At 43.4% G+C, this 144,179-nt stretch overlaps 1 protein-coding gene across 2 annotated transcripts; it reads right to left on the reverse strand.

Annotated features, from left to right (window-relative positions):
- Window positions 1-6,332: 6,332 nt before the first annotated feature.
- LOC107191122 (nuclear hormone receptor E75) lies at window positions 6,333-112,462 on the reverse strand. 2 transcript variants are annotated; one of them, XM_015580077.1, is made up of 5 exons: window positions 111,983-112,462; window positions 23,597-23,685; window positions 13,612-13,756; window positions 9,475-9,716; window positions 6,333-8,736 (listed from the first exon to the last, which is right to left on the reverse strand). In XM_015580077.1, exons 1-5 carry the CDS (start codon window positions 112,155-112,157, stop codon window positions 6,733-6,735), a joined length of 2,655 nt encoding a protein of 884 aa, XP_015435563.1. In that variant the 5' UTR covers window positions 112,158-112,462; the 3' UTR covers window positions 6,333-6,732. The 2 variants fall into 2 exon arrangements, with proteins under 2 accessions (XP_015435563.1, XP_015435564.1); XM_015580078.1 differs by lacking the exons at window positions 13,612-13,756; window positions 23,597-23,685; window positions 111,983-112,462 and adding an exon at window positions 10,392-10,470.
- Between the last annotated feature and the right edge of the window lie 31,717 nt (window positions 112,463-144,179).

Genomic DNA, 144,179 nt, shown 5'->3' on the forward strand with positions numbered 1-144,179 from the left:
ATGTAGTGCGTTCGCCCAGGGACACACAGAGCAGCGCGGCTCGGTGAGTGCCAGTCAAGGGTGGCCTCGAGAGCCGGGCGCGTCCGCTGGAACGATTCCTTTGAGAAGACAATGGCCGGCATCGGGCCGGCCGATAATTGAATTCCGAGTATGAACGAGCTTCGCGTGTCGTTTCATGCCCGTCCGCGATCCACGATCGTCTCACTCCCCACCATACATCCCTCCAGAACAGCCACGGATCGTCTCGGACCGTCCAAACCAGTGATGGGCAATCGTGCCCGCACGGGCAAGTGGCGGGCAGCCGCGGGCTCCTGTGAAGGCGACGCGAGACAGGAAACGTAACGACATATTTGCGTATTGGGATTCCTTAACCCTTCTCTCACATTTTAATCTAAACTAGCTTATCACTCTCGTATAGATTAATAATCATTTATGTTTCTTTTTATGTGTCGGCCACACGAAAATGGTGCCTGTATATTAAGTAGTATTATGTATAAGTATTATTTAAAGCAATTGCTATTAAATTTATACAAATACCATTGTAAATTGTATATTTTCTTACGATTTTTCAATGAAAAATTGAAATAATTCCAGAACTTCTTCGATAGTTCGCAAAGACGCCACCAGATGGCGCGGTTTAAAAAGTTTTAGAATTAGTTCCAATTTCCGCCACCAACTGGTAGGGGCGCTACAAATGTGCAGGGTTTTCCGCCATCTTGGATTTTTTCCAAAATAAGTACAATATATTTGTAATAATATGTGCATAAATTCAGTAAAACATGGCTTAAATATTATTCAGATTTATAACAATAAAACTAATTCCCTCTTCTGTAACTTGTAAATCTTCCGTACGATGTTCAAAACTTCATATGGAATAGTTTCATACACTTGTCGTCGAAATTTTCATTCTTGGGGATATACGATAGATGTCGGACTCCTGTGGAGGGGTTGCGAAGCAGGACACAGTGTGTGAAGAAAATGATAGATACGTGCTCTCATTCACACAGTTCACCCATCACTGCCATATGCCCGCATGTTGCCCGCTAGTGAGTTTGACGGGCGCTGAGTTGCCCATCACTGGTCCAAACCGATACGTCTGGGGCCCCAGCGTGGATGACAAATGCGAGACGAGAGCGTCGTGGTCGTTTCGGTTCGTTAGGGCGCGATCCCGACAGGCGTGACCGCGCCACCGCTAATAAAATGTCAACGGAACCCCCCTCCACACGATGCTAATTGGGACATTTGACTCGGGCACGTCCCCGTTGGACCTTTCCCTTGGGAGGATGTCGGCCCTGACATTGAATCTGTTGGTAAATTGAATTTTCGTCGCGGATTGGATCGTGTACTCTGGTGTTTCGGAGACTTTGCCGAGGCTTTTTGGTCGAACCTCGGGTTTTTTTTATCGTTGGATGGACATTGGATGATTAATTGGTTCTTTTAGTGGCATTTCGACCGACTTCGATTAGGTTTAATCAACGATTAATTCAGTTAGTAATGTAGTAATAAAACATTTAACTATGTTGTTCTTACCATAATCTCTTCGAAGTGTGATATATACTCTGAAGAGATTAGAGTAAGAACAACATAGTTAAATATTTTATTTTTGCATAACTGATTGAGTTACTCGTTGATTAAAGTTAATCGAAGTTGGTCGAAATGGCACTAACCGAACCAATAATCATCCAATGTCCATCCAACGATAAAAAAATCGAGGTTCGAAGTGTGATATATACTCTGTACTGTAATATCAAGTGATACATTAAAATATCGAAAATATACTTTCAACGTGAATGAAGTCATTAATTTTGTATTATTCGATGAATACGATAATAACGATAACAATAAAAGATAGGTTAAGAATGATCGACAAAAGTTTTATTGTCAGCTACGGTGCTGATTGAGCTTAACGTTGGCTAAAGTTACTCGAAGTTGGTCCAAGTGGCCCTTAGTCTGTGCAGATGATACTTCGTTAACGCGTTGACTGCCACAGTGAAAACTGCCGTACGTACTCAGACACACGCTTTAGTTAGTTTCTTCTAAAGTCATAAATCGTCGGAAATAGATGCTTGATAGTTAATAGAGGCTTTTAGTCTTCTTTTAGACTACACTTGTTTTTAAAATTTTAAGTAACAATATTTAAGTAATCCAGCCCTCTTCGCAGTGTACGTATCATCCATACTTGGGTGACGTTATAAATATATAAATTAGAATATTCTCAAAAGTTTGTCACGTCCATCAATCCCCTAAAATAAAATATACGTTTATCGTCGATAATTCTAGGGTAAATAATCCAAGTTTCCCACATACAAACCATCGTCTCCAACAAAATAAAATACACCAATTGTTTCATCAATCTAGAATGATTATCGTGAATAATTCTAGTGTTAATAACACAAGTTTCCCACATACAAACTGAAATAATCCTTACCAATCGTATCGATAAAAACCACATTTCCATATAAAACGTTCTCCTTGCTGCCCTCCCCCCTAAAAACATCCCCCTCTGATTGCAGGTTATTTCCCACGCTCAGAAACTCCATTCAAACCGTCATCAGAGATTGCAAAAGTTGACAAAAAAAATAAATAAAAATAAAATACTAGAAATAAGCTGGAATAAGGAAGCGGGGGAAGCCGACGCCTTAACAACCTGATACACCTGAATAATTCTGTCGTTCCGTCAGGATCATTCTGACGTCCGTGCCCGCCCACGCTAGAATCCACCCACAAAGGGAGGTGCGCGTGGCGGCTTAACACCGGGATGCATCGTATAATGTGCAACGCGTGTATGGGGGCGGACGATCGTTGTATGGGGAGGGGAGTGTTCTCACCGATGGTGTCTATGCAGGAACCGACGCCCACGAGATGCCACGCGCCGCGATTCCGCTCCGGGATTTCGGTGCCGGCCGGTTCGATTTCTCGCACGCGAAGAAAACCTACCACTCGTCACCACCCACCCCCTCCTCCCTAACCCCCTTCTCCTTCTTCCGGGGCCAATTATGCAACCGTGTCGCACTGGTGCATACGGTGAACCGAATAATTTTTTTTGTTCTTGTTTGGACCACAAATTGGTTTTTAGTATATTACGAGAGCTTGAACCGTTATTTTATCGGTTGGTGAATATTTATGACGGTTATCGGGGTTTTTTGTCGGTGGTTGGAGAGTATTCTCGTGCATTACCGTTCGTGAGTATTAGGACTTTTGGTAGTTGGCATCACTAGTTATGTTGTTGCCATCACTAGTTATCACTAATTTCTACTTTGTTATAACTAGTCATCACTAGTTATCACTACTCTCAATTTGTTATCACTAGTTCGTGGTTACTGGTGGTTAGTGGGAGTTGGTGGTCGTGTCACAAACGTGAGACGACCTGATGAGACCAGGCCTCGATGTAAAGCTCACCGTGTATGGCCTGCTAAATAGGATAAAAATCTAAGGAATCGGTATAAAGGGAGTCGGAAAAAAAAGCGATATATATATTTTTCTGTATAATTCACCAGACAATGTTTATTCAGACGACCTCACAACTCCCAAGCGTACAAAATGACGTGCTCACTGGGCAATATGCGGGGCTGCTTGTGTTTTTTTTGTATTCTTGCAATGTAATTGTAGAGTACACTTTCGGTATTTTTGTTTTCGCATTCACGTGGTATTATTTTACGGTTTTCATCTCTCATGCCATATGTTTCAATAAACGCTCGTCGCTCCGTCAGAGAAGCAACAGCTTTGCTTGTTTAATATCCTCCTTTCTTAATGGATAGAGAAATATATCATACTTTATGTATCGTTTACTATAATAATCATTATGTGTAGTTTATGCATAACAAGTATTACGAATATCAACGCTAGTTCGCTTGCGGGGTTTCGGATTCAGAGGACAGTAAAAGGGGAGGTGGTGGAGAACCGGAGGATCGGGTGTGTGAAACACCATTTTCCTCTCTGCTTTCCAAAGAGGGAGATCAAAACGCAACACAGGGAGGAGAAACTGGGATATCTCTCGAATTCAAATACGGACTTGGGCTGGCGAACAGGAGACACACGCGATTTCTGGAGTGTTTCATCGGTTAATCAGATGGAATATTTCAAGTGGATTTTCACAGGGGTGGTTGTGTTCTAGCGAGGGCTGCTAATGGCGAAGGAACACCAGAGGGAGGATCGACTCGAAGGAGAGAGGAATAATTGTTCAGACAGCAAGGATTGCTACACGCGAATTATTATTATTTTTTTTTTTTTTTTTTTTTTTTTTTTACGACGATCAAACGAGTCGTTGGATAGGAGAAAACGGTGATGATACACAGACCATAAAGGGAATGACATTTTCATTTTCTTTCATTTCTCTCCTCGAGTACAATAAATACACAGAGTGTTCCACTACGCGACAAGCTTCTTCGGGTTTTTATGTGTACGTGTGTATGTGTGTGTTCGATCGGGGGATGTGTGGATGATCTGACAGAGCTGCGCTCAAAAATAGTATCGAGACAAACGGGGTACTCCGCGTGCCCATCGAGCAAAAAAAATTCGGTATTTCCTTTCTCTCACATTGATTCGCCCTACAAAATTCGGTTTCGTATGCGCCATCCAAACGGACAATATTCGCCTGTGGTCTCACGATTCGCTTTCTACGTGCGCGCGCATGTATATGTATGTGTCTTTCCTTCCTCTTCCTCTCATTTTCTTCTCCGTTTTTTTTCTTCTGTTTCTACGGATGTGTACATGTATATGCGTGTGTTTCCTTGAAATTTCTTTTTCTTCGTAAACCTGCGTGTACATACGTGTTATTTTCTGTTTCTCCGCTGTACTACCCGGGGGGTGGGGGGAAAGGGGATCTTTTGGGGGAGCAAAAAGGGGGATGTTCGGGGGCGGGCGTTTCAACAGTCATCACGTCGACGGCGGCCCGCCGCGCAGTATCTGATACGGATTTCATTCCTCGTCGTCTATCACCTCTCTCTTCTGTCGAAACCAGAGGCGCGATTCTTTCACGAAAGCAAACAATATAAACTCGTCCACTCGCGGCGGCTCCCTACGACTTAGCCTTACGAAAATTTTTATCTATTTACACTTGTTGCGCCACGTATGCCGATCTCTAACCGAACTTGCACGCGACTTCTCTGCCTTTGTTCTCTCTCTTTCTCTCTATATATACGTATGTATATATATATATATATATATATATATATATATGCACGAATAGTGCCGCATTTCGCAGCCATCGTAGCAACCTTCACCCTTTGCTGCCGGTTCGCGAAACGTTTGCGCGCGAGCCAGCCGTATTTGCATAAGGAGTTGCATGAACCGATTCTCGTCACTCGTGTGCCTTCGTATTTCTGGTTATTCTTTTTTACGTTATACATGCACCGCGTTTATATGTCTCATTTTGCACTCAGAGACATCCAGAAGACACGCGAGAAACTGTTCTTGTTCGTTCTATAGACGATTTCTTATTCGTACTAGACAAAGACGAGAGTCAGACGACACGTGGTGGTTGCTCACCTGAGCGCCAGATGATTCTTGCCGCGACGACCGTTAGCAGACGTGTATAAGCGGCAAGAATCATTTGGGCCGAAGAGGGCGGTTCCACGTGTCGAAAAAGGGTACGGTATTTTTGACTTCTGCAAAACTCTTGGAGGGGCCGCGGCGGGCCGGTTCAGTCTCATGTGAATGAAAAGGAAAAAAAAAAAACATCTTTAAAACGTTTCTTTTTAAATTCGCGGGTCGCTTGCCTTCCTGGACACACACGTTTCTCGTCGAAAAGGAAAACAAAAAGAAAAATGACAGTTTCGTGGATCATCATTCTCTCTCAATCGCAAAAGCTTTGGGTATTTTTATTTCCGTTATTTGTTTTGCAATTTTGCCCCGACTCACTTGCGCACAATCACGCTCACGTGTTTTTCCCATTCGTTCTTGTTCCTGGTCGATTTTCCACGCACGCACACTCTCTTTCTCTCTCTCCCATGCACACATGCACAGAAACACTCGGTGGTCTCTTCTTTCCTCTACGCGCCACATACACAAGATGATAACTTTTACGATTATTATACCTTACACATGTTACAATAATATTAATTACTTTTATAATATTCAATAATTATAGTAGAGTAAGATGATCGATGAATGAGGTGGAGACTGTACAGGATGCGCGATTTCCATGATTATCACATGTAGATAGATTATTAATTTCCGTTTAACATTCAATCTTTCCACGTCTTATTCTTTTTTCCGATTCCCACGGGGGACAAGGGTGGGAGAGGGGGGGGGGAGCTGTGGCCGTTTCCCGATAGCACAGTTCCTCTAGACCAGTCCCGTAGCAGGATAAATTCTGCAGCCATAGATATACTCCATTTCTCGTTTCACCGCACTCGGTTTTATTTGGAAAACAGAGGAACCCTCTTCTATCCGAGGCTCAGACTCCCGAAGGAGTGCCAGTGAATGCTGAGGGGCTGGACACACGACTACCGCGCGCGGCCACCTGTCCCCCCCCCCCCTCAACCATTCGTGTGTCGTGTCGCGCAGTTTATCGGTTAATAGTTTAAATTAATAAATTATTTGGTTTATCACGCGCTCAGAGCGTCCTGGCACTTTCATATACTCGTTTACGTTCTTCATTCCCGCGACAGTGTGCGCGCCTGGGCTGCAACTTCTATACCCAAAAATCCCCATCATCGAGGGACCGATGGAACTGCACACACGTTACGAACGATCATCGCGTAGACGACTGTTACATACCGCGGGTGACCACTACGCCTCGAGGGACAGAGCCTTGCAGGGGCCGACCAGAGGTCTCGGCGACGGGGACGGTGATTTCTTCGACAGGTTCAACGGTTGCTGGCTGTCCGCGATGTCCACCTGAAGCTCCATCATGTTGCTCGGGCAACCGGACAGCATCAACGTCGCCGCGGTGCTGGAGGTGGGCCTTGGACTCGTGCTCGTACTACTCGAGGCAGCCGCGGACAGGTACCTTGGCGACGAAGCTGGCGAGTTCCCAACCATGAGGTAGTCCGAGGAAGACTGCTGCTGTTGTTGCTGCTGATGTCTGGCGCCAGTTGTCGTCGTGATCACCGACGTGGCCGGCCATCTGGTCGTCGAGTAGTTGCTGGTGGCGCATTGCAAGAGCCCTTGAGATCCTTGAAGTGAACGAGCAGTGATTGTGGTCGTGGAGGCGCACTGTTCGGCTGGGGATGGCGACACAGCTGGCGACCTGGGACTGGTCTCGCCGCGCATTATATAGTTATGAATGATATCCGTGCGTTTCAGTTGTTCTGCGGTCATTCTTGGGCCCTCCATTAGGCTTCTGGCCAACGTGGAGTGCGTACTGCTGAGCAAGCTAGCGGTCTGCGGGCACTGGGGTTGCGCTTGATTCGAGGGACTTCGCGCTGGAGGGGAGGTCAGGTGAAGATGTAACTGGGATTGCGTGTGCTGTACAATCACCGCTGGTTCGGCCTCCGCGCTGTCCTTCTGGCGTAGAGCACGGAATTTTTTGTGAGGCTTGTACGCCTCGTCCATCAGAGAATTGGTGTCGTAGAGAGGAGGCGCTTGTAGGACACGTTTCAACACTGGCATATCTTCTACTTCTTTATCTTCTGATCGTGGACTGGAGCAGACGGATGTTGGTGCACTGCTGGCGCTGCTGCTCGCTGGCTTGTCCGGTTTCTCGGTGCCCGACTCGATACCGCTGTCGCTGGGCGAATCCAGTTTACGGAATCGCGGGCACTGGGGCGGTTGCGGTGTTTTTGATAAGGAGGCTCGATGGAGTTCATCGTCGCCGGAACTGGTGCTGCCAGAGTTCGCCCGTCGACGATGGGGGCAGAGACCTCCGGCCAGAGTGGCGGCAAGAAGCGGTGCACTGGAGGCGTGGTGACCACTGGGTGGAGCTACGTGATGGTACTCTGTCAGTGAGGCGACCTCGCCGCTGCAGGTGCTTTCGGTGCTCGAGACACTGCCCAGGGGACTCTTCACGGCCTCGTCCAATGTGACGTCGGAGGCGGAGCCCCAGGACGCTGGTGGTTCCTCCTCCATTGGCCAATGTTGTTGCTGCTGCTGCGGTTGTTGAGCACTGATCACATGTTGCGTTTGCTGTTGTTGCTGTTGTTGTTGTTGTTGTTGTTGTTGTTGTTGTTGCTGGTGCTGTTGTTGTGCCAGCATCTGTTGCTGTTGCTCGGTCGTCTTAAAGGCGAGCAGCTTCTCCGAATGGAGGGTGTTCAATGTTCTCAGATCCGGGATCTTCTTTAATAGCTCTCTCAGGATATCCGGATGCTGGGGATGGTTCTGAGCTAGTATGGTTTGCAGAGCGTTTCGCAATTTATTGTGCATACGTTCGACCAGCTCGGTGTTACGGAGTCCAGGCCTGTCCGCGGCGATCACCACCACCGAACAGAACAGACTAAGTTCAGCGTCGGACAATCGCAGAGAGTTGACTCTCTCGGCGAAATCGAACATCGAATCCATCAGGAATCTCGCGTTACTACTATTGTGGATGGACTCTCGTTTTAGCACCTGCCCGTTCAGGCAGATCATGCTGTTCGTTTGAGCGTCGAACATACAGGCGAGTCGGACCAGCAACACCTCGAACACGCCGGCCTTGAGCAGCGTGACCTGGTCGTCCTGTGTAAGCAGGTTGAATCCAGGAATGCGTTTCGCGAACTCCACAACGTCCCGTATCGCCGGCGAGAACCTCTCCGAGAAGTCCTCGAGCAATTCCTCCTGGCCAGTCAACGGCTGGGGGTTAGGGTTCAATGGGCATGCCTGCAACAACCGAGGAAAAAAAGAACACCGAGGTTAGACACGGAGAATTAACTCGTCGAAGGTCGTCGACGTCCACCTCGGGAGGAGACGTCCGTTCGTGCTTTCGGCCGCGAGAGGAATGCTTCCTTGTTCTCGCGCGCGCAAGTCGAGGACGACTGGTTCGATTTCCGCGTGAAACGGACGACCGTCTTCCAAGGCTCGGTTGACGTAAGCGTAAAAATGAACTTTGAAGAATCTCAGTCCCCCCCCCCCACCGTTTGTACGATGATTGTTTAATGCGATTCGACGAGAAAAAGAATAGAAAATAGCAACGAAGAGGGGGAACCAGACGAGAAAAAAAAATGTCAAAGTCTTATGACTAGATTTCGGATTTCATGCATTTATAGCCTATATGGCTCTGTGAAATACAATAAAAGACAAACTTTCATTCGATCCAACGAGTTTTCTATTTTATTTAGGGGGGGAACCAGACGAGAAAAAAAAATGTCAAAGTCTTATGACTAGACTTCGGATTTCATGCATTTATAGCCTATGTGGCTCTGTGAAATACAATAAAAGACAAACTTTCATTCGATCCAACGAGTTTTCTATTTTATTTTGAACCCAATAAGACACTTAAAAGAAAAACTAAATTCTTACATTGGCCCCTGTCTTTATAAATTATTTAAGAAAATGTTATTTTGCATAAAAATCCGCAGTCCACTTATGACCATACGTGTGTATATTGCGAATACTCACCACAGTTGGTGGACACGCGGTGTAGTTCGGTGTTTCCCGGGCCCGTACGAGAATCGGCGCGACTTTGTCCCTGGTGAAGTCGCATGTGTCGAGATGGGCCTGGACAACGGTAGCCAGTAGCCGTTGCTCGTCCTCCAGCTCAGCGGCGACCGCCTTCTCTTGCGAACGGCTGTGGGAACTTTGCTGCATCGCGGCCAGAATCCTGGCCTTCTCGCGCTTGGGCACACGGCCGAATCGCACCGCTATAATCAGAAGAAAACAAAACGGATGTCGAACGGTTAGACGACAGACAGACAGACAGACGGACAAAGAGATAGGTGTACGCGCAAGTTCAGGTCGTTCGGGCGATGGATAAGCAGAAAGAACGAACGAAGGACACGTCGATGAATAGTTAATGCGATCAATGGATGAATCATGCAACGCGGCGGACACACACGGCCGGCGCGTATCGCTTCGGGAAGCGACCTTCGGGTCGCATCGGTACTCTGTACTCGCGGTGAGTCGGTTCGATCCCATGTGTAACACGGAAAAATAGTACGTATCCCCTACGAGGCTGATGAGACGGCATCCACCATGATCACCTCCTTTTTCATAAAACTTATCACCGCACCAGATACGGGGCCTGGGCTAGCTGGGTGTTCGGGGGCCCAGGAAAAAAAAAATCGAGAGGGGAAAGCGCACGACTTTCTCGAGCGCGCGAGAAATGAAAGTGCGACGGCGGCGGCTCAGACTGTGTTGGCCTGGGCCCTCGTGCTACGAATCTCCTCCGATAGAAAGTCACCGTGTGCACACACGTACAAGCTACGACACGAGCCGGGGTGAAAAGGGAACGCGGTCTCACAATGGGACATTAAAAAAAAAAATAAATAAATAAATAGAGTCTTGAGAATGCCATATCCGTGGCAAAGGACACCTACGTGCATTATGGTAGTTGACAACTCCGTTCAGGATTCCCTTCAGTATGGGCAACTCGTCACCCATGACGATCGTGAAAGACCCGCGTATTTTCAACTGTTTTTCTCTCCACTTCGAACTGAATTGCAACGCGCACCGACAAAAAAAAAAAAACAAACTATTCTCCCATCAGGCACAATCACTACCGGGTTCCTCGTCCGTCGAACTCGTATGGTCCACCATACGCGAAACTGATAATTGCGTATGTTATCCCACACACCCGGTCTGTTTGCAGCACACACACGCGATGTGTGTGTCTCGATTTCCAAAGAGGGTAACAGAGACTTCGGCTACGCTTTTCCTCTCGGCTGACTCGTCTGTCCCGGCAAGTCACTCCCAGGATCCGTATGTGCGGCGTCGTCTATTACTATCGGTACGACACAACGTCGTCCCGCACCGTCAGCGAGGACACACGCAACGCTGCGCTTCGTAAGGTTTTCAAGAAAGGAGCGCGACAGTACGACGCGTGCAGACGCGAGACAGCATCACCGCCGACTGAGTGATGTTCCGCGGGTTGCGTTCAACAGCCCCTCCACTTATTCAGCCATCAACGACTCCCACCACCCGGCCACACGATTGTGGCCTTTGCTGAGCCTTTGGCCTTGAACTTGGTTTCAGCGACAGCCGCACGAGGCGTACCGCCGACCTATATATACTATATGTATAGCGAGCGAATGTACGCGCTGAGCGTCGAGAGAGACAGACAGAGAGAGAGAGAGAGAGAGAGAGAGAGAGAGAGAAATAAAGGGAGAGAAAGAGAGGTAGATAGAGAGAGAGAGAGATAGATCAGCCGCACGGAAGGAGAGGGTGGTGCGTACCTGTATGAAACTCTGTGTGTCTCTCTCTCTCTCTCACTCTTCAGGTATGTATATGTGCTCCTGGCCTCTTTGTGTGTGTGTGTGTATTTGTATGGTGTGTTCGTGGGCTCGAATACGAGAGAGAAGAGAAACGGAGGAAGATTAAAGCGAGAAACAGGTCTCCCCGTTGCCAGAGGTGACTCTCTCTCTCTCTCTCTCTTCTGTGTGCGCAGATGCGAACTTCCTATGCCGGGGGGTAAGTTACCCTCGACGACCTTGGGCAACCCCTCGGCTCTCTGGCTATTTGCCCTGTCACCAGCTGCCGTCGTACGACTTATCTGTTCACGGACGATCGATCTCTCTCCCGCTGTCGTTGGATATCATCGTATCTCCTCTTTCCCGATAGGATTAACCTCTTCCCCCGCGCGTCATCGATTCCGTTTTAACATTCGACTCTTTCTCTCTCTCTCTCTCTCTCTCGTTCCGTTTATCGGGCCACTTCTGACCCGACACGTACGACGAGCACACGCGCATACACTCGTTCAACGGGGGTGGATCATCCACAGGATCTGGATCCTGGCCAGAGGTGGCCACCGTACGAGGTCATCGACTATGATGATCACGGAGTCGTGAACGTTTTGGTTCCGAGTCACGTACGAATGTTGCCGCTAGATAGGGGACATACACCTTCTAGCAATAGGAGCTGCATATAACATCGATGATCGAACGATTTGATATATTCTCAAAGAATCTGTATCACCCGTGGACTGTTCATTCGTCATTTACAACGTTCTCTAGACCGAGTAAATTTATAATCGTGGACTCTCCATTCGTCATTTAGAACGTTTCCAAACCGAGTAAATTTATAATAGCGTCGACACACGACTTCCGTAAGATCGAGAGTCGAAGAGGAACATGACGGAGTACGGAGGAGCAGCAGGTTCCTCGCGGGAGTCCGGTCGCGAATTGCGTGCTGTCGGGCAAGTCAGGCGCATCGGTTTGGCGGGACGGCTGGAGAGGAGCATGCGCCCCGAGAAGCGCCAGGTGGCTCGTCGCGGGCTAAAGAGGAGTGGAGGGGAGATCACGGACGGAGGGGAAGCTCAGCCGTGGGACACGGAGTGGGGGGAGTGAACGCGACCGCGAAGGGGACGAAGTTCGCGAGGTCTCCGCACGGAGCGTAGCGCCACGCGACGGCGCGTTGTCACTTCGCCTGGGGTCTCGTGGTAGGGGAAGCTTCGAGAAGGAGATTGAACGGACAGCGGAGTGGGGGAAGATGATCGGGCGACAGTGTACGGCGGTCTAGGAGAATCGGAGGGGAAACGGAGCGTTGGAAGGAGGTGGAAGGGTCACCGGGTACGTAGCGGCGAGTAGCGGTACTCTTTCTACGGACGTGGAGCCGCATGCAAGCCGAGCAATGCCCGACTATTGACCCCACGGCGGAGTCCACGTTGCTGATATCGGTGTGGGACTTGCTTCTCGAAACTTCGGACTATCTTTGACGGAACAAAGCGTCGTACTATTATCCAACTGGAACGTGGTGGTTATCTTTGAAAGAATCCTTGTCTCTTATAAACAAACGGTCGAACACTACGGGGCTAATGTCCCTTTCGAGATTGTTCGAGCGATCACTGTCTGCTGTGTGTACATTTATGGATAGATATAAGGTCTCACGAGTGGACAGAGACGTTTATAGATCAGACCCAGCGCGCGAAGAAGGCAAGTCGTCGCATCCCAGCGGCGGATATCGATGGCGACCCGCCGTGTGTCGTTGACCCCCCGGGGCCGGGTAGGTTCGCGGCGCGTCGGTCGAATCTACTTGCTCCGCGCGGACGGTTCGCGTTGAAAGAGGGTCAGAGCGGGGGAGGGATGTATCGGGCCCATGTTTCGAAAAGAAAGCAAGCTCATCCGCGTCGTAGCACGGATCGGGGGATATATACAATCGTGGGCTGCTTTCTCAAACGACGAACTGGCCACTTTCGCCCATTGCGACATACGCACGCTCCTTGCTGTGTCGCGGGGAGCAGAGCGTTACGCAAACGGTCAATGACCCGCGCGCCACTCTAGATTTTAGAAATCAACACTTTCGGCGAAATCTGTTACACACGACAATATCCCGGTAAAGGGAATGGCGCTGTGGGTTCTGCTGGTGCGGTGATACGTTTTTTTCTTTTTGCGATGATCTTTACTACCGTGCTTTTACGATCCGTTCGAACTAGCGGCAAGAACGACACGCCAGAAGTCTACTTTGCGACGATGCCCGTTGTCTCTACTGTCTTTTTTTTTTTGGTATTTCAGTCGAAACGAACCGGGGTATACGCGAATGTAGAGATGGAGATGAAATATAGAGGGAGGAATGTTTATAAATTGTAACCGAAAAAAGACTCACCATCGCGACTCATGCCGACAGCGATGCACTTCTTGAGACGGCAATACTGGCAGCGGTTCCTGTTGATACGCAGGATGCTACACTGCTGGTTCTTCGTGCAGGGCCGATACTGGATCTTCTGTTGGATGCTCCGCCGGAAGAATCCCTGCGAATCACCAACGAAACCCTCGTCAGTCTGACCGTCACTGTCCGATGAGGACCCCGACGAGCAATTGGTCCCCGTACGCGGGGCGGCCAGGTCACATTCGCACAAGCACCCCATTAATTCACCTTTGGCCCAAGTTGTGTGCCGCAGGAGGGAAAACGGTTTTAGTGTTTGTATGTTTTTTTATTTTTGTCACACGGAAGTTATCGGAGATTAAGGATCGCGCGTGCCGTTCGCACGCGGCACTTAAATCTTTTCTCTCGATTCTCTCTTTCTCTCTCTCTCTCTTTCGCTCTCTCTTTCTCTCTCTCTCTCTCTCTCGCTCTCTCTGGATGGGCACTTCGATCAAACTGATCGTCGTGTAATCATACGACGATAACGAACTCGCGAGGGGGTGTCGATCGCGGTTGGAAAACCCTCTCGTGTCACCACACACACACACGCACACACACACACACAGTAGTAGTTTTTCGTGTGTACAATTATAATTCCACTGATACGAACGCACGCCCGCGCCGAGCCACTGAACTCACCAACGAACGAACCGTAACTGTACGGGCGGTGTTACTGATCATGCGAGTCGAAACCAGCGCGAGTTTCGTAGGGGGGGAAAAAAGAAGCGACCGTTTGTATCGGAGCTTGGCTGTGGACTGGCTCTTTCTAGCACAGAGAGCATAGAGCCTCGGCACATTGCCTCTGGCTCGTCGAGGTGGGGGACTCTCTGACCCAATTCCCGGACGTTCACCCGCAGTTCACCGCGTGAAAGTGAGAGTCCCCCTTGCGCGCACTGGCGCTCCTCGTCTCTCTCTCTCACACACTTACTCGCTCCCTCTCACTCACTCGCTCTATCACTCTATCTCCGTACCCTGTTCAACCGACTGTACCGTTCGCGCGCGCCTGGCAAACCCTCTCCTTGGGGCTCATGGCGATCCTCGTCGGGTAAACGGACCACCGCCGCGACCATAGAGGCTACGCGCGCGCTTCGAGCGCTCTACTAACGGGTTTCTTCCCGCCTCTCCCTGCCGCATTCTGCAAGGAACCACCCACCCCGTGGTCTATGTCCCGCCCAACCCTCCCCGATTATTCCCAATATCCACGACTCTGTCCCCGAGGTACACCGAATATAAACGCGGGAATCGAATAAATATCCCCTTTTGGTACATCTGAAACCTCCTAGAACCTACACAGCTTCTTCTTTTGGAGCTATTCGGATGTGACGGTGGATAAGATTGCAAATTGACCGTTCCATAGGGATTAATCATGCTGTTGGGCATCTTTTGGACTCGAAACCCAATTAGATCTTCCTGTATTCCTAACAGATAATCCCAATAGAATATGGACTCTTGGGCATTTCTTGGACTCGAAAAACAGTTGGATATTTCTGTATTCCTAACAGATGATCTCACTAGGGACAATGACTCTTGCGCATCTTTTGGACTCGAAATACAATTGGATATGTTTGTATTTCTAACAGATAATCCGAACAAGAATGATGAGAAACGACCAAAAGATGTGGAACAATCGATCGAGGGGAATTCAAAGGGGACTTGTTTCGATAGTTTTTCCACGCAGCTAATTGAGAATAGGAGAAGAGGTAGGTCAGGGCGGAGGAACTTCCCGGCCGCGTATCGGTCAACGACCTCGGCGCGCGGCTCGGTTACGTAACGAACGACGCGTGGAACGTCGTCGTTCCTACCCGTTCGTCGTCGTCGTCGTGGTTGTCGTCGCCTATCTTCTGCACGATGCCCAGGGCGAGGGGAGGGGGACGCGCAGGCGCTCGTGTATGCACGTATGGGCGCGTACGGAATTGGCGACACACACCGTTGTCAAGTGACTCTCTCGTGACGTCAGGATACGCGACCTCGCCTACCTCAACTTCGTGCGCACAGAGGCCCAGCCGCGCGAGAGAGAGATAGAGGGAGAGAGGGAAAGACCGCGCCGGGCCTGTCAATCGGTGCACGCGTTCGATGCAAGTCAATGAACTGTCAGCGTTGCCAATGTTAAGCTCTTTCTAGCGCCCGTTGCTCGGTTGCTCTACGAACATCATTTCCATTGAAAAGATTTCGTTTCGACTTCTGGACTAGAATCGAACTAGACAAGAGATTTTTGACGTTTCTTTTAACATTCCAGGCGATACTAAATCCCGACGACCAAGGAGGCATTGTATGATTAGAATTTCGAAGAAGATTTGTGTACAGTAAATCATCGATGAGTGTTCTAAAAAACCTCGGCACTGACAAGGAGAGATCCCCAGGTGTAACTCTGACTTTGAAATGAGGTTTAGCACAGTGACAGAGCTTGGAATTCTAAAGCCAATGATACGAAATATTTATTATTCAGTGCCGAGGAGCCTTCGAACACTCATCGATCATTTACTGTACTCTTCGGTCATAGCGAGAATTCTATGGACCACTTGTATATTCATCGTCCGTACCGAAAATGTTGAAAGATTTTGAGCCTTCCACAGGATCCACCATCTATGCAAACGGCTCTGATCGAGAATTTTACATCGCCGATGAATCGAATAGAAGGCTCCATTTCCGCCAGGGTCTTTTTCCTCTTCTTCGCCTGTTATTACCAACCGAATTGGGTAAATCTCGGGGAACTGGAACGTGTTATGGGTCGCGAGCTGGGTGTCCCGGACGAGGCCAGCAACCCCTGTTGAACCCCTTCGGTTGGCGGGAATCCGGCGGAGGTGGAACCGGCCGAGGGTAGGTGAGTGGGTGGGATTGTGGGAGAATGCGGTGCATCGATCTCTCAAACCCGTGCATTCTCCCACTTCCCCCCGGACGGGTCAGGGGGCGACCACCTTCGCGTGCCACCAGCGGGACTTACGTTTGCCGGCGCACGCGCTTCTATTGTGTCATTTCCACGGAAAGTGCAAACAGATTGCTATCGGGAGCCCGCGATCCTTGGGAACATCCTGTGCTCGACGAAAAATAGCGAGAGGGTAAAGGAAGGGGGGGGGGGCGAGAAGATTGGATGATCCGCGTTGGAAACTTCATTCCGTTGACCTAAATTCACAGCGATAGTACCTACTCCCCAAAGGAGGCTAGCTGAGTAAAATTTTCATCCTGACACTATGGACCAAAAGAAATATCCTGTACCTCCATTTTCCGTTCTATAGACTACATTTCCCAGCTGTATACCACCGTGGACCACTGAACGAGACCTGCTTCCCCGTTCCAACCACGGTAACTTTCTCTCAATTAAACAAATCCGAACACGGTCCCTCGAATCAGATCACCTAAGATCTCGAGGTATCAGCCCGTCATCCCCAGTTCTCGACGCGAATTCCACGGGTCCAACAACCCCGGGGTCGCGCGCGCTAGTTGTACGGCCGCGCCAGCCGCGAGTCACGTTCACCGGTTCGCTTTTATTTTCCGCGAAAGGAGCGAGTCCGGAGCGGTCTCTCGCTCACTTGCTCGGTTATGTATGTGTGTGTGTGTGCGTGTGTTGATGCATCTCTTTTACACACATGAGGGGATGGCGTTCACGTATGTACACAGATGTAGGTAAAGAGAGTGTGGGATATACACACGACGTGGTCGCGAGGCCAACGACCGGAGCGCGCGCGATTGCATCGGCGGAGGGGAGTGGGGGGAGTTCGAGCGGCACTATGAGAGGGGGCGGTAGGGGAAGGTGAGCGTATCTGCTCCCACGGGCGTAGGGTAAGGAGTGGGGGAGGGGAGGGGGACGAACAGACGTGGAACCAGCGAGGGAGAAGGAGCGTGGAGAAACAAAGAAGGACCAAAAGATAAAGGAAAAGAGAGACAGACCTAGTGAGAGATATACCCAGGGTACTACTCTGGAAGGGGAGGGGGGGGGCGAGAGGAGAAGGACAGGACACGAAACGGAGTAACGGTGACGTACATAATGCGCGCGCCCGTACGGGCGCATGCGCCTACAAAGAGACTCGAAACGCGACGGCAATATACTACTACTCTCCGCTTCGCTCGGGGGCATTAACCGCTCGCGCGTACTCGCTCGCTCGCTCCGACGCGCACCTACGACCCCAAGAATTCGCCGCTCGCTCTTGGTTCCCCTCCACCTTCCCCTACGGACGACGACGATGTATCGGCCAAGTCGATCGCCGAGGTCAGAGATGCTGATCGCGTAATCCGCGCTCACCATGGGAAATCGCGCGGAAAATTTCTCTCTTGCCCACCCCTTCGGTCGGATCGAAGGTTGTGGACCGTTTCTGGGGTCGAGTGGCTTCGGGGATTTTTTTGGGCACGCGTTTTTATTGGGGGCGATACGAATCTGGACTATTTTTATGAAGGCAGAAACTGGCAGGACTGCTTTATTTTTCGTTTATGGATTTAATGGTGCCATAAATTGGAGTAACTTTGGAGTTAAAAGTTGTCCCACAGGTAGAACGTGAAAATTTTCGAATTTGCAGGTATTTTTACGCGAAGTACCTTTACACATGAAATTTATAGAACTTGTTTTTTATGGGTGGTTTTAATGCTGCCCTTCTTTATGAAAGGATCCTCTACTAACAATTTTGCGGGTTTCGTGATTTCTGAAGCACCCTGTAGATCGGGGATGGAAAAAGGTTCTTACGATTTCATCTCAACGCATCGTATGATTACGAGCTTTGTCGAGAACATTATCGAGGAAAAGTAGTATCGAACATCGAAGAACATTCGAAAACGCCGTCGAGAACGATCGGGTAAATCAGGGTAAACTCGGGCGGAAAAGAAACGGTGCCGTTGACCGAGGCAGCTTTAATACTCTCGTTTGACCTCGAACAGTTCGCTGCTCTATTCCCCGGGCATCGATACCGGGGAAGTCGACCGCCGAGGTCATCACTCGAACTATTTTCTGTTTCCGCGATACTCGGAATTGTCACGCGGATTTCGAGCTAGAAAAGTTCTTTTTCCAATCAAACAAAGCTAATCGAAACCTCTGGTGCTATTTCCATTATTCAAAGTCCCCCGAAATAAAATCCCAACGAGCCGAGTCTGGACAAATTGCTCTTAACATACAATAGAAAGTATGTTAACCCTCATTTGCTACAATTACGATTTCTGAAAAAATGAGTTTGAATGTTTCGTTCGATATAATTTTGTACGTATTAAAATGACTGTCCTGACGTAGAAGCTCACTTACAGGATTCAACCGATAAAAAGACCAGAAAACAACCCTTTTTTCTATATTAATCACTCAAAAAGTGTAAATTTCAGTTATATCATTGTCTACAGCAAATGATCGATAAATCACTTGAATATACGAAGAAAACTACTTGAACCATTATCAGATTAATCCAAAACAGCCGTCTATGGTTCCCCCACTTACATTTTTCAAAAACCAAAATCGCTCAAATACCCTCCTCCATTCACAGAAAAATCGCCATCCATCGTCCTTCAAAATTCCAAACCTATCCCAATAATAACTATATCCAAAAACTGCACCGCAAGTACGGGTGCTAGGCATCCTCTCGTAGAGGCACAAGAGTGTCGTGTTTCACGGGGTGGCTTTATCGGGGGCGGAATGGAAGCGTGACGTTCGATTCCTCGCGGCGGGGGCAGGCAGGCAGGCAAGCAAGCGTTATCTTGAACCGTCCTCTCTCTCTCTCTCTCTTTCTCCCCCCTCTCTTTCTGGGCTCTGACCGGCCGGAGATACCGCGTCGAGCGAACACCTACCACGATAATAAGCGGCTGACCCGATTCTAAAGTAGATGCACCGGGGTCAGTAACCCCAACCGAGAGCACCGAAATACTCCGCGCAATCAAATGAAAATGAGATCACGACTCGTTACGACATCAAAAATGACGGTTACCCGAGCGGGAGGGCGGATGAGGAGAGGTTCTTAGCGGATGGGAAGGGGTGGGAGGAGGGCAGGGAAGCAAGGGAGGAGAAGGAGGTGGTGGAGGAAGGAGCTAGAAGGGAGAGAGGGCAAACCGAAGGGGGGGGGGTAGGGAGAGGGAGCTCGCTGGCTGGGAAGGGGGGCCAGGGGAGGAGAAGAAGGAGGGAAGAGCCGTGTGACGTAACTGGCTCGGGGGTCGACGACCGGAGGGTTAATGCACCGGTCGCCTGGTTTTCAACCCTCCGGAAAAAGAGTCAGGCCGCGCGCACCTCCACCGCTGATTGTCCCGCCAGGGAGATTTACAGAGCCACGGAAAAAGAAGAAAAAAAAAAACCACATTTTTGTTTTTTCCCATTTAGTAGAATTCTTCTCTCCACGGGCTTCTATACCTTCCACGTCACCGAATGTGTTTCCGAAGGGAAGTACCAGGGATGAACGTTACAGGCGTTAATCCGTAACGTAACAAAGATCGTAAGAAATTGAAACGATTCTACCGCGAAATAATGGAAGTTTGTAGACGGTATTCAATAAGAACGGTTACACACTGTGAAATATACGGACCCCTAAAAGCAGATTAGCGAAAGATGCACTACGTATGCATAAGTCAAATGGGGCCATTAGCATTCGGGTGGCGGTGAGTGGGTTTCGTGAATCGAGCCGGTTATTTCCGAACCCCCGGTGTCGTCGGGATGCCGTGTCTTTTATCGCCGCGCGTTTATCGCGGCCACGTGATTACGGCAACGAGAATCTCTCGTGCGCCGTTAAAACCTGAGCCCAGGTCAGTGACGCGGTGGTGTTGCACGAAAAGTGTCATGGAGGGCAACGTCCCGACCGACGAAATCTGGGCCACCAGCCGAGTTCGCGAGCTGCCACGGAATTTTCCCGTCGCTCCCTCTGGCGGTGAAAAAAAAGAAACGTTCACGGGAAATACGGTTTTTTTAAGGGTGGAATTACTTATAGAGCTAACGACGACTGAAAAGGGAATAAGGAGACATTTGAGTACCCTGGACGATTTATCAGAAGGTTCATAGTATTCTGTATTTATCAGCGAATTTAGGATATTCTTGTAGATTTATCAGAGGATTTTATATTTTTTATTTCTAGCTAGATGATCAGAAAAGGCTAACCCGTGACTCCTTGATCCTTTGTCAATAAATTTCGGGTATTTTCTATTTCAAACCAGATGACCGGTTACAGCCTACGCCATGACTCCTTGAACCTGCGCATGGAGGAAGGTGGGGGTGGAACGAATCGCGTTGGAGTCGAAGAAAAGTAGCTTCGCGGTGGCCTAGCAGCGCGAGCAGTCGCTATGGCGAAATGGTGCAACGGCAGTGCGCGACCGAGCGACCCAGTCTTAAAGATATCCAACACTCTTCCGCGTTCTCTTCCCTTTCCACGGGTACCCTCGGTTCCAGTACCATAAGACAGTCTCTACCGCTAGCGGCTAGGTCACTCGACGACGACGACTGGTTCGGCATACCGGCTGACTAGCTGCACCGCCGCCATAAGTTACTGACTCAGTCAACCAGCCCCGAGAGACCCTACTCCTCTACGTCGCTCTATCGTGGATCATCCAGTGGGGAGTAGAGACGGAAAAAAAAATTTTTGTGGGACGGATATTATCCGAATAGGAACGTCGCTCGATCTCCAGTTTTCGGTGATGACAATTGAAAGGACACCAGCCACCACGGGGGTCAAATGGCGACACCGGAAGGGACAAATTCTCCTTCCCCGTGGTTAGGCAACGATCATCTCTTTAGGCTTTGGGTACCATTCTGTCCCTCTCTCTTTCTAGTCCCGACCTCTCAGAAACTAGCTAACTGGGTGTGGGCTTTTGGAAACCACGGGTGCCCCGACACAATTGATCGTTCCGGGAAAGTGGGTCCAGTAAGTGGGAAAAGTGAAATTCCGAAAGAAAGCTGAATATTGTCCAATTCTCTGGAGATGATTTCACGGTATTGGGTTTCTTCTTTGGAGTAGCAAGATTTTGGGAGAAATGGAGTTTACTGTCTCAACTGTAGAGTTTGATGGGGTAGATGGAAGAGAGAAGTCATCGTTGGATAAGTGTGATGGTAAGAAGCAAGTTGGTTGAAGTTGCCGGGTCGACGGACGGCGAAGATCTGCGAGCGCAGAGTCACCGATTCGCACACCTGGCTGAACGAGTCCCACCACCAGGCCGCCCCGGACACCGGTGGAGGTGGTAAAGGAACGGCGGTGGTGGCAGTGTTCTACCACTTCCTAAAACGTATTCGCGGCCTGTGTTCCCCCTCCACTCTACCAGCCGCCTCCTTGAAGTCGCACAATGACGATCACGAGGACGTTGGCCTTCGCGGGACGTAATTATCAGTCTCGAGGAAAACGATTTACATCCGATTTGAGGTATCGCCGAGGCGAGATATCATCTTCTCGACGCTCGAGAATTATTGATCGACGAGAATACCGACACCAAATCATTTTTACCGTCTCTACCTAATTTGAACGAATTATTCAATCGAGTATATTTGAATAACCATCGAAGAATATTGCGTTCAGATGGATTATCGAAGAATTATTACTCCCAGAGGGAAGATCAAAGGTTTTCCTGGAAAATTAGAGGAGATACCTGAGAGAACGAACACGAAAATAAAGGAGGCTGGACAGGAAGTCGTCCAGACGGATGTGCATTCTCTGTTACACCATGTATATATACCTGGCCCAACCGATTTCCACCCCCCCTTCTTTCGCCCTGAAACCCAGTCACACGAAAAACCACCGACACACAAAAGCAGGGCGCCCCAGCGAGAGATCCGAGGAATCTACCTGTCCCACCGGGTCCCTTCTCACGAGTTTTTCCCAAAATGCTCGTCGAAGGTTATATCGGTTCGTCAAAGAATTTCGCCACATTTCACGCTCCCTTTTGCGTAACCGTCCGCGACGACTACCATTGTCCCCGGCAGCAGCAGGCTCTCGACCTTTCCGCCACCCCATTTTCCACGAAAAATCGTCGGGTGACCGCGTATCCTGTTGCATCAGACGTTTTCTCATAGACACTATTCGAACCTTTAAATAATCCAGCAGTTCCTTGTCAAACAATCTTTTTCCTAAATTTCTGTATATCAATAAAGAATTTTTAATTTGACTGGAATGGAAATTATTTAACATGGGTTTCTAACGGTTGTGACAGGTTTAAGATTCTATATATATTTTTCTGGTAACCCTGACAAAGTTCAAGTCAGCCAGAGAAGGAGGACCTTGCCAAGATTTTTCGTTCGCCTATCTCCGGGTCTCGAGGAGGGCAACCATCAAGGATCACGTTGGATACGTCGTCTCGCGATTTCCGCGTGCACAAGGTCGAGCAACCGTGCCCGGTCGATAGCTTCTTCCGTAGCCTTGGGTCGCATCATACATTCACATTCGAGCTCCGTTCACTTCCTGGCCACCGTATCGCGTATCGTCGCATTGACATTTTCGATAATTCCCGTCGATTCGCACACTACGCCTATTCCACACATGTTCGCGAAACGTCTGTACGACGATGAGAACGATTACGAGGCAAAACTATCGAAAATGTCACGGCTGAACACGAACACGCGATTCACGATCTACAATATTTCTCGAATTCACCACAAACCGTTTCTAGACAGCAACGAAAAACAAAAAAATACGTATCGTATATCGAGAACAGAAGCCGCGGATCGAGAAACTGCTGATCAGTGTAATCGCATATTGTAGCTGTATATGAATCGCTAACTGTGGAAAGAGGACACGTCAACAATTTATAATTTTCAGCAGAAAAACATTTTTTGGGAACTGAAATTTCCTGAACATGTTCGATTTCTGTAGTAAACAGGAATTATTTACATCAACGTTTATTTAAATAACTACAACTAACAGGTCACTGGATATAGATGGCAAAACGATGTATTCAGTCCACAAAAGTGATACACGATCAAAAAGCGAATTTCTTGGTCGGAACGGAGATTCTGCACTGAAAACTTTCCGCAGTCAGCGACTCATATCGAGTTTCTATCGAAGAATTTCGGACTCACCTTGCATCCCTCGCAGGAGTGTACCCCATAGTGAAAACCGGACGCCTTGTCCCCGCATACGCGGCACAATACCGTGGTCCCGTCGAATTCTGCAATAGAAGAGAGAAAAAAAAACACCTGTCAATTACACTCGAGTTTTAGTTCACAGTGACGTGTGTGTACACACGATAAACGCGACGTGTGCACCCGGTTGTCCACGTGGCGTGGAGAACGCAACTTTCTGCTTTCACTCGACTGTCACGGCGGCGCGCGATCGTTTTTCCGTTCCCCTCCCCAGTTACGAATGGATTCTAGATCGTTCAACCGTGATCTGATTTTCTCTTTTATTATCATTATTCTTTTTCTTTTTGCAATTAAAGATCACATCCAAAGAGATCTGAGTTAATAAATTGTATTTTGAAGAGGCACCACCGGATCGTACCTATGTTCAATTCAGGCTCAGGTTTCGCCGATGAAACGGTCGAATCCATGGTCGGCATGTTCGGGCTGATATGATGGGGCAGTTGGGCCACGTGATAAGCCGGCGACATGCTGTGCGAGACGCATGACATACGCGATGAGACGCCGGACGGTCTCGATCCATGGGACGTCGTGATGCTCGAGATCGGTGATTCTGGGGCGGTCGGCGAGGTAGCGACCTGTGCGCTGCTATCCGGCGTCAGGATCATGTTTAATCGATGTATATAATACGACGATCGAGGGAAAAATCCAGGATATATACTTTTTTTAAAATCTTCGATCTACCATCCACTTGGCACGGCACTGCACTGAGCTGAGGACCGACATTAGTCCACAGTGTTCCCCCAGATCACTGACTTACATAAAATACACTATATATCTCACTTGGTAGTCACCACAATCCGTCTCTTTCTCCAAGTCTGTGTCGATCAACTCTCGAAACGTTGAACCACCACGCGAAAGGATCGATCACGCGATAAGAAAGGAATCCTCGAAGGATGTCACACTGAAACCAGGAGGTCCTACCATAGGCAGGGGCAGGTGCGTTCTGTGCCAGCCGATCGACACCACCTCCGTGTTATACCGACGAAGACGACGACCACAGCACAGTACTACCGCCCGGGTGTATATACCCGTGTGTGTGTGTGTGTGTGTGTGTGTGTCAGCACGCGACGAGAGTGTATATACTGTAGAAAACGCGAACGCCACGAGAACCGTATACACGAAAGGATAGCCCCGCGGATGGACGAGGCAGAAGAAGAGAGTGAAAGTAAGTGTTCGCTCGAGGGAGGTTCGCGTTGGTCTGACTGGAGTTCGGCGCTGCCGAGTGTTGGTTACCTGGGGGCCGTGCAGCCCTTACTCGGAGCCGGTGAGGCCGACGGTGGAGGGGAGGGATTGATGTGGCTTGCCTGCCTGCCTGCTACGCCAGGCCGCCTCGAGAGACCATCTACAATGTCTACGCCCTGGCTACCTAGTATGTAGTAGAGGACACACAGCGCAACGCAGCACCGGTGCGCTCTCTTACCAAGAGAGAGGAGAGCCCCCCCGAGAGAGTTCATCGTATTTTCAATGCTGGAGGTCACTGACAACCGGCTGCGGGCCCGGGCACCGGCGTCACGGGCACAGGAGCCAATCGGAGCTCGGCTCGTTGGGCCGCGTGCCGCGACGATTGGCCGGAGCGTTACCCCCACCATTCGATGGACGGGGACGGGACCTCTACCGGCCGGGGCTCTCCTTCCTCCCGTCGGGAGGAAGTTCATCGGCCGAAACCTTGACTGAATTACCCCGCAGCAGCGGCCAAGGCCATGCGCCCTCTCGCTCGAGCCAACCACATACACACGTATAGTATACACATATATCGCGAGAGGCACCGTAGCAGCAGCTCTCGTCGGCCGTTTCGCCTTCTGCCTTTTCCTCGTCTCCCTCTAACCTTGCCGGCTTCCTCTCGGCCTCTCTTCTGCCGTCGCTTCCCTCTGTCTTTGTCCTGGGCTTGGATACTCTCCTCTCTCCGAGTACAGTCTAACTCTGTCTCGTCCCGCTGGATTCCCCTTGATTATTTCTTTCTTCTTTTTTCTTTCCTTAATTGACGTCTGATTTCAGAAGCTTTCTGGGCACTCGACGAGTTCAGCTGCATTTTTCTGGGTATAGATTCCCCGAGTGCTGCTCTCGCGCTTTGTCGGTGCGTCGACGTTTTCTGGCGCAGGAATTATGTGTTTCGAGGATATAAATGTTCGCGGATGACGATGCTTGTCGGGCGAATATGTGTTTCGGTCGCGTACTACTTAACGCGCGGAGGTGTACAGGCGGAGTTCATTGTCATTTTGAAATTTATGCGGATCGAGTCGATTTTATGTGCCAGACGGAGACCCCAGACTGATTTCATTATACGAGAAATGTAGGGTATTCGGTGTTTTGTAGCCGCTGCGACACAGTTTCCATCGAGGACTCTGTCAGTGGCACACAAATTTCGAGAATATTCTGGTTAAATTTCTGTAGATTTCTGTAATTTAGTAAAAAATTAAATAAATGTTCCACTGGACGGATCGGCCTAAGCAGATCACAATCCTTTTGTCAGTCCCGACGTGACTGAATGTGACTTATATACAATAAGAAAATCGTTTTATAATAGAGTCTCCCGTATCCGAACACTTATTATATGAATACCCTAATATTTGAACGTTCTTTTATCCAACCACGGTGTCTCTCAGCAACAAATACATTCTCCTGTTGCAAGCATGTGCTGCTTACATAGACTACCGTTCATAAGTATTAAGATACCTGGTTTATATAAAGAAAATATGATGATTCATAAAAATGATATACTTCAGGCCACGTTTATTATTTCATAGTAGCATAAGCATTATCCATCGAGCTACAATATCTCCTAAGCAATATTCATTCTGGACTTCCAAGAATTTCATAATGCCTTGTAACGTAACACTTACTGCATATTCGATAAGTGTCCCAATACCTACGACCGTGAATATACAGCGTACACTTTCTCCACTTCGATTCAATTCAACGGAGTTACTTATGCTCTAAAAATGTCTGTAATTCACAAACAAATAAATAAAAGTCTAATTCGTTAAATAAACATTTAACCTAAGTTTTTAATATCAGCCAACTGATCGTTTCTATTATCCCAAACTTCCATTATCCGAACACCCGTGTTTCCCTGTTAGTTCGGATACAGGAGGCTCCGCTTTACCACGCATCGAACGTTCAAGAACTAAATCGAGTATGTTCCAACGAATAATAAAAATACTCCTGTAATCAAACGAACGAAATCGGGATCTCAGTTCCCGTGCAAGATGAATTTCGTTTCTGCGCGATATTACCCAGAATCCGGCGGGCATAAATCAATTCGTGGCGCGTTCACCTTTCATTTCCCTTTCGCGGACGGTCTGTACGGTGCGGTAATACGAAATTGGAGGGTACAACCGAAACCGCACCGGGGGCAAACGATTCGAAGGACGATACGGCACGTGCGCGCTCGCGGGCAAAAAACGTGATGGCGGTTCGATGAACTTGCCCCGTTCCGGAGCGCGGGCGCGGAGGGGAGGGGAGGGCGGGGGGCTGGTTTTCGTACCGCGAAACTATATCTTTCTCGGCGATGCGTTCGATCGTGTTCGGGGCCATTTCCTTTGCCAGACCTCGTGACTAGGCCACCGACTGGCGTGGAATTTCACGGCTGCATCGGGGGATCGGTTTACCGCTGACCGAGTATGACTTCGTGGGGACCACGATCCTTCCCCACGGATCCACTTCTGTTCATAATCGCGATTAAAAAGAAAAAAGAAACAAAAATTCGGCTGATTATCTTGTTAGTACCCCCTTCGATTGAACTCTTGGGATCGATAACGTTGCGATTACTTGCACCATATGTTGTATAGCTCGAAGATTTATAGCGTCTAGAAGCGTACGTATTGTCTGCCTTAGGGGAACCCCATTGTCGCGCCTCCCACGCGAGAGAACTGGTAGTATCGTTGCCACCTGTCCAGATGACGACCACCCACGTCTTTTATGACACACTCGAGCAGAACTTTCCTCTACGGTGTGTCAACGAGGACGCTCGTAACTGCGAGGGACGCGTTAACCCTCTCGCGGATTAGGCTGGAATCGAGCTAGGTGAAACTTTAGTTTGCATTATGGAGTCACGTGAATTGACTCCAGATTGCGGGAATGTTTTACGTTCAATGACGATTTATTAGGTTTGGGTTGCAAGTAACTAGAACAATTGCTAATAAGAATTAATCAGTTCGCTACCAGCACATTACTTCGAAAATGTTCGTCGCAGACTATGCTAGATTTTCAGTATTCTATTCGATGGGATATCCTTAACTTTTTGATCGGAAATTAAAACTACACAGAACAGAAACACTGACCCGAAATATAGGTGAATATTTCAAAATCTATTCCTTTTTTTGAAACGTCCCGTAAACCTAGTATTAAAGAAACGTATGTTTCCACAACATAAACATATAATACTTCAACTCAGGTTCAACCTGTGTTCCGTGGGTATAATACTTGTTGAATATAAGATCGAGTCATAAGTAGATCGCGACGTAGAACAATACTAAACCATTCCACCTATCTCTATATTATTTCATTTTCCACAAGAAAGGATAACAAATCGTTCATGATTCGAATCTCAGCGCCTCGATGATCGTTCGTACCCTAAGAGAAAAGAGTAGGGGGATCTCATCCGGAGGAAACCGGAAGTGTCTCCCCATTGTCGGTTCGTAATGCCCCCGGCCAGTGGGAAGACAGAGAGTACGGAAACTCGATATTTTCCTGAAATCCCTCTGTCTTCTCGCAGCGACAGGGACGAGGAGGGGCAACGAAAGGGTCGGCCACAATAAACTGGAAACCCAAACACGAGGCCCCCGTTCAACCCTTGCCCGGTCGCAACCCTTTGGTCCGGGGGCGAGACGGCCACTCTCCTCAGCTAGGTCTCGTAAACGTCTTTCTATCTTTCTCTTTCTATCCATGATTTTTTCCCTTCTGCCTGGGCCCCTGTCATCGTCGTTTATTGCTGCTTCATAAACGCATAAACGTGAACTTTCTCCGGTGTGTATGTTCGTTTACGCGCGCGCGCGTTGCAAGGCTCGAGCCAGGGGCTTAACGGTCGGTACGCGACGAGGTGTCACGAGACCAGCCTACGAAGTTAACGTGCCCGCCATCATCTACGCGATAATTTATTTTCATGATTTTATGGCGGCACTATTACGAGCAGCCCCGACGACCCTGTGTCCCTCGACTTCGGCGTGCCCGACCTTCTTCCGCACGCCATAGGCCCGATTGCTTTTTTTCACCATTCTGTCCTCGCTGGTTCGTTCCTTTGTGTCCTCGTTCTCTGTCTCTCTCTCTCTCTCTCTCTCTCTCTCTCTCTCTCTCTCTTTCGTTCTCTATCTACGCGGCAGACAATTTTCAATTAGAATACACCAGCGGCCGAGGTGGGCTTCACTGGCTTCTTGCCGATCAACGATTCCTCGTCGTGGAATTTCACTCGTGATACAGGTTGTGGAAGAGGATCTTTGGTCGTTCCGAGAAAATGTTTTTTGGGGGAGATTCTTGGGTGTTTCTTGAAAGAAGACATTTTTATAGGAAGGAAAGAAATTGTACCTGTTTTTGGCTACTTCTTTTTGGAAGAAATTTCGATAGAAATGAAAGATATTAATGGTTTTTACCTGCTTTATTTTTTTATTATTAGGGTTCAAAGGAAATAAAAATTTTTCAAAATTTATTAAACTCTAGAGTATAGTGAATCTTAGAGAACCCTGCGTGCTACGAATGCATAAAATCCGCAGTCTAGTTATAACATTACATTTTCCCAGATCTTCTGCAACTTCTATTACGACACGAAAGTGACGAAATTAATCAATTTGTAAATTTTCAGATATTGACTAGTACTATTGACTAGATACGCGATTATCAACTGTAGTTCTAGTGTTAATTAGAATTTTTTCAATTTTCTATTTCACGTTTACATGTTCTCGCAGTTTAACCGGAAACACCATTTATTTCAAAATGTATCAAAAATGTTGATTATAAGGCCCTAAAATGTTTTCAATTTTCCATTTTGTGACGAATAGATGGTTCCCTGATTAAATCTCGAGAAAGGGTCGTTGATTCCAAGGTATTCAGGATTTCACGGGCGACATTCTGTTACATCAAATTCCGAAGGCACGGCGGGAACTGGAAATCGGCGGGAATCCGCGAGAGCAGTTTGCCCCGCAGAGTTGGACAGACCTCGAACATAATGGCCGGCGACGACGGAGGTCAGACGGAGCGGTTTCCTTGAAATCGGCTAGCGACCTGCACCGATACGCATTTATATGCAACGAATACACCGTGGCCCTCGCGCGGCATCTATTTTTAATCGAGTAGTGTAAAGCGATCGCACGTGTCGGCATTATTGGACTCCCGGTGACGAGTAATCGGAGGAAACGTGACACGATGGCGATTAAAAGAATCCTCGGTGTTGAATCAATGGCAAATTAAACCAATCAGGAACAAGAAGAATTTGTAACAATTCGCAAAAACAAGAAGATAATCAAATCATACATTAAATATTTTTACAGTGTCTCGAAAAGAATTTATTTTAAATCTGTCGGAAACCAAAAGAATTTGTAACAATTCGCAAAAACAAGAAGATAATCAAATCACACAATAAATATTTTTACAGTGTCTCGGAAAGAATTTATTTTAAACCTGTCGGGAACCCAGAAGAATTTGTAACAAATCACGATAACCAGAAGATAATACAATTATTATTGGGTGTACAAATTAAGTCTTCAAAATATTCACGTCACTATCTTGATTTTCTAGACATTTACGTCATTATTGGGGCAGGTGGCGAATCCCCTCTCGAAAAAATGATGATGGTTTTGAGTCAATAATTAATTGTGGGGGCCACGAATTACTTTGTACACCCAATATATTAAATTACAGTACAGTATCCTGAAAAGAATTTATTTCTCGACATCAAGCTTGGTGTAAGATCATTCTATTGGTAATGTTTCAAGAAACTTTTGGATACAATAAGGAAACCTGGTAATAGTATGAAAAATATATTATTGAATGGGGGAGCTAAGAAAAGAGAAATGTGTAGGTCAGGGGACTGGCCTGAATTCGACAGGTACGGCCGAACCAGGTAAATTAACCTTCCAATTCAATCTGGCGTGTTCGGTCGCAGAACATTTTTCTTTATTAAAAATGCACTTATCTAAGTCGAACACGCCCCACAGAACTAATATTAAATCACGATTATAATATTAAATCAAGATTTAATATTAGAACAACAGAAGGAGATAATCTTAAATCTAACATAATAAGACAAGAGTGATACTAATGTAGGAAAAATCGGAACTGGGCTGAACGGGACTCGAACCAGCGTTCTTCGGATTCTCAGCTGGTCAGCCAGTGCCTTAACCAACTGAGCCACGTGACCCACCCACAACCTTTCTTTAATTCCCTATATCTCACCTTCACTGCTATATAAATGGCTGGAAGTAAACCACCAAACGAAATCCCCAGAAATAAACATTAAAGCGATAGATACTTATAATTACTAAATACAGAGATGAATTATATCAAATTTTCCATATCACGCATATTCTATAAACGAGTATAAAAAAACAATTTCTACGCGAGAATCTTCTCAACTCATCGCCCTATTCGTTTCCTCCGATTCCAAGAAGACTCCTCCTCCTTCGGTTCAGAATCCCGGGGCTAATTATCTGTGCTAATTATAAAATGTATCTTTCGCGATTGCTCGCGCGAAGTAACGCAACTAATTACGGGAACGAGCGCGTTAATTACAGTCTTCGCGTCGTGTATTTCCGCGTGGTGTTCGATGACGACATCTGGATCGATTGAATCACACACAGGTCGGTTCGAGGAATTCCCCGATTAACAGGGTTCAAGAATAAGGGGTATTGCATCGGTGGAATTGATCAATCGATTCCACGGATTGATGAGAAATTTATACGGAATACAACCAGCAGTCGTACGAACGGTCGACGACCCCTAGACGAAAGAAATATTATTTAATTCTTTAGGGTTAGGTGGGTTAAAAACTGTCCCACCTTTTGCTTAGCTTTTTATGCATGGTGGGATATATTTTAACCCACCTTGAAATGTTGAAGTTACTCATAGTCATACAGTTTAATATTTTATTTTTATATAATTTTTTTTTATATTACAAAAAAATTCTGTGCAACTAGGGTTTTTATTTTCTTTAAAATCGTGTGCCTCAAAGAGTTAAACAGTTGAATTCATCATCGGACTTCGAGTGCTTCCGTTCTTCCGTGAATTTCGAGTTCCGTCGCGTCAGATTTTCCACTATGAATCGCTGGTTTATGGTTATCCAGTGGCGGCCTATCGTAAAACGATACGTAACAGCCGCCTGTTGCGCCGACGTATTTATAACGGGTAACCGATTTCGTGGAAGACCACGGTTTTTAATTGCGGTCTCTCTATGTGTGCCGCGAGAAACGTATGTCAGCGGTGATATATTCAATTTGACGCCGAGGTATTTTGATTTTTGCACGGTTTTTAGAGTATTAATATTCCGAGACGGAAACAGCGAAGGATATTGTAAAAACGATGGCGGTTAGTTCTTCGGGAGGTGAATCAATCATTCGGCGATACTTTTGAACGGTCGAAAATATTCATGTATAAGCGATAAAAAATCAATTAAAAAATGTACAGTTCCTTCATGAGGCGGAAATTGAAAGAAAAAAAATGATTAGTTTATTATTAACGATCGTGTATGATAGTGATCGTGATTTCATAGACGAGAATCGGCCAGGTAATCGAATCACCATTTTTCTGTCGCTATATTAAGAAAGATATATTATATTCATCTTATGGAAATTTTCAATAATCGATTTATAATTGTCTAATGTACGGTTTAATTAAAAATTTGTCAATCTATCTGTGTAATAGTGTTTTGATTTTCTCTTGATTTACCAGCGATCGACTTATAATTGTCTGATGTACGATTTAATTAGAAATTTGTCAATCTACCTGTACCAGTGCTTTAATTCAGTTTTGATTTACATTTATCTAATATATACGGTTTAGTTACAAATTTATCAATTTACCTGTACTAATGTTTTGATTTAGTCCCAACTGTAATTATTATCATATTATTTACTGATCGATTTATAATTATCTAATGCACAATGTAATAAAAAATTTGTCAATCTACCTAAGCACTAGTGTTTTAACTTAATTTTGATTTATAATTATCTGATGTACGGTTTAATTAAACATTCATCAATACCTCCCACTACTAGTATTAAACGAGCCGTTCACAGGCCAAAGTGACTAATTATAATACATTTTTAACTTTCCTTCTATATCCAAAATAAATTTTAAATATCACTTTTGTGGAATTAATCACACTAGCAAATGAACAGCTTAAATATACCAGAGAATGATGTAATGGGAAATGTTGTGGAAGAAGGAATCGACAGGTAGACAGGTGAATCGTCGAGAAACCCAGAGGAGCAATTACACGGATTTTATTTTTTCTTTTCCTTCCATCCGTCTAGCATCGCGATACCGCCGCGGCCAGCGACGCGTGCACGTACAAGGCAGAAGATAAAAATGTAACGAGGTGGAGGCATAATTAGAAGCTATTTTCACGCGGCAATGGAGGCTTCATTGTCTACCTTGCCGTGTCCTTGGCACTGAACGTCCGGTCGCCGACCGCGCGGGGCGTTTCGCCTTCGTCGACGAAGCTTCCTAGATCGTCGAACGACATGGTAACACCAGAATGTCCGTGGGTCTCCTGGTCGTACCGTTGTGACCTCGTCAACAATTTATCGGGCCCTCTTTTCGTCAAGGGGACATGTCCACTACCATGGACACCCTCGTTTTCCCACGAACACAAACACGATGTTTCTTCGTGTCGGTTCTTAGACCTCGGTGATCGTTGACCTAGAGAATTATTGACGGTTCGTGAATTCATTAGCGATTCGCGAATAGTTAAAGATCCGACATTAATTTTTTCATGCAAATCATACCACGCTGACACCTACGTAGAAGTGGACATTGAAATCTGACCCACATTGTCTTTTTTTTTTTGCATGCACTGACATTCAGAACACTCTGAAACGTTGGATATTCTGGCGATGATGGGCTTCGTGGACTTTGTTCAGACATCGTGATTGTTTAGCGGGGTAAAATTTTCGCAATCGTCGACAGTTTTATACTGGATATCAGTAGTCGATGATAGAATAAAAATTTTAACATGGAATAATGAAGTTTTTGTTTTGTGGTTAATGTATTTATTACAGGTATTTGAGAGTTATTGCTTGACCCAGTTCTCGTTTCTCTTTTAACCCCTTGCCTTACGATATCGAGTCAGACACGTGATAACGAATTCCAACTAAATTTAATTAACACCTATTTCGGTGTAGTAAGATAATTTTACCTGGACTTCGATATTTTACAAGTTCGTCAACGCAATCGAGAAACTTTAGGTTTCTTAACCCACCTACTGCATCGTTTTGGTACCATAAAGTAATGTTAGATCGATCATATCCTGTACAAAATTTTTGTTTCATAAAACCTCGAACCAATAATTATTTTAAGACGATTTAATACATTTTGAAATTTTTCTGTAAATAACTGCATTAGGAGTCATAGTAGCACTGTTTTTCTAATATTTGGATGTCATTTAAAGAAGCTTGGTACTGTCAATCGCCAAGAAATCTTACAAATAATGTCACTAAGCTGCTAAACTAAGGATCCACTGTATTGGACAAATTCAGTTAACGGGTTAAATCAATTTCCCCAAGATCGAACAAAGCACAGATAGCTCCAGTAGCTCCGATTGAACGATCGATCTGTTAATTCGACGTTATCGTGCCTCTGGAAGGTAATTACAAGGTGGGGTGGGTGGTGGACCGAGGGAGTGGAGGAGGGGTTTCTTCTTCGGGTCCTCTAGCGGGTCTCCATTGTCCCGGGGCCCGTTCTTTCGTGAGAAAAGAACGAAGAAAGATTGCATATTGCGATAATTATCCAACAGGCAATCCTCGGGAAGGTGCACCAGGCGTACAGAAAAGAGAACGGTGGCCCCGCTTGCGCGATATTCTTGCGGTCTGCACGAGCACAGCCCGCTTGCGCGTCGCTGCTACCACCGCGACGTAGGCTGTTGCTGACGCCACCGCTGCTGGTGCTGTAGCTGGTGCAGGTTCAGTGACATCAACGCACGCATGTGCGTGACGCGACGTGCGCACCGTTATGCCCATAGCCTGCCCTATAGCGCCCACTGCGGAAGTATAACCATATAACTTGCACCGGCGAACCGTGCGCTTGCAGCGACCATCGAATACCCCGATTTACCGTCACGATTAATCCGTTGGACGCGACACGCGTCGTTTTAGGATCGACGACAAGGTGATCGCGATCTGGGGGCATGGAGAACGTGGAGATTTTTGGGGAGGTTCGGAAGAACTTTGAGTTAGTCTGAAGGTTCACGTGGGTTTGAGTCATCTTGAAGGTTCAAATTAACTTTAATTAAGACGAAGGTTCAAGTGAGTTTGAGTTACGTTGAAGGTTCAAATGAGCTTAAGTTAATATGACGGTTCATATGCAGTTGAGTTTGGAGGTATAAAGGAACTGAAGTTAATATAAAGGTTCACGTGAGTTTGAGTTACTTTGTAGGTTTTAATTAACTTTAATTAAGACGAAGGTTCACGTGAGTTTGAGTTACGTTGAAGGTTCAAATGAGCTTAAGTTAATATGACGGTTCATATGCAGTTGAGTTTGGAGGTTCAAAAGAACTGAAGTTAATATGAAGGTTCACGTGAGTTGAGTTACTTTGAAGGTTCATATAAACTTTAATTAAGGCGAAGGTTCAAGTGAGTTTGAGTTCTGTCGAAGGTTTAAATGAGTTTAAGTTATTGTGACGGTTCATATGCAGTTGAGTTTGGAGGTTCAAAGGAACTGGAGTTAATATGAAGGTTCACGTGAGTTGGAGTTACTTTGAAGGTTCAGATGAACTTTAATTAAGGCGAAGGTTCAAGTGAGTTTGAGTTACGTTGAAGGTTCAAATGAGCTTAAGTTAATATGACGGTTCACATGCAGTTGAGTTTGGAGGTTCAAAGGAACTGAAGTTAATATGAAGGTTCACGTGAGTTTTAGTTACTTTGAAGGTTCAAATTAACTTTAATTAAGACGAAGGTTCAAATGAGCTTAAGTTAATATGACGGTTCATATGCAGTTGAGTTTGGAGGTTCAAAGGAACTGAAGTTAATATGAAGGTTCACGTGAGTTGAGTTACTTTGAAGGTTCAAATTAACTTTAATTAAGACGAAGGTTCAAGTGAGTTTGAGTTACGTTGAAGGTTCAAATGAGGTTAAGTTAATGTGACGGTTCGTATGCAGTTGAGTTTGGAGGTTCAAAGGAACTGAAGTTAATATGAAGGTTCACGTAACGTTTCTGTTACTGTGAAGATTGAGACGAATCTTGAAAATTAATACGAAGGTTCACATGAGTTTGAGTTACTGTGAATTTGTATATTTCCGTCTATCCCCCGTTCCCATAAATTACAGCTTAACGGACACCATTCAACCGCAAATATTGGTCCCATTCGACGATTGCATCCAATCACTCAACCTTCTATTCACAATTCACGAATACACCACATAGACCCGCGTGGTCTTCCTTCATTTCCTGGTTTCGTGTCATCGGAATCGGACCGTATGACCGAACCACTCGTACAGGAACCTTGCGGTCTCCGTGGCCAGGACCTTTCATTAACCGTGTGGGGGAGTCAGTTGTCCGTCTGGACGCGGAAGCAACGAAAAAAAAAACAAAGAAAAAACATCGAGTGGAGAGGTGAAGAAGAGAAAAATGAAAAAAAAAAAAAAAAGGAATGCTGCGGCTGAAGACAGGCGACCGGAGGGTTCTTTGGTGGGCGTGTAGGAGCAACAGCAGCTGCGTTGCAACGTGCCTTAAGAGCCCGCTGCACGGGCATTAGGATGCACGATGCACACCGTTGCCAACGTAATTCTTTTCATGCGACGCGTGTCCCCGATCATATCACGCCCGGAGAACCACACACTGGGCCCCGGGATCTGTGTCAACGGCACCGAACGGGTTCGGCGTGCTCTCGGTCCGCGGAATTAAATCATCAGGGAGGGAGGGATCCGAAATCGAGAGCTCTCCCCCTCATTATCGAGCCATCCGCGGGGACGTTGATTGCTTTCCGTTTAAACTGACGAGGAACTGTGAACCTAAAGGAAAATTTTCACTTTGGATATGTGGATGATTCATCCAGATTGAAAGGTGTGAAGATTGTTTCCGTATGCATATCATGTTCAAAATGAAGAACAAAAGTAGAGATTGTTTCTACTTTTGATGAATTGATTGGACTGCGGATGAATTATCCTTGATGAACGTTCGAAGTGTAAATTCGCCTTAAGGTGGTTTACGACAGAATGATATATTTTATCGTTGGTCGATTCCCTTTTTGTTTACCATTTATATTTCACACTGGCATTATTTTCATGTGTACACGTGATTCTGTGATGACGAACAAGAAGATTCTGTAATATATTGCATTCTTCGTGAAGTGTTCTATTCTATTGTAGACAATTACAATCGGATCTGTCAGTTTCTGTTACATCGTGTGAAAGTGTTCGAAGTTGCTGCATAACAAAATAATCACTTTTTTGCAAAAATTTCAGTCACCTTGAGAGTCGTGAACACTTTGGAATCCTTCGATCGGATCGTTCGGGGGAAGAAGCGGATCGCTGAAAATCGCTGGAGCGATACTCGGGCCGGGACGAAAGAAAAATGGAAAAAGTAATTTCTCCAGTGACGCCCCGTATGTCTGCGTGTGTGTCTGTGTTGCAGGTCGAGACGGTGTACGACTTGCGCCGCGACCTGCAAACCGAGGCAACGAGGCCGTTCGATCACCTTGTTGCACGCGTTCCACCACGCATCTATCCCCCCGACTAGTTTTCTCCATTACGGTTTCGTTTGATAATACATAGTCATGCGAGCGCATCCGCGCCGTGAAACCGAAACGCAACTGAAATGGAACGGCCACGGTCGCCGCTCCAAATCTCGCGGAACCAGACGAACTTTCCGTAACGATTATTTCCGCGTCTAGTAAAACCAATTTCTTGCAATTATGAAACTATCGTGTTCTAGACTGTATATTTTATGCATTTATAGAGCTCTGTAACACAATAAAATTTTCATCGGATCCAATGATTTTTCTATTTTATGAGAAATACATTTTTACATTTGCTCCTTTCTTTATAAATTATGTTAGGAAATGTTATTTTGCATAAATATCTGCAGGGTACTTATAATAATTTAGAGTCAATACATGTGTTTATGATTGGTGATAATGACTATGGAGATTTGGGAAATGGAGGTCTTGTGTCGATCGATTAAAGAAATATGAAAAGTTTGGAGGAGAGAGTACTCGGAATCTCTTTAACGACTTCTCTAATTACAATTTGGTAAAGGTAGAGTAATATTTTATAAAGTGATTCTTAAATAGACTGTGGACATTTGCGCAAATATAGATTTCACTGGATAAATCTACAAAAACTAGAATAGAATAGAAATTTCGTTGCTCTATTAAGGATTCTTTTAGGTTCGAACTAAAATAAAAATCTCGACTTTCGTTAAACTTTTCACTATACCAAATTGTAGATACCCGAGTATGCCATTGGTGCATAAATTCCTCAGTCTACTCACAAAAACAAGGAGCAAAATTAAGAGTTTCTTCCTCTGAGTGTCTTATAGTGTGAAGAATACATTAGTGACATCGTTGCATCCGATGAAAGTACCATATTTGACAGAGTCCTAGATCCCCTAGAAAGAAAATTACAATCTCCAGAAATGAAATCTTCAACGTCGAAACGATTCGACAAGCAGAATAAAAAGTGTCTTAATCGGTGTCGTTCATTAAAAATATAACAAACTCTGTACATTTTATTGACAGGGAAGCCAGAGGTTGCCAGCAAAACTTTCGATCGGGGGATCGAAGTGCACAGGATCCCACGTGGCCTCCGCGAAGAACAAACGCGTTTGATTCCCTCAGGCGAAGCTTTTCCCGAGCGTCCACGAACGAAAGCGTCATTGTCGGAATACCATCGAGGTGCACACGCCAGCAAAAAGAGATTAGAGCTGGATGCTCGGCCAGCGGAAAAGGGGACCACGCGAACAACGAAGAAGAAGAAGAAGAAGAAGAAGAAGAAGAAAGAGGTGGTGGTGTAGGAGGTGGAACGTGTGCCACTATCCGCGGCCCCAAAGTGGCCTGCTCCGCATCGCCAGCTTCGAGCCGATTACAGGCAATGTGTACGCTTCCCTCCACCTCGCCCCTCTTCACCGTCCTCGGTGAACCGCTTTTTCCTCCGTCGATTAATCGCGAAAAACGACGAGAAACGAGAAGGAGACTACCCTGACCAGGCCGCCGCCACTTGTTGAATCATCGGAGAGGAAGACCCCGAAGATCTGGTTTTTGGCCCAGCGGTGGATCTCCTTTTCACGAATTCCACTTGGAAACGAGACTGTGGAAAGTGAAAATTCCGAACGTGATTTTCTTACCCACCCTTTATATCGATCTGAATGAATTTAATATTTTGATATTCTATGTTTGGGAATTTTGTTCATTGGCCTTGGTTAGTATGCCCACTACTGTTTATGTGTGTTAGGACACCTGGTATGTATGATGAAAATGTGGTGGGTCGTAAAATTATATACCTTGGGTCATTTTTATTATGCCATACATGTTCATCGAGCTTTAGTATCCTCTAAACAATATTTTTTGAGAGTTTCACAAATTTTTGAATGTGTTGTAACATGAATATTAGATAAGATAGTCTCTTAGTACTATTAATATTAGTTCTAATTAGACTGAGGATTTTATGCATTTATTTATTACTGCATACTATTTTATTCTGAACCCAATAAGATACTTAAGAGCGAAAATAAATTCCTATGATTGTCCCTGTCTTTATAAAATACTATACAAACTTTTATTTTGCATAAAAATCCGCGGTCTAGTCCAAATAAATAGTTGTCCAGAAAAATTAGTTGTTTCGTGTATCTATAAGTGATCGAGTTTTCGAGGAACTACTAGATTATTAATGTTGAACAGTATCGAGTCACTGGAATCCAATTTAATTCCCAAGTTACGTGATTATTTTGGCGTGCATAATCGGCCATCGCGGCCAGCTATTAAAAATTGAACAAAAAAAAGCTCTGGGACTTTTTGAAAAGTAAGGTCTATACAAACCGTCCTGAGACAATTCAAAGACTCAAAGAAGAAATTGAACGCCAAATTCGTAAAATCCACCGACCCTTACTCCAAAACGTACTGCGAAATTTAACCGCCATTTTATTTCATGTTTAATGTCATTAGTAACTCTGAAGATATCAAAAATAAAATATAAAGAAACAATTAAATTAATGTGTTTCTTAATTTATTTAAAATTCAAGTTCTTACCGAGACACCCTATTTTATATGTGTATTATCGAACAACTTGTCCACTGTGTATATCAAAAGTACGAAAGGTACATTTATCGAAAGTAAAGATGGCCATTCTAATTAACAATCTATCAGACTGTATTCCATAACGCCCAAATCCATTCACAGTTCGCAACCCACTACCCCGAGGCTCCGATGATATACAGTCGATCGTATATCAGCCTTAATCCCTACGTGGTTTCCCATTCGATTTCCACGGTGTACTCGCCCGAGTGGATCGATCGTTTAACGGTTTATCGCGAGACGTGCTCGTTCGTGAGCCCCGCGCGCGTCCACTCACGAAAATCTTCACCGTTCATTGTTCGTATTGGAGACACCGCGCGTGGGTCAATCGGGGTGTCCCCTGGGGTGCTGCAGGTACCCTACCTGGGCAGCCACACAGTAAGATCGTGGTAATGCGATTATAAGACGTTGTTTGTAACCGGGCAGCGTGATTAGCCTTCGTCTGTTTGCCTTCGACAGGAAGGATTATCCAAAACAAACGTTTCAACGGAGACAGGGAAGGTGTGGAGCTGAGAAATTTCATGGGTTCGATCGAAATCGGTACGATGACCCCTGGGAGGCTTTCGAAGGTGTGTATTGTCCTAGAAGACCTGGTCGTGGCCTACGGAGATTTCAACGTAATTGGGAGACAATGCCTGGCTCGTTACGTTGCGGGAATTCTCGTGGGCGTGGCTCCGTCGTCGAGGAAAGGGTTAAGAAGTCAATCGGTCACGGAAGACACGCTCGTAAATCTGCTTCTTGGTCGAGAACTGCCGCGACAACTTCCACGCTAGTTCAGACTCTGGCTACGACCGAGGACCCAGGATCCTTCTCGAAACTCGTAGAAAGGTTCCGAAAATTTCTAGGCTGGTTATGAATTATTTAGCGTGGATAATTGTGGGACCCTGACATGGGGCTCTATGCTACTGTTTTTATTATTGATTCTGTCGACGGGAGAGATGCTATTGTACTAATACCTGCGGTATACGACTGTGAGGCATTCAACAGTTTGATGAATCTATTTGGTGTATTTAAGAGAGCATTCTTTGAACGGTGTATGTGGCCGGGGACCCGTTACACGCTCGATCGTTCTGCAGTGTCGACGCTAATCCTTTTGCGGTCTGTGTTCCCTTGTGTAGGTGTGAATCGACCGTTTATGGGGATAAGAGTGATTGCTACTGTAGTATGAATTTTATTGGAGAGTGTTAACACTAGAACTACCAAACCGATCGACATGGATTTCTTGGACATTATTACAACGACGATTTAAATGTTTCATATTTACTCAGAAGTTTTGTATACTTCAATTGTTGGTTCGGTTGATTCATAATCTTGATTATATGTATTTATAAAATATCTGAACGTCTGAAATTTAGTGCAGTAACAAGTTTCAGAATGTTCACTCAGGTTTTTTTTTTCATTCCGAACCTGATAGAATTCCTAAGAGGGTGAATAATATTTTCTCTACGACCAGTTTCGAGAAATTAATCCACAAAATTTTATATTTGCATACACATCCACAGTCTAGTCATGATTATCGATCCAACAGACGTAGAAATACACAGGGTTCCTTGTCGGTAGTTCTAATGCTAACAATTAATTTTCAAGTTTAATGAACATCTGAAGCATTTCGAGAATAGATCACAACTATTATATGATTTAGAGATGATTGTTTATATAACAAGCAGTGGCAGTTAAATTTCTACTTACAGATTATCAATTTTCCTGTTTCAGTTGAAATATAGTTTTTCGAAATACTTCCTATGTATATTTTTCAAAGTATTGTCATCTATTAAAAATTACATTTGGCAAGGATATTATTTATCGATAGGTTAACGTTACTTTAAACTAATGCTAGATTACTGGATCGATAATATTTTGCGTTCCAGACCATTTTCGTTATTTTTAAAAGTATTTGTATCATGACTCTCGGCGATGACTCAATACGTGCGTTACATAAGCGACTAATTCGAAGGATCCCAGAACGAGGAACTCGTGAAATCGAGCGTAGCACCGAACGATCCATCACGTACGGCTAGACGGCCTTAGGGACGGTCGTTGCCGAAACACAAGGTTGCTCCGCGCGCGATTTCCGCGTGTGATCCGTCGTCCCTCGGTTCGATTGCCCAACGAACTCAAGACCACACCGAAAGATTAATGGCCGAACGCGGATCTGAATCCTACGCCTGCTTCATTAGAATTTTCTATTAATACCGAGTTAATCATTCTAAATTGTTTTTTAAATATCAAGGAAAACCAGTCTCTGTCCGCTAAACACGTTGCTATTAGCCACCAACTTTCAATCTTACGCGTTAAATCATTTCGATAATTCCCCCGATTGAAATTTATCGAACTCGTAGGAAAGTGAACGTTGCGTAATCCTTTAATCCTCGAATTTTATAAGTTAGGATAGTCCTCTGGTTGAGTGAGCAAAAGATGATTTCTTACGCAGACATTTGTGTCACTGACGATCCTTGTTACAGAAATTAAATTTAATTCTCTTAACGGTAATTATTCCTAAAAAAAACACGGGACGTAAATAATAATGTGTTTAAATATATGTAATGAAAATGGGAAAAATAGTAATGGGAATTCTTATTGATTTTGTTCGCGTCGAAAGTGCAAAGAAAACCTTCCCTGAACTTCGTTGAAGAGTAGCATTATGACTGTTTCTTTATACAGTCCTAGTGCACCGTTATGCATATTTTTCCCTATGTACAGTTTTGCAATATCAAACAGTATACCTATAGGAATATATTGTACTAACATCGCAAGAGTATAAACTATATAATAAGTATATACTACCCACCGAAAGTATACGACCAGGTCGGATAATTAAAGAAAGAGAAAAACATTATTGAACAAAGACTTGATAAAAGTAATGTCCTAAGACTGAATAGTACTGATTCCGTGACTTTTATTATATCGTAACAGAAGACTAAGATACTGTTCCATCAATCACAATCATAGTATACTATGACCAGACTGCGGATTTTTATGCAAAATGACATTTTATAAAGAAATTTACAAAGACAGGAACATAAGTGGAAATTAATTTTTTCCTTTAAGTATCTTCTTAGGTCAAGAACAAAATAAAAAACTCGTCATATCTGATGAAACTTTTGTCTGTTATTGTATTTCAGAGAGCCCTATAAACTATAAATGCATAAAATCCGCAGTCTAACAATGACGTACACTACCTTCCATAAAACCCTTAACATCTCACAACCCTCTTCTCGTGTCAGATCTCCCTCTTACACTGGGCCCCTCAATTCGCCAAAAAAATACAAATTCGATCACCCTTTCACCTCTCGAACAGCCTCGTTCCCTACATCATACGTTTTTAAACTGTGGTCCGCGTAGCCATTACCGGGGGTCCGCGAAATGATAAAAAAATAGTTGCAAACAGTTCAAGAAGACGATGAAAAGTCAAGAAACGCGGAGCAATAAAAAGTATATTCTTAAAGTAATAAATCAAACATGAACCTATTATTATTACGTCCTATAATTTTTACATAATTTTTGTGATTTTTATGTATTTTCTTTTATTTCAAAAAAAAATATTGTTCAAGAGAGGGTGCTCGGACTACATAAGTTTAAGAACCCCTGCCCTAGATCGTTTAACTCAACAAACCTAACGAGCACAGCACAGCCAATGATTTCCATTTCGAATACAATTTCAATTTCTCCGGTATTCTTACCACACGTGTGTCAAACCAACTGCCAGCATACATCTTCTACGTTACCATAAAAATGCCTAATTGTAGACAGAGTTTAAAGAACACCGCCGATTTCCGCGTCGCTTCGATCCGATCGCCTGGTAGCTGTGGCCGGGCTTCCGTGGCCGATGGGACGTAAGGGAACGGCAGGCGCGAAAGGGGAAGGAAGCAAGAGAGGAAGAAGAAGAAGAAGAGGAGAGTCGGCGATCTCCTCTGACGGTCATCGATCCCAGAACCGCGAGAAACCCTGAACGAGGCGGCGTTCCTCGGTCCTTGAGCCGAAGCCGGAGACAATGAACGCCGAGCGGAGTCGCTGTCCTCGGAGCGTTGACCCAGAGAACGAATCCGCGGGCGATTAACGAACGCCTTTTGCATAACCGGCCCAACGTCGATCGATCTTCGATCCCGGGAATCGTCATTCTAGCTGCAAATTTGGACGAGTATTCACGAGCCCTCGTCACGTGTCCGACGTTCTCGTTTCGGGATTAACCGACGAATGATGACTCGACGATGTATCCTTCTGTTCGTTTCGGACTTTGATTTTACCGTAAGACTTCTGTTTTGATATTGGAATCGAGGTTTTAGTAGAGCAACAAGGGAAAAGAAATGGTTTTGGAAAATTGTTTCTGTATGATATATACTCGAATCACTAATAATTTCCGTTGTGGACCTAGAAGATTTATTAGATTATAATTAGATGAGTTTATTTGCCGAAGTGATGGACTTTGTAATATTTATGTTCAAAATTTATTTTGAATTTAGAAAGTTGTGCACCAAACAAGCGCTTTTGGCACTAACATTTGAAAAGTTTTGAAGAATGGAGTTAGTCACTTTGGTCTGTAAATGACTCAAGTATTGATGATAGGTAAGAAAAATTAAATAGAATTAGATTCATCCAGTTTAATAATAGTTGAAATAAATGTTTGAAAATTTTACTTTTAGTAGGTATAGAAGATTCCTGATAAAATAAGTGGCTGTGTAATTATAGAAAATGTACTTGTTATAGAGTGCATATTTCGAGAAATTTGTATGATTTTTATGAGAAATAAAGAAATAGTTATTTTGAGGTGTTAACGAAATTGATTCTCGAAACAGAATGTTGCAGAAAGTGAATGGATCCATGTAAAAATCAACGTTATTAGATTTGGATTCCTTCAATAGAAGTTTCTCGAAGATGCACAGCTACTCAGAACACAAACTAACAATTCTAATACTTTGCACATTCAATCGAAACTGTATCCACAGAAATTTTTACTGCCCCTCAACTATAATAGTATAATAACAGTCTCATAAAAGTCAGAAATTAAACCTGTTCCAAGACTTCTTCGCTTTATCCTTCTTCAACCGAGTGTGTAGAGCTGTGGTATTTACATTAAAAACCATAAATACACATTCTTCAGAAACCGAATAAATAAACTTCACACGATATGCACCGGTCGTCAGCACGTTCCCAGTTCCCCCCTGCCTCTTAGGCCCTCTCCCGAAACCATTCTCCGTAACAAAAGCCCGAAAACCCGTACATCGAAACTGCATCTCACGCATGCACGGAGCTGCATATTCTCCCTCGGTGCAGCCCCTCGTACCTCGAGAACCGAATTCAAGCTGACTGCACGAATCCTTGTCCCCCTCTTTCGTCAAAAAATTGAAGGTCTGCAAGACGCCTTTTTGGAAAAAAGTGGTACCACCTAGGTACCCCCCGAACGAAGGGTCCGTCAACCGTCCGAGATCAACTTGGGGTGGTTGACGAGGAGGAATTAAGAAGAGGTCGCCTGGAGGTGTTTGACCGCCAGTCGAACTATATTCCCCGGTCGAAATTCACACGTGTGCTTTTCTATAAAAATCTATTTAACTAGCAGAAAAATATGTTTCTGTCAGATAATAAACTACTACGTTCGAGCCACTTCCGAGTGAGCCTTTTCACGCCAGGTGGTCCGACGCAGGAAAATTACACAATACGATACTTCGCAAGAGAGGAAATTACTATTTTCTGAATAATTAGAAACGATATCACAGTGTATGGTAATTTATAGTGAAATCTAAAATGGTACATTAAACCTTTCAAACCTGAATTTTCTTTAAAGAGTAAAAAGAATGTTCAGGAATTTAAAAAAGCCTCGAACGAAGAAGATGGTATACAGGGTGTCCCAAAGTAGCTTCGACTCCTGTAAAAGAGGGGTTCCAGAGATGATTTGAAATAACTTTTCCCATACCAAAAATATTATCCGGGGTTTTGTCAACGAGATGCGATTGGTAGCCAACGCTACCACGGGAACTCAGCCGACAGACTCGCGTTCTGATTGGTCGGGGTTTTTCGTGACTATCTCGTTAACAAATCCTCGAACAATATTTTTCCCACGGAAAAAATTCTTCCAAATCATCCCATTAACCCCTCATTTCCGGGAGTCGAAGCTATTTCCGAACACCCTTTATATCTGACGGTGATTCCAGCAACCACACAGGGTAAGGTCGGTCACGGGTGCCATCCGCGAGTTGCCAAGTCGAAATCGGTCCATGCAGAAATCCCGGCTTTATGCCCGCGAAACCCAGGGAACGAATAGAACCTTTCGAGTGTTATACTACGTGGCTTGTGGAGGGGTGAGAAATAAAGCAAGAAAGAGAAAGAATAAGAGAGAGAAAGAGGGGAGAGACGGCTTCCGCGAATGTTACGGGACTGCATAGCGACGTGGGAGTGTAGCGACTGCACCGGCGCGCGTCTTGCACCGACATACACGCACGTGCACACGCGCCGATCTTGGGAGTGCGCCGACCCCTACCAGCATGGAAAACGGTCACTGACCTCCCCAAAAAATCGCGATTCCACTGGCTAACGAGCAGACAAGAATTGTTTCAACCCGCGACGATTCGATTGTTAGGGGGAGGAGGGACGTTAATGTCTAAAGTGGTTGATACGACAGGGGTTGGTGGGTTAAAAACTGTCCCACCATTTACTTAGCTTTTTATGCATGGTGGGATATATTTTAATCCACCTCGAAAAGTTGAAGTTACTCAGGCATACAGTTTAATATTTTATTTTTATATCATTTTTTTTATATTAAACACATTCTGTGCAACTAGGGTTTTTTTTTCTTTGAAATGGGGTGTCTCGAAGAGTTAATGCGAACGATTGGGGTGGTTTGATCAGGGAAATTTTTAGGGCCCTCGAGGGTTTGTGACAAGGATCGTGGAGTTGGGATACGGGATTATTTTGATGGGTGGTGGATTGAATACTGGAATTGTGTTACAGGTTTTGCGGATCTGATGAATTTATTTTAGATTCTTACGTAATTATTCTTCTATCGATAGTATTTACCAGTGGTGGTGATGGAATTATTAGAGCCGCTTGCATAAATTGACGATTTCACGATTTTCACTGTGCATTTTTTGTTATTAAGTTAAGTTGCTGACCGTATTGTCATACTCGTATATCAGTAAAGATAGCAGAATTCAATTAACACTAGAACTACCAAGCCAGTCAAAATGACTGGTCAATACATTCTTACAACGACGATTAAAATGTTATAACAATACATTTTCTCAGATCTTTTGTAACTTACATTACGACATAACATTAAAGAAATTAGTTAATTTATAACTTAGTAAATTTTCAAAAGTTTGCTATATTTATCGTTCGATCGAAAAGAGATGCGTTTATCGTTGATAGTTCTAGTGTTAAATATTCCCTGAATGCCCTGAAAACTCTAAAGATATCTTGTTTTGTAACTGTCATTACTTTTCCTAGGTTCCTCAATAAACCATCCACTATTCCCTTAACGAAGTACCAATTCTTCCCACTTTTGTTACAATCAAAAATATTATTAAATATCCCATTTCTGCTTTTCTAAAATAAAATATAATCGTGCACCTAGCAACACCTTATTAAAAGTAAATAAATATTAAGTAATTCCTTACATCGGGAAACCTTGCCACGGACGTTTCTACGGTGAAATAAATAAACATTTCTGGGTAAATCCGATGCTTCCACTTCATCGAAAACTATCAATAGGAAGTCATGACGCACGAGCACGCGTCATGGTACGCGTGAAACCGTCATTTCTATGCGCGCGATTTATCTACGTTTTCCCTGGGTTCGCGAGTCGATTCACCGTCGAGCCACGATAAAATATATCGGGGTTGTCGAAGGAGTCTACGAAGTCGTCGCTCGCCTCGAAAAAACGCGAATGGACACACATACACGCGCCTTTAAAACCGATCGAAACGTTCACTGTCTGTCGAATAAACGCGTGAGACACGTCCCCTACTAATTTGTTGTCGGAGCAACCGTGGGTACATACGTGTCCGGCAGCAGAGCCGCCATTTTTCTGGTTCAAGGTACTCGACTATTGCGGGAACTATCTCGTATACTAGTTTCCCGCCGACGTTCGAGCGCAAGGTCTATATATATATATAATACGTTTCGGAGCTGATTCCGCGAGATGCACGCCACTGATGGATCTAGGTATCAAGAGTGCTGGACTGGGTCTCGTTGCAATCGATGAAAGTGAAAAATTTCGTACGAATTTTGGAGGACTTTGCGCAGAATTGTTCTGTACACCTGGGACGAACTGTACCTTGAAAATAACTGGAGGTGGACGAAATTTCTTGGGGGAAAATTATACCCTTTTTCTTAATAGTAACATACGGTAAGATAGGTACCTAATTTTTGAAAAGGGTCGATTGAGATTGAAGAAAAATGGTCCTGGTGCTACTAGGCTTCCTCGGTGGATTGTTAGGGTAAAGAAAAATTACCGATTACTTCCTCCGTAATTTTATAATACCCTGTACCATTCGTCGGTCTAACTCCACACACTAATATCCAGACTGAACAAGGACTCCAAAGACAAGTACCTATTTCCTAGAAGATTCAAAGACTCAAAAGATACCTATAAATAGATACCTAATATTTCAACCAAGGACTGAAAAGATAAGTACCTATGTCCAAAAAGATTCAAAAACTCCAAAAACAAACATACCTATATCCAAGAAATCCATTTTCCACTGATCTACCCGAGGAGGCCATTGGTCGCAGATTCTAAGACCAATCGCAATCTCAATGCCACGAGTCACAGAAGCAAGGAAGACGAAGAAAAAGACGAAGATACCCACCCAACCCTTCCCCCGCCAGAAAGGGAGCCGAGGGCTCGTTAGGTGGACGCAGAATTCGCTTCCCGGTGCAATAGGAACGTTCGCGAGGTGCACCACGGTGGGATCGAACAACAAGAGGAAGCCGAATGGAGGAGTAGTAGGAGGAGGTGTGTAACAACGATGGACAGACGTCGGTTGGATACACGGTGGAAGACCCCCGAACAGAGAAGAACGAGAAAGAAAACAACAAAAAGAACCACCGGAGAAGAAGAAGGCGGCGAGAGAAAGAGGAATGAAAAAGGCGAGTAAGAAGAAGACGACGACGACGACGACGACGACGATGAAGGCGACGACGACGACGAAGAAGAAGAAGAAGTAGAAGAGGGGAACGCATCCTCGGGGCCGTCCTAACGGTAGGGCGGGTCACTGCACGCGGCTACGCGAATGCAACAACTCTTTGCAGTTGCACCGCGAGGAGCGTCGGCCAAAGACTTCGGTGTGCACCGGTGCAATGCCCTACCTAGGTGTAACGCTCTCGGCTACCCTTGCACATTCTCGCGTCCTGCCTCGTCTGGCTTCTTCCTCGGGGCCTCCTCTTCCTCCGCTTCTTGTCTCCCCTCCCCTTTCCTTCCCTTCCCCTCCCTCCACCGCCACCCCTGGGGCCCGGCTCGCTCTGTAACCGAGTCCTTGAACTCGCCACGCCAGGGAGGGTGACGTCTGAGAGGAGGAAGAGACCTCTTCTTCCTTCGGGGTTACTCTTTTGCACCTGGTTTGTCGCGACGCGGAGAGAATCCTTCGGCCAGCAGCCTTTCAACTCTCTGCCTTTCTAACAACCCTCCTACTTATGTTCTTTTCATTTTTTTTTTAGTGACGCCGCGACGACTCTGATTCTCTGAGTTCTGGGAGGTTCTCGGCTGAGTTCGAGAAGGTTCCCGTCGTTGCGTGGCTGAATATTTGGGAGATCGTCTAAGGAGGATGGCTATTCTTGCGATTGGTATAGGATAGTTGTATTGGGTTTGTCGTTAGGGTAACGATGGTAGTAATTGACGTAGAATTTTGCTGGGTATAAGCCACTGGACAGGGGAAAATTATTTTTCTAGGCTTCATTAACACTTTGCCTTATAACATCGAGGCAGACTCGTGGTGACGATATCAACAGAAATATTATTCGTTTTCTTTCGGTCAAAGTGAAATACTAGTTCGCTGATATTAATATTTAACTTATAGAGTAAATGTACAATCGCGATAAGTACAAGAATTCCTTTTGTTTCTGAGGAACTATTGACGATTAAGTGATTCTGGTTCTGGCAAGGGGTTAAATCCCTATAATGTATCCTGTTTGTCTTCCGTCAACTTTCTGATCTGGTCTCGCATAGTATTCGATGAATAATAGTTCCTCGACCTTCTAAAGACTCCCAGACGAGAATAAGTTTCTCAGCCCGTCGAATTACCGAGCAAAACGCAGTACACCATATACCCTGGAATTAATTCTCCGTTCTCAAGGAGTATACTCGATCGACGATAATTCTTCGCCGAAAATTTCCTCGCACCTGGACTAAACTCTAAACTCCCAGTTACGAGAGTTGAGAGCTCGGAGTATAAGGAAATACACGTTCGTCCAACTATAATTCTCGAAACTTCCGAAGTTTCTCGATCCCCCCAGCGATAATATTCGGTTCTAATTGTGTGTGACCGCGAGTTCTGGAAATTAATCGCGGTAATCCGACTGAATAACGCTCGATATCACGTGGGAACACCTTGTACACCTGCAAGTGTTCGATTTCGATAAAAAAAAAAATCGCTGGACGGATCGATCAACGATCGTTCGACCTACAATCCCCCTCTTGAAGCAGCTACGAAATTTGTCGTATTCTGCGGACGGTGCACGGGTGCGTAACAGTACTCCTACACGTCTCCTGCGCATAGAACGCATGCACACGTTCACACGGTTGCGTAGCGCGAGAGGTTACGTGCGTGCGTAAGAGCATGAATGACATAACGATCGTAGAGCCCGCGTCGGGCGTCGACCCTGGGCCAGTGCACTACCAGTACACGCCGTTCCCGCCGAGCGTTTCTTACCAAACGGACGATAACACCATCGCTTCCTACTTCTAGCTCATCGTTCCGTTAAAAATATGGCTGTGCTTCTTTCGCCGTGAATGCACTGGCTTTCGTTCCTTGAAACCCTTTCGGTGTACACTACCGATCGAAAGTCCCGAATTACCTCGCGATTTTTTTACGAAAATCATAATATTTAACTGAATTTTAGTTATTTTTTTTAGAGATCCGATGGGGGTGTAATTAATTACTTACTTGGTGCGATATTTTGAGTTGTCTGATAGAACAAGATGATAACGAAAGAAATGTCTCACCCCCTGGGGAAGTCTTATTCTTCCAGTTAACAGAGGGACCATTACCTGACCACTTTCCGAACTTAATCTCTCCCTCAGTGGTGAAAAATTAATATAACGAAGAGATAAATAGTTAAATTTGCAATTTCTCCAAAATAAAGTCACCGAGTTTCAGCTAAATTTACCTGCACATTACAGAATGACATAATTTCTTAAGGGAAATATGTGTCAAATTGATACAAGGGATGAATAAAAAAACTGCACTCTATTGGTAGCAAAAGTCGATTATCGTGGGTCACTCTCTTATTAAATCCTGACAGTGAACCTGCATAACAGTACTCTCTCGCGTCGTCTCTACGCTTACGCACGCTTGCGTAAGAGGTATATGAATGACAAAGTCGTCGACCCGGGGGCCACCGCGTCATCGGACACGTTGTCTTCTGACAAGAAAAAAAACTGCTCATTTGCAATCTCGGTTGTTTTGACTCGGCCTATTCCGTATCGTGCCACTCGAATGATCACGATTCTTAGAACGTTCTAGCTAACACCTGAAATTCCTAAGGGGCAGTCATCACTTAATATTGAAGGGTTGGTTTGACTTGGATCATTTTGAGTCTTCGCATCGATCATCGGCAGTTGTCATTAGACTGCGGATTTTATGCAATTACAGCCTACAGGGCTCTCCAAAATACGCTAAAAAAAACAAAATTTTCAACAGATCAACAAGTCATCTATTTTATCCCGAATTCAATGAGACACTTAAAGGAGGAAAGAAAGTCCTACCCTTGTCCTGGTGTTGGATTCCAGGTGACGGAATATTAACAACACTTTCTTTAAATTTAACAAGAGATTTTGTTTCGAACGGTTGTGTCCAAGTGACTGAATATAATGTATGTATGGCTAATGCCTCCGGAATACTCTTTGAGATCTTATATACACATTTTTTTATTAGGGAAGGGATGAACGTGGCCTCGATTACAGGGTGGACTAAAACAATTTTTGTCTTTTTGGACTTTGCGATGACTAAGTATGATGCAACTGGGTTACTTTATCTATGAATGAGTAAGAAGGTTCGTCATCCAACGCTAGTTTTTATGAATTAATTTATCAAATGTTATTTTCCATAAAAATCCGCAGTCTAGTTATCACCTAACATAGGGGATGGTTCGACTTAAATCACCTCGAATCAAAGTCTTTGTATAGATCGATTTAGTTTCGTTAATTCCTACCCAATTTCAATACTTTTCAGGTTATATGAATTGGACTCTGGCAATTGCTCGCCAGGGTTTTGCTGACTACGTGCATCAGGCCCGATTAATTAATAACGCTTGAATACGCGCTCGAGAAGCTCGTCGGCCGGTTTACGTAGGTCCGGCGAGCGGCGACGCAATTTGTTTTTCTGACCCACATCGCGCCGAAAGTTCGTTGGCCAAACTTCTCTACCTACCTCTTTCGGCTCAGAGCTGCGCAGTTTCGCTAGGTGAACGATCCGAGGCGTCATTGACCATGTATCCCCGGCGCGTGATGTAATCCTCTTCTCGTCGGACTCGCCGATGACACGTGTACGATAAGGAACCTCATTTGCGGAAATAATTTGAATCTGCTTCGTCGGGGTCAACGGAACCGACTGGCTTAATTAAATTTCGCGAGCGGACGTTTGAACCAGGAAAAATTTCGGTATTCGCATAATCAACTGAATTCGATTATACTCGAGACTGTACTAGCTTAAGGTTATCGATACTGTAGTACAGTAATTTTTCGATGAGCGTTAGAAGGCTCCTCGGCATTGACAAAGAAGGTCCCTAGGTGTAACGCTGATTTTTTAATGAGGCTCAGCACATTGATAGAGTTTGGAATTCTAAAGCCCTCTTTGTTTCAGACGCATATGGTTGTTAGTAGACTGCGGATTTTATGCATTTATAGCGAATATGATTATTTAAATTTTAGTACACAAAAATATTTAATGAACTTTGATGAGGTATTTGTTTTAATTGGAACCTAATAGTATCCTTGATAAGGTAAAGGAATTTGTTTGATACCAGTTTTTTGTAAAATAGACAATAAAAATCTATATTTGCATAAAGACTCGCAGTCTAGTTATTGGTTTATGAAATCTTTAATGTTCAGTGCCGAGGAGCCTTCGAGCACTCATCGAGGATTGATACTGTAGATCACTCTGGAATTCAGTATATCGAGAAGTTCAATGAACTTTAGTGTAGTTTTCAATTTATGTGAAACCTGGTAGAGGCTTCGATGCATGAAAGAAAATTCTTATGTGCGTTCTGGTTTCCGTGAATGAATCTTTAAGGATTGATGCTTGCACCACGATCCAAAGTCTAGTTGTAAATTATTTCTATCTGGATTATTTTTGATTTTCTGGCCATGCAGAGACTTCGAGTACATAGATGAAGTAGAAATTACAATGATGTGATAAAACTTGATAGTATTATTCTTTTAGCATTTTTTCTATTAACAATGAATACGAAATCGATTGGTAGAAACAAAACCGATTGGCAGAAACTGTCGTCAAGGCGGATCTCTATCGGTTGAACAGGTTACTGAACCGCCGGTCCCAGGAATCCACTTGTTTTCTACCCGATAAATCTGACGTGGAGGCTCACACCTACTCGGGCACGCACGCACGTGCGTCCTGAAATCGCAGTGCGCGCGAACGAGCAGGCTAGCGCGTACCAACCCGTCGTCCCCTGTGCGTCACTCGGCCAATCGGACGAGTAAGATTAGTCGGCCGCTCGTTAACCAGAAGGCATCTGAATCATCGGCCATTTTTGCAAGGGAACGTTTCGCCGTGAGGACAATTCGCGAGCGTTGTTTTCGACGAATCTCACCGACAACTTCTGGTCATCGACCTCTTCCGAACAAGGCAACATGCAAATAACTTTGGATCCGTGTACGAGGAATAGATTGAGCCCATCTATGGGGTATAGAAACATTCCAGAAAGACTATGAGTACTGGATATGGGAGAATTGAACTGGATTCGTGATATGGTTTAATAGATGTCAGAAGAATCATCGGTGAAAATACACCATTGTTATTGTACATGTAGGATTTAACACGATTTGGAGAACTGTGATAGAGAAAGACCTCGATTATGGTAGGTTCTGATTGGGTTATAAAAGGACACTGGTAGGGCTACTAGTAAAAATGTACCTGTACACGGTATTTAAGTTCATGTTGGATCTACTGTTAAATAGACAGATCATTCTCTCAGAGGATCCTCATTTGATCGTAGGTAAGAGACCTCTGATGAATCATCAAGTGTCTTCTTTAGGTAACCAACAAACAAACAGATTTATTAAATCCAAGTGATATTATAAAACTATCAACGACATCTACGAACAATGAATTCTCCTAACAAGCCCCCTACTAACCACCAAAAGAAGGATCCAAGAGTTCTCTCTCCCTACTAACCACCAAGATTCCCATCCACTAAAAGAAGGATCCAAGAGTTCTTCCTTCCTACTAACCACCAAAAGAAGGATCCAAGAGTTCTTCCTCCCTACTAACCACCACGATTCCCATCCACCAAAAGGAGGATCCAAGAGTTCTCTCTCCCTACTAACCACCAAGATTCCTATCCACCAAAAGGAGGATCCAAGAGTTCTTCCTACCTACTAACCACCGAGATTCCCATCCACCAAAAGGAGGATCCAAGAGTTCTTCCTCCCTACTAACCACCAAAAGAAAGATCCAAGAGTTCTCTCTCCCTACTAACCACCAAGATTCCCATCCACCAAAAGGAGGATCCAAGAGTTCTCTCTCCCTACTAACCACCAAGATTCTTATCCACCAAAAGGAGGATCCAAGAGTTCTTCCTACCTACTAACCACCAAGATTCCCATCCATTAAAAGAAGGATCCAAGAGTTCTTCCTCCCTACTAACCACCAAAAGAAAGATCCAAGAGTTCACTCTCCCCACTAACCACCAAGATTCCCACCCACAAAAAGGAGGATAGTAAAGCCCCCCTAAAAAACACATCAGCCTAGATGTCCACAGCCAACACCCCGAGGGTAGCCAATTAGGGATTATAGCTATCAGGGTCCCATGGCGCGAGATCATGTCTCGTCTCCCTCGAACGAAGGCCCGTCGTCGACACCAGGGAAAACAAGACCAGTAGCGATTCCCTGTTCCCATGCTCATTAATCTATTAATAAACGTGTCCTTAACTGTTTCACCGGGTGCGCGCCTGGCTTGAAAACGGCGGTACCCGCGAGAGGAGAGTCACGAAGGGAATTTCTCATTAAAAACGAGCAAAACGACCAAGCAGGAAGAAGCGTGGCGGCGATGCCAGAGTGGTGGCGATGGAGAACGGTAGGGGAAGAAGAGGAAAAGGTGGGGAGAGAGCAGGCGTTCTCCGTTCGTCGCGAGATTAGCCAACCTGGAAGAGGGCCGATGCCAGTGAACTCGGTTGGCCGGTCACTAACCAGGTAACCCACACTAGCAACAACGTCAACGTGCTATGCAACGCCGGCAGCCACCATCGGCACTACCACCACCGCGACCGGGCTACGGTTACGCTACAGGCCTTTTTCAAACGTTCCCGCGATGCTACTCGGCGTATACACCGTGGCGAGCTAGATGTTGTACCCGCGGGTAATTGCCAGCGCAAGAGAGATTCCTGGTGATCGGAGCCACCTCCGTTTGCTCCTGCCGCCTTTGGCCAACGCGTCGCCCTTTTCTTCCGGGAAAGATAGCCGCAACCTATCGCCTCCGAACCCGAGCATGGGACCCTGGGATGGCTCTGACAGGGTTTGTCGAACGAATCTTCAGCCTTGGATGTATGATGCGATCGAGGATAGATTGGTCGTACCATGGTTTTTGATCTGGGCAGCTGATCATTCGGTTTGGGGCATTATTGGTGATGCAGCTTATGTGGTCAGTTCAGGTGTCAATGGTGGGAAGATAGGTGGTTGATTGATGTATAGTCTTTTGGATTGGTAGAATTTATGATTGCTGTGAGTTAGGGTATCTTGGTGGAAGACTGGGCATTTATGCAAGATCTATGCACATTTCTTGATATAGTTTTGTGTGTATTTTATCGGAAGGTAATCTTATTAAGCTGTCTCAGTTAAAGACTTCGTGTATGACAATGTTGTGGAACTTGAAGAAAGGTATTACGTGCGCGGATCGTTCGACGTTTACGAAACGTTCCTCTCTACGTGTTCTCAGCGTGCCTCTTACTTTTCGTGGCTTCTTACCGTGGGGCAAATACTTCAATATTCCACTTCAACCTCATTACGTTACATAATTTGCACTTAAATTGCAGTGTCTAATCGCCACATAGAAAAAAGCCAATGCAATCTATATCATCGTCCAAGTAAAATTAAAATATGAGATATTCCTCGATGTTAATTTCCTTTAGAACAAGTAGACCCAGAATCTCTATGGGCCAAAAAGCCCACTGCACTTCCCTCCAATCATTCATCATTACAGTCCCCTTCAGTCTTCCTTTCAATTTTCAGTATCCAGAGTAGCAACTATTGCATCTTCCTAGGTACACGATTATTACTAGAAACCCATGAGGAATCGATCAACATAAAACTCCACAATCCACCTAAAGGAAACAACGCTCAAAGAAAACGATTAACTACCCAACGAATCAAAGTAAACCAATAAAATCTACAGAATAACACAAAAATCAATACCAGATGAGTATGAAATTATCTAGTCGCAAAACGAAAACTATCATCACGGGTACTCTTAACCCTGTTTCCCCCCGCGCATACGCGGGATTCTAGCTCACGGCGTGGAACGTACCATTAACAGCCCGTTGGGATATGCTGATAACGGTAGCCAGAAGAAACAAGACGAAGTGGATCTCTTCGTCCAGCAGCGATTATCCGGAACTTTCGATCGTGATCCCCCCGGCCCCGTTGAGGCCACCAGGCGGTTTCCGCGGCCCATTTCCACGGCGGATCCACCGTGTCCCCTTCCGCCATCGTGCTGGCGAACGTAACCTCGTCGTGACGACGAGGAAGCTTCGAGACGTCGTTACAGAACGACGCAAGAGGAACCGCTATTCCGTGTACGGGCGTTCACGTACGATCCAACGCGTGACGAGGATGGCTTGCGGTGGCTAAGCGAGAGAGACAGAGGAAGGGAACAAGGGAGGGCAATGCTCCTCCAGCGAGAAGTCACGTTTCGTCACCGAATTACCTAATGCCGCTGCCCGAACCGTGTCGTTAGGTCACCGATGTCGAACTCTGGTGTACCTGGAACGGGGCACGAATGATGCTAGATTGGTCTTCTTAGACATTTTTCAAGGGGAATCCTCTGTATGCTTAGCAGTGAACTGAAGAGTTCAGAGTATGTTTTCTGGGACGAATGTACGCTGAGTGGATGCACTCGAAAGTAAACTCGGTGGAAGGGGTTGATCTGGATGGGATAGGAAAGTAGGAATATATCGGATTCCGTGGCTGTGTTTGGGCTGATAATAGTGGTTGGTAGACATCGAGGACCTCTGTGAAGACGCTAGCTAGAATTTGTTGGCCTGCTGGAGTAATCTTGTAATTCTTACAGTGGGGTATTTACAAAGTGTTTGCAGACTTCTGTATTGAATATATTCGATAGGATGAAAAGTATACAACGAGGAAAACTGTATTACTTGACAGCCTGTTACCAATGAGATAGAGTGAGAATGGGACAGAAAAACGTTTGTAGTGAGTACTACATTGTATTTCTCTGATTTCCTATCATCCAACCATGTGTGAATGAAATGGCCATTCCATTGTCCAATCCCGAATTCACATTTCTGACGTTGAAGATTACCAGGATCGCTACCAAGGTAGCTACGATCCACATAGATGGTCAATTTCGCCTATTCTACTTATCAGCATAAATCACTGTACTCGAATGTTCCGCAAAAATAACAAACGACTGGTATCGGTGGCAGGCAATGGTACCCACATAATCCCCCACCAATTTTCCCTCCAGTTATCGGTACTTCGAGGTGGGGAGGACGTGTCCCGAAGTTCACGGTCACCTTGAAACCCATCAGGACTGCGTGTAACAAAAACGGTGGCGTAGCCCAGGCGTCTGTATCTGCACGGAGGACCTTCTCCTCCACCACGGGAGAGGGAGAAAGAACGGACGTGATAAAACGACTTGAGAGGGAACGGGACAAAGAAGACGTGGCAGGAAGGTCTGGTGGGGAGGCTCTGCAGTTTGTTGCCCGGTGACCGAGTTCATCGCCTCCTTCGTCGCCGATGCCCCGAAATCGAGAATCTTCGAGAAGAAGAGCGGAGCCCCGCGGAGCCGCTCGACGAGACTCGCTTTTTCATCGAAAGCTGCCCCGGCGAAGGAAATCGAGAGAAGAGAAGAAAAAAAAAAAAACGAAATGAGGAATCGCCGCGACGCCACCCAGATCCCCAGAAACTGAACGAGCATCTGGTAGCTATCCTTTAACGGTATACAACTGTTGCACGTTTGTTGGCTTTTACGAACTGGTATATGTATACCCTAGACACCTGGAATATTCGAGTATTTCTTGGTCCCGTTTGTGGACACGTTCGAACGGGGTTTTTCTGCGGGAGAGGGATTTTGTGTGTCGAGGAAAGAGCCTGGAATAGATGTGGGTAACCGTATTTGTGGTATAAATTGAATATTGAAAAATACCTGTGAGAAATACAAACTTTGTGAAATAGTGCAAGGTAAATAATTGTTAAGTCCAAAGTGAATCTGACGTACGTTTTTTTCATGAAGAAATCAGAATGGTACCTTTTGCAATTGAACTATGATGACAAGAACACTCAGAATATATGGAAGTTCTGCAGAAATATTAATATTCTGAGCTGATGAATCGTTTTCAAAAATTGAGACACTTATAGTACCAGTGATTCACCAATGACGTAAGTACTAACCGTGACTCAAGCCCTTGACTAAGTTCATGGAACTGAAGTTGGCAGAAGGTTGAATTCCAATTGTTCCAAAATTGTTTTAAATAAATGTAACTCCAATTGTTTTTGAATAATAAAACTGTTGTTGTTTTAAAGAAACATTAACCATAGTAAATTATTTCTTTTTTCTTACAATAATCCATGAAACAAATGAATTTTGTATAAAAATCTGTATTGCCTATGGATTAGTAAATAAATTAGTGCAATATTCCCTGGACAAGAATTTGTGACCCATTCAGTTATACTTCATTAAAAAGGATCTATCAATAAAAATTCCGAATTTCTTGCTAAAATTCGACTTTTTTCCATTTCACGAAAACATATAACGTCGAGTGTCACGATCGAAATCGAGTACGTAACGCTCGGTTTAATGATACGTCCGCCAATCGCCTGACTCGATGGGAATTAGACGATCGACCTGGAACGACGACGACCGTGAACCTTCTTTTTACGTGTGGCCTTTAGGATTTTTGCCTATCGGTCCTTGGACACGTCTGTCTCGTTAGTCGACGATCGCCTAAGCGGAAGCTGACCTCGTCCACGGAATAGGAGAAAGAATGACGAGACCGAACTGACAGCGACTGTCTTATTCCACTGTGATCCATCACTATCCATCTATCATACTACTGTGTTGTTAGTGAATATAAAATAATATGTTAACAGTAAAGAATTGATAGCTGTATCTTGTAATATATTTATTAGTTTATAAGTCAGATGGTTATTTAAAAGTTTGGTCTCGCTTCTTTCAGTGTATTAAAAACTCATAAATATTACGTGAACATTCTATATAATTTATATTCTGTAAATGATAAACTTCACCCCGTGGATCGTCCAGTTTGTGCTTATTTGTTAACAGGATCAAATAGTACACACTGTTATCCTATATACTCTTGACAAATTTTATTACCAAAGCTTCAATACGAACAACAGGGTTTGAGCTAACCACCGATGTTGTCCGCATCGTCGCTCAGCGATTTAATTTAATATTCGCACACACTGCTGCCTGGATAAATCGATTATTCGGCCAGCATGTGATCACAGAAATTGTGTATTAGTAATAGTATATTTAATTGTAAATCGGGAATCGTGTCTATTATCGGGATTACAGCATCGGGCCGATTAAACGTTTATTAATTACCGGTTGATATTAATGCAATATCGTAATAAATTTCCCGTGTCGTCCGGCTGAATTGGAGAGTTACGGTTACAGAAGATTCTCAAAAACGGAGTGGCATGAAAAACGAACAATTTTCTAAATTACAATAATATGAAAAATTGCATATCTTCGTATATTGATTTTTAAACTAATCAAACCGACTAATATTAATAAACAGACCGTATAAAAATAATTGAAGCTACTACAAAAATTACTTTTTAACACGTAACATCATTCGATAAATTTTTTGTAATTCAGATTATATACATAAAAAAAAAGAAAAAGAAATAGTACCATTGAGGAATTTAGTCGAAAAGATTGTTCGGACTGAATTTCGATGGACTGGATTGTTTCAAGCAACGTGTACAATGACGTTTTTATTTTGACTCTGCCTGTCGAAGGTGCCAGAATAGATAGTGTCGAGGTGTCAGTGTCCCCGATGCCGAGAGTAGGTGGTGAACTTCGTGTCCTACCTTACGATGCACGTACGCAAGGAACACGTCATCCGTTTCGCGAGTTGCGTGTCGTGCAGTGACTCTCGTTGCACTTTTTTCATTCGCAACGGGCAATATTGATTCACAGTTTAACAGTACCCCTCGATAACAATGTTGTTTCCGTTTGGATCATCCAACTGCATAATTGACGATAAGTCACGCTGAAAATCGATTTGTAAAAGTGAACCGTAAAATTGCCGGAATAATTATTTCAAAGCTGTTGTATGAATTGAAATTCTGTTTTTGTTGTATTGTGACTTTTATGATTATATATCATAGCCTCCATGTGATATAACATCGACTGTTCATTTAGATATATACTTCCGGTTCGGCTCGTTAAGGAAACGGTAGTTACGATACCATCAAGGTGTAACTGAGTGCAATTCCGCTAATTTAACCACTCTTGATCTGCTCTAATGGTCCCAATTACGATGCTTGATTACAAAAGAAGTGTGTAATGAACACAGAGAAAAATTACGTATAAACATCTCGACAGCCAAAGTGACCAATTTAATTTGCATGCATACTTATGTGTCGTTAATGATTATCTACGCTGTCAAATAAATTTAAGAAAGAAAAAAACATAATATATGATCGAACAATAGATTTGTTACGTTCTATATATAATCTTCTCTACTATAGATTATCTATTGACAAATTTGACTTCTCAGCGATCCCTATAAAATGAGCTTGTCCCAGATAATATTACACAGTCCCAGTCACAATTTTCCATTTCATATTTTTACTGTAAATCTTCTATTCTTTTTTTTTAAGGAACAAAATTGCTTACAGACCAATGGAAAGTCTTATGTAGTTCACGATAACGTACAATGTCGAGGAATAAAATTACGCATTATTCCATTTGGAACAAAATGAAAATTTTGCATCTGTATCAATATAATGAAAAACAGTGAACAATTCTCGAATCGACGAGGCAACGATCCCGAGGCAACGGCCGCAGAAAACACCAGGAAAACACGGCTCCTCGATCTTTCGTAATCGAGATCCCCGCTAGTTTCACGGGTTCACTGCACCCCGCGCAATGGGCGAGATAACTGAATCTGCATCCCACTTTTCAACCGGGTGCCTCCCCCCGCGCCACGGGTAGGTACACCGAGTAACCGCGTTTGGACGGGTACGCGCACATCCCAGGAAAGTTTCAGTGATACTATTTTACTGACCGACCAGTCTTACCGGTCACCGAGAAATATGAACTGTATCGCTGTAGTTCAGTGAACCGCGTCCGGGCATTAAGCCGCGCGCGCGCGGGCGCTATTGCTCGGCGTGTAAATCGCGATCCCACGGTAACGTTTCTTCTGATTTGAATGTAATAATGAACTGAATGTAATAATTGAATAAATTAATGGTTGCTCGCATCGTTAACACCCTTGACTCGACAAAATGAGATCGATCACCGTTGCTTTGCTTTTGAAAATATTTCGACGCGGAAATAGAGAGACAAAAGTGTCGTGGGTCTTTCTATTCTTATGGTGATACTTCTTGTCATTAATATTTAAGATTTTTATTCTGTATGGGACCTAAACCTTCGAAAACCGTATTTAGAATGGTCTATAAATGTGAACACATTCGCATCAGCTCGTCTCGACATCAAACAGTAATGTCCAATATTAATATAAAAATATTATATTATAATAATTTCGATTACAAAAATATTTTGATTAATGCTTTATCGACAATTAACGTGCATTACTATCAAGTAACAGGTAAACATATTTCCTCGATTCAATTTAACTTAACCCTCTATGGTCTTACATCGAGGCATACCCAAGATTGGCTTATGTCGCAACTGCAACACGCACCAGTAATCAATATTCTACCACCAAATACGATCATAAAGCCTCTAAAATATAGCAAATATCTCATTCAATTGAAATATTAAAATACAGTTAATCAGCACGATATGTCTGCGAGTACCAAAGCAATGTACCAAGACCACTTTAGCCAGCGAAGCGTCAAGAGGTAGCAAAACAATGTGCTCCCTGACCATCGTGCGCGGAACATTAACGCGATGACCAGGTGTGACACACACCAGTTGCGAATCGAGCGATCCGTATGACCGGTGAACTCGTACCGCCCGGTTAACAACCTAATACACCGCGATTCCTATCGTCCGTGGTGGCTCGCGTACCTACGGAGGCGTCGTCGGTTCGGTATCGCAGGCCGCCTGGCCGAGGACAATGCACGGGTTGAGCCGGCGCAGCGTCGGTCAGTGGCCGTGTGCCTTGGACGGTTACGTATCACGTATTCACAACGCGAACTTCTCTTTGATCGGTCATCGGCACGACCCTCGGCCACCGGCCCGCACACGCCCGTCCCCGTCCGTCTACGTGCACGCTGCGCGCACACCAGCAGCGAGAGCATGATAGTTAGAGGGAGCCTTGGGGAAGGGGAACACGCCACAGCCACACGTTCAGCGATGCCACCGTGCCGCCTCCTTCTTCTGCATTAGACGGGGGCTCATTGTGCCAAGGAACCCAGGCAGGATCGTTGTCCTGCGAACGGCTGGTCAGAGATATACCCAATCAATCCTAGTAAAAGGGTTCTGGGAACGTAGATAAAACGACTATAGGGATTTGTATCCTCTGGCGGAGATTGATTTTAGGAATAGAGGATGTTTCTAGTTAAGTAGAGGCTGGGTAGCTTCTGGGGAACTGATTTGGGGCTGATGAGCTAGAGGATTTAGCCCTTGCTGTGGCTGGTCAGAGATGTATACAATCAATCCTAGTAGAAGGGTTCTGGGAACGTAGATAAAACGACTATAGGAATCTGTATCCTCTGGCGGGGATTGATTTTAGGAATAGAGGATGTTTCTAGTTAAGTAGAGGCTGGGTAGCTTCTGGGGAACTGATTTGGGGCTGATGAGCTAGAGGATTTAGCCCTTGCTGAGGCTGGTCAGAGATGTACCCAATCAATCCTAGTAGAAGGGTTCTGGGAACGCAAATGGAATGACTATGGGGATCTGTATCCTGTGGCGGGGATTGATTTTAGGAATAGAGGATGTTTCTAGTTAAGTAGAGGCTGGGCGAAGGTAGCTTCTGGGGAACTGATTCTGGGCTGGTGAGTTAGAGGTGTTGGATCCTACTGAAGCCCTCAAGTATATAGTTACCACACTATAGAAAACTAGGAAACGTATATATTCGAAAGAAGATAACTCTCAACAAAATGGGAGCATGAAGTGGCTCGAAAGAGATCCTAAGCTCATAATAGTCCAAGAATTTCAGAGTTCCCTTCGACGGAGCACTGTGATCCTCGAATATAGAATTCGGGGCACAATTCTCGAGGTCTCAGTTCCTCGAGGAAGAAATACCACCGCGTCGAATCGGAGGCAACGTCGGTCAGCATCGTGGGGCGGACGTGAATAATGGAGCCGTGTCCTCCGGTGAATGGACACCACCGAAAGTAAATTTCGGCCGAGTAAAAGTGAAGCGATAAAACTGCGCTTTCATGTGGCCTCCAGATCGACGTCGGTGTCCTACGCGGACAGACAGCAGAACGGAAACAGTGAACGGCTCCTCCATTGGAATTCTTCCGCGAGCCGTAATTGTTCGTCCCATTACGTTCAACTGTGAAACGCTAGACCCCAATTGGGCCAATCGTACGGGCCATCGAACACAAAGAACAACGGATACTACCCCGGGGTCCCGATAAGATCGAACGAGGCGCCGCTCCTCATCCCGCAGCATGGATCCTTCCTATCGCGGCTCGAAAGTGGTTATACCGGGGACTACTTTCGTTCTTAGGAAAACAGACGACGGTGAATTTTGTCGGGATCGAATCCTAGCATCGAGGCCTGACCTCGTCGGTCTTTCTCCGGTCGATTTTCTATGCAGTTTTAATTCTTTAACCGGGGTATTGATGGTAGATATTAGAATAAGGGTGAGATTTTCGAACATCATCATCGCTCCAATTCAAAGGAGGATAATATATTTATGTCTGCATACTGGATGGAGTAATGAATAATCCATCATTTCCGCTAGGATCAGCAGCAAACGTTCTTTTAATGTTAACTGTCCTTTTGATAATTCGTTTCAGACAGATGATATGAAACATTAAGAAGCAATGCTAAGTATGTTTAGGGTATCAAACGGAAGACAAGATGGATTTCCCATCGGTACATCTAACGATTAATTTTCCCAAACTGTTATCCACATGAATTCAACTTCAAAAGGCAATATTTATCCAACGATCCATCTCACGAGCAACGAAGAGGAACGACGCGTACGCGCGAGTCGGCAACAAAGTCGGCGAGTAGCCTGGGTGAATCGCGGGCGCAGCGAACCGCGGCCGCTCCAGATTCGTCGTTCTAAATTCATAAGCACCGGCCACACGGCAGTGTGCGATCGAGTCCAATCCGCGGATCGAGTGTGGCCCGGTGGACTCGCTAGCTAGCCAGCTAGCTCGCGTGCCTGGAGGTTCTGCCAACGAGCGTGAAAGGGGAAGAAGGCGCCCGTCGAGGTGGTTCCCGTCGACCAGTGGAACAGGGACAGAAGAAGAGCGGACTCGACCGAGGGGAATACACAGGCGGAGGAGGGGAAGTGGGAGGGAGGGACTGTGCGAGATACCCCGGCAATGGATGGAGAGGGAGGTTAGTGAACGCAACTGGACGCCGGTCACTCACCTCCAACCATATTGCTCCACATCCACGGAAGATAAAGCGCGCGGGGTTCTTGCCCAGGGCACGGGGAGGAGGCACGGGAGTTATGCATCGACTACGAGGTGACCCGAGTTATGTAATTGCACGAAATTTCACTCGTACCCTACCACCGCGTCTACCTTTGCAATTAAATGCCTGAGCACCTGGAAGTTAATTGATCACCTGCGACAGGGATCGAGGGGTCAGGATGATCATCCTTGCGATGAAGACTGGGTCACTCGAGACCATGAGATTTAGAATTTCATTGGAGGTGAAATTATTAACTTGTTTTTTTGTAATTTAGGATGAATGTTTTATGGTTGGGATTTGGACTTCGGAATTGGGACTGAGGTACGCTAATAATTTAGTGCGCATCGAGCAATCGTTGAAATCAGTAGTCTTGCTGGGTGTCTTTTGGGGATTGATTTGATAATTCCTAGAGATGGATTTTTTAATATTTTAATGATTCAGATTTTTTGTATAAACTTGTGAAGATTTATTGGGACGCGATCAATCTGAATAATTGTATTAAGGAACTATGCAAGGCAATTATTTACTTGTTGATCGAAAAATCTCCAAAAGTAATTCACTCCAGAATGAAGCACACAATCTATGATAGCTACAACTTTACTTGTATATAAAGATACTATTCCACAGTGAAATTACGTTAATGCAAATTGCATTTTGCATCCAATGAAAAAAAATCGTAATTACTGATTTGAGTTCTGCAGTCCATCAACAAACCATGACGCTGGAGCTCAGATTCGCCACGTTTCTATAAGCCACAAGTGGATCTAGGTCGGAAACAGTTCCCGTCGAAATTTCGTCAAATGATCGAGTTTCCATCAGGCAGTTTACACGGTTTTATTGTTGCATACCTCGGGACTAACTGCGATGTGACTGGTGAGAGTGTCGCGATACAATACACAATGCCCCGGACGGAGAAAGTATCCGCGGAACGTGTGTATCTGGAAAACTGGGCGGTTTCATGACGGATGAACCTGTCTGGGAGTACGCGACCACTTTTCACTAGCTAGCGAATGACGAAACTTTCGAATGAGTACTTTGTTCTTGAAGATTGCTTGCTGGCTAGTAATTATAACTATACAAACTAGTACGTAAACGTTGTCAGAAAATGTACAGATTTTTTTAGATTTGAAAGAAGAAAATTCCAGTAAAAAGACTTATTCCAAAAGTATTATTTATCCTGCAGGTATCCCTAACTTCTAATTTAGATATCTAATTTATCCCTTAAATCCTGAGATTCTTAAATTGTCAACACAGTTTTATAATATTTTAATATTTCATTAAATAAACCTCCGTATTTTCATGTAACGTTAATGAATCATTCTTACATTTATCATAATATTTTACCGTAACAATGTTTCCAAATATTTTTCCATAAAGTGAACAATATCTATTGATTCTTGGCAATCGATTTTATTCGAGCGTAAAGAGTAAATTTCATTTTCCACATCGATCGACGGAACTTTCTTTGTGCCACTTCTCGATCCGAAATTCGCAACAGGATTTCGTAACCGGCGAGACAGAAGTTTGCGAATTTCTTTCACAACGCATCTAGGAGTAGAACCCCCCCTCCCCACAAGAGAATAATGGCGCGCGCGGGGTCCGTTCGAAGTGGGTCCCTCCGTCCCCCACCCCCCTGGCACGGAGTCGAATGAAACCGCTGTTTCGTTACATAACGACGAAAGTAGGCGAGAGAGCACAAATTTGGTTATTCGGTCAGCGGCGCGCGCCCGCGAGGAACCAATCGGACGCCTCGGGCGACGACGACGCGCTCAACCGATGGATCAAAAAAGTCGTAAAAGTGGAGTGAATACCGGTTTAGAATTGTTTTTTCCCTCCCTCTAACGGGAGATCATTGAGGGAAACAACCAACTTTCGATAGATCATAATATTAAATATTAATTTGAAATTTTTTTTATACTTTAGTAGAATATTTCTATAGTGGAGATTGAAGTTATTAAACAAAAATTGTTAGCTAGTTAACAAGATAGAGTGAGCTAGAGCAATAGGTAGCTAAAGGGTCAATGACAAAGTCAGAAAGTCCACTAAAACCTCTAGTTTGCATCCAAACCTTTCAATGTCCTTAACGAAACAGATCAATATCTGTTACTTTCATTCAGTGTTGGGCAGAATTTTATTCGAATAATATAGAGTGAAAAGCAGCAGTATCTAAGGGTGTCGTGCTGATCTTTAAACAGTTAATGAGATTAAATAATTGTTCGACAAATGTCCATTCATTCATAAAGAAGTATTATTTAATTATAAAAATTGAAACTTCCACGTTTAAACAATTAAAAATGACAAAATACCTTTTTTTTTATCTTTTATTCGTTATTCGAAACTTTTTATCTAGATAATGAGTTTGACCATCTCTGCTTTCATTGAATCTATTATTCCCTATTTCCACAAAGTACACTCAGAAAACCTTAAACGTGCATAAAGGTGTGCCAGAAACAACGTATTTCAAATTCCATCTCGATCACAATTATTACTCGGTCCCTCGTAACGTCTGTCTAATGACTCACGGTTATCCTAACGTATCCCGATCATCCCGCCAGCCATCGAATGTCCCACCCCCGAAAATTCCTGACCGTCTCCGAGTCGAGGAATTCAACCAGCCCAGACATATTCCACTGGGTATAATCGGGAGCACCGATCGAGTCGTTCTAACGCCTCGGCTCACTCAAGCCACTTTTCATTCTCCGCTCGTTCCTCGCGATGCACCGGGCGCACGGCTGCGCGATGCATCGGGGTTCACTGAACCCGACCTGACCCTCACTATATCGATGTTAATGCGGGGACCACGCCAACGCAGCGCGGGGACCAACGGGGCACGTTCAGGCGTAGATATCCTTCTTCGACGATCCTTTTCGTACGTTAGAATAGCATAGAACACCTTCTTAAAATCGATCAGAAATTGTAGGTCCTTTTGGAATGACCAGGAGGGAAGGTAGGTTATTTTGGAACGATCAGAAGAGAAGGTAGATCTTTTTGGAACGATCAGAAGAGAAGGTAGATCTTTTTGGAACGATCAGAAGAGAAGATAGATCCTTTTAGAACCATCAGAAGAGAAGTTAGATCCTTTTGAAATGATCGCAAATGGTAAATCCTTCTTGAACGATCAGAGGGGAAGGTAGATTTTTTTGGAACAATCAGAAAGGAGTAACGCCTTTTGGAACTGTTGAAGTAGGTAAATCCTTTTGGAACGATCAGAAGGGAAGATAGATCCTATTAGAACGATCAGAAAAGAAGTTAGAGTCCTTTTGAAATGATCACAAATGGTAAATCCTTCTTGAACGATCGGAAGGGGTAGATCCTTTTGGAACTATCAAAATGGGTAAATCCTTAACGATCAGAGGGGAAGGTAGATTTTTTTGGAACAATCAGAAAGTGGTAGCGCCTTTTAGAACTATCAAAATGGGTAAATCCTTAAGGAACGATCAGAAAGGGATACGTCCTTTCGAAACTGATCAGAAGAAGTAGATCCTTCTTGGACGATCCTCTAGTCGGAATGGGAACGACTTACGACGGTAAATCTGGGTGCTAGAACCCGCAAACGCGCCTCCCAGGCTCGCGATCTCCGGCCGATGTCCGAGACGGTTTGACGGCCGACGTTTGACAGTTTCACTGCCGTGCTCTCCTCTCTCTCCCGTGAGAAACTCACCGGCCGACCGCCTTCAACGGATCCGATCGATCGGTGTTCGGGGCGTGCACCGGTGTTCCAGAGGTAACGGAATACTGGCCGTGAAATATTTCGTTATGACGCGTTATTAAGCGCGGGGGTCAGTGGTCAGTGATGAGGTCGTAATCGGTGTAGGAACTGCTTCGTAAAGTTAATGGGGAGGACGTACATATGTACTGTGATTGCATTATAGGATATCGTCGAGATGTATCTTGTTATCTATTTTGAAATAAATTGAACATTTTTCAACAACGTTACAGAGTGTAGGTGCACGTAGAATAACGTGAATGTTACTGATTACCAATCCAAGTTAATATCAACACACACATTTCTTATCATTCGTCACACCTTGCTACAACTATTGTACACTTTTTGTTATTATGCAGGACTCAAACGGTTAAATACCAGTTAACCCTCGCGACCTATTCAAGAAACTATACCTTGAATTAAGAAGGTCTGACTTACAAAATTCAACTAAGGTAATATATTTGCTTATCGTTAGATTATAAAAATCAACAAATTTCTGTAGTATGAAAATATTATTAATCCTGGAATGGTAACCTGGATTTTAAGGTCCTACTTGGTAATGTGGGGTCGAATACGACCCGAGCTCTTTTTGACTATTTTGTAAAAAAGTTATTATCTTGAACTTGCATCTTTGTTCATTTATATAATATGGAATAATAATTGAATTATATAACAATAATATAAATATAAAAAGTTTACTGAAAAATAAAAAATATTTTTGAACAAGAATAGTAACAAAAAAATAATAAAAAAGCAACATGAATTATAACTTTGGTCGTATCCGACCCGGACCTTACCGTTAGAATCTTAAGAACCGAACATTGGCTATGGTCGTCGAATTAACTCCGAACTAATGCACAAGGCTTAAAGAACGAAACCCAAAAACGGTACCAATACTTACATAAACCATTCACAAGCCTAGTCTACAACCCTACGATTCACAAGCATGCACATCAACCTCATTCCACTAAAGAAACAATTAATTGCCACGAAAGTGTAAGATCCAAACTGCTCACATTCTCGCGTAGCAAGTTCCATTTAATGGCCCCTTATGGCCGCTACTCGAGGGGACCGTAGCAAGGGGTCTAAGACCGTGGCGGCCAGGTGACTCAGCCTGTACGCGGGTTAGTTTTGAAAGAATAAAGGAATGTGTATCGCGAAGTACACAACGGTCCTGCTGCGATTCTCCCAACGGCGTTCTGCGCTCTAACGATGCATCGACCTCGCTCTTTCACGACAATGAACGAGGAAGTCAGCCGCGCGCGCGCGCACGCTGCTTCGCCGTCCGACCTATTTTTAGGGACCGTCGGTACGCGCGTAAATTTAAATGGCCCACCTCCCCCCACCCTTCCCCGCGCGGTTTCTTCCGCGCGCCACCCGAGCCCGTCGTGATTCATCGACTTTTTGGAGACCGGAAATCGATCCCCTATTTTCGTTGTGTCCCCGGGTTGAACGCCCTCCTTTAAAATCACGTGCCAGCGCGCGCCGAATAGATGCACTTCCCCTACCACCTCCACCGCTTCGAAGCTGATCCTATAGTCCGCGTTTACCGTATGCTTCGACAATACTGTTTCAACTGTTTTGCCTGCTGGTATTATATGTTTGAGGTGGACGATTTTGGGTGATCGAACTCGGTCAAATATTTAGGGGATGAAATTGAAAATTCTTTTGTCAGGCTGAAACTATCGATTATCAGATGTATTTAGATAGCCTTTTTAATCGGATCGGTAATGAATTACGGGTTTCGTGTGGAGATTTTTAGATTAATTAATAGACCGTGAAAGTTTGTGTGAACTTTATGATAATTGATATACTTATGTCTGAAAATTTAAATGGGACAGAATTTTGAAGATAAGTAGACTGCGCATCTTTATGCAAATATAGATTTTCGTGGACTGGTTTATAGGAATTTGGGCCCGAGAAGAATTTGTTCTGATTATTAATATTCTGTAAGGTTCTAAGTAAAGTAACATCATCGATCTTTGTTGTACATCTTGCAGTGTGTATTGAGTTTCAAACACATTCTTTCAGAGGCTTCTAAAATAACAATTCAGTGTTAAAAATTTTCTGCAATTTCTATTTATAAATTCTTCTTACTATTACTTTCATCATCCTTTTGTGAGAAATTTTTCTTAATTTTGAAATAAAATTCGCATTTTGGCAAATAATCTGGTCAAATAGAAGTGTAAGTGCACAAAATCCATAATCTAATGATAACACATAAACAGTATTAAACATTTTAAAAATCTACATTTTATTGCATTTTCTCTAAGCTAAATGATACTACAAATGCATAAACATCCACAGTCTATTAATTACCTTCTTTATATACATACTATGAATTCCTGAGCGAATATCAGAAGTAGACTTAAATCAACTCCAGATTCAAATTAGTAAATTATCTTCATTACTTTTTTTAACAGTCTTCTCAAACACTCACTAAATCAGATTCTTCTGTATTGAATTTTTCAGATCTGTTTCAGTTATTCTAAACTCTTTCGTTCCCCAATGGTGACAATATTAGTAATTCTACACAACACATAGATCAGGATCGAGAATCGGCAAAAATTCGTCAGCGATCCGACGCACCGTGTTCTCACGTTTCTAATTCGGTTTCGCCTCGTTTATCGTCCTCGGTTGCTCCCGATTCCGATTAACCCGCTTCGATCGATCGAGCCTCGAGCGAACGGTCGCTCGATCCCGCCGCCCACGCTGGATCTGCTCGACTTCTCCTTTAAAGGGCACCTGCCGTCACGATGAAAGCGAGTTTACGCAGATAACGCGAACAATATCGAACGGCCGCGGCCGATCAATTGTATGCAAATCGCACGTTTCGTTATTTTCTTGTTTTTTTTTTTTGCAAGCTCCGCTTTTGCAATGGCTGCGTCGAGGTGTAAAAACCCACTTAATTGGATCGAAACCAGTCACGACTCCGTTCTATTTTAATACTTGGCTGAAATTTTATTCCACTGTGTCGTTCAACATGCATGAAAATAATTGGATTTTTTTTTAGAGGAACGACTGCGGATTTTCTGGGTTTATTGCAAAAATACGAATATGTGGAGGACAATGACAGTATTAAATGTTCACTCTATTTTTAACTTGGTCGAATTTTCTATTGATGAAATGCTTTGGTACCAGTCTCTTTTAAAATAATCATGGATTTTTTTTAGGATCTATCGACGAACTACTGAATTCAGGTTTATCGATCGTAGATCGATATCTTGAGGGTTCTATGCATTAATAGCAAACACGATTGCCGAAAAGAGAGTAAAAAGCTTTACCAAAACTGAACGGGATGTTTCTTTTATTTACAATCTAATAGAATCCTTAATACACTAGCAAGAATAGAGACCGAAATCTATATTTGTGGATCACTAGTCTAATCAAGAATTTATTTCATTTCCCCACGTCTGAATTTCTAATAAATTTTAGAATTACCCTCTTGAAAAAAGAACAACTCTACTTTGTGTAAACCGATTTCTGATTTTATAAAAATGATCCTGTTCGTCGAGATCGCTCTACGAAACGTTCATTTCTACTGCAGAGTGAAAAATGTTAATCTTCCGAGCAGAGATAATTTATCATTCTCAGCGTAACCGTACCGTGATATTATGAATTTAATCTGAAATCTGCCGTCGATGAGACTTTCTCAACCCCGTGAACAATGCTCGATTCATTTGGTTCCGACAACCACGTCAGAGGTGAACGATTACGAGGCAGTCCATACGTTAAAGGAAACATAAACGTGCGGCTGTTACATACGCTCGAAGACCGCCGCCGTAACGTCGTTAATCGAGGCCAGAAATGATCCAAAGTACAGGGGCATCGTATTTGCCGACCTTCGTCGGTCATCGGCTTTTTCGACCGGCGATTTTAGCGGTCCTTCAGAAATTTTATGGTGCCAGGCGGAAGCTGTTACAGTGTTTCTCGAGGATCATCGGTTGAATAAGACATGAGCGGAATCGTTTCCAATGAACTGGTCAACGTTTCGTGTATAATTATTATGTAATTTCTCAAAGAAATACGGGCTGCCTGACAAATTACCGCTAACGTGTACATTTCACTCTTCGTGTAATTACGAATAATAAAAATATCCTGGAAACGCAATGTATAAAATAAAAATATATGAAACTATATACAGTAAAACTTGATTTACTTCGACTTCCTTTCCATTAAATTAATACCACACGTATTATCGTAAAAGGACCATTGACCTCAAAATTTACCCTTCAGAACTAGATTTTAGAACTACAATTTAGATATTAGTTTTTATTCCTAAACAAAAAACAATATTCCTTTCAATATAGTTATTTGAAAAAAAAATGAACCAAAACAATTCTCCATAAACAAAAATATTATTTTCGAGAATGTATCCACCTAACGGAAAACTCTACCTTATACGATACAAATATCATAATATGAGTTATAAATGTCAAGTAACTTAATGATTCCACCTGGAGTCCAACGATCATAAAAGATTAAACAAATATGTACCTCGACTCGAAATTCTCCACTATCCAAATTTCTTCCTCCCCAAAATCAATCTCCACTATTCCACCCCACAACATATCATCGATCTCTGCATCATCGTTACAACAAATTCCAGCCTGGCCCCCAAGCACCCAGAACCCAAGAAGCATCGACGACAAAACGGACGCGTTACGCCTATTCGTTTCATTCCCCCTAGACGCGATGCAGACGATCCGAGCCAGCGTCGTTTGAATATTCATTGCCGGTTCAATGAAGCGTCTCTCGCCCTGCACTTTGGTGTCACGCCAGTTCTTATATGACGAGGGAGAGAGGATCGAGTGCGATCATAGACCTCAGGGGTCGTCGGTCTAGCCCGATGCCAATAACGATGGCGGTTGCTTGGTAAGTAGAGTGGGGGGAGTAAGGGGAGGGAGGGGGTAAGAAAAACACGCGTAATTCCCACACGAATCGTAACGAAACGATTCGACGACAGTTCTTCCGGCTCGATGGGGACCTTGACCAGTGGGGCCTCCTGTTCAACAGAGGCCGAAGGGGGGAAGCCCCCTCCTGAGTACATATTTTCGACTCGTTTGCCCCGACATGGAACAACAACCAAAGGGGCCGTTGACCTCACGGGCGCCGCGAAATAATTTGCGAACCGATCCTCGCGAGCCGGAGAGCTGTAACACCGTGGTGGCACCGTTTCGGAAGGGGGGAAGGATTCTGTTAGCGGCGTTGGAAACAAGGTCGACGACCATCGAATTTTGGGCCGGGAATTCCTATCGGTGATCTTTGTCACCCGGGTGTTGCCCCGTCCGCTTCCGTGACGCTTCTTGTGTAACGGAGAACCTTGAGGTTCAGTTTGTTTTTTTCTTCGAGGATATCTAGCGATGTTTAGCATTTTTTTTTTTTCTTCGGTGCTTGGAATTGAGGGGCTTAGCGGGAGAGGGCCACATGCCGCTGTACCTTAAGTTTACGCAACTAATTTCGGGGGATATAAGGTTAGAGATAAACTGAGGTACCTGGCTATTTTGATGTGACCAATTGTAAATTTTATAGAAGAACAATTTTTTTGTTCGGTGTTGCAGGTACACGAAAAATTATTGTTGAAAAAATTATACCATCGAAGGATAACAATTATGCTTCAGAATACTGGTGTTAGATTTTGTTTAATATAGGCTAGTGAGTCCACTCTGAGTTCCTCAATTCAATGTTGATTTTTCGGAATTGAATGTAAAATTCTGATGGTCGTCACTTGGTTTCTCGGTGATTGCATTCCTAGCAGGCGACTTGACCAGATTGAATCGATTATGGGAGAGGTGATATCAGAGTTTGTGTGTGATTATGTGGACGTACGGGGTGAAGTGTACAGACCGCCGAAGAATCAATTACCAACGAGAGTTAAGTGGGTAATAGTAGTGTGGGATACTGTTACTTATATAGACAGTGCAATTTCCGGTTTACAAGATGGACATTCCTTCACGCGCCGCAGTTGTTAACGATCTGGACTGTCAGGAATCGACATTCGAATTTAGAAGCGGGCATGGGAAGTGTGTTTCATGAGGATTTCTAATTGCGTAGAAGCTGGCGTTTACGAGTACAGTGAATTAATATCTGAGATAATTAGCAGAAACAAATAACTGGGTTAAAGGAGGCAAAGTAAAAGAAATCGAAGTAAGCAATCGCTTTTTCAGTCGTCACAGTGCACCAAGTACGAATATTTCTAGGCTAGTAATAATAATAATATAATATCTATTTATAAACGGACTGTTATCCCTTTGGTACAATATACAGGTACTTATATGGAAGTCTGGAGGACAAACAAAAAGATTAGATATACAATAATGCGTAAAGAAGAGTTCACAAGAGCTTATACAGTAAAGACTACATGAAAGTTTCATACTCGGGACCGTTGCAAAAACGGAGGGGCCAATAAAATATGCGCCTGACAAGTTTCACCTCCTCCCCCAGTGGTGGGGATGAAGTAGAAACTCTCACGAGGAACTTCCTACCCAACTCTCATGAAGCCTTCACTGTACACTGTACTACAGAAAGTCTAACCAAATTTAGCAAAAGTTCTACAGGACTACATAAAGAATTACAGAAATCAACAAGAAAAAAAGACAAAACTTTACAAAAGTATTTACAAGAATGTTCACAAAGTTATGATTAATTATCATTTTTCATCGAACCCAGTGTAATAATCCACAGAAGACCAGGAATTAATTCTCCTTGTTCACAAAAAAGGAAACTACAAAAATGTGACAAAAATTGATCCAACAGACCAGACACACAAAAACAGTGGACCAGGACGAAGACATCCTGCCCGAAACCTGATTTTTCAATCGCCAATAGAACCTACTTCCATGGCCCATACCTGTGACCTTCTAATCCCCTTCCTAGACCTAACCACGAAACCCAGATATCCAGGCGTTCGTACGGCGTTAGACGCGAACCAAACGGCGTCAATGTCACCGAGTCATCGACGTGAATGCCGATCGTTGGTCTAGCAGTCATTCAAGGGGCCGACACACCGACATTGACGTGGTTTTGGCGAGAGCCTCTACGACGCAACACGAACAACGGGGGCCCAACGAGAGAGGGACAAGTGGAGGGGAGAAAAAAAAAAGTGTCCTCGCCGCGAAGGTGTCACTGACTCCCGGTACGTAGGTGATCGACCTCCATAGTCCCCACCTTGCGGGCGCGCGCCCCGGATCCTCCGTCCCTTACCATCTCGCCACAGCCTGTTCTTCCTCCTTCACCGGTTGGCACTGTTGCCCCCCTTTCCTCCAGGCGTTCGCGCGCGCGAACGCGTGCGGCCAGTGACGTAACGTCGGTTATTCAACCTGGTTGGCGCTGGCCAGTGACGAAATGCCGATGCCCACGCTCTGCTCCGTGAAAGTTCCTTTTTTGCACGGGACTGTCCGCCATTGTCGGTGGCTTTGTTCGGAAGGGAACTGGACAGGCTATCTTGAAGCTTGGGCAATTACTCTACCCTTTGGGAGAAGGCCTTTGGGCTACCAAAGATCCCTTCAGGAGTTGGGAGGATTCGAACTTGCGTCTAAAGTAGAATCATCTGATACTTGAAGTGTCCAAGATGATTGCTAAGTTGGCTCTATTAAAAGACTGGATTTTATATTATTTTGGATTTATAACTAAATGGGGTTAGGAGTTGGAAGGATTCGAGCTTGGTTTCAAAGCAGAATAATCTGATCCTTGAAGTGTCCAGGATGATTGCTAAGTTGGCTCTATTGAAAGACTGGATTTTATATTATTTTGGATTTATAACTGATTGGGGTTAGGAGTTGGAAGGAACCGAGCTTGGTTTAAAAAATGATTGCTAAGTTGGCTCTATTCGAAGGCTGGATTTTATATTATCCTGGATTTATAACTGATTGGGGCTAGGAGTTGGAAGGATCCGAGCTTGGTTTCAAAGCAGAATCATCTAATCCTTGAAGTGTCCAGGGTGATTGCTAAGTTGGTTCTATTGACAGGCTGGATTTTATATTATCCCGGGTGTATAATTGATTGGGGTTAGAGAATCAACCTGGATATGTCTGGAGGTGTAGAAGGTCCTGGACCAGGGTATGGTGTCTTTAGTCGGAATCTAAACTCGATTTTCATGTGACAGTCTAAATAGAGGAAAGTTGCCGATTTTGTACCATCGGCTAGGTTGGACCACTACTGTAACTTGTCATGTGTAAGCACTTCACGCCGTAAGATAGAAAATATGTTACTTATATACTAAGTTAGTTCGTGAAATCACCACTATCATACACATACGGCGGAAATTGCATAGCGGTGGTCTAATCTAGGCGATGGTCCAAATTCAGCAACCTTCTCCTACGTGGAAGTTAAAATCTCTAGGGCAAGATTAAGGTAGAAAATTTAGAGGTAGATTCTAAAGCAACCTTTTGTGTTCCAAGTAATATAATAATTATTTCAATATCGTGAAATATTCATTAATCAATTTCTAATCCCAAAATTTATATCTGTACATTGCAACATTTATGATTGGTAGCTCCACTTACCACAATGTTGCCCCGTGTCCCTAGATCCGTGGATTTTCACTATGTAAATTCGTAGAGAGTCAGGGGAATGACGTAACGAGACGTCAAAACAGCTCGGTGCCAGCATAGGAGGAGAGAGAGAAAGTAGCGTGGAGGAACGTCGGCGTCTAATACGAATCTAACGCGACTCCGAAGTAGGGGGACCAGACGGTAAGGCGGTCAAGCCTAAATCCACAGGGCCTAGACTGCGAACGAAAGTGTTTACTGTTTACAGACGTTACTTTCGGGCTTCGCCACCGCGTCACCGTGGCCTCGTTTGCCCCCGGCGGCGTTAGAAACGACATTCAGTCTGCGCGCTGTTAGAAAGACTTCCGCGTTTAGCTAATGAAGTGTCTTTTTTCTTTCATTCTCTGTTGACTCTAGGACTGACGGAGATGTACATTACCAGTTCATGGTTACGTTAATGTCAAGTACAATCTTCCACTACGAACATCGATTTCTGTGTTTTATATCGAACCTTTAATATACATATTAGGGGTAGCCATAAGTAATCAATTATTTTCCCAAGACCATATTTCTCATTAGTTCTGTGACAACCGAACAAGTGTAAGCACAAATTTTTTTAGTGTTATTCTTCAACCAGTTTGTTAGTAATTTATTCTGCAACAAAATTGACTTTGTATTTTCTGAAAGCCATATTCGTAATTGTGTATTTTTTCATTTTCACGCCGGATTTAGTGCAACAGAAACAACAAGGAAAATTTGTAATACCTATGGAGATGTGTTAGAAGTGAACAAATCTGAACGTTGGTTCAGAAGATTTGCTGCTAGTGATTATAATCTGCCAGACAAGCATCGAAGTGGACGCCCAGTACAATTCGATAATGAATTTCAGACTTTTACAAAAGGGGGATTGAACTTTTGCAGAAACAATGCCAACAAGTTATCGATAATGACAGTGATTATATAATCGATTAAAAAATAAAAATGTTATTTAAAAAAAAAAATGTCTATGAATGCAAAATAATTGATTACTCATGGGTACCCCTAATACAATAAATTGCAATAATTTAGGCGAGTCCTTACACAAGGCACGTAACAACACCGTGAATCTATTCCCACCCGTAGCTTGCGATCTGGCTCGAGGATTCACCGTTACGTTAATAAACGGCAAAAAGTACCATTCGCGCCCAGCGAGAAGAGGAAGAGTGGAGGGAACGTCGTTCGCCTCGAGTCTCGACGTTTCCCATTCTCATTCGCTCGATGTTTCGCCAAATGGCCAAACGGTCTTTCGCGGCTTAATGAACCTGCAAAACGGACCCAGGACAAGGTTACGTCACGGCTAGAACCTCGTAGAGGCTGCCGAGCAACGCCTCCGGCTTCGAGGGACGTTGATGCTGAGGAGGGAGATTTCGAAGGGGAGGCAGCCGAAAACCGGTCCCATTTTCGCGAGGACGTTGCTCGTCGTGCACGTGCGCGAGCACGAGGACACGAGAACGGCGCCGCGACCGAGCCAAGTGCGTTGACACGGAACGTCCTCCGCGGAGGGCAGGGATGAAGAGGAGCCATAGGTCACTCACCGGAGCACAAGTACGTATATGGTCGTTCGGGAAAAATATTCATAACTTCGGAACTAATCAATTTTCGTTCTAAATACCCTGATGGTATTTTAAAGAGAATCCAAGAATGCATCGATTGACGCAAATAAAAATATAGGGATCCATTCAACAAGATTAAGATGGTCCTGATTTTTTATGGAATGAAATGCTTGTCTAAATGATATTTGTAAGTGCAATTTGTAGTGGAACACTTTGTTTCAAACAGTTTTTTAGTAATTGAATTATTCAACTGTTAAAATAAATTCAAGCTACTGTATTTAACCGTGACGAATATACTCAGTTAATAGTAAAATAAATTTACATTACTGTATTTAATTGTAGCTAATATAATTAATAGTTGAAGTAAGTTTAATTATTACTATATTTAATTATGACTACTATAATTAACGTTTTAATAATTATAACTACGCCAAATGACTGGTCTCAGAGGTGTGAACGTAAACGTGCTAATTCGACTATTTTCTCTAATTACGAACAAATTCGAGCACTTAAATTTGATATTAATATAAAATTTAATATATTCTAAATCAACATATATCACGGTGGTACTTTTTGGTACTTCTTTAAAGATCCTTTCAAACTTCATAAACACTACACATAAAAAATTCGGCCAATGATTATTATTGTATAAAAATTCCTCGTCACTTCCAAAAGTATTACAGTACTAAACCCAACCAATAAAAATAAAATTAACTCGTCAAGTAGTCTGTGAATGTATTTGAAAAAATTCACGACCTTTCGGTAAACTTCATTCTTTAATCTCAACAACTTATATATCCACTCCAACATGCATATAATATTAAAAACTCCGTTCTATTATTAATATTTCATGATATAAAAATCCATAGATCTTACACGTTGAATTTTTTATTATTTTTTTTCCCATTGGTCGAAACACTGTACGGTGGCCTGTGTGTGTGTGTGTGCACCGTGTTACCTCTCCCCTCTTAGTACGCACACACACGCAACCGTTCGCATCCTTGACGTCGTGCGGGGCAAGGATCGTAACACACGGGCTAACGGAATCGCGAGCAGCGGTTCCGGGGGACACACGTGGGCCTCCAGGACCTGGCTCGACGACGCACAACCGATCGAAGTTTCCAGATCTCGGTTGCGTCATCGACCTGCGAATATCTTGATGAGAATGACCGACGAGGGCCCCGTTTTATTCGCGCAGGTTAGATCGCACGAGCGAGGACTCATCCGCGCCAAAAGCTACGAACCGTTGAATTTATCGCTGGAGATTTCAACGCGCAAGAAGAGGCGAACTATGGGGCCGTTATGGATGGCGCTAAGGGGATTGAGACGGTAGCAGGTCAGACAGCGGTTTTGACCGCGCGACGTTCCTTGGCCAGAGTTGGCCTAAATTGGGCTAAGTTGTGCAGAAACCTACCAAACCTCAAAATTGATAAAAAAAATTAGTTAAATATGGTACGGATCTCATGATTTTGTGAAGTTTATTCTGTAAAAAATTAGCAATCTCTAGAACAGATCTTGTACAAAATTCACTAGGGAATAATTCAAATGGGTTTGTTTCAATTAAATTACCAGGAAACAATTCAATTAAAACAAATTTTACAATTAACAGCTAACGTGACCAAATTTCTTATTTGTTTATTGGGTATAGTCATTTACATGTCTGAAGTGTAAAAAACAAGTAGGAACCTAATAATTCTTGATTTTAAATGAAACAGATAATGTATTATTTTAAAGGTTAAAAGTAACAGTTCCATTTTAGGTTTACAATTATACTAATATATTATAATTATATTTGTTATACTCACTATTAAATAAGGCATTAGAAAACATTGTAAAGTAACAACAAGAAATAATATATACCCAATAGAAATAAAGAAATTTTTCTTCAAACTTCAAATCTTTGAACTAAATTTGTTTTATTCCAGGTCATTGAGGGTTAGTAGCTTTCTGTATAACGTGCCCCAATTTTATTCGAATGACACATAACAAAAAGCAGCAGTATCGAACATCGTCATTCTGACATTAGAACAATTAATGAGATTAAATAATTATTTGCCAAGTGTTTCCTTATTCGATAAGGAATGTCCTTTTATTATAGTAACTGGAATTACCACGTTTAATCCATTAAAAATGGCGAAGTACTTTTCTTTATATTGTACCTTGCTCTTCCTGAACAATCATCTGTCTCAATGTACATATGCAATATTAATAATAAAATATTATTACATACGAAAATGATGCAATTAAAAAGATATAACCCAAATAGGAAAATGAAACTTCCCGTCCGAGAGATATTAACACGAAACTCAAAAAGTTGGTCTCTAAATGAAATTATAAATGTACTGTACCTATATATCACGTTTTTTTCGTACATTTAATCTTTCCTCCCATTATTCTTCATTGTAACAGTCGAGCGCGCGAAAAGACGAACAAGAAAAACACAATGCCCGCAGGACGTTAATCGCAGATTAAACGATCAATTCGCTCCATCTAGAGGGGCCATCGTCGTCCGAGTGGGTCACCCGCATCAATCAGAAACGCGTCTAGCCAAAACAACCGAGAAAACCCGAGGGAACGAAACCAGGAAACATGCAGGCCTGACGAAAAGTGGAACGTGAACCGGGTCAACGACCGTATTCGTCGCCGGCGACCTGAAATTTCATTAAGGGCGTCGAGGCATTGCGCAAGCGATTAGGATCGTCACGGTGTTTACCAACGACGGTGTGTGTGTCGGGGACAGTGAACGGAACGAAAGTCTACGGATCTATCGAGTCTATATGGGGTTACCATGGAAACTTTCCAGCTTGTTCGATGAAGATGTCCGATTTGAATCTTTCCCTCGAATTCCTCTTTCCTCGAAAATTTCGTTATAAAACTAACGATACAGAGGCGAACTGGAGGTCTGTAACGATATGTACAGTAAAATGGTGGTGGAAGATCTTGGACTATTTAGCGACATATTAGAATGGAAGTTTCAAGTAGTGGTTAATTTATATAATTTTTACTGTGACGTATTTGGTTGGAAGTATTGTGTATAATATATGTGCTGATCTAGTTAACGATACAGGATAATTTTAAATGTCTGCTTAGTCATATTTAGAAAGTACAAACACTTTTAGTAATTTTATTATTTCAGGAAAGTATTAACCTCATCTGAAGATCGAGATTACGATGTTCCTCCATGATAATGATTCGTTTGCGGGAATTTATGCAAATTAAAAATTTTTGATAATAGTACATGCAACTTCACATTACATAGAATTTTCTATCCTGCATCAGAAGCTTTCGAATATTAATAATAATACATTAATTCACACTAGAACTACCAAAGCAGCCAAAATGACTAGTGCACTTTTATAACGATAATTAAAATATTACAACAAAAAATGTCCTGCGATCTTCTACAACTTCTATTCCAATATGAAACTGTAAAAATGACTCCCTTTATAAATTCGCATATTTTCAAGAATTTATCATGTTTATCTATGTTTTTCTAGTGTTAAATCTTCATTTTACTATACTTTGTGAATAGTTGCAATATATGCATAAACATCCGTAGTCCAAGAACGATCCTATCACCATTGTTCCTCTTTTGGTTAGCGCACGCGCGTTGTAGACCTCAAGTTCGCTCTGCAGAACTGTACCGAGCTTGGAGACGCGCGAGAAAGCGAAGTAAAATCGAAGAGAGGAAACGATTAATCACGTCTCGTTGCGGCAATCCTCATCGATGCCTGGAAGAAGGATCGTGGGACGATACCATTCGCAGAGCGTGAGCTCGTTGTTGCCCCGATGGTGTCGAGACAGATTCGATCGGATAGGTGGACGATCGAAAATAATCTGTCTTTCGCAACCCGTTCCGGTCCGACGCGGATAGCAAGGCCACCAGGGTCGTAGGCATCGAGCTCGATCAGCCGGCCTATATCGCGGACAGAGATAGACTGCAAGGTCTGTGATCGATGTGGCGTCGATGATGTCGCGAAAGGAGGTCGATTTTTGTTGCAATACTTCCGTCACTATTCATTAATTCGATGCATCATTAAATATAGATATCTCACACATTTCATAGAGTATCGAATGATCTTCAAACATCTATTTAAGTACATTTTCTGTCTACAGCTTCCTACCTCTACTGATGTATCTTTCTATCATTTAAGTTAACCCATTAACGATATTCGAAAAATCGGGGGTTAGGGTTAATCAAGAATTCCAGGACTTCGATTTACAACAGAAAAACTCCCCAACAGGATCATATTCCAACCCCCTGACAACCACAAAGATTTCTTTATCATCACGAATGAGACTTGTACGTTAAAAGGCAATTGTCCTTCTGGAAAGTCTAATTAATCCAATAATCATATTCGAGATGATCCCTACACCCTGGTTACATTACGAAAAGTAATAAATATCACAGATCATCGATAGATTGGTCGCTAACAGTTAGATCAAATTTGGGGTCCTCTAAGAGGATTCGAAAGCTTGTGCTTGGCCATCGTTAATCCCCTTGAGCACAAAAGAGTCTGGTCGCGTGGGCAGAGGGAGAAGACATCGAGGGGCCCAAGGCGGCGGAGGTCCCCACCGAATGGTCCACGTAACATTCTGATATAAAAGAGCCCCAACAGCCGCGGCGTCTCTAACGCGTGAAAGTAAGAGCCGTCGGTGTGCCAGCGCGGCCTTGATTCGGCTTGGGGTTACCGTCCGACATCCAGGACGGCCGAGGCCCGTTTGACGTTGCTCAATAACACGCTGGATATCGTAAAAGCGGCCGCGGGGCCGTTCGTGACGAAATTCCAGTTACCTGCTTCTTTAGCGCCAGCCTTCGAGCGTTTTAGAAGGGAACTATGGCCGATATAAACCGACCACCTCCGCCTTCTTGCGTTCCTCTTCGGTCCCTATCAGGAGGAATGGATTCTGGACATCTTAGCTTGGCCTTTAGGTGGTCCACGATTTTTGGCTAGTACCACGAACAGTTTGCTTTTGAGGACAAGGGACAGTGTGGTCGCGAGTGAAAGTGCCAGGTGAGGTCGAATGGTAGATACCCTTCTCAAAGTCTAGTTGACTTTTTGTCGTTGAGGATTTTTGTGTACCTTTGATGATTCCTGGATCTATAGGCTTTCTAGGCCTGTGGATATGGTGCCGTTTTGCGGTGGAGGGACAGAAGAGTTGGGGGTCCAAAAGTGAAAGTGCCAGTCGAGGTGGAATGGTATCTTGATACTTTGGTTGACTTCTCATTATTGAATATTTTCGGGTATCTTCAAAGGTTTCTGAGTATAGGAATTAAGCTTCTAGGCCTGCAGGTAGGTGTAGATGGTGTCGTTTTGCGGTCAGGAGATCGAGAATCCGAGTCCAAGAGTGAAATTTCTAGGTGAGGTCGACTGGTAGGTACCCTTTTGAAAATCTAGTTAACTTCTTGTCGTTGAGGATTTTTGTGTACCTTTGATGATTCCTGGGTCTATAGGCTAGGTTTCTAGGCCTGTGGATATGGTGCCGTTTTGCGGTGGAGGGACAGAAGAGTTGGGGGTCCAAGAGTGAAAGTGCCAGTCGAGGTGGAATGGTATCCTGATACTTTGGTTGACTTCTCATTATTGAATATTTTCGGATATCTTCAAAGGTTTCTGAGCGTAGAAATTAAGCTTCTAGGCCTGCAGATAGGTGTAGATGGTGTCGTTTTGCGGTCAGGAGATAGAGAATCCGAGTCCAAGAGTGAAAGTGCTAGGTGAGGTCGACTGGTACCCTTCTGAAATTCTAGTCGATTTCTCGTCGTTGAAAATTTTCGGGTACCTTCGATGGTTTGTAGGCTAAATTTCTGGGTCTATGGGCTAGGCTTCTAGGCCTGCAGATAGGTCTAGATGGTGTCATTTTGCGGTCAAGAGACAGAGAAGTCAGGGGGCTCAAGAGTGAAAGCGCGAGTGACTCGGTTTTTCTGACAATGTCTGATCGACTCCTGGTGCGAAGGCTTTTAAACACCATTTTTTATGGGACTTCAGATGGTCCGCGGGTTGTCGTTTTGCGGTCAAGGAACAACGAAACCTCGGTGAAAGCGCGAGCCTCGAGTGGGTCGCTTGTACCGCGGCTCTAAATTGGGCCCTAGGTCACGAAGATTTCGACAAAACGTCGGAAAGGGCCACGGGACATCGGAGAATGCTCGAAGGACGTTGTAATTAACCGAGGAATTTATTCCACCTGCGACCGCAAATAGCCCGACCGCAATCTATGGCGGTTTATCGATACGTGTAACGATTAGGAAATTCCGCACGAGTTATTCAATCGGGGTGATTCATTGCCGCGATACGTGTAAATCCACGACAAAGAAATTAAACCCATGAACGGTGATTAAAAAAATGAGGGGGCGGGGGGTAATCAAGGATTTTACGATTTCAATCCAAGTTTCTTTCGGCGGAACAATTCTCCACGAACCGGATCATTCCAAATCCTCTGATACTTCCAAGCTTTATTTATAAACAAGACTTCCACGTCAAAGCCTACTACAGACAATTCTCTTTTCGTGAACTCTAATTAATCCAAAAATCACATTCCAAATCCAATCAGAGATTTGAGGCTTTCACGGCCCGGCATCATACAGTTCTCACTGTTGAGGCTTTCGGAATTATTTGCCCATTGTTTCGCAAGCATTCAGGGGGTCGAAGACACACTGATACTGGTGTGTGTCTTGTGGTGCTCTTCGATTATCAATCGAAATTTGATTGGTTAGCTGAACAATTAAAAATGATTTTAGTAAGAACTGTAATCCAAATCCAAGAAAACCCAACAACGCTCGAAAAGTCCCCGTTCTCTAATCCTGCTCTGTGACCCACTGAACAGAGTCGTCTATCTGTCAGATATGACATAACTCACCGGCTGGAGGATGAGTCAGCACACGAGTCGAACGCCGGGGGAATTTCGAAGAGGGAGGAGAGAAAGAACCCGCCGGGGAAAGAAATGTCGCCTGGTACACGACGAGGTCAGACCTGCTTTCTCCGGGGAGAGGAGCAACCAGCCAGCCAGCCAGCAGGTAGCAGCGATCGAGAGTAAAAGCGACCGTGATAGAGGGAAACCGTTTCTCGTAGCCACCACGGATATCTTTTCGGTTTTTACGTGGCACTCCTCGACAGGAATACGATTCTCACCCGGCGCCTCGGGGACTTCGTCCCAGTTACGTCTTTCTCGAGTCTCCGCCGTCGCCTGGCGTCCTGGCGCGATTCATCAGCCTGATCGTGAGAAAGAGACAGAGATATCGAGACTCCACATGGTCGTGTTGCACGCGCCAGCACGTGACGCCCCGTATTCGAGGCATCCGCGAGAACTGGCTTCCCTGAATTCCGCGCCACGCTGCCAGGAATTTTGCAATCAGACCTCTTCTTCTCGTCACGCGTGAACCCATCATTCGTGCCTTGTTTACTGGCTTCGGAGACGTCTTTCGGAATTTTCGTTGACCCAATTGTGTGCTTTGTATCATTTTTGTCCACGTTATTCTGATCGGTATCGTTTGGATCTCTGGTGGAAATTAATCGGATCAGATTCACAATGTTTTAGGGGATCATCGGTTGTTCTCTTCGACAGGGTTGCTGGATTTCTAGATATTGCTACAATTAGTCATCACTTAACGGTCATATCAGTCTAGTTTTTAAGGGGCTATGCTAGTGTGACGGTTTCAGAAAATCGGATTTTTCTTTTTTGCAGTTTGTAAGAATTTTTTTAGGAAGAGGAAGGTGTTTTATATGGCCTTTTATATGGAAATATTTCTCTTTTTGTGCTCTGAAATAGTACTTGAAACTTTGATCGCGTTTTTCTCGCAGCGAATTTTTCTTAATCGGCGGCCATGATAACTTGAAAACTAATTGACCGATTTAGTTCAAACTTGGCATATCTGTTCATCAGATCTATCATTCTAGCCCGTACCACGAGTTTTTCGATATATTAAAAATTACAAATTTGCGGCTTAAAAATCCAGCCATTTTTATGCAAATAAATTATACCTTTTGTTTGGGAACGCGCCATTTTTTCATTTCTCAAATTTTTTAAAATTATTCTAGTACGGACTATATCCACATACATACAATTTAAGAAAATATTTGTTTCTTTTATTTCACACAACCACAAGAGTCTATACTATGTCCGCCATAGAAAGGAAATCTCGTTAAGACGCTCTAACAACCGAACTGTAACTTTTAAAAAATACATTGTTTTAACTTTATAAAAATATAGCATACTTTACAAATATTATATAGTAAATATATATATATACTATTCAAATTGATAAGTTCAATAGTTTTTCTTTAAAAAATTCCCAAAAATTGCCTTGTTCTACAGCCGTCACACTAGCATAGCCTCTTAAGTATTTCACTAGATGTCAGTCTATCTATCAAGATCATACATGATAAAAGCTGTCAACATCTCAGTACTAGGGAAAAAAAGATTCAAGCAGGAACAACTTGTCGATCGTCGGAGCAACCGGTGTCTCGGAATCGTAACCAGAGTCCCAATCTCGTCCCGGAAGTCGCGTCATTTCGAGCGGATGATGTGGGACGCCTGACCGGCGAGTCTTGAATAGGCAGCGAAGGGATATAAAGAGACCTCGATCGCGGGCGTAGACCTCGTCGCGAGCGGTTGTTGTAGTCACAGAACAACGGCCCTGAGCCTTTGTGAAGCGTTGCGAAACACCAGGAGAGCCAGGCCGTCGCTGGTGCACGGCTCGCGTATCTATTATTACGTGGATTTTTTTCTTTTTCGACGTTGGAGCTCATGGCCGTCGAGTGTAGCCTTCCATTTGGATCAGGTGTCCGGCTCGCGCGCCTACACACCTGACCGGCTCGATTAAAATGGGATTAAACGGCGACAGGCGTAATGATCTTGTCAATGCTGGCTTGCGAAGAGGGACGACAAAGGAGTCCTCCAAGTTGGGCCTGAACATGAAAGTGTGTCTTTACGTCGTAAAAGGAGATCCTCTATTGCTGACTATTAGATATATCAATGACTGAATAGTCCACTCCTTTGTGATCTTGTAGCTGCAGGATACTTTCGATGGGTATGGAAATCACGAAAGTGTGTCCAAGTAAGTGATGATAAATATTTCAGGCTGACATGACCCCTGAACGAAATACCGATCGTGGTCGTCGCTCAACAGGACTCTTGGCTCCTGACAGACGAAAATGCTTTTATGCGATGCTGCCAGGCCTCTAGTCTGGATAAAAGAGACGTAAAACCGTTGCGTAATGACCCCGTTGGGCGGTTCGGGCCGGGCCCTGTTGGGAAATCCTCGGTCGGTGTGTCGTTAAAAAAAATGTGGGCCATCGGCACATTCTCGAAAACACACTGCGATGCAAGAGAGACCGAGGTAGTACGTTGATACGCAGAGTCACGACCTACATATTTGCCTTCGAGGACCGTTCGCATCGCTTCTATCGATTTCGAGACTTTCCTTGCTGAATCTCTACTTGTTGAGTCACTGCCCCCAACATACTCGTGTAATCATGAATCCTCAGCTCGGTATTAGGGATGTTCGATTCTTCAAAAAATCGATTCCCTTAGCCTTAGGTAACGCGCCACTGCCATGTATAAGACATACACTAACGACCAAAAATGTGGGACCAATGTCTGATAATTAAAGACAGAAGAAAATATTATTCTACAAAGAGTTAATAATGGGAACGTGTTAAAAATTGATGATTAACTGACCCCGTAACTTTTATTTTATCGTACAGTTACTGTTGCACCAATCATGAACTCTGGTTCCGCAATTTTACCCGTTAAAGTATTTGTCTCAAAAATCGAATCGGAATGGAACATCCCAACTCGATGTACACCTACGCTTCGACGTGCTAGACCGATGAAATTGCATAGACGACTAAACTACCGGGTTCGTTAAAGTGCCCCAAGTGGCTACATTACCTAGGGTAGTTTAAACACCCAAGTGAGTCTAATACCTGGTTCGTTGAAGTACTCAGGTGACTGGGTGTCCCCTTAGATTAAGACTGATGGTTAATGCACCCCTCGGTGTTGGCCGAACTGGTTCAGACACCTTCGTGCAACTTCCAATATTCCGTCTCAGAAGGTACTTCGAAATTCGATACATAACTGGAGCCGAAATAGTTTACTCCGAGTTATCTGATAACGGCCTGGGTCTGAGAAATCGATGTGGAAAGCTCCTACGGAAAGTTAGCCATCCGTTAGGAAGATTGCCTCCGACACGGTCCAGGGGTCATTTTCCTGCGCAAAGGCGGTGAACTTGAAAGGAACGCGTTAGAGGGAGGGGTTAGGACGCTAGAGCGGTGAATCGCGAACGCTCGTAGCGCCATCGGGCGACCAGCCGTGGAAGTTCGTCGACAGGTACGCATCGGTTCGCGGACGCTAGGTGGCAGGTAAGCTGGCCGTGGCAGCGGGCAATGTCAATGTCAACGAGCACGTGAGCCCCCGGCTCGAAGGAAAAATCGATACGCCTCAGTGTCAAAGCTTTTCCCGGCGAAAACGGGGGTAGCTGCATATGCCCCGGGAATATATCCGAGGGATCAGCGACGATGCGATGAAATGACCCTTTATATCCTATTTCGCTACCTCCTCTGGCTCCTAAGAAGTATTATAGTACGTGTCATAATTCAATTCGACACTGGTTTCTCATAACCCCGGCTTTACGAAAGAATTCCATTTTGAGTGCTTGAGGGTCTTGAATCGTGTAGATGTCATTACCGTGGAATTAGATGATCCATATGATGCAGTCTGGATTGATACGTCTTCGTAAGGGTGGTAATATTCTTTTCTTGCGGTAGTGAAATTGTACCATATGATTTATTTTGTGAATATTATATTCGATTGCAACCGTGTATTATCCAGGCATCAGTAGCTCATCATCCATGTTATCGGTCCTGCGCGGAACATGTCGCGATGATCACATCAGATAAAAATAACTTCCCTGAATCAAAGTGTAACCTCTAATCCCGAATGAAACTGTCACTGTATGTCAGTCTACCAAATCGTTCTCTAAACCTCTAAAACTTCAAAAGAACAACTATGACAGCTTCTGATAACTGTATCTCTGAGATGCAATACCCTACAGGTCAGCTAACTAGCAATCTATCCTCGCGTATGCTCTACCAATTCGCGGTATCCAGTGTTCTATCCGTGACACAGTTCGCTTAAATATACTACCACAAAGGCGTGTAGTATGCTGACGTCAAAAGTCCATGTTGAGAACTGACATCGGAGACATACGATCGAAAGGAAAAGTAAAACGAACCTTTGACGTGCTGTTGACGCCTGTTGGGATTCTGCGTCTCTGTGATCGCGATGGTGGCCTCGCACACGTCTATAGGGTAGATGTTGCCAGTGACCGTGGGGTTCATTTCTTGATCGAGGAACACACTTTTCGGTGGATCATCGCACGCCACGATCGCTGACATACCCGCACTAATGATGAACGTGTCGAACACTGTTGAGGCTAATGGTAGGCAAACGCGTACTCGGGGGGGTTGTTGCCCATGAATGGGGCGCGGAGGGGTAGCTGTTCGAAAGGGTAGGGTGGGTGGACCGAGAGCGCTGTTTGCGCAAGCGTGTGTCGCCTATACCCACGCGATTCCGGCTTGTGTTCTAAGTGACCCTTCTTGGGACAGATACGTGCGCTCTTTTGTGACCGCTTCCTGCGTAGGACTCTGATGACGCACGGGACGGCTCTGTTTGCCCAAGCATTTTTATGATCCCGCTTTCAGGGAGGGGTGAAAATGCACCGAGTAGTTTGATCCCCCATGAGTACACACGGACGATTACCAGTTTAAAAGTACAGGATCTCATCTAGAAATCTGTACGATTCCTTCGACAATTTAAACGATTATGGAGAATTTTTTTTTGTCGACAGTTCTGAAGATGAAAATCATCGAAATGACTATTATCATTTTCTAACAGAGTACGTTTCAGTATACGATCAGGAATGAGAATTTTACCTGCTTAAAAATTTGAGATTTTGCGAAATTCTAAAAATGCAAATCATCGAAGTGACTAGTTTTCTTTTAGGAGAGGATAGGTTTTACATATACGATCAAAAAGGAGAATTTTACAGACTTAGAAATTCGAGAGATAAATACTAAAATCACAATTTTGTTTTGTACAACAGGGGATTGTGTGTCTTTGAATTTTCCGACGCCTCTTTGAACTCACCCTACACTTCGCGACGTGATTTAACCTGGAACTTGACTTTGATACACAAAGCCATCTATTTATACGACGGCTCGACCCAAGCTGATTTTGCGTGAGATTCGAGTTAATCATTTAATCTGCGATTAGCGTAAATACAAATTACTTACGGGTCAGAAGGTTCGGTACACAACAGGGAAGATGAAGATTGACTTACCTGTAACAGAAAGAGCAATAAATCACATTGGTTTCAATAAAATAATTTGTCATTCTCGAGAAGTATCGATAACGCAACAATAAACGAGCCACGTGGCACTTTATTCCAATTTTATTAGAGATCCTCCCACTTAAATACGCCGCCTTTGTTTCGGTATTTCCGTTTCACTGTTGCCGCCGCACAATTGAGCATTGGCGCTTTTATATTCGCGCGCACAAGTGGGGCACGTGACACCGATCGACCCGAGAATAGATTCCGTAAAGTGTGAAATTCAACGATAACATACAACGTCGAGGAAATATTAATTTAATAATTACTTTGTCGAATAAAAATTTCCATATAAATTCTTTGCTTCGAAATGTTTTCCATTTGGAAACATTTTCGCATTAAAAAATTGTTATTCTAGATTTCATAACAAATAAAAAAGCACTGTCTTCTTGAATATCAAATCACTCGACTTTTCAGGAAGTTGTAAAAAGTCTATTGTATACTCAAACATTGTAATTCAGGTACAGCCCTTTTCAGCTTGTATTCGTATAAACCCATTACAAAGTTAGAAGTGTATACAAGGGTTATTTGTCGTTTACGAGTCCCAAGTCTTCATCGGTTCCCCTCCCTTAATTCGTCCCTTATACCTGCCGTGAACCCTGGACAGGTAGACGAACCTCTTAACCCTCCGTTTATACCAAACGTTCACCTGAAGTTCAAAGTTCCCGCGCGTTCCAGCGGTTCGGAAACGGTCCTTCTGGTATCTATTAGGCGATAACGTTATCAGGAGGAATTCGCACGTTCCGATACCGACCCACGAGTCGCGAATTTCCTGTCGTACCGACTCGTGGGCCGGGATTCGCGAAAGGAATGTGGCGCCTCGTCGCGGAACGCGACGGAACTATTTCACGATTGTCGTGCGCGTACAAATGGTCCCTCCGTTCACTATCATTCCCTGTTTCTCGTTCCCTTTCAACTTAGCGTTGATTTCACCTTCGTTCATTCTACTTTGTGAATTTCTTTTCATTCTTTTCTTATATCCGTCGACTTATATATTATGAAACTGTTAATTATGAAAGTAGGTTTTTGGTAGATTGTAATCACGTGCTGTGGACTTTATGCATTCATGGTGAATGAACCGGAGTAAATTAAGCAGAACCGAAATATTAATAAAGTTTTGTATAGACAGCAGTTCCCTCTGCATATAGAAAATTACTAACAGGGGAAATAAGTTTCCATTAAATTTCGGGAAAGATTTCAACGAGGCCCAGGGACTTGGAGATCTAGACCTCCTAACGGGCAATTATATACTAAAACTAACCCCAAATCTTCCCAAAAAATTGTTAGATTTATGATAATCTTTATGAAAGTTACAGGAATCGAAACAATCAAGCCAAGTACGTATCACGTTGAAAGTATCCGGGTTCAAACTCCCACAAATCAACACAAAATATTCGGACCACTTTAAAATGCACGGCATCTTACAGAGACTGTTCACACCAAAGCAAAAAATATCCACAAAAATTAATCAATAAAAAATCTATCGCCATACCTATCCCAAAATCGTTGCTTTGTGGGAGCCTTTTAACCCACGAAACATCGATCCGCGAGAGAAAGAAAAATCGAGCTCGACGGGTTATACAAAGGAAATCTAGATGGAAGCATCTTAAGGGACCACTCTAATTCCCACCGTCATTCCGCTTCAAAATACACCGTATCCAGCCTGAATCTCGTCCATCGTTCCCCCGAACAGCGGTGTCCCGCGACAAGGAAAGTTGCCGGCGATTCATCAAGCCGTGCCACGCAAGCCGAGGAAAAACAGCCCGCAATTCCCAAGCCCACTTAAACCCGACCCAAACCGAAAAACATTTTCCAACCAATCCCCGACAGCGCCTGATAGGAAGCCGTTTGTCACGAGACGAGAGAGAGAAATAGAGAGAGAACTCTCTCCCAGTGGGATATCCAGCGTCGATTTTCCAAAGCGTTCGCGAGCGAAGCCAAGCTTCTCGCCGCCGCTTGAGAGGCACTGTGCGCGCGTCAGCGTATTTCTCGAATGGAATAGAATCGACGGTGGGTCGTGGTGGTCGTGTAATATGTACACATACGTGTGTGCTGGTGCACCTTGGAAGCTCACCTACCCAGCGGGTCGTTGACCGGACGGTAAGGAAAGTGGGACGAAGCAAACAGCACTCGGCGTTAATGCGCGAAGGCCTTGAGAGATCACTGACGCATGCGTCCGCACGGGGAAAGATCGAGAAGGACCACTGTACGGTTAGACGAGGACAGAGCATGACTTGGAGAGGGAGAAAATGGGAGAGAGAGACGATCGAAACGGAATCCTTTCTCTCTGATCTGTAGAAGGGAGGGTACAGAGGAAACTAGGAAAAATCGGTTCCCACCCGTTAGACGCATCCGACATAATACCCTAGGATTCTTCACTCTCGTTATTCTTTGAGGAATTTCTCTGTGTATTCTTCGTCTTTTTTCGGGGGGGTTTAATCGCTGACGGACTGCGAGTTGTGTTAATTTTTAATATCGACACACAAACGCCTGGAAAGTGGAGCGGCGAGCGACCTCGATGTACGATTGTAATCCTTTTTTTTTTCTTTCGATTCTGCGTGTCTTATACCTGTTTTGGTTAACTGTATCTGCTTGTTAACCCCTTAACACCCATCTAGGAAATTATATTTCCAAGGGATTTGTCACGAAATTGCAGACCGTTTTTGGGTTAACTAATCGCGAGAAATAATTTTTTTCCGGGGCAAAAGTGTTTGGGTTTCAAAGGGTTAAAAATAAATCTTGGAAAAAGTAAGATAAACAAGACCTACTAGCAGAGTTGGGCAGAATTTTATTCGAATAATACACCCGGAAAGGGGTAGTATCTAAGGGTGTCGTTCTGAGCTTCAAACAGTTAATGAAATTAACTGTTAATCCATTCATAAAGAAGTATTATTTTATTATAAAAATTGAAATTTCCACGGTTTAAACAATTAGAAATAACGAACTTCTTTATCTCTTATTCGTTATTCGAAACTTTTTATCTAGATAATTAGTTTGCCCATCTCTGCCTACAAGATTTAGAAGAAGCAAAAAAACTAATGTGTTATGTATTATATTTGTGCAAGGGCGACCCTTTTCATGCTGATAGAATCTTTACTGCGAAGTAAAGACGTTTAGCGTTATAATTACCGATTTCGACCGCGTCACACGTCTTTTCCTCTGTTTCTTGGAGCACACTGGGGGACACCTTTTTCGTATATTACGTTCGACGGGTGTTTCGTCACGGACGAATTTATGTAAGTTCTCGTGCGTTTTACATAAGGCCTCGTGTGCGTCAGTTTCCGCAACGCGGCGGCGGCGGTCGGTCAATTTAACCGCGATGACGTAACGGCGTCAACGTACTCTTGGATCTCCGACAGACTGAAAATTCATGTTTTAGAAACAACCGAAGACCGATTCGGTTTCTACGGACAGGTTCCTTGGAACGATCAAGTGGAAGTAGGTATCTGTCTGGTCTGATTTATTGCGAATTGGGATTTTGAATTTTTGATAATCAAGTACTTGAAGAGAGTCGAAGCAAACCGAACTGGTAACACGTTCTTTATGTAAAATTTGTTACTTTATTACAAAAGTGAGAAACAATTCTTTACCCATAAAAAATTGTTATGAAGAAATGATTAATTTCAAAACGAAGGGGAAAACAAAATTCGCACCAGTGCACCAACTATTACCGTATAAAAAAATGTCCTATATCCTTACCCCTAAAAAATCTATTTTTTCATCATTTAAATCCAATTCCTCTTAAAATCGTTGATTATCTCCTAACAACTTCATTTCATACCAAAGTGTATCATTCCCAATATCCAGAAAAGAGATTTCGATTTTTATCGCAAAATTTTCATTTCTGACCCATAGTGCACTGTGGTGTCTGAGGGTTAAAATGTGTTCTAAGGTGCAGAGCAAGGTCTCACGATCCGGAAGTCGTTCCGTCGGAAAATGATTCGATCAAAAGTAAGAGGCTCGATACGATCTGGAACAGTTTAAAGGGAGGGGGAACGCAACGGCCTGCAGGACGATTCGACAAACGAGCCGGTTAATTGAAACCGTTTAAAGTCGATCTGATTCCGCACGGTCGGATCGCAGAGAGCCGGACGACCGAATAAACTCTCGATTGCGAAACCAAACGGGCCCGGTTTGCCGGAAGTCGAACGGATCCGCGGGTGGCGATCCGGGACGCACACCAACGAACGACTCTCGGTGATTGTCAATCGGCTGCGCGCAGTGCCTTTCGGAAAGTGAAAGCACCAACGACGTCGGTGGTGTTATAAACTTCATGGTTACACGACAGACGAGCTTCGTAATTGAAACGACAGCACAGACTGATTTGGGATCGTCTGTTTCAAAGTTGATTTGAGAACTACTCTGCGTTGCATAATTATAAAACCACCCTACAGTTTTCAATCTTTATGGTTAAAATAAAAACGAAACATTTTTTTCTGGGGAAAATTGTCTATCCTTTTATGGAGAAACATTTCTGAACACGATTTCTATGATATTATAGGGTATGATACTTAATGTTTTCAATATTATTGCGTATCTGACCCTCTATATTAGGCACAAAGTCTTTTGGGATCGTCTGAAAGTTGATTTGAGAAATACACTGCGTGTCATAATTATAACGCCACCCTACAGTTTTCAATTCTTATGTATTTTGTCGCTAAAATAAAAATGAAGTACTTGTTTTTTCGGGAGAATGTAGTCTATCCTTTTCTGGAGAAACATTTCTGAACACGATTTCTATGATGAGGTATTATAGGGTATGATATTTAATGTTTTCAATATTATTGAGTATCTGACCCTCTATAGAATGACAAAATCTACCAGTGTTCAAAGTGGTGACCAGAAGATCTTGAAATTTTGTTTTGTAGAGGATAGAGTTACAGTGATGATAGAGCATGGACACGATCATATGAATATAACTGTGTATAACAATTAAGGACTAGAAATTTCTGTTTTGAGAACCCTTCAGAAGAACCTTCTGTAAAAAGTTACCCTCTCAGAGGATGAATTCTTAAATGTTCATCTGCCTGAAAAAGAAGAGTGTTCCTAGAATTATTTATTGCACATTGTCCGCATTATTAATTATCCAACCCTATCTTTGGGTATTCTGATAAAAAGACCGTCGAAATCTACGAAATCTTCAAAGCCACAACAAAATCATTGCCCTCTAAAAAATCTTCCAAGTTCCTCATCAGTAAATTACCGCCGATAAAAAAAAAATGGCACTTCCGACCTCCAGAATCCATCGATCGAAAACTACTTACGTACTTTCCCCTGCACAAGATTTCACCGAATTCCTCTCATAAAAGTTGATCACGATGTTCCATCGAAATGGCCCATGAACCGATTACATTCCTTCGCGGGTGGTGCCGTTTAACGGGGCCTGAGCATCGTGTGTAACGTGTACACGCACGTAAGTACTTACACGCCGGCGCAACACGCAATCGGTCCGCCGTTACGCAAGGGGACGGAAGGCGAAACGAGTGCACGAATCGAGGGTGTGCGCGAGGTTGCACTCGAGCGAAATGGCAGATCGATCGCGCGCGCGCGCGGGTAACAGGGTCCCAGCCGCGAATAGAGAAAGCTCCCGAGGCAACTTTGTACGGTTATTCTTTTCCCTACCCCCTCCCGATCGCTGGTTTTCACCGGGTGGCTTCTATTCCTGGCCCCCGACGCAGGTCAAAGACCCGAATGGCGGCGGCGTCGCGCGTTAATGAAATAGTTGCATAATGCCGACCGGCTGATGAAACACTCTTGCGGCCTGGACTGGATTCTACTGACCGAATGCACGCACACAGCCCCCCCCCCCTCCACCCCGCCGATTGTGCAAAGTGAAAACTGCAGCTCTCGACAGGCGCTGTTTCTGCATGTTAATGCTCTGGTCATGGGATTGTTTCTTTCAGTTCTTATTATTTCTTCGTCGAAAATGTAGGATCAAGGAGCTTGTGATTCGTTGGAAAGAATATGTAGGATTCAAATGGATCTTTCGTCAAATTATCTGTACAAGAATAAGCCGTGATCGTTCAATGCCTATTTTCTGAGAAAAAAATTTAATTTCTAATACTGCTATAAAAATGTTAAATGTTAGGATAAAGTTGATACGTATAAAAATATCCAACGAATTACATATTCTTCAGAATTAACCTCTTGTGGTACCGATTTATTTCACAAAAACGATCTACAAGGGTAGTAACAACCCCCGAGGAGTGGTTAATAAACATAAAAATTTCATTCAACCAACGACACGAACCTACGAAGTGTACCGAATTTTATCAAAAATTTTTTATATGCAGAGAAGATCATCTGGAACAATCTCTGAGAGTTAAACGAAAATTCCAAATATCAATATAGACGATAACAATCACCATGATCCAGAAAATCCTACAGAATTCGTCCCATCGATTGGAATCTACAAAAATCCATCATCGATACGAAATTGTTCACAGGTTCAGAAGAAATAATTGAATTGAACGGAGAATCGAGGACGATTTTTAACAAGATCGTTGTACAAGATTGTTAAACAAGATTGTTGAGTAAGATTATTAAACAAGATCGTTGACCAATTTCTCGAAAATATCGGTGGTGTACACGCGGCGTTCTAATTCGGCCGAATCGATGTTACGGTAACGCATAAACAGGAACGGTGGTGGGGGGGTTGGTGGTTCGCAGGGGGGGGAGGGAGGTTGCTACGTGAGATCTGTGACGTGGTTGACTGGGTTAGGGATCGCGGCCGAGTTCGTTGACCCCGCGACCCGATACCACCAACCCCCGGGGATTTCTAGGGTCGAACGAGCGAAAAGAATAGGAGGGGAGGGGCAGCCCACCGGGGGTATCTTTATTACACTGGCGGAGATATCTGTCTTTGCGAAGCCAGGAAATTTAATATAAGCCGATTTCCTCGTTAGTTTTATCGCCACGGAGATTCCTAGCGAGCCGAATCTACTCCCGGAAGCCTCGTGATTTCGCGATCGACGAGACCTAATGGTGTTTTACGCGGAACCGGGAAATATCGCTACTTTAGAATGTAGATAAACCGATACGATTAAAAAATTTTAGATTTCTTACTGTTTGCATAATCATGACGCAAATGTAATATATTTTTATGTGGAAGAGTGTCGAAAATATTAAACAGGGCAACAGAGATTATTTATGTGATTTTTTTTAGGAAATCAGTGATTTAAATTTGATTAAAATATTAGAAGACGTTTTCTTTAAACTGATACCTTCTGAGATGTGCCGGTTTTCTTCCAAGGTAGCGATATTGTTGGGGTTTCGTTTCATTGGAACTTCGAGAAATAGGGGATTATTTGCTATTAATCGTTTAAAAATTTTTAAGAAATAATTTAAACACTTGCCTGTCGATTTATTCGACGACGTTGCTCGCCACAGTTACTTTACTATTATGTATTACACAAAATCCACCCCATGTCTATTGTAAGTATACACGTACTGAGAAAATTGAATATTAAAATGATCAAAACAGTTTAAAAGCACACTTTAAAAAAAATAGAATACTAAGGCAAAAAATGTGACAAATGCAGGATAAATATAGACAATATAATAAATTTACAATTAATTATTATTTCCGGTTCAAACGAACGGAAAGTTTAACTCTTCCCCGAGACACAGGGGTGAGAATAATCGTCTCGAAGGGTTAATCCAACGACCAGTTCCGAAAACTTTCCAGGAAGGAAATGGAATTGGGGGCGAAATGAACGGGGGAAAAGTTGATGTTTCGCAGGTCAGCCACGTGTACCAAGAAAAGGGAACGCGTGTTCGAGAAACGACACCCCTGGGATGTCGGGGATGTCTCTTCGTATCAGAAGAGAAAGAACCTGACTCCTAGGTGGTCTATTTCGAGTTGCGTGGAAAGCGTGATTCGTCACTTGAATCGACGTCGGTAGTGAGTCAAGTTCTCTTTTAATTCTTCCGGCCAGGCTCGGAGAAAAACGAACGCGTCGAGAAAGACGGGTTAGACGCGCACACGGCTATATTAGAAACGATGCATCGACATCTTAAAATAATACTTAAACTAATACTAATTATAGATGCCCTGAGCGTCGCTCGAACGATCTCGACTGGCTGAGAATTATAGGTACCAAGGAGGATAATTAAGTCTACTAGGATGATTGTACATAGATAAGCAGTTATAAATAGACTCCAGATGTTTATGCAATTTATAGTAAATTTTAATATAGAAAATATAGGAAAATAAGGAGTTAATTAGAACTGAATGATATTTATATATTATTATCAATATAATAAGATTTCTAGTGCAGGAAATAAATTTTTATCTCATTTTTACATTCATAAAATAATTCCTACAACTGTGAATTTACTTCAAAATACGCAGTCTAATTGTGAATGTTTCAATCTTATTTAAACAATTCCACTATTTTATGTTAGGCAATAGTTATTTTTATTACGGTATTGAGTAACCTTGTAAGTGATGTATCATTTATGAAGTTAATTTTAAGTATAAAAGAAACTAGCATTTGCTCAGATTCCTTCCCATTTAGTTCCCACACTTAAAGCAATCTGGGACAAAGTGGAGTCCCATTCGAGAAATACTATAAAATCATCGAAGGAAACTCGTGTGAAGACGATCAAATCACAATAAACCATTTTTAATCCAATCAGAGGTACCAAAATCAGTTCAAACTACATACTTTCACACAATATTAATATTACCTTCACCAGGTTTGTTCCTATACGCTCATTCCCCTTCATCCCTCCTAATCAAAACATCGCGCCACCTCTAAATTAAACTTTCAATCAACTACGAAAACCCATCACGCGTGCAGTATCATTATTGCAGATCCTATCAACGTTCCATTAACTCTCCGATCGAACGAATCGCAGAAGAAAAAAAAAAAAAGAAAAAAAGGAACTAGCCACCGAGTGCGGTGAACGGAAGAATAATCAACCCCCGTCATCGACTCTCCAATTAAAGAAGACCGTTCGTAGGCGTTGCATGCAATTACCAGCAGTGTGCAAAAAAAAGAAAAACAGAACAAGTATTAACAGAAAGAGGGAAACAAAACCACGATCGGTGCGTGTCTCGTTGTCGCGCGAGACGTTTAGTCACACCGGTGATTAACCGTTACCGATGAATTAGCATATTGCACAATCCCCGTTTTCTGTCGGACGAGTAGCCTAGCAGCGAACGAGATGCAATTGGCGATAAATTGTAAAAATCTGCGCGAAACCACGGCTGATTTCTCGGCCGATCAGCGAGCTGAATTCGTCGCGGATCGGCGACCGCGTCCTTCGGAACCGGAATCCGCGGCAAGTGGTTCGTCGACGTCGTTGAACGAGGATAAATCGTTTCCCCCTGAATCGCACGTCATCCACACGGCTTCTATAGCTTGTGTGTGTGTGTGTGTGTGTGTGTGTGTGTGTGTTTTTTCTTCTTCTGTCTTCGATAGCGATTTCGCGCGGGACGTTTTCCTCGTATCGCAATTCAACACCCTCGATTAACGTGTACACACACGTCGATTATCGTAATTGACGGCTACCGTATGCAACGTTCACCGAAGCCGTGAAAGGTGGTCTCGATCTCGTAGCGCTGATCGGTTCGCTGATCGGGGAGGTGCAGAGGGGGCGATATACTTGGCGATTAGAGGTATGGTGATTTTTTAGATGAAATACCGCGACAGGCAGTTATTGTCGCAATCGATTGGAAATAACTGATGAAAGTGTCGGTCTCGAGTGGATTATATATACGGTTGTTTGAATATTAAGTTTGAGATCGGTATTTGAATTTTGCCAGTGTCAAACATGGTATAACATGGCATTCCTGTAAAATATTGTTAGAGAATTGGGCTAAGTTATGTAGAAACCTTCAAAATGATAAGAAATTAATTAAACACGGTGTAGATCCCATTATTTTGTGATGTTTGTTTTGCAATGAATTATCAACCCATAGAACAAGTGTTACATTATTCAATTATTAATGCTACCGAGTCATAGACAATTGAAAATAAAATTATTACTATTAAATATGCCACTGAAAAAGATTGTAAAGCAAGAATAAGAAATAAAATATACCCAAAAAAATAGAGATTTTTTTTTGCATCTTAAAATCTTCAAACTTTATTTACTTCATTTCAGATCATTAAGGGTTGGTAACTTTCTATCTACCTTCGTTCAATTGGGGGAACCCCGGAATAGCCAAATGATTATATAAATTATACTTTGCCTTGGACCTAATAAAATCTTCAATAAAGGAAACAAATATCTAGCATAATTTCAATTCAGTAAATTAATCCATAAAAATCTGAATTTGCATAGAGAAATCAGCACTCTACTTATTACCCTGTTATATGGGAGTCACTGTACATAATATTATAAAAATTTACACGTTCTCCAGTATTCTGAGGTGTCAGATATTAATTATCCAAAAAGGCACCCAAACGAAAGTGTTACACCACGGACACAACTTCGTGGCGATGGAGGAAGAAGCCACGATTGCATCGACGTAGAAAGTAAATTTGCGGGGTCTGGTGAATGTGAAAGTCGTGCCATTTCGCACACTTTCCACGGTGAATGCGTTAAGTCAAAGCCTGGAGAAAGAAGGGGGGTGGCTTTTGTAACGCGCTCGCGAACTGTCGCAAATCGGTTGCGCAACACCCACGTTTCGCAGCCGCGGCGATCGCACCGCGAGATTGTTATTAATTATAGTTAGAGCCTCAAGGACGTCCCCTTAGTTTCCCGCGGTTCGTTCACCCCATTATGCCCCCGTTATCGGACACAACGATCACCAGCGACGACGCGTTTATCGTTTCGGCTGGTTTTGATACTGTTTCAACAAGTGTCGCGGACGGGAAACGGGGGCAATGTTTGTGCTGCAGAACGCTATCGGTTTGTTATATCCTCCCCTGGAAAGGATTCGATTTGAATTTAATCATGAATCAATGGATATTTTGGTTTTGCGAAAGAACTATCGGTGTAAACTTAATTTTAATTTCTCCATTCGACCCCTCGAGTGTTACTCTAGATCAGAGGAGGGAAAGTTCTTCGATAATGAGAGCCACGTAATATTCATCATAGATTTTTGAATGTTCGAGAGCCACAGAAAATATTATTTTGAAATTGTATTTATATTCTGTACTATGGATTATTTATACAAAAGTTTTGGACAGATGACTATGAAACCCGATATTGTCTCGGAAGCCCTGAATTTCCATTTCATTAACTTTGATGAAAATGTTTCCCAGTTGATACAATATATATTTCCAGCGTCAGTCGTTTCTCGGTGGTATACCAACGATAAAAATTCGCAGGGCAATGAAAAAGAAGCAGAATTTTGGGTACAATGCGTTGTCCAAGGGAAAAATCGATGATTTATGGAGGGGGTGGAAGGGTTCCGTCGCGACCCTGGAAATCCTTCCGTTAACGGTGAGAAAACGAAACAAAGCGACGGACAATTCCACGGGAGACCCTTAACTGTACTCTAAAAAGGCAAGGGTTCGTCGTGCATGGCAATATCGGTCAGTAAAAAAAGGGGTGAGGTGGTTCTTCGGCCGCTAACGGGTTTAAAAAGCGAAGAAAGAGAGGCTCTCTTCCGTCGTCGAGTCGCAAAGTCAATTTCTTTGGGCCTGGCTGGGTAATCCTTTCGCAAACAACGCGACCCCTCGGCTCGTAAACGCGTAAAGAGCCGAAAGGATTAGACCGAGTCGCGTACTAACCCACCCCCTTTTTTTTTCTTCTTTTTACGCGCCCTGACCCGTCCCCTTATTTTTAACTCTGTCGTCGACACGAAGGACGGATTAACGAAAAGGGCAAAGCGCGTAAAAAGCAGTAAAATGTTTCATTTTTTTTTTTTAGTGTGTCGTGGGCATACAGCGTTTTTCGAGTCCTCCAGAGCCAATTTGAAAGTCACTGGAACGCGCCTTTTTTCCCGACTTTTTTTGCCTCCTTTTTGCCGTACGACGTCCGACACATTCTTTCCTTTTTTTTTTTCTTGTTTTATTGACCGACTACGAAGAACCGAAAGGGTACACGACCAACGGCGAAAAAGATGTCGGGCACGAAGTTTTTGAAATATTGCCCGACGATGGCTCCGAGCGAGAGTGAAAGAGTTAATTGCTTTCGCTTCCCTTGTCCGCTGCCTAGTTGGGTTACGATGCGGGACGGGGAGTCGGGGGATTTACCTGCGTGCTCGGGTGGAAATTTATTACTGTTGCTGATTTTAATGCCACGCTGACGATCAGCGAAATATTGCGGATCCGTCAGTGTTTATGACTCGATTTTGTATCTGCTTTTCGGGATTAAATTCCTTCTCTGAATGATATTACTCAATATTACTTCGTATTAATGAACAGATTAAATGTAGATGTGAAAAGGTAAAACACGAGACACTCAGTTTTACAATGTCGATTGAATTGAATTGAATTCGTCCTTTCATCCTTTGAAACGATTTCGAGCGTTCTTTATTCGTTGTAACAAGAGATTCAGGAATTACCATTACTGAAACTGCCGTTGCGTTGCAGCCATCGTACGCTTCTGCAGTTGTTACTTTTATACAAAATTTCTACGAAAAATTACGTTTGTTTTTGTTAAAGAAGAACGTCGTAACATTTTATACAGCGAGGGTCTTGATTCCGAGTGGTTCGCGGAATAGTAATTAAATACTACTTTAATTTCTATTGAAAAATTCCTCTACTGTGACGGTATAATTGAGTTTAATTTTATTCGAATAATACATAATGAAAAACAGCAGTATCCAAGATCGTGAACCCGACATTTAAGCACTTAACGAGATTAAATAATCGTTCGCCAACTGTCTAATCGTTCAAGAAAAAATACTATTTTTTCATAAATCTTGTATTTCCACGCTTAATCAATCAAAAATAACGAAGTACTTTAACTCATTATTCAAAACTCCTTATCTAGATAACGAACTCGCCCACCTCTGATACGCACGCAATCATTTATTAATCAAAGTCGAACTTTAAACTACCCAATCTCCCAAAAACTCCAACCCACCACCTTCCTTAAAACCTCACTTCCCCTAAACCAAAGAAAAACCTCAACAACAACCCTATCCTCGTATCTCTCCCACGCAAGCAACGTACCAGCAAAATAAACGCTTCTTATCCACAAAAAAAAGAAAACCAAGCTTGCTATGACGTCAAAAGCAGAGTTAGGGAGGGGGTAGAAAAACCCAGAAACCCACACAAGAGCTACCCAAAAGCAGCCCAGTCCGTCCTCCCGCCCCCATCATCCTCCCTGTTCGCATGACACGCTATCGCGAGGAGTTCAGAAAAGGCTGAATTATCGAGGTAGGAAACGCGCGAGCGCGCCCAGTGGTCTAATCAGGCCGAGGAAAATGCGCGCGGAAAGTGACGCTCGTCGGTGTCGGTTGGACGGTGTAGGTGGGTGGGTCAGGGGAGGGGGTTGGTTTGGTGGGAGTAAGAGTAGAGGGGGTAGGTGGCCGGAGAGTCGCTCAGATTGCGAGCGCCGAGGTCGCGGGGTCGTTGACCGCGCGAGGGTAGCACTCACCCTAACTAGGCCAACGGATCTCTGTCTCTCTCTCTCTCTTTCTCTATCGCCTCCGTCGGTTCCTCTCTTAACTCTCCCCCCTCCCCCAACCATATACGATCCCCCACCATCGCCAGGGATCCCGATTCTTCTACTCACTCGTCCTCGTAACCACCTCTCTCTCTCTCTCTCTCTCGTTGGGACGGTCCATGGTTCTGCTATTTTCGCGGGGGCCACTCGACACGGATATATACGGTCCGCCTACGTTTGGCGGGATAATTTACGTTATTGAGGCCGTTCCACCCTGCCCCCACCACCACGTGGCGATGGAACACCGTTAGAAAGCTTTTTCCCGCTGGATCTCTCCTCCTACAACCCTCCCTCTCCCGCCCCCCCCCCTTAGCTAGGTGGATGCTTTTATCGTGCGAGGGGCGGAGAATATTTTCGTAAGTGGACATGCGTGTGTCGGGGCATTTAGGCGGTTCTGTACACGCGCACGCACGTGCTCGGAGCGCATCGATTGCGGCTGGATTTCGGGAATGGGCAAATGACGTCACATGCGCATATATTGTAAGGCCTCGTTATTCCGGTCACGCTCGGGGAACCGCGGGAGGAGAGTGGTACTGTGACCGAGTATTGTCTAGGGGGTTGAGGATTTTAGGGGTTGAAGTAGGGGATGAACGTATTTGTTACTAAAAAGTATGGTTTTACGTGACAGTAAAAATTGCTGGAATATTTATTTGTCTGAAATTTAGTGCAATAAAAAGCTTCAAGAAGATTATTTAAGTCTTTTTTGTATTACGAACCTATTAGAACCGTTAACAGGGTAAATAACATTTTTTAAAACTCTATATTTTCATAAAATCCACAGACTAGTCAATACTGAAAAAAGCACGATTTACTGTCACGTGAAAACGTACCTTAACCCATCGGCATCATTTGCAAAAATGAAAAATAGATCCGTAACACGAAATTTTCTTTTGTTAAATTTAATTACAATATTTCATTGACTTGAGCCACCTAGAGTAATTATTTCGGGACAAAAGTATGTACACATATATACGCTTCTCTGATAGAGACCAGGAAAATTGAGTGATTAAAGATGCAAATGGCTGAACGCTCATAGAACAGTAGATTGATTCCTTTATCTCGGTCAATATATAAAACGAAAAACTACTAGGACCCTAGTTCTGACGAAGAAATTCACTAGTGATCGGGGTCTACTTTCCCTAACTACGTGAGCCCTAAATCCGTTCTGTCCTCCAAAGGCCAATCAGACCGAAACCAGAGATGGGCAAACTCATTATCTAGATAAAAAGTTTCGAATAACGAATAGAAGATAAAAAAAAAGTATTTCGTCATTGTTAACTGTTTAAACATATAAATTTCAATTTTCCTAATAAAATAATACTTCTTTATAAATGAATCGACATTTGTCGAACAATTCAGAACGACACCCTTAGATACTGCTGCCGTGTATTATTCGAATAAAATTTTGCCCAACTCTGACCGAAACAGAGTCATGGAGCTGGCCACGTGTCTCTAGGTCCCGTGAAATCCGTAGATTTTCGCGCGCATTACTACAGGGCAGCCAGGGCTATTGAGTATCGTTGGTTTAAAGGCGGTAAGGGGACAAAATTACCGAGCTTTCGAGAAGAGAGTTGGCTGAGGTCGAGGTGGTGGAAGTGGGGAACGGGATACCAGCTACGTGGTGTAGATATAATATCTGTAGCAGGGGGCGACAGGTTGGTGGAAATGCTATACTTAGCAGCCGACGAAAGGTGGGGGTAGCAATACCGGGGCTGGCTGGTGGGTCAGAGGTCGTTGCCCTGGGGGCTACCACCCTCTCTCCCCACCCCTCCTCGCAACGTCAGGCCAACCCAGCCACCCACCAACCCTTCGCCCGTAACCTGCTCCTCAACCGAGTTTCCGGGGGTTAACTGTGCGAGTAGTCGTGAAGCTTGTTCGAATTTCCGTAAAATACGCGAGATCCGTGCGATCGTACGTTTTATCACCGCGTTTGGTCGATATGGTTCGTTTAATTCGGAAAGATTCGTTGGATCAGGGGGGTTGGTTTAACCCGTGTGGAAATCTGTTCAATGATAGCAGAACGACGTAGCAGCGAGATGGAGAATCTTGACCGTTCTGATTGGTTAACACTTTAACGTCCAGTGAAAATACAGATGAAGTGCACATACTGGAACCATTTTTTAATGAACTAATCGCGAGAATTCTTTTCCCACAAAAGATTTTTAGGTTAAAAGGTTAAAAATAAATTTAAAAAATTTAAACAGGTTGGTTTAATATCGATATTTTCGACATCCGTATATCAGTCTCATAATATTGAAATAAGGGTTAAAGACGTTTCTTTCAGAAGTGATAATCGATTCCTTGAGAAATGATGATCAACTGACGTTACTTCTTTGGGAAACGATGATCATTTAAAATAATTTCCTCTGGTAAATGACCGTCCCGTATTCAACGATTTCACATGACTTTAGGGTATCAAGTAGTCAAAAGTTAGCTACCCTATGTTTCAAGACCATCAACCATGCGCGTGAACTAATTTAACAAGATTAACAAGCTCGTTAAGAGAGAAAGTTCTCGCTCACCTTCGAAGAGAGGCGAGCAAACGGAGGAGAAAGCCAACGCGACACGTATGAATCCGCGCGAGGAAAGGAATGGACCGGGAGAAAGAGAAACACCGTTCACTTTCATCGGCATCCGGACGGACCGCCTTCGTTCCCGATGGTGTTTTAACTTCCTGGTCAGATCACTTTTACTTTCTTCCCGGTGAACCGTGACTCGATCGGGGCCTGATGCCGTTCGAGATGAGGAATGGAGAAAAAATAAAAGGAACAGATTAAGGAGACAATGGCCAAACGCTTATTACGCGAACGGGCCAAGTCCTATGCGAATTCTTCTCTGAGGTAATACACACAGGGTGAAAGCGAAACGTGATTCACTTCAAAGACGATTGCAACCGTGACGCGAAATTATGCGTTTCGATATATGTGTGCGTGTCCTTTTTCCCGAGGCACGTTCGAAAGTTTTTCAGCCGTAGAGATAGTCACGACCGGTGAAGGCCAGACGGGAGGTTTGCAAATCCGGGCGTCTAGGATTTTCGAAACTCGGAAATTAGAACGGAATCGCGTATCCGTTGCGAAAACTTTTCGTCTGCCGCTTCGAAAAATTGCCTGGCGAGATGGATTCAGAATTTTCTCATCTCAATCATTTTCTGAATCTTTATTGGTAAATAATTCTGAGATATCTGAATATCACCTGAGAGGTTAATAGACTGCGGATCTTATGCACTTATAGTCTATAGGTCTCTGTGAAACACTTCGTAAGATGCAACAAGTTTTCTATTTTCTTTTCAACCCAATAAGATATTCCTATATTTGCTGTTGTCTTTATGAATTACTTTGGAAAATGTCATTGTGCATAAAAATCCGGAGTCTAAACATCACTAGTGAAGACTCTTCCCGCTTCGATGACCGATCATCGACATCAACAATTGGCACAACACAAGTGGAAACGCATCATAATCTAGATTGTGTAGTATAGACGAAACACCATGAATATTTCGTCTTCGTCACAGATTGTATTGATCTCGAACATTCGACGAGTCATTCAGGTGTCATCTCGTAACAAAAAATACAATCTGTGACGAAGACAAAATATACATGGTTTTTTAATTAATGTATAAACATATATTTATATTCAGAGCAAAAGGCAACATCTCTTGCTCAGCCAAAAGATCACCAAAATCGCTCCGTGAACCTTCGAATCGCTCCCCCCCTGACCGAGATGAGACTCGATTTTTCGACGCCGACACGGTTCGAGGTTGTTCACCTTGGCGTGCTGGGTGGAAGCGAGAGCGAAACAGTGAATCGAGGATGGTGACGCGGGTACGCAGCGCGAATCAGTCGAAAGAAACACAGGCGAGAAAAAGAGAGACATGTGATTAGAGGGTGGCGAAGGAAGGGGGAGGGCGGAGGGGGCGAGATCTCGTACTCTTATCGGGCTTCTCGTCGGTTTGGCTTGTGGCGTAGGTACGTTGCGAGATTAGAACGACCCCAAGAGCAGCTCGGAGAGTCGACGAACCGGTCCCTGATTGGGCGATGTCGAGTCAACGCTCCTCTCAGGTAGTGGGGGCTGGGTGGGGGAGCGGTTGGGGAACGAGGAGGGAAAGGGAGGAGGGGTAATCGTGGACTGGGAGAGGACATAGCGCATCAATCGAGGTCACTGGGGACCGGGAGGAGGCCAGGGCATTGCCCGTGTGCCTTGCTTTTGAGGTTAGCCATAGTAGTCGGGCCACAAGCGCAATTAGAAAATGCCCAACGAAATTTGCGACGCGAAGATGTCGAGACACGAGCTTTTCTTTCATCTCGACTGTTACCTTTCTGCTCTAGGTCCTCAGCCCTGGACCCCAGAATCGGTAACACAGCGAGCAACTGGTAAATCACACTCTGGATTTAGGAATCGTGGATCAGGCAACAGGCTAAGTTAGGTAACATGATACATAGTCTATATAGTATACATAATTTAAAGAATTAGGACTCGACAGTGTATTGGGAGAGATAGAAAGTTTAGTGAGGACCACAACGATCATCGAAATACTGTTAGGAGAACATGATGACGCAAAACTGAGGCGCCAAGTGCCTGCGCACTAGCCCCTAGGTTGCTCTACGATCCATGCGCGCGTCCGAGTCACCCAAATCCCGCGTCTTTTGAAATCGCCTCGATGACAAGCGAATAACCGTGCGTAACCAAGGTGTAAAGAAGGTCCGAAGGAAGGATCGTTGCGTCAGTGGATTGCACATGCGCTAAAATTACGCGTCTGTTAGAGGCCAGCGGACCCAAACCGAGGAAAGAGATCGAGCACGCATTCTTGCCGAATGAAGCGTCAGTTGATGGGTATTAGGATGTCGTGCGCGCGCGCGCTGATGATAAAATCGTAAACGGAATGGAACAATTCAATTGGTAGGTGAACCGTGTGGCTTGTACACGACGACCCACCTCGTAGTTACGCTCAGCGAGGCAGGTCAGTGCTCCCCGACAGTGGCGGATGCACCGTGACGAGGAACAGAGCGCGGGGAAACGGTGAAAGCATTCCGTAGCGCCTAGCGAGAGTGATCACGGTCCAGCAGCGCGGCTGTAATGTACTTTCTCCGGGGGGGACAGAGGTAGGGGCCCGTCAGAAAAGAAATCGGGAGAAAAAGAGAGACGGAATGGGTGGGGGGGCCTCGTGAGTAGGTAGAGTCAACACGTAATTCACTATCGCGAGGTTACGTAACGGGGTCTACGAGGAGAATTCTCAGCCGGTTGAACGGACCAGTGTGTGTGTGCGTACACGCTTGTCGCAGCTACTATCTTACTATCCTTCTCTCTTGCGTCTGGATGTGCACTCTCTCGACGCACAAACGGAGCAGGGCACGATAATCTTAAGAATATCTTAACTGGTTGTTCTGTCGTAGACACGAATGTCAGTGATCAGTATTAGGAAAAGCTTCATCTAATACTGTAGGGGTAGCATCAGCCCTGACCCCATAGCTTCCCCCTTTAGTGTCATACACAGGATCCCTAAATCTCATTAGACCGTCATTTACCCACCCCATGGCTGACCGTAACCAAATTGGAGCGATACTCCAATAAAAAGAAGCGGTGTGTCCAGGTCCCGTTCCCCCCCCAACCGGTTGAAAATAGAAAACCGCGGGAGGTCGCGGTTGAACAAAAAGGTAGCCAACGCTTATGAACGGCTCATTGTAACTGTACAAAGAGCCGCGCATCAGTCTCTCTTTTACGCGAGAACAGAACAGGAGGGCGAACGGACGGGCGGGTAGGCAGGCAGGCCGAGTGTGTTGGTGACCTTCGATGATAGCGGTAGGTAGGGGGAGGGAGAGAGGTTGGTCGAGTAGCTAAACTACTCAGCGTGGCAAAGGGGCCGGGCGGGTGAGGGGACGGGAGCGGGTCGGTAGGGAGACCCAGTTCGAGTTTGTTGAACCGGCCCGGCGGCGATTGGCCACACGAGTCCGCGGAGTTCACTCTACTTGCCGAACAGGAGGTAGGAGAAGGCGAGAGGAGAGGCGGTGGGGCGAGAGGTGGCGGGCCGCTCGGTTAATTTCATCTTGCCCCAGTTACGGGCCAGGCAGGGTGAACGAACTAGCCTCGCGCCAAGGCCCCACCGACCTACTTTCCTGTTCTACGGAGCAACGGGAGGGAGAGAGTGAGATATACCGACCGTCTCTCTTATACGACGCGAGTTCACGACGAGTTCAGGCCAGAGTGAGACACGAACGTCCCGGTAGACGAGGAGAGGTATACGTGGAAGCACTCTAACGGGACAGAGAGGGAACGAGAGCGAACCCGCGCATAGAGGGGATAGAAGTCTAGGGTGGGAGCCCCGCTAGAGAGACTCTATCTAGGCTAGAACCACGAGCGAAAATAAGAGAGAGGGAGCACGTACCCGATGGCGGGACAAAGAACGCGACTGTGTGCGAGAGAGTGGGGTGGGGGAGAACAGAGAGAGGGAGAAAAATTGCCGGAGCGCCGAGTGGAAGGCCGCCGACCGAGGGCAACGAACTAGCCTCGTCCCGGGCCCCGCGACCTACATTCCAACCCCGCTGGAAAGTGAAACCGCCTCTTTCTCTATTCCTTCCTACCTGAATCGAGATCCCTGGGCTACGTTTGGAATGTTTTTATCACTCCGGTTAGACCAGATACACGCAAACATCCACACGCACGTCACCCCTAACGATCGAAAATCGAACGTCCCGGCAAGGGGAACGATGCTTGGCTACTCTCCCTTTCATCCGACACAACTACCATGCTCTATAATCGAAATGATTCAAGCTTACCAGCTAGCACTCGTCCCAACAGATTCTCGCTATCCTGGGGCGCACCGCGGTAGCAGATCTGGGCCGATTGTTCTTTATCGTTGTCCAATGGTTCGTTGGACGGTGTCAATATATCGCCGGATTGTTGCTCCTCCGTCGCACTCCCGCCGCGTGGTTTAAACTTTTGCACAGTCATTTCAACAGTCTCCGCGGATGCCCTTTGTACACTTAACCTCTCAGTTCACACGTCGATACTGTCTTGTGTGTCGCCTTGTCAACGGTCGATCGTTCCAATAGTCCTCCCGATAGTCTCACGTGTAAACAAGACCGAAGCTGGCATAACACGACCCGATCCCGTACGTGGTCGACGTTCGAATACGCGCGCGTATGAATACGCCACACTTTTCTGACAACTCACTACTCTCTCTCTCTCTCTCGCTCTTGTGTGCGTGTGTACGGCTGGTGGCCACGAGAGACCGACCGGCGCGAAACTCTCGGCGTGTCTTGTTTCGATTCGTGCGACCGTGTTTACGTCGCCTCGACACAACAGACCGGTCCGTCGAGCCGTTTGAAAACGACAGTGGCCCCCCCCCCCTCTTTTGTTTCTTTTGCTGTTTTTAAACCGTACACTTTCTCTGTCCCCGCTCACGCGACGACTACAACAACACCGTACTACAAAACCCAGGCGTCGAACGACGAGCTGTTGCTTTTCCTTTATCGATGACCGCGTGGTGGTTCCTTTCGCGGGTTAACTGCAAATCGAAGCCTGTGCACGTTATTAGTCGATGTGTTGTGTGTGGCGTGCGATGCGGTGCGCGAGTGAGTTCAGCGCGGCGTGGTGTACCGCGGCTTCGCGGCGCCTGCGCGTTGCAACGTTGATGGACACCGGTGTATCACTACGCTGTCGCGCCCCCCCTTTTTATTTTTCGAACCGTCAAGCTTCTAAACACTGTTGATTTATTAACCCTGTAATCGTTTCGGTCTCTGTGTTTCGAAATCAGTTTTTAAAAACCCTACTACTCAAAATTGAGGCTGTTCCTTCAATTTTTGTCGAGTCTTTATGGTTAAATATTCCCTACTATTATTACTACATGTATTGTCTTTTGAATTCAAATACGAACTTGTATTCTATATATTAAATAGTATTTTTCTGTGGAATTGATGTATAAATTACTATAATTTAATTATTTACTAAGCTTCATTTAACACGTGCTCGTGATCATTCTCAGACTTCCGTTTGGTATGTTATTCTTCGAAGGAAGACAGTTTTAAGGTTCGATGACGGCGTGACCGTACAACAGAGATGGGCAAATTCATTATCTAGATAAAGAGGTTCGAATAACGAATAAAAGATGAAAAAAAAGTATAAATGTAGAAATTCCAATTCTTATAATAACATATTTCTTCTTAAATGAGTAAACACTTTGCAAATAATTATTTAAACTCAACTGTTTAAAGGCCAGGATAACGCTCTTAGATTGGCTACATTTCAGTATGTATTGTTCGAATAAAATTGTGCCCAACTCTGCAGTGCAAGTTTGTCAGTTGAAAAATATCAGATTTTTCGACGATCCGCGCGCCTTGATAGTGTCTCGACCGTTATCGGCATGAGATTAAGCCGTCGTCGATGGTATCCTCGAAGGCACCAACCGTTTTATTCCTATGGCCAATTGGCACGGCTGACCCGTCATTAGGATCAAGGATTTTTATCGGCAGCGCGAAGAAGCTTCGTCGCCTAGCCTTTATTATGCGTAGCACACGTGAACGCCGACAGAGGCTCCCGGTCTATGTATACATATGTACATACATATGTATATATATATTATTTATACATATATGTATATGTACGCGGGGCCTAACGCCGCGGAATAAAATAAATTTGTAACCAGGGATCGCGGAGGTCGCTATGAAACGGGTGGTCCTATTTTACGCAATTTCAACCTCGCGCCAAATATATCTCCCCCCTTTAACGCACAATTCCACGGTTAAACTATAAACAACGACGGAGACAATGATATTCAAAACGGAGGGATAAACAAGTGACGTGATGGGTGACAGGGACGAAATACATACTTTGCTAAAGAAAACTCGATTTCGAAGTGAACGTGCCCCCTAAACGTTTTGAATGCTTTGTTAAAACACACAGACCCTTAAATCGTCATTTTAAAATAATAAGATTGATATATATATATGTTGGATCTTGTTATGTAGAAGTCGAAAATATCGGTATTAAACACACCTATTTTAAAAAATTTGTTTTGTTTAGTTTCAACTCTTTAATGCCCAAACAGTTCTTTTAGGGGAAAACACTATTTCTAGTGATTGGTTAACTCAAAAATGGTCCCAATACGTGCACCACGTCTGTATTTCCACAAGAAAACCCCTGAAGATATAATTTCCTACATGTGACGTGAACGTCACATTGAGCGTTAAAGAATTAAAAAGTTGTCGATAATATTCTCCGACAGATACGAAAGTTTATTAAAAAGTTGAGACTGAGATCAGGTGTATCAGGTGTCTTTTCAGAGCATGTTCTATGAGTAAACTTAGAATATTCTCTAAGAAAAAATTTTGCTAAAAAAGAAAACTGCTTATAGGTGGCGTCAAAGGATACGGCACTGATCACTCCGATACACAATCAGAGTGAATGTAGTGCGTTCCCCTGCCACACGACATATCGGCTGCACTAACACTCGGAGAGTGAAAGCAGCCTAACCCGTCGCATGCTTGCGCGCGCGTGTACGTGCCTTCGCACCTCCGTCTGGAACACGTGGGTTACGTCTACGGAAAGTAGAAGTCGGGATCACAGGTGAGCGGGATCTAGACGTGTTGCGCGCGCGCACACATAAAACATCGGGGTTCCCTAATCCGGCTCTAACTCCGTAGGTCAGAACTAACCTGCCGCAACTACGGCCCGTTAACCATTAGACCTCCAGCCACCTTCTATTTCCATTATCCAACGCGATCGAAACCGACTGACAGAATATTTCGAACGCAACTGAACCGAAGTGACCCACACGATACTGATATAGCGTATATACATCATTTGTTTCGCGTGGGATCGTCTATTTTTCCTTCGTTGAACCGACCACAAGATATCTCGGCCGACGAACCCGATTACCCCCTCGTTGGCCTAATTGGGTGCAACGAACTCGATAAATTAACGAAAGCACTCGTGTCGATAATAGCTCGAGGAAAATAGCCGGCGAGGACAATGATACGTTGCTTATCAGCTGGGCACCCGTTAAACGGTCATTGATCGTTCGACAAATATTTGGATTTCCCTCGACCTGTCTGTCACCGCTGGTTTTCACGGAATATGGTTTGCTAACATTTTTTTCATCCCGGAGGATTACGAGTTTTCCGAGTGCGAAAGTAGGTGCACACCGCGACGGTAACCCGAACGATCGACGACGGAAGGTTAAGCGTAAATTGATGCAAACTGGGCGCTGTCCAAGCCTAACCTGCCCTAACTATGGGCCTTGAATGTACGGTTAGCGTGGCGTACTCGGTGTGACGGACTTGGGTGTCGGTTAACAGGAATGATCCTAAAGCCACGTGGATCCCTTTTCGATTCGAAGACTTCTACAATTTCACTTTCCCTTTCTTTTGGGTTATTTTTCGACTACCACACCCGATGAATGGACTTATCCTGTTTCGAACATAAAGAGATTCTGTCAAAGAGAATTCGATCCCAATCTTGGCTGTAATCCGTACAACCTGGTCCAGGCTAATCCGGAGTATTAGAGCCCCAGGGTATTAATGGATATATTTTATATTTCGAATGATCATTGGCAGAAATTATCGATAATTCTGTAGTGTATACGTGAAATAGGACAATCGATTCCAGGATCACGAGAAGGGTTAATCGTGTTTGACTCGATAGGAGCCTAGGAGCAAAACATTTGCCCGCGTTATTGGACGGATCCGTCACGTCTAGATCACGACCATCCGGCAGATCCGTTAAATGGCTCGAATTGAATATATTACTAATGACTGTGCCGGTCTCTACGTGACGATTCTAAATATAATCGAAGCCTGACCTACCCCAACTACGACTCGCGAGCATACGCCATGATTGAACCTTAAGCGTTCAAGGAGACGTCCAACGTGACTCGAGTGCCTCTTTATCGATATCTTCGCCTCAAGTTCGCCTTAGCTCTTTCTATCGCGATACTTCTCGGAAATTGCGTTCGATTCTTTTCAATTCCATTCCACCTCTAGTTTCTAATACAATTTTTAGTAGTTATATCATTTTATGAAAAAACGGAACTGACCACGTTCTGATCTATTTCTATTCTACTATTGTTAGCGGATTACAATAATATTATTGTGGTAGTATTTTCTAGTCTACTATAATGCAGCTCCTGATCACTTAAAGGTAATCATCGCGATTCATGTAACGTATAAGTAGAAAAATTATCCAAAAGAACTGTTGTTATTCAACTAAATCTATGTTTTACCTTTAACTTCGTGGTAACAAAAATGCAAAAATGATAATAATTCAATTATAATTTAACTGTTAAAGTTTACGTATAAATTTCAAAATAGTTAATAATTATTTAGAAAGCTTTTGGAAAAAACTTAATAATCTTACTTATTTAATTGTGTCCTGATCAGGAACTGGGTCCATAAAATTAGTTTGAATTGTTCTCTAACACTAAACAACTACTGTTACAAATTGTTCTCTATTATTTCAAACGAGTACAAAACACACCAGACATTCAATTCAACAAAGGGAAGAAAACACATGAAAAGTTGTCGCCGTTCCATTAAACAAATTCGTCGCCGTTCCACAGCGTTTTCTCGCGGTTAAGTGTGTTGGCGAGTTTTAAACTGGTGCTTCCGCAAAGATCCCCTTTTATGCGGCCGAGGGAAGATTTATCGCTGGAGGTTCCTAGGTTCCACAGGCGAGCGTGTAATCGACCCTGCCCAGCCGGGGCTTTACCTGGAACACCTGTTAGCTAATCTCTCTGTTTCGCCGTCCGATTGCCGTGGAAAAGGAAAGCGAAGGATATACCTGCCGTGTTCGCGGATAGAACTCGAGGAAGAAAAACTTTTTCACCCTCGTGAAAGCGATCCAGAAGCCCGCAGAGTTAACGCGCCGCTGGGCTCCAGTTATTCGGTAAACTTCGTTAAAGTTCGTCTTCAATCTCTTTTACGAACGACTGGGCGAAAAAAACGGGGTTTGACAACCCTTTGTGTCACGAAAAGACTATATACAGGGTGTAACAAAAGAAATGAGGTCATTCGTGAGGTGATTTGGGACAAGTTTTTCCTTAGCAAAAATGTTATCCGAGGCTTCGTTAACGAGATATCAACGAAAAACCCCGACCAATCAGAGCTCGTCCGGCAGACTCGTGCTATATTATACTTTCTTCCATCGAGTGGAAGCGTGTACACAATTGTTACGGTGATTGTTGGTTCGTTTGTAATGTATCTGACAAGTAGACCGCGGATGTTTATGCAAATATGGAGTTTTGTGGATTAATTACTCGAAAGTGAACAGAAAGGAAAATGTATTTACTCTATTAAGGATATTAGCAGATTCGAAATAAAAGAAATATCTGAATAATATTTCTGAAACTTTATATTATATTAAAATCCACAGTTTGCTGATGAGTACAATGAGTGGTTAAATTATTTTCGCCACAGCACGAAAAATATCTTTTCTAAGTTTGTGTGGAAATAAAATCACTCTATCCAAATTTTTACAGTGGACAATTTTTAATTAACAATTGTCCTCTAAATATATACAGAAAAAGTCAATCTTATTCTTACAGGGTGACTGTAATAATTTGAGCATACATTGGAGCTTTCCATATTTCAGATACGTTCTCGGAAAGTTACCAAAAGGATTGGGAGTGCAATGAACGTTACAGATAAACGCTTCAAGAGAGCGGTAAAGAAAGACAACAGATCTGGGAACTATTATGAGGGATCATTGAGAGGTATTAACGCTGGTGATAAGATATTGCAGGGAACGAACCGCCGGATAGCGAGTAATAGAAAGTGATAGAAAGTGGATTTAAACATTTCGCGGTGGTTTCATCTTTCTCATGGCGACCGTAATGGTGAACTTACGTAACTCATTAAACCTGATTCTATGATTGATTGTAGCTGCAGAAGTACTAATTGTTTAACAGTAGTCCAAACACGATCAAATTGTAATTAAAATAAAACTAAACTTACAGCAAGTTCTCGCTTGTATTGCTTCATTCTCATAATACTTTCAGGGGATTTTATGGGTTTACCTTTGAATGTAACTGTTCGTCGTTAAACATTAATTATGAAATAGAATTCAGTTCAGAAAGTTTCATTTCCGATACGTTTTATTTTTATTATTTTTTAACATCAACTTAAAACTTTAGTATGTGTTTAATATATAGTCTGATATACGATTAAAAGCTGTATAGAACCCAGTATATTAACACGTTCGCTACCAGGACATTAATTTAAAACCGTAGTATGTGTTTAATATATAATCTGATATACGATTAAAAGCTGTATAGAACCCAGTATATTAACACGTTCGCTACCAGGACATTATTCAATGGAATATCCTTATCTTTTTGATCAGAAATTAAAAATACACAAAACAGATATAACGACTGTCATAGTAAAATTCAGTAAAATCTATTTCACTTTTATCTAAGAAAGTATACTGACATGGAAATCGGAACGTTATACATAATGTGACGCTGGTAGCGAACGTGTTAAATTTTTATTTGATGTTAAGAAATAATAGAAACATAAAGAATCAGAAAAGTGGTGACTTTTTTGTCTGCTACAGTACCTGTAGTGAACAGAATCGTTGAAAAACAGTTGTAGAAAATTTAAGGAATATTACCAATTACGGTTTCTGGTACAACTGGACAGAACTTTCGTTTTCACCAGTGACTACATTTTTTACCACGGTGTAAGGTAACTCGACCGGAAGTCCGCAAATTCTCCACGCTCGCCACAGGAGTCCCAGACATTCGAAATCGTCAGGTAGAGAAAAATTTATGGACAGGGTCAAGCGGTTACCGGGTTGCGGGCAAAATTTTATGACTGCGGTTTTCGCACTTTCTTCGTGCGGTCTCCATAAATTTTGAAGAACGATGGTCTGCGTTACGCGCCCGTAAATCATCACGAAAAGATTTTGCGTTCCCGTACCTGTTCTCCTCCCCTTGACGACTTGTTCCTCTCACGATCAGCTGTTCCTCGGTTAGAAATCATTGCAACCATTTTTACCATCAAACCGTTCAATCCTGCTCTTTCTATTAATCTTGCCGATTTTAAGTAATTTACTGTATTTTGTCAGTATTAATATTTTCAAGGAATTCACTATATTTTGGCAGAATTAATTATTTCAAGCATATTGTGTCAGAATTAATATTTCAAAATTAATATTTTCAGCAATTCACTATATTTTCTCAGAATTAATATTTCAAGCATAGTTTGTCAAAAAATTTTTTCGTCACAAAAAAAAGAAATTTTCTGTGCTATGTTTGTTGAAAAGGGCGCAAGTGTCTACCAAGTAACAGAATACAGTCGTACGGGCCACCCACGCATCAACGGTTGCTGGGGAGGAAAGGGGGGAAGGGGGCAATTTTATTGCATTCTGATGCAGGCCTACTTGCACCGAGACAATGGTTCCAACGAGATATGCAACCGGCCGGGACAGATATGTCGGTGCAACGTACCCGACGACGCCGTAGACTCGCGTGGGACTTCGTCTTCACGGCCGTTGCAACAGCTACCCACCGTACAGGGGAAATTTTTGACGAGCAGGTTCTGCACTTTCGATTCCCGCGCGGAGTCGCATCGCCGGTGAAAAATTCGCATAGTGATTGCGATACGGTGAACTCCACGCGTCTCCCGAGTATATATACTCGATTTAAATGCTAACGGTGAGTGATTTGTCTTGTAGACTGTGGATAGTCGCACCGATGAATAAATCCTCCATTTTTTTATGTACTTCTTTATGAATTTTTACCGATGGAAAGGTCGAGGAGGGATTTTTAGCTTATGGTTTATCGCCAAATGATTAAAGAACTAAAGGATTTCGAATGTGATTGAGAGAAATGTTTGTGATGTCTGGAAAAACAATCGAAGATTTCCTTGTTGATTTCAGGACAAATTCGGTAAGCATCATAACATAACTTCTACCTTAATGTTTCAAATATATATATACATATATTAATACATTTTCGATCGGACTTCTAATAACAGAGTAATCTCTACAGATCACGAATCGTGGTTCACCCTGTATAAACGCTATCCAACACATACAAACGAACGGAGAAATTCAGAAGTCACTGTACAAAGCACAATAATCACATCGTGTGAAACAGGATCCAACAATCAGCGACAAACGGCGGAGGAGAATTTAGAAATCGGTTCGACAACCAGCTGCGGTATTGCGTCAAAAGTCGAATCAAGACGGTCTGTAAAAATCGTCGTCCATTGAATACCAGTTGTTGCTATTATCCCGTTTTGGGGCCGCGGTACCATTTATCTCTCCCACATCGAAATTAACACGACAATACCGTGTGCCAGTGGTATCGCAATCCTGTATCGAACAGCCCTGGGGGGCTTTAGTGTGATTTTTCGTCAGCGGAAACAACGCACGCGGCCTAATATCGTCGAGCTCCGGGAACCGGCTACCGTAAAATTGCGGCTCTGCATAAATCCACGGGATCGATCTACGCTCGATAAACGGCAATCTCAGACGGTGAAAACGCGTTCGCCGTGTACCGTCGAGACCTAGCCAGGCCGGGTGAAAGAACGTTGTCTGCGACTATCCGGTAGCGTAACACGCCTTTTAACGTATTACGCGGCGTGGCGGTTACGAGGGGGGCGATTTCCGTGTTTCTGCACGCGTGGCTCCCGTGTCTCGATCCTTTCCGCTTGTTTCTGGCTCGATCGTCGCGTGCGATTGCCCTCCGCCGGATCCGTTTAATCCTTTCCGGTTTCTGACGAGCGATACCGTGCGGTTGACGGTGAATTTATCAAGCAATACCACAATTAACCCCTTAAGTAGGGGGGATGGGGTGGAATTATTCGCGCTTGACGTCACGAAAGTGACGTGTCAATTCATTTGAATAATATTATAAGGAAAATGAAACAATTTGCTTGTTTTGAATTAAGTTTAAAAATTGGAATTTTGTGTTTAGTTTAGTATAGTCAAATACTCTAGAGCGCGAAAATTCTTATTTCATTTATGGGGCAATCCTGTAGTGGGGGTACTGTTGGATGTTTCTGAATATTGATTGCCCTCAAATTGAGAGGGGATTAACTGGATATTGTGGAACATATGATATACTGAGTTATTAATTATAATGCAAATATTATTAATGATTAATGGCATTTTAACATATTGGTAACGTGAATTTTTGTCTCCAGGAGCGTGCATTATTTATTTACTATTCTCTATATAGATAACAGTATTTTCATGATACTCAACTAATTAGACTTCGATCACACAAAATTTGAAATTGACCCACGATTCCCCAAAATTCGAAGTTCAATCGATCACACAAAATTTGAAATTGATCCACGATTCCCCAAAATTCGAAGTTCAATCGACCACACAAAATTTGAAATTGACCCACGATTCCCCAAAATTCGAAGTTCAATCGATCACACAAAATTTGAAATTGATCCACGATTCCCCAAAATTCGAAGTTCAATCGACCACACAAAATTTGAAATTGACCCACGATTCCCCAAAATTCGAAGTTCAATCGACCACACAAAATTTGAAATTGATCCACGATTCCCCAAAATTCGAAGTTCAATCGACCACACAAAATTTGAAATTGACCCACGATTCCCCAAAATTCGAAGTTCAATCGATCACACAAAATTTGAAATTGATCCACGATTCCCCAAAATTCGAAGTTCAATCTATCGCACGTTGAATCATGTAAATAAAACATTATAGATCATCTATGTATCGAACCAGAGGCATTGTTAAAAAAATTGAGATTAACCAATGATTCCCCAAAATTCGAAGTTTAATCGATTCGCGCGAAGAATCTCGTAAACATTCCACTATCGACGAGATCTCGACACAAAGACAGCGTTTAATTGCTCCAAGTCGGTTAACGAGTGTGTCTGGTCCGGTTACGCGTCTAATTTAATATATTCCCACGAGAGGTATCGGGCGCAGAAAAGAGAACGAAGGCGGCCCCGCGAAGTTGCGGAGGTGTTTCGAAAACGGTTGCGTCGCGTAATCGTGGCTCGCGCCGTCGTTGCACGTTGCACATGCAATTGCTCAATGAGCCGCGTTGGTATGTGCGCCGGTCACCGACTCACAGCATCCGATTCGATTCGGTAAATTGACCGGCGAGCTGACGAAACCCGTGCTTTCGAACGAGATTGAAAATCAGTGAAAATTCACCGTTCCCCTGGGCAGTAATTGATCGATATTGACATAGAAAGTTAAACCCCGTGATCCTAATATATTGAAAGTTGATCCTCCATGATCAAAGGCGATTTTAGGCTATTCCCCATGATCGATTCATTTATATCCTGATTTTGGGTAATATAATGGTTTAATTTCTTGTGACTACGTGACTATTAAAATTCATATATTCATTCCATTCTTCCAAAATATAACCGATTACACTGATGGACGCTCATTTACGAATAAACTAAATGTCAATAGCAGGTCCTTGTAATTTCAATAACTATAGGACAGAGAAATCTGATTCCGTCATTTTGACGGTTTTGGTATAGTCCCCAGTGATCGTCTTCCTTGTCCCTACAATTATAGTGAGATAAAATTATAATATTCTAATGCAATGGTTAAGTTCAATACTTAATGCAAGACTATCGTAAGTTGGGCTGAATTTGATTCGGTCAAGGGTAACTTTGTTCCAAAGTCAGAAAATGATCGTTCTCATTTTCGCAACTCTTTTGCACCTATTTTTACGTAAAATACTTTTTCATGTAAAAATTAACATTAACTTAACAATTTTCAGAGCTGCAAAATCAAAAATTATCATTTTCTGACTCGACAAAAAGTTACTCTGACTAAATCAGTTATCCCAACTTACGGTACCGTTTAAATCGGTTCTATCTGCGCAACGAACCGTTCACAAGTATTAGGACACCTGGCCTGTACGAAGAAAATGTGTTATTCCATAAATATTACACATTCTGGCCCTCTTTAAAATTCTCTACACAATATTTATTTCAGACCCACGACAATTTCGTAAATACCTTATTCCATTTACTTCATATACAATAACAGTCCTAATACTTACAAACAGGTGTTTAAATATTTCTCACCAGACAAAACGATCTTCATCGAACATTCAACAACGATCACGCAACGAAATCGAGACTCGTTTGTCCCGATCGAAACGTAGATCCGAGAGCGAGAGATCGATTACATTGAACGCTATCCAGCGAAATCGGATGTCCGTTCTGGCCCCGTCCATCCATTGGCTTGGACTAGGGGGAGGGGGATATCTCGCCTGGTTTCCAACTTTGGATGTAGGGTAGACTTTCCCGGGCCGATCGTTCCAGTCAACCTACCACCTCGCCTCTGGCCAGGCCTACACAGCTCTTCTACACCGTTGCGAAACAGGGACGAGACCCGGTTACCCACATTCCCCGTCAGATATCGGCCGGTAATTAAATAGCCGCCGATTTTCCGTCAACCTTTTCCCTTACGAACACGGCCTCGCGTCGACGTCAAGCCATCCACCTCCCCTACCAGCTCCATCGTCGCAAATGTCATTTATTATTATGCATTCTGCTTTCGGACGTGACAACCCGTTCTGCTTCGATTTTAAACCATCGCCGTAAGTACCTCGAGGAACCCGTTGAATCCTGATCGCAATACCGATTTAGTGTATACTCCGAGAGAGTGGTTAATTGCTGGAGAAAGTTTATTTTCCTTTAGAATCACCTCACTCTCCCGCTGAACTTTAAATTGTCAGCCTCTCGGTAATATTCCAGTTTGGTATGGTCTTGGACCGGTAGAAAGTGAGGGTAATAGATCGAGGGAAAAAGAAGATCGAGGAAGCAACAGCTCTTGGAATTGATAGGATTTTTATTCTTGAGGGAAATCGTGGATTTTTGTGGTGTAGGTGGTACAGTTGACTCGCGATAATTACCTGCATTTTGGGCTGTAGGGGAGGGCAGTTCTAGGGAATGGATAATTATCGAGAACCAATTGGCATGCAGGATCACTTTGTAGCTGGATCGACGAAGCAATTATTGGGTATAGATGTAGGTATTGTGCACGAAATAATGTGTGTGAGCAGAAGCAGTCCTAACGAGTACTTGTCCAGCAGGCATTAATCGCGAGTTTACTGTACTTACTCGTGTGTGATATAAGTGGTCAATCTTGATCGTTTGAACTTTTCCGAATTTCTTTAGCCAATGGTTCGTTAATAATTCTTCTTGTTGCAGTGGTAAATTGTACTAAGTGAAATAAAGATTCGGTGTCTCCGAAGTCAAATTGTTTAACTCGAATGAAATAAAAGAAACTCGTTTGTAGGACCGAAATGTTACACAGTAAATTATTACATAGTAAACCACAGTTTACTATTAAAATACGTGAACCACTTAAAAAATTGACAACTTAAAAACATACAAAAATGAGAAATTTCCTAACAAATTTAATTCCTATTAACCATTACGTGTACCAACAAATAATCCACTATGTTTCTTAAATTGAGTCTATATAGATAATCAAAAACGTCAAATCAATCGTCATTTTTAGAGTGAGAAAAAATTTAAGAAAATCTACATTTTAACTACGTCACCAGTTTATTAAAAATCAAATGGTGGATTATTGGTTCCCCTAAAACAGCAATTGAATCTTCTTCTCAAACAATAAAAATCCATCAAGATCCCCTCGATCACATTATTTTTTCCGCATCGTCGCAGTAACAATTCACAAACTGATTTTCAATTTTATCATTCAAATTCCCTCTAATTCCACGTTCCTCGCCATCGAGCCAAAAGTCACTCGTGTCACCGAAACGCTCCGTATGTTATCTAATTAGACAGGGTGCACGACGGATTGCGCAATTTTCAGAGTGGAAAACGGCTGAATCGAAAAAGAAAATCCCGGCGTTGTGCACGCACCCGGTCGCGTGCTATACCGATCATGTAACCGGCATCCACTTTCTAATGCTTCGCGTCGATGTTACGCAACCCCGTCGGCGTATATACTTGAAATTAAGAATCGTCGGACTCAATTAACCTCACCGTCCCCCCGCTTTCGTTTTCATCCTCGGAGGACGCTTAGTTTTACCCAGCATTTTTCGAGCTTTCGAAACGTTGGACGAAGCGGGGCACAATGGTCCAAAAGGATGTTTTAGGAGTTCAAGTTGTAGTAACAACGAGATCACCATTTCTGTCATCTATGAGGAATTATAGACAGAAATATTCCGTGTATCTGTCAGTGAATAAACAATGATTGTTTAATATTGATGACCTTAATATTGACATGCATTTTCATTTATATTTATTGGAAATGTTTATTTGTATTCATATTTCTGTTTAACTGAATAAAACAGACGTGTTACAATTTACCCCGAGCTGGGGTACATTCTAACAAAAGTTCAGATTTGTTTAAGATGAGCATAGATGCCTAAGTATCAGAGATTTTGTCACATATTTACACTCAGTGAGTTGACCAAAGATGTGAGCAGTAAGTCACGCAAATTATATCCTGATTGAGGAAAACATGTTTGAGAAAAAATTGCGAAAACTTTTTTGTTAAAATCTGCCTCAGTCTCCCCTACACTTCGAAGTAAACATTTGAACTCGTGTTGTTTCCCGCGCGACGACGCTTACACGTGGACACCACGATTAATTAACGACGGAACGATATCGTATCCCCGTCCCGCGTGGGAAACCTGCCAAGTATCGAAGATCTCTGTGTATTGTACGCTCGAACAAATTGATTCTTTGCGCGCGCGCGCGAGAGAGAGAGAGAGCCTTTTAATAATGACGAACGCCAGAGTACATTCGGAACCGAAGTTTCGTATCGCTCTGCATTCGATAGTATTCAATTGTATGATCTTTTTTATTAGAAAGGTCTATAAAATTCCTGGATCAGATTGGAACACAATCGTTTCGAGACCAGCGGATTCGAATTACAATAAAGCCTGTTACAATTCTGTCATTTTCGATACGAATCGATCGAGCTCTACGCTTTTTCTTTCAACACTAGAACTACCAGGGTAGAATGTAAATTAAATTGTATTTTATGGTGTAGTAATATATAATATACACGGTATAATTTAGTATACAGGCTGGAATAAACTGGAGGATGAGGAAAACACCTTTACGACTTTGGTAATTGTGCAGCAAGAAATCTGAAATCCGTCATTTTTTACGGGTTTGGTAGTCCTAGTGTTAATGAGCCTCTGATGTTTGACAGTATCGGAATCTTGAGTGACATTTACACTATACAAAACTAATGATTCGCTACAAATTTTTCCGTATTGATCGGTAGTCATCAGTTTGTATTGTTCGGTAATAAATGTCAAGATCCTCTGGGGAAATCGAGGATACGAAGATCTGCCTATTCAAAGAGACGTATAATATATCTAATCATAAATTTCTGAAGGTGTTAGTATCATAGACGTTACCTCTGTTAAATACATTTGAAATTGTATAAAAATTTATTATCGAGTCTGTTAAGAATACGAATCAATCTTTCTATATTCCAGAGTATAATAATATTTCAACAAACAGAGCATTAACATAATTTTACGAGAATCGGTAAATTTCCATATCCCAGAGTATAATAATCGATCCTATTATATTTCAACGATGAAAACGTTAAAGTAATTTTACGGAGATATTTTTGACCTTTTTTTTTTTTTTTCGTTATTTAAATAGCAGTATGTGCGTTATCGTCACGATGCTGGGAGATTCCTCTTCAATTTCACCTGCGGATAGGAATTGGTATTTCGCAGTCGATAGTCCCTTTATGACGTCGACACGGGGGGCGAAAGTATAATCGAGTTCGATGCAAAGTTAACCATCACGGGTCCCCCGGCTCGTAAACTTTCCAATATGCGACGACGTTTATGCATCGGTTCGCGTTGTAATAGAGAACGCTCGATGGCGAGTTTTAAGCCGTGTTTCCACTGCCGCTGCTTGCCATACACGACTAAAATGTCTACGTTAAACAGTGAACCAGTATTCTGTACAATAATCAACAAGACTTTTTACTACATTTTCACGGTAAACGGTAAAATATAAAATTTTGGACCGTCGTCTTGTGAAACTTACGTCCATTTTTGGACTGTGTATAATAGTTTTAGTTTTATTACATATCGATTGCAAGGTATACGTATGGGATGATTTATATAAAACTTTGGAATACTTTGAACTTATTATATTTAATTACGATTACTAACATTGTTCGTGCACGCACGTCTGTATTTTCGCGCCACGAAAAAAATAGAAAAAAAAAAATAAAAAGTGTACGTACAGTTCGAGACTTTTCCTTCGAATTTTTCTCGAGCGACTCGCCACGACCGATTGTCAGCTTACGTAAAATGGCAAAACCGTTGCACAACGGTTAGTCCACGTTGGGTAACGTGTGTGTGTGCTACAGGGCGAAAAAAATTCGATCACAAGGTCGGTCATTGTGAACAAAAGAAAAAAAAACGGAAAATGGCTCGATTAATCGTGTATTTATGGTTCAATTGTTGTTATCGTTCCTCTTCACCTCTGCTGAATACCTTATATAATACACTATAGAGAGTTTATCAATCATTTCTTGAAACAGGGTGAGAAAAAATGGGAAAATGTCGACCATTTAAGAGGAAAGGATTTCAATGACGATTCTGCATTTTCAGATTTTTAATGCTTTAGAAACAGATTTTCAAAACCGTAAACTGTAAGGAAATGCTACAGAAAGAATTACCCTTCAAGAAAAAACTGAAGCATTTGATGTTGATCATAGCTTGTCAAACTCTTTCGACACATCGCCCCCTTATCAAAATTTTCAAGTGTAGTTGTCTGTGAAATCTCGAGATAGGTAAATTTATTATCTATATAAAAACTTTCGAATAACCAATAAAAGATAAAAACAATGCTCTTAGATATTGCAGCGTTTAACGATGAATTATTCGAATAAAATTTTGCCCAACTCCGGTGTAATCTTTGAATCTGAAAAAGTTACGATGAAAATAAAGAAAATAAAATAACTGAACCTCTCCCCCAGACCTTCTCAACACCTACTAACAGGCTGTAGCGCCTACTTTAGGAGCCTATGATGAAGATCACGAATAAATCTCTCAATCATTCAACAAAAACCAAAATCCTGCCAATACCAATCGATCTACTGAACACAAAACACCTATTCTCCCTAAACACAAGTCATCCCTACTACGTTATGATATTCAACACGATCTCAGCTCATCGCAATTAATTCTCACTGAAAACAAGAAGTATTAATCACCAGTGAATGGAGCATAGAAACAAGGGAGAGGGGGGGGGGGTGGCTGAGAGACAAGAGGTCAAGCAGAGTGGCGGTAGATAGTCACGTAAGGGGGAGGGGACTAAAAATCAATCGGTCGGATCGCGTTCACCTGCACACGGCCACGGGTACTTACGTGACGAATGCATCGTGTATGCGATTCCGATGCAACGGCCTGGTTGTCCCAGTGAGCGGTCGTTCACTCGAGAGGCACCTCGGACTCCGAGAGCCACGAGCTCGGCCGAGGACTCGGGGCGCTCGTTTCTCGCCACGGATCGGGTGGATTCTTTCCTCCCGATTTAGACACCGTTTTCCCCGTCTTTTCCACGGGCGCCAGCCTCTAAAACGCGCACACAGCACCGCCGTCTGTCTCCCTCCCCATCCACCCCCTCCCCAACCCTCCACAAGTGGATGCAAATAACCGATTCGGTGGACAACCACGGGATATATCCGCTCGAAATATTCCCGTGGCGACGGTGGCAGCCCCGTGCGTCGCGGTCGACTCCGGCCCGAAGAGGACGTTGCACTTTGACCGCGTCTAATATAAGACACAAGCTGATACGGGAGCGCGGCGGGCATCGTCGCTCCGATTACCATCGCCTGACGGTACAGTGCTACTCGATTTTCAGGAGGTTTCGTGGCATACAGCGATGATCGCAGGCTATCAAACCTTCAAAAGTGTTCAAAAATCTTTTATGAGGGGTTTAATTATTTCCTTAAGACTAAAACTAACACAAAATGACCGGTTTTGGCGTAGTAATTCCTACCTCTCTGAAGGGTTCGGTAGGTTCAGTGTTAACCCTGCATAGTTCTGTGTAAGTTTGAGGTTAAATACAGTGAATCATCGATGAGTGCTCGGAGGCTGCTCTACACTGAGTGCTCAGACGTCGTCCCCACCACTGGAGGCTTGACTGGCTCCACGAGAGACCTACTAGTGGGATGACGTCTGAGCACTCAGTGCAGAGAAGCTTCCGAACACTTATCGATGATTCACTGTATCTGACTTCAAACTTACACACGACTATGCAGAGTTAACATTAAACCTACCGAACCATTCAGAGAGGTAGGAATTACTACGCCACAACCGGTCGTTTCGTGGTAGTTACGCATTAAAGAAATTAGTTAATTTATAAATTAGTGAATTTTCAAAAGTTTGCCATATTTATCGATCGATCGAACAGGATATGCGTTTATCATTGGTAGTTCTAGTGTTAAAGACAATAAGATCTATCCTAAACTTCTAAAAATCAATAAAGTTTCGTTTTTCTCGATCAATCGGTAAGATTTCCAAACTCCGTCTAGAGAAACTCTTATTTCAATCGAGCAACGTCAACGAGAAATATTATTCTCGCTATCGTCGGACAGTAATCGAAAGAAATTTTGCGCAAGGGATTTAAAAGGGTATCCCGTGAAAATAAATACGATTGACGATGGTTTTCTATCGCTGCTGTATCCGGCCGGTTGCGTCAATGCACGGTGTAATTCGTAGTTGGCAGCGGTTCTGTTTGCGAACAGATAAAATCGAGATTCGAAATTCCCCCGTGCCGTTGGTAAATGGTCTGCCATGCGACGTACAGAGACAGAGATAAAGTGGCTGGCGCGGCTCGATAGGCGGCTTGTACGGGCCCGCGACAACGATCATCGTGGGCGCAACTAGAAAGTCATCGAAAAGTAATAACTTTCTACACTCGATTTCCCTCAAGCCCCGTTTAGAAAATCCTTCCGTATTGCCCCCTGCTAACGCTTTTGTAACACCACGTGTCGAAATCAACGCGACATTGCAGTTTGTTCTAATCGAACCTACGTCTATGACAATTTCAAATGAAATACGAGTCATCGATGTCACATTGGGCTCCTTTGTGACTTTAAATACGATTAGAATATACGAAATGTATAAATGGATTGATAAAGTGACATAAGCTTTTTTTGTGAATTATTGTATGAATGAATTTTAATTAATGATTATGAATTAACGTATAATTATTAGGACCCTTTTATTTGTAATAATAGAACAAAATACTGTAGTAAGTTAAGAGGAAGTTAAATATTACGAACCAAGAGTGTAAAAAAGAGTCTATACTGTGTGGCATAAATATGAAACCAACCAAAAAATGTTTATTCTTTATGTATTGTGGTTAACATAAAAGAGAAAGCACTGTTTTCTAGGGAATGTAATCTATTTCTGAAGAAACATTATTTCTCAACACGATTTCAGACATGGCATACTTGGTTCGTTCTTATTTTAACCACAATAGATAAAAATGAAATGTTTAGGGTGATTTTACTAGTATACTAGTGTTACTAGTATAGTTATGCCACGAAGTGTACATCGATCGCTATTCTACCGAAAGTGTACGATTAAAAAAAATATCAACTCTCCACCACTCTAAATAACTACAAGATAAACTAAAAATTTAGAAAAAAAACCACTGGATCGATTGCCTCCAGAGACAATAACCAACAAAATTGCATCGAACGTTGCCACCTAATCGACCGTAACAGCTCGAAAATAAACGATGCATGGTTACGTTCGGTCCAGTAATTATGCAATATACTGCTGCGATAGTTCAGCGATTGCTGTAATCGTCTAATTATCTAGGATTCAGCCGTCCACGTGTACGCATGCTTGTATCAGGTAATCCCATAGGTAATACAAATGTTCTTTGATATCTATGTAAAAAAAAACTGAAATTTGATATTGAAAAGTAAGTACAGAACATGTCGAGATATTGTCGAAAATCATGAGAAATATATACAGCTGTAAGATTAATAGTTTCAATTACTACTTTGATCTTCACTTTCTATAAACATCAAAGAAAATTCTAATGGTGATTTATCACAGTGATCGTCGAATCACGATTGATCACGACCACGGTTGTGATTTAACTTCATTCACGACCGTGATTGCGATTTTTTAATCTAGCGAATTTGCTCACTGCGATCATAAGTCGTTGATCTTTAAACAGAAAAACGTAATCAATACGATTTTACGATGAATTACATTAATATCTGTGTTTCTAAAAATCAGTAGAAAAAAACAAGAAATTCTAAAACAATGTAAAATTATAATCATTAATTTATTCATTATTCTTCATTGTTTCTACTTATTCCTTCTCTTTATATGATTTAACTCGAATTTTTGTTTCCATGTCGTTAATATAAAATATACAGGTTATAAGTCGCGTGTAAAGAACTGTTATGTTTCTCCACCAATTAAAAACGATCACGAAAAATCAGCGTGATTCACAGGTAGCAGTTCACACCATCTCTATTAACAGAACAATTTCACCAGCCTCACCGTGTCTTGTCTCGAAGGAGCAACACGTTCGACTTTTTTTTTCCCCTAACACTATGTCATCGTGTAAGTCTGTTTCTTGCGTGTGTGGGTGGGTCCGCGTGGGCGTAAGCCACTGACCTGCACCACTTCTCGGTGTATATCGACACGGGTACAGGCGTCGAAGGAAATGAAACATTCTTTCCCGTTTTCTACGGGAACGTTAAAGCTCCCGCAGTGGACAGATGCAACACCTGCTGCAACGGGTTGCGGCATATCGCATGCCAGTCGAGACACCGCGCAATCGACGATAATAAGGGAGCGAGACGGTAAACGGCTAAGGCAGCGACAAATTACGGTAGCCGTGTGGCTGTCGTCGTCGAGCAGAAATATCGGGGGCCACGGTTTATGGTGAAATCGTTCGGTTAGCCGTCCGTCTCTTGGCCTCTGGCCGCTAACAGGCGAGTAGGTTAACGTTTGTGTGGACCTCGACATGCCTTATGAGGTTACATACTATAGGGGTATCTTTATGAATTTTTTTCTCATATCAAGAGACGTTTTATTTAGAAATCAAGATATACATCTTTTTGTGTATACATTGAGCTGTATTCTGGTATTAAAAGAAGTTTGATAGTTTGAGAAATGATACTGTGACAGCCCTTCCTCCCCAGGGCATCTTCACAGTTACAGTATTTAATCAATCCTTTTAGGTAATTATAAGTGTCATCTTTTATTCAGCGTGTAACATAACGAAATTAAAAGTTTACGTACATTGCACCCTAGCTACTATCTAATGTACCCTAGTGAGCAATTCAGAAACTATTTGGACAGTTTAGTTCGTAAAATGACCGCCAGGGGCTCTGTTTCCGATCCATCTTTCATAATAAACTCACCATAACTCGTGAAACGATTGTTTACATCAATAGAGACAGAAATTAAGAAAATTGTTCATGTTGGAACATTATTTCAGTTAAGAAAGTTGAATGGTTAAGGCCTAAAAGACGCTATATACGAATGACAAAGTTTTCAGTTGAGAGCTAGAACCCGAAACTTACGGTAAAGTAGCAGATGGCGCAAATTCAATCACACTTCAAGAAGGTTAAAATAATAATTGTTGTAATGAATCTAATCTTCTCAACTGATTTGTTGTATCAGAATTAACACTCGATTCGACCCATCGTCAATCTTTCGTCTTGGCGTTACAATTTGAGTCTCGCGACATATATAACAAATAACAATCTAGATATTCCAGTTGAAATTTTGCAAATCCTTGGACACTTTTCTCATCCTTGATTGCCTCGTTCGATGTCGTTGCACCTCGTTCGATCGATATTTTCAAGCTTAAGTCGCGAGTGGCAGTCTGCGAAAGAGATTTCTCAAGACGGGTTTCGCTCCGTCGAAGGAACTAATCGGAACGGTTATCCGCAACGTATGTGGAGCGATATTTGCCACTTAAGCCGAAGGATTACGCGATTCTACGCTTCACGACGCACGGCTACACACACGCGACCTGGTCGCATCTGCAGTCCAAGAGACCTTCATGCGTCGTGCGTTTTCGCGGAAATCGGAAAATTGGCAATTTGTACGATAATTCGAAGATACGAATCGCACAACACCGTGTTGAGTGGACGATTCTTTCGATGTTAATGGATCGATCTTTTCTATGGGGAATTGAATTCTTACTGCTACTAATGTGTGTTTATAAATGGTAAGTTTGTCTTCAATCGAGGTGGTATAATAAAATAATTGCCGATTATTTGATGACAGGTTATAATCATTAGACTGTGGATGTTTATGCATATCTAAGTTGTTTATGGATTAGTTTACGGAAGCTGTGATCAACTAGATATATCTTCACTCCACTGAGAGCTCCATCAGACTCCAAATTAAAGAAAAATCGCGGTAAACTTTATTGGCCTTCTCATTGTATTGAATTTCAAACAATCGAGTATGCTATAAATACATAATATCCGCAGTCCAATTGTCATATTAAATAAGTAGACTGCGGGTTTCATGCGTTTAGAGTTTATAGAGTTTTTAAGGGCATTGCGGAATTCAATGAAAGACAGAACTTTCAACAGATTCAACAAATTTTTTATTTTATTCTTAACCTAATACGACACTTAAAACAAGAAAGAAGCTCCTACATTTGCTTATGTCTTCACGAATTATTTTGCAGAAAAATCCTCAGTCTACTAATAAGTTTCCTGTACAAGATTTATTTTTTCGTGAACGTTTTTATATCAATGTGATCAACTTTGCGGTTCATTTGTACGTTATACTTTCTGTAACTTACCAGTATCATGCTTTCACTCTTTTCCAATCGGTTCTATAATCGAATATTTTACGTCGTATTACGAAATTGAACGGTGTAGTTTAATGTATATCACCTGATTCTAAATGTCATTCCTGCAGTAAACCTTCGAAGTAATTCCTTCAAACGTGAAATATTAACCCGCAATGACTCACAAATTTGCAGACAGAAGGTCAATTTGTCCATTCGACAGTACATTATATACATACAATAGCACGTCCGCGAAAGAAAAGTACGCCGACAACGCCAACAATCAGAAAATTGTTTTCGAATGAAAAACAGTTATTCGATCGAACGTAGTGAGCAAAACAGTAATTTCATCCGACTATTAACACAGTGACACAAAAATATCGAAAGACACACAGAATATTTTCTCCCTTATATCTCATATTCTTTTTTTCCTGTACTCAATGTAATAAGTGTAATAAAACCGTATTATTATTACTACAATTTTTCAAATTGAATAACTTGTCTCGATAGTAAATTACAAAATAAAGTACAACAAAATCGAAACCTGTGAAAATTCAATCAGAAACGTTCGCAAGAACAATTTATAACAATAATTATTCCCATTCGTCTTATAATGTTCACGCGTGTACGTATTTAAAAGCGACAATTTATTTTCGTCGATACCGATCGAAAAGCGTTCACGCTCGCGTTCTCCCTATGGGAGCCTTGAGGTGCCTCCGGTGAACGTTGCACTTGGAACGTATGTACACTTAGGAGCAAACTCGGCTCCCACTAGGGCAGTGATGGGCAACGGAGCCCGCACGGGCAAGTGGCGGGCAGCCGCGGCCTCCTGTAAAGGCGACGCGAGGCAGGAAACGTAACATTTAGGAGGTAAGCCTGTTCCAGTTTAAGAGGTACATCCTGTTCCACTTGCGTGGGGCACCCTGTATACATACATACCTCAAGACCACCGAGCGTCAGTTCCGTTTTTTCAATCGCGACTCGATAAAATCGTTATCGCCAAATCGAATAAACATCAAGCTCCCACTTCCCACTACTAACCCGCGTATAATCGCGGTGGCGTTGGTAAACACATCGGGCAGCATTGATCTTTAATCCTCGGGATCCCGTACGATCGCTTTTAAGGCCACGATCGAAATTCAAGGCGATCTTTTAATTGCAAGCAATGACGACAGAAAATAGTTCGCGTTAGAGTAATTATAATAAAGGAGAACAATCGAACGGAGGGTGCGAATGAGCGATTTGTTGATAAAAAATTTCATCTGGCAGAATAAAACACGTAAGTCTGCAGACTCAAATCGATAGCTTATTTCGACAGCAACTTATCCTCGGTAACCGTTTAACGCCCAGGCCCTTAAATCTTGATTTCAAAATTATTATTTTTGAATTATTATCAAATTGTTATTTCGAAGTTGAAGATATCGATATTAAACCAACCTCTTGTAGATACCATTTTTTTTTTTATTTAATTTTAACCCTTTAACGACCAGACACCTCTTCCAGGGAAGAAGATTATTTCTCGAGAATTAGGGCAAGTAAATCGTTGGAAATTACCACCCATGTGTAGTCCGATCGGTAGGATAACATAGTATGCTCTTTGAGGCTTGAAAGTTAACATAAATTCCCCCAAAAAACACTATTATGATTTCAGTAATAGTAAAATAAGAAATCTATAATCCGTCATTTCTACCAATTTGATAGTTTCTATTATTACCACCTGTCTCTCCAAATTTCTTAAAATTCAAATGTGACATTAACCCCTTGCCCTATGATTTTCTTGATGTCTGCAAGTTTCCAAAATTACTTCATCGTCAATAGTTCCCCAGAAATAAGAGAAATTCTTGTACTAATCGGAATTGTACATTTACTCTATAAATTAAATATTAATATCATCAAACTAGTATTTCACATTGGCTCAAAGAAAACGAATAATATTTATGTTTGTTGAATCCATTTTGATATTGTCACCACGAGTCTGACTCGATGTTATAAAGCAAGGGGTTAATTAAAAAAGTCCAAATATAATAATAACGTTAATGTACATTTTCGCGATGCTGGGGTGTATTTGAGTATTTGAGAGGACCATGACGGTTGCGGTGAACACCCAGTATAGAGCATCGGACGTGAACGGTGTATAGTGCACGTAGCAGAGGCGAGAGTGTCCGTAGGCATGCATCTCTGCAGTGAATGCATCGTTGCACTTGACGCGCGTGATACGCGATTCCGCGGTGCTCGGAGTCGTGGCGGGTTCACGGCGGTACGTTGTTCCACTGACAGAAGACTTCTCCCCTCCTGGTCCCCCTCCTTCACCCCGGTCGCAGCGATCGCTGAAGCCACCGAGCTGTTTCTCTGCTCCCTCTTAATCCCGTCCGTCGTTTTATCGCGACCGACGAATCGGGACTAATTTCAAGCTTGTGCCAATAATTTCAGTTAGCCGCTGAACAGGGCTAGCAACGATACAGTGGAAATACGTATAATATGGTAGACCAACCGATTACGTGATTTCTATACTGTATACGAAGAAATGGAGATATTCTTTAACCCCTTGATTGCATATCCATGAAATTTGATGATTTTTACCCTCTTAACAAGTGATCCAACCGAGATATCCAATTACCTGTATCGATTAAAACACTGACTCACATGGATTTTTATGCAAAGTAAAAGTTTCTGAAGTATTTTATAAAGACAGAAACAATCGTTGAAATTTATTTTCCCTCTTATACTCATCTTATTGGGACTAATTAAAAGACTCGTCGGACAAAATAGAAAACTCGTCGGACCCGATGAAAGTTTACTTTTTCATTGTATTTCACATAGCCCTTAGTCTATTAATAAGAAATACTAATATTCCAATATTTCATACAGACCGTTCAATATTTTCATATCTGTGATTTGAATCCGAATTATTTTCGTTCAATGGACGATCCACCAGATATCGATCCCGAATCCACACCTGACGTCACCGCGTCAGCGGTTGGACCTAACGCCGGGAGTGGTGTCCCCGCGCAATTCGTCCGATCTGTGCCACCGGTAGAACAGAGATAAATATAGGTGAGGGACAGACCGTCGTAAATGGATCGTCCCGAGACGGTGTCATTGTTCAACCGGCTACGGGGTGGGGGAGGAACGAATACCAGATAGCGGAGAGAGACATATCTGGCGGATCGGTGTGCGCCCTGTCTCGCTATTTCGAGCGTTGGCACGTGTTCCCCGTGTCTACGTGCTTTTTACGTTACGGTTGTACGTGACGAGGGCACCCTCGATCGAGATTGCAGATACCGCGGATAGTTCCTTGGAATCTGATTTCCACAGCATTGGTTTGTCGGCCCGCTGCGACTCGTGGATTGCCCAGGATCTATAGGGAGGGGAGGGGTGTAGAAGTTCTACCGTAGAATACTACTGAAATGACTGTCTGGTGGTTTCGTAACTAGGAAACGTTAACACACCTTACAGTTTATGGATCATCGAAGTGGAGAAATTATGTGGACTCTGTTATTCTAATGGAAAATGGATTTGGAACCAAGTGCACTGGATGACTGTTTGGTAATAAGATAGGGATGAATAGAAACGATTTGATGTGAAACGATTCTTTGAATTTTATGGGAAAATTTTTTACGAAGTCTTCATTTGCTTCTGTAGAAGTTTTAGGATCATAAACTAGTTTTTGTGAATTTGTAATGATTTTCCAGCGACCTATATTCTATTTCTCTACAACAGAAATTCGAGAAAATATTTTTCAATTAGAATATATATATATCGTTTCCCTAATGGAAAAACATAGTGGATTACTTATTGGCTTGCTTATGAATATAATGAGAACTCTAGTGATTCCTGTAATTTTCCCCTAATTAAATACCTATCTTTTTCGGTCAACTGTTACTTATCCTGTCTACTAGACTCTGATTTGGTCAGACAACGTACTCAAAAGGGATGCCAGAGATTCGTCAAAACTGGAGTTTCATGGGGGACTTTTAATTTTATCCTGATTTTCTATTAATAATTAAACAGAAGATTGAGGGCGATTAAGGTTAAATTATTCCTTGCGAAGTATAACCACGGAATTATCGATTCCCTTCGTGGTAATCATCCGCCAAGAGACAAGTTTGAGGCACTATAGGTGTATATTCAAGGATATTCGGCGTTCCAAGTAATAACCCACATAGACCCGATTTGCATACGCGTTCTATTCGTGTGCAGTCTACTCACTGGACTGTGAATCAAATGACTTATAGCGCAATCACGCAGGCAGGCGCCATACGATAATCTATCGATGGAACGAGACAATTCTAGTTTCCATACATTTTAACCCTGCGCTGGCCTTTTTCTATCATGGTCTCTGCTTTCAGATCGAAACATATCTCGTTTTGGTAGAGTTTATGTTGAAGAAAAGTCTAGAAATGAAAATTGCTAACTTACTTCGCTAATTATAGATTCCCTAAATCAGACACTTATTCTTCTTCCGTCAACAATTAATCCCCTCCAAACAATCAATCATCCATAAGAATTACCAAACCTCAACCTAAGATCCCCTCCCGACAATGACCCCTAAAAAAGCTAAAGTGGAAATCTTAATGCTTCAAAAACCCCCTCAACTTTCGAAAGACGAATCCATTCCAGTGGCCACAGTTCTCCCCACCACCTTCACCATTCCAGAAAGCCTCAAACAAACGTCTATCAGAACCTCCTCATTGCTTCCAGGCGGTAGCAAGCTATGGAGCCTCTGAACCACAACCTAAAAGCTCTTCTCATCAATCACCCCTAAAAAAGCTAAAGTGGAAATCCTCATGTTCCAAAAATCCCCTCAACTTTCGAAAGACAAATCCATTCCAGTGTCCACAGTTCTCCCCACTACCTTCACTATTCCACAAAGCCTCAAACAAACATCTCTCAGAACCTCCTCACTGCTTCCAAGCGGTAGCAAGCTATATAGCTCGTGGACCACAACCTAGAAGCTCTTCCCTTCAATCACCCCTAAAAAAACTAAAGTGGAAATCCTCATGTTCCAAAAACCCCTCAATTTTCGAAAGACGAATCTATTCCAGTGGCCACAGTTCTCCCAACCACCTTTACCATTCCAGAAAGCCTCAAACAAACGTCTATCAGAACCTCCTCATTGCTTCCAGGCGGTAGCAAGCTATGGAGCCTCTGAACCACAACCTAAAAGCTCTTCTCATCAATCACCCCTAAAAAAGCTAAAGTGGAAATCCTCATGTTCCAAAAATCCCCTCAACTTTCGAAAGACAAATCCATTCCAGTGTCCACAGTTCTCCCAACCACCTTCACCATTCCACAAAGCCTCAAACAAACATCTCTCAGAACCTCCTCACTGCTTCCAAGCGGTATCAAGCTATACAGCTCATGGACCAGGTCCCTTCTGACTTTGCCGTTACGGTCGTGCATCCAGAGCGTGGCGTAGTTCCACCCCCATTAACCGTCAATCCCCGAAATCCAGGGTGGCAACTAGAGCACGGCGGCCCGTGTAAATCGTCGGTCGAGTGGTCGAGCACAGGTCCCCTCCCCCCTTCCCATACCCCCTCTTCGTGGATACCTGGATGACCTAGAGGCCGGCAGCGCGCAGAGTAGACAACGTATCGGATTTCCGAGGCTGCACACGGCGGCCTCCCACGTTCTGGAGACGACGTAACCCAACCTAACCTAGAAACGACTAGACGAAAAGCGTGCGCTCGGCGCGGAGAGACCGAGGGTACGACCTCGCCGGGCCGTCGGCCTGGCACACGGTGACCTCCCTCGATCTAGGGCGCTGCAACCGTGCTCTGACGTCATTCCCCGAGCGTTCACTCTCTCGCTCTTGCTCGTTCACTTACTCAACCCAGTGGTCGAGTCTCCTCAACCTGTGCATTCAGCCGCGCTTGCATGCTTTCTCGGATGACGCCCTCGTCGTCGCCGCCTAGCAGCCCTGGAGCCGATTAAGGATTCACGAGGCTGGAACGGGATAAATGAATATTTCCCTAAACCCGATTAATGGCCATCTAACCGTGATCGCTGGGAAAAAGATCGAACGGGGTACACTTTGTTCAGCTGTCGTTATTGGATTGGTCCGTTCGTTCAGCCTGTTGGATCAGAGGATTCGATGATTGTCCCTTTGGTATTCGAGTGATCCCGAAGCTTCGTTCGAATGTTCCTACTTTATGAAGAAGCATTTAGAATGTATAGGCACTTATGGACCTTACCGGAGTATGAACTTTTCCATGTGGAATGAATTTCTGAACAGAATAAACGTCTAACAAGGGCTCGACAAGGTCACTGATTACAGTACCTGGAGGTGGCAGAGAGATATGATTGAGGATGCAAATGGCGAATGAATATTTTCGAGGCCTGATAAATGGATAATGGGACCGGCTGATGAGGTGATCTGGAAGATTGAGTCGAAGGTTGCCTGAGATTTTCTGCGACATTAGGGTTAATAATAGCCAGGGGGAGGGGGAACCGTAAACATTTTTACATCCTACGTCGAAATAAAATAACACGCGCGTACCATCGTCGAGTAAGGTTTAATAATTAATAAATATATAAAAGTTAAGCTTCTGATTCACTGTAAAATTACGAAAATCATAAACAAAATAACGATGGAAATACGCTGATAAGGATCGCGATCGTCACCGTTAGTCGTTATCGAATTTCGCGATGAAAACAAAATGGCGTTGTTATCGAGTGGCATTAGAGCCATCCAGCGGCTCGTGGAATATCGAGGCGTTTGAATTTCGTTCTCGACGGTTCATCGGCCTGTCCTTCGTATCTGGGCCGCTCCTATCCGCTCGTATCAGCCGTCTTTATCATAATTCATACCGGCCGAGTCAGTGCATTGTTAACGTGACGCGGAATCGCCTGGCTGTGTACATACATACGTACAGCGAGCGTACAAGAGCCGCATAATTTAGATGAAAGTAAACTGCAGCCGAACGGTTTCGCAACGAGAGACTGTAGGCGAGGCCCCCGATCGCTCGCTGGGAGCGTTAATTTCTTCTTCGACCGCTGGTACGCAACTTAACTACTGGGGCGGCTTGCACTTCCGGTTTCGTGGTAACCACGTCGGAAATTAAGGTTTTGTACAGCACGTAATTTTTGGTGAAATTGATCTCACAGATAAAAAAATGTCGATGCTATTGACAATGCCGATTTTTTTGGTCGAACTAAAGAAACGTAATTATTGTCAAGGAGACAATTTGAAGAAATGAACAATTTTTTGGAATTCGTTGAAAGACTGACGAGCAATCCCATTTTGCAGTGGGCCAGAATATTGAAAAGCTAGTAATGCAATTTTACAAAGTCTGATTGATTTATTAACGTTATCTTTTGTTTAATTTTATTCACTTTGGTCGATTAAAATTGGTTGCATAAATAACTTTTCTGGGGGCCTTGAATAAATGATTGTTAGGGCCACAGGTGGTGTTGATCGTTGCTCTAAAAGGTAATTCCATGAAAATATATTAACACTTTGATGTCGAATATCGTGGTAGTACATTTTTTCATAAACAAAACACAAGGACAGGTCTCGAAGTATAACGCTGACTTTCTAATGTGATTTAACACAGCGATAAAGCTTGGAATTCTGAAGCCAATAATATTTGTTTCAGTCGCATTTGGCCATTAGTTCATGAAATATTTATTGTTCAGAGCCTTCGAACACTCATCGAGAATTCACTGTAGTACGTCTTTCATAAAGAAAAAATAGAATGACAGAAAACAGGGAAAAATCGCTACTCCTATCTATAAAGTGTAACAAGTAAAAGTTAAGTAGTAGTTCCCAAATATTATTATAACACCTGAATTTGTATATTTGCAGGCCCAAAAAAATTCTCCCGCAAAGTGATACGACTTAACGATAAGAGTGTCCAATTCGAGAGCTCTGACGAACCAAAAAATACAAAATCTAGGTCACCTTCGATACAAAAGAATTACGTTTCAGCCGTCGAACGTGCAGGATCGGGTAAAGGAAGGAGAGGAAAGCAACGTGCAATAAACGGGCAATAATCGAGGGACGATTAATCTGGAAAACGGCTTCGCGAGGCGGCGCGCGGCGATTCAGGCAGCGGCGCACGTCTGACTGTGACCTAAAAGTCGGATATATCTCCGGGAAAAAGCAGTTCACCCCGTCCTCGATGGTTCAACGGCCGGGAGACCTTCGTAATCGGGGACATATGATTTTACGGCGCGGTAGATGGGGGTTGGAAAGCCGCCGCCAGCCAACGGAATAACCGTCGGCCATTTTCTCCGCGGATTCCACGGGGGCGGACGGAACAATTTATAGCTGTGGTATATTACAGGATCCTGGTCTAGCGATCCTGCCTGGCTGCACGTACGCTCGTCTTTTAATGAATCAAAAGCGTTTTTTTTTTTTTTATGTCGCGCACGCGCACGTGAAAGTTCAAAGACGCTTTCTCGGGCGTGTTGCTTCGCTTTCGTTGTGGGAGGCTGGAATTCAGCGTCATAGAGTGGTATGAAAATTATAATTAATACCAGAATTACTCAAGTGAACGTGTTTCTATGTTATCGTGTTTTTTAGAAAGATAAAAATGAACGAAATTCGATTATACAGTCGGACTAAAAAGACTTCGCACACCCTTTAAAATAGAAAATAAAAGTTGTTGGTTAAACAGATTTCAATAATTGTTTCAGTATGTACATAACTAACATAGGGAAATCTTTGCAGTGTATTTATTAAATTTTCATTGCGGTCTCAGATCAAGAATTTATAGTATTCATTTTTAACACTAGAATTACCAGAATTGGATGTATACTAAATGAAAATATATAATACAAAATGTACAATAAATTGAAGGTGAACATAAAATCCGATCCGAAAGCACAGAATAAGAAATCTGAAATTAAGATAAGTTAGGGTGAGTGTTAGGGTACGTTTGTCCAAAAAAATTATCATTTTCAATTTTGCAGCTCTGTAAATTGTTATATTAAGCGGATTTTTACGTGGAAACGGTATTTCACTTAAAAAAAAATACCATCAAAAGAGCTGTAAAATAAAAAATGATCATTTTCTGACCTCAGGACAAAGCTACCCTGACTTCGAATCAAAGTTACCCCAATTTACAGTAGTTCGAAGTGTTAATTAATTTCCTAGCAGTGAGAAATTTCGTACCAACGCAAGGTGTTCGGTTCAATAAGAAAATTATCGTACGTATCGTTTGATAATGGCTCTTTGTCCAAGGTTAGCATCGGCAACAGTGAAATCGGGCGATCGAAGAGCCGTGGCGTGGGAGCCGAAAGTTTCGGAACTTGTCCCGGCGATCGCGGGGGATGATTTTTCAGCGATTGTCCGTGCTCACCGGGACAAATGGGGTCGAGAGCACGGATGATTAGCCCCGGGAGCGTTCTGTAGCCTTCCATCAGCGGGGTCGCGCGAACTTCGAATGCCCCCGTAAACGTTTCCGACGTCAACCGAACAGACCCGTGGAATCCGTCAGACAGTTTCGCAAAGTCGCTTTGACTGGTTGAAAACCTGTTTTTTAAGAAGCACACGATAATACTCCTTCCGTACTTCTTTCGACTGAAACTCTGCGCTAAATATAAAAATGCCTATTTTCTGTCGTGGAATTTAAAACCCTTAAGTAGGCACATGGGGTCACATCCACTTCAATTTATTTATTTGGTTTTCGTATCTTGCAAAAGTAATGAACGTTAATTATCGAACTGATTCCTTTCTATTTTTTAATACCTCTAAGGTTAACTTACATTTTAAAACATTTAACGCCAAGACTCTTGAAACGTTATTTAAAAATTAATACTTATATATGCTGTATCCTGTCATTTTAAAGTTGAAAATATCGATATTAAACAGACGATGATTTTTCATTTTTTTTTTCTTTTTTTATTTAGTTTTGGAGGGAATACTTGAATTTCTTAACTGAAAATGTGGAGATCTATACTTCACAAAACTTAGATATCGATCAGATAGAATATGACGTTTGATTTTTTTTTAATTTAGAGGGTCAAAAAGAAAATTGGGGTCACTGCATTTTCTATGCGCGTCCACTTCTGATTTTGAGATTGCGCCTACTTAAGGATTAATAGCAAAAATTTGCAATATTAATAATATTTTTGTACTAGATATTGTGAATGTACATATGTACTCCTTCAGTACTTCTTCCAAACGCAACTTCTTCGCTTAAAAGCAGTTTCCTGTCTTCTGTCACGCAGTTTGCCAGCAAAAATTTGCTACATTAATAAT

This window comes from Dufourea novaeangliae, unplaced genomic scaffold, assembly GCF_001272555.1.
Source record: "Dufourea novaeangliae isolate 0120121106 unplaced genomic scaffold, ASM127255v1 scaffold221, whole genome shotgun sequence".
In the NCBI taxonomy this organism is placed as follows: Eukaryota; Metazoa; Arthropoda; class Insecta; order Hymenoptera; family Halictidae; genus Dufourea; species Dufourea novaeangliae.

What these genes read in the sequence shown, in the direction of transcription:
- LOC107191122 (XM_015580077.1), bottom strand. Translation starts at nt 112,157, where the DNA reads ATGACTGTGCAAAAGTTTAAACCACGCGGCGGGAGTGCGACGGAGGAG. An exon ending in GTTGGGACGAGTGCTAGCTG is followed by an intron (nt 23,686 to 111,982) that starts GTAAGCTTGAAT and finishes CTTCTATTGCAG; the next exon opens with AATTCGACGGGACCACGGTA. An exon ending in CCGCGTGTCCACCAACTGTG is followed by an intron (nt 8,737 to 9,474) that starts GTGAGTATTCGC and finishes CGGTTGTTGCAG; the next exon opens with GCATGCCCATTGAACCCTAA.